The sequence below is a fragment of the Saccoglossus kowalevskii genome, chromosome 21 (assembly GCF_978046115.1).
Source record: "Saccoglossus kowalevskii chromosome 21, keSacKowa6.1, whole genome shotgun sequence".
Classification (NCBI taxonomy): Eukaryota; Metazoa; Hemichordata; class Enteropneusta; family Harrimaniidae; genus Saccoglossus; species Saccoglossus kowalevskii.
Window position 1 is genome coordinate 10,640,392 of NC_140661.1, and position 144,179 is coordinate 10,784,570.

Sequence of the window (144,179 nt, forward strand, 5' to 3'; positions counted from 1 at the left end):
CCAAATATACTAAGTGCATATCCGACACCACTACGCTACGCTACGCTACACTACACTACACTACACTACACTACACTACACTACACTACACTACACTACACTACACTACACTACACTACACTACACTACACTACACTACACTACACTACACTACACTACACTACACTACACTACACTACACTACACTACACTACACTACACTACACTACAGCACCGCACCACACCGCACCGCACCTCATATCACGCCACACTATTTTGTACGTGGACTGGTATGTTCAGGTAATCAAATGGAAATAGATTTTCCGGACGCAAATATTGAAGATGTTGCGTTCCTGGCTAAAATGCGTGGGTGTAAAATGGATCTGAGATAAGAAATATAACCTTTTAGTATGAACTATCAATTAAAGTATGTTCCAATTATATAACGTCAGATGAATGTATTATGCAAATGTACCAGAGATTCAACATTAGATGTTACAAGGAAATCACATGTATAAAATTATACAAGAATGGTATTTGTAGAAAATGTAACAAGAACGCTACATGTATAGAATGTCACACGTATGGCGCACTATTAAATCGAAGATCGAACAAACTGTCAAGACTGAAAATAGTATAATAAGGTAGATATAAAGATAGAAACAGATTAGTTTTTGATTTTATCGGACGCCACATGCATAGGTTGTTTATATGTGTATGATAATGTTGGAATATACATTGTTTTCACCAGTAGGATAAATCCAAAGCAGTGCGTCAGCCCCAAAGTGACTTGGCGGTATCTATCTAAAAGAAATCTACATCATGGTTTCATGGGTTGACATACATGCACTAATTATATTACTGCAAATTAGCTCTGAGTTGTGTTTCATTAAGAGTTGAGATCACGCTGATTGAGGAGGCTTTTAGTTCTAGTTTATAAATAAATCTGTTACGGTAGAACATAAATTGTCACTTTATGTCGATGATGATAAATAATATATTAATTATGCGACTTTGTTTAGGGCATGTTTCACTACCGGGTTATAATCATTATACCACTGTTTATCTTGTCACGTGTTTCTTTTCTCTGTTCGATTGTTTTTTTGCCTATCAGTAATACCCATACCTGGTTATTGTATATTTTGAAAAATAAAAAATACTGACATATGCAGTTCATTGAATGGTCGAGAAAAAAAGTTACACCAAAAATCCTAAATTTCAATTGAAGGTTAAAATGGTTGTATTCTTCCATTTGTTATGTTTATAACATGTATGTAGAGTTAACTTAACTATTTGGTGGCTAAGTTATAATAGTTGACACTATATCAAACATGTTCATTTCGCTTGGGTGAGTTTTAGTACCAAATGTTTAGAAAACAAAAGCAAGATTAATGCGTTTACGTGTAATTATCCTCAATGCCTGGATCACGTAAACACACAAATAAGCGCCAGGTAGGCACGAATTATTGTTACAACGCAGAGAAATATGTACTTGAATTTCCAAAACTTGTCATTCAGTATTCAGAAAATGTGATAATGTGGCCTTTTCAACTTCTGTGACATTATTAAATGTGCCCCAAGTTGCAATTCCTTATGCGAGAATATGTATGATTTCCCCATCAAGATTACATAGAGTAATGCATGTTTGTAGACTAACTGATCTTCGTGAGGCTTGCTGCAAACAGGCACAACATTTTAAGGTCTCATGCCACTAATTTAAATGTCTTGCAAGAACCAATGATTTTTTTTAAATATTTTTTTTCTCAGATGCTCCCTGTTTGAAGACGTAATCACCTGGGTCAAAGGTGAGACCAACATGTGGTCTTTTGTTTACTACTTAGCGGCTGTGTATCTGTGGGTTTATTTTGTGTGTATTTGGATGTTCTAATCTTGGTGTTTTTCCAGTGATTTCTCTTTGTGCAATCCAAATACAGTACGCGTGTCTTGTTTACCTGAGATTTACAAGAGTTTGAGCTGGCCAACATGTTAGTTTTGTTTCATATGGTTGATAACTGGCATGTTGATTTCCCATTTTTGAGCCATATTTTAAACTTTCTTCATCATTTTTATATAACAATCTCGTCATATGTTAACATTGTCGTCTATGGAAATTCAATTAGTGGTATGAGCTCTATAGCTTTTGTGCCTGTCTCGCGCCTTATTGGTGTATTGGATGCCACTAACAAAAGCTAGGAACATCAACCCTTCATATTTCGATTCAATTTCTATTTGTTTATCTTGTCGAAATTTTTTTTTTTTAATTTTGTCAGATACCGCATTTTACGGAACATTATAATCTTCAATGTGGCTTAATTATCTCTCAATTTCAATGTTTGTATGTATTTGGCAGAATTTGATGATCAGTTGGTGAGTGATTGACAAGGTCATCATCACACAATAGATTAAGCAATTTCAAGGCACCGAAGTGAACTGTCAATTCCCCAATACTACTTTACTACTACGAAGTCCACTTATGTAACAATGGCGAGAAACCTTTACCTTGTTGAAAGCCAACATTAATGCCATACAACTCCCCCTGGGTTGTTTTTATCACTGTTTTCACTTAGATATACATTAAATAAAACGATTGTAAAAGTTTGTCCTTGATTCCTACTTTAGATAATTTATAAATAAATAAAAAAAAGCGAGACGTAGTCGATATTATCGAAAGCCTTTTCATAATATATGAAGGCGCACTAGAAACGACTATTTTGTTGCTTTTCTTCTAAAATATTAATAAAATATTAACATATTTATAAAATATTACAAAGAGTTTTGTTGACAACGTCTAGGCTAAACATTGAAAGGGCGTTTAGCAGACACAAGTAGCTTGTGGTTAAATACAATAACACTGCTACGCCGATGACAACAATGCCACATGTCACTTGATGTAGTTTGCAATTTCAAACAGGGAAAAAAAGGTTTATGTGTTGTAAGGTGGGTGCCACATGAAATGGAGCAGGATGTCCTTTCAATAAAATTGGCATCATCCCATGTATACCATAAGTACAATGTATCGTTTTCTTATTGATGTGTTTATGTTGTACTCTTCTTCCTTCAAGTCCATTGTTTTGCTTCTGTTGTTTGGTTATATATTTATGAAAACTTTCGTTAAGTTTGTTTTGTAATTTATTTGTATATATGCTACTAATGGCAATAAGTGACCAGTCATGTGAAACATTACCATGACAGCATATCTTCATCGTATACAGTATTAAATCGTAGAGTCTCTTTAATTGTCATCCGATGTAAGGTTAAGGTAAAACAGATCATGAAAATATGTAACACTATTCATTATCAATTAAATTAGTTCAATTCAGTAAACTGACAAAATGTCGAAAAATTTTCCTTCTTTCTGTTGTTCAAATTGTAAGATTCATTAAACGTATTATTTGTTACTGTATTAATGTCGTGTTTTCTGTGTTTCGTCATGTTTTTGTTTTGTTTTGTTTTATTTTTTTTTCGCAAGTGCAAACTTGTTGACGACACTTGACCGTCACGTTATTGAAAACAAATATAGCGTTGTAATTACACCGTAAAACAACTTGTGGTTTAGGGTTAGGGTTATCTGTATACTCGGTTTATGGAGTGTTGCCATCCCAGATTAAACGTGCAAACAAAAATGACTGCATTTTACATTTCACATTTTAAGTGGAGGTTATATCTATGATGTATTTCTTTTGACACTTTGCATTTGGGAGGTGTTTTCATCACGGCTATCACGATATAAAATTAAGGAGTAGCGATTGTCGCTGAAATTCTTTTACAAAATGCCCCTATAACAATGTAATGTTACAGTACTTATAACATCCTGGGGCTTCTCTTATAGCTGAGCTCTGGGTTAATTTGTTTAAAGTTAAATGTAATTTACTATGACGCACTTCCGGAAAAATAACTATTTTAATCTGATCAATTTATAATGTAGAAATATGGTTCAGGCTTATTTATACTGATCCACGAATATATAACCATAAATGTAATACCGACGTTTTCTCTAGATGATTTGCCTCACCGACGTTTACTTGTGATGTGACAGTTAAGGTGATCTTTTGTGACGAGGTTTTATCATTATAAATATATCCAATTTGGGTATCGACCAAAAGAAGTATCAATGGTTGACATTTTAATTTGATGACGGGAGTTAGTGTTCATAACCTTTTTGTCCTTTGTTTGCTTTGTGCGGATTTGGAAGATTGGTTCAGAAAAAAAAATCGTAAATGACACGTATTGATTTCTCTTGACAAATCAATGAATATAAAGTATTATATATGTTTCGCCAATTGATATTTTTCGATTAGATATTTTTTTAATATCACGTTGTTTTCGTTGTGTTACGTTAATTGAATTCGTGTCCATGGCAGCAACCCAAAATCAATACAATGGTCTTAGCATTAAGTCCTAATGGATATTATGAGAAATTACGGGATCATGCAAAAAAAACAACATATCTGTCATTTATCGATTTGTTCAATGTTTGGCCATTGACGTCAATACGTGAATTAAGTTGATACGATGTAACCAGCCACAATTTCATTTATGCACATATACGTAACTAGTAATATGACAGCTCGTTACGTCCACACGGAACACATTGACGTACTTATGCGTCTAACTCGTATATAATATTTTATCATAGGTCACGTGGCTGTGTTGCCGAAACCTAACGCAATACACGCAGTGGTGATGACAGGTCTCACTTACCGTGTACAAAACGATGAGATCCGGAAATAATAAAAAAATACATAAATAATTTAGGTGACGATTCCTGATTCATAAAAGGTCGAGAGTCGAATAGCGTGTTATTGAATCAATTCTTGTTCCAGTGTAATATTTTGATTTGCTGCCTTCCCGAAATGACATTGACATCGGTATTATAACAACCTCCCGGCAGTTCCTAATGTTATTCGGCGTCTTTTCGGTTTTAACCGATCTAAACCAATTAAACGGAGAGAAAGTGTTACGACGACCGAATTGTAAAAATGTATAAACTGATTAGTGTATTGTCCTTGGCACATATTGTAAAACGCTAACACCGTATGGGACTTTAACATTTAACGTCCATTTGTAAAAACTGTATTATTTTCAACGTGGTTATATACGTTAAGTTATTATTCATTGTGGCCACTATGAGAAACAATCCGATAACCCACCCCCCTATGTACTTACTGAATGTCGTATTTGCCTTCTATGCTGACCAAATTCAACTGGGCGGTGTATGATATAAACAACTCAACGTTATAAGATTAATGTTTGTACTATTGCATCTACTTACGTTAGGGTGATGATATAAATACACCCTTATTTATATTCTGTTATTGATTCTGAGTCACGATTTGTTTAGATTAATTGATTAATTTATTAACAATTTAAATTGATTTGTGATGTTTATTTTAAATTCATGTTGTGTGTATTTCAGTTTGCAGATCTGTCGAACACGTAATTGCGCATGTCTTTGGATACCGTTGACTCTCCGTTGCATAGTCACAAATAGGACAAAACGCATTAAACTAATCCACGGAAGAAATTGTCCTAAGGAAATCTTGTTTCCTAGATGTCTTCATTTACCTCGTTGCAGTAAAGTACGTTTATTCTCTATATTTTGGTATTCTGCATGCTTTCCTTTGAATTGCGATGGGATACAGTTCACTATGCCTACAGACTAACATAAACCACCCAGTGCTCATAATAGGCAACTAGATATAATCGAAAGTCATACATTATAACTAACATCATTCTGTGTAGTGATTGGACACTACGCAGTCACGTGAGAATAAACTTCTTTGACACTGCGAACTATTTCCATAAGGAGACAGCACATTCGAATTATCGGCTGGCGTTGACGTGTTGAGCATGCGCTGTGGAGACAAACTGCGGCTGTTTGCGAAGTTTTTTTTTGCGATGTTATACAAAAGCAAATGAAGATGTCCAATACAAAAAACAAGCAACAACAACAACACATCACTAAGCAGAACATTGGACAACATTACTGCTTCGTCTGCGTTATACCTTTATCTGCAAAACGTTTCCGCCAATATTATGAAATATTTTTGGCTTTATATATTAATTAATTCAATAACATACCGGAAACAATAAACATAATTATCATCACGATTAAGTGACTACATTTTTAATTAAGTAACTTTCCTGTTATGTTATTGAAATATTATTTGAAAATTTATCCGAAATTTCTGAAATGTACACGAATAGTAAATATTGCACGTATCGGAAACGTGCGAGAGCGTTAAATGAAATGTTTAATTTGAAATACCCGATGGTATATATTACTAGAACGTATCATTGTTCGTGTACACTGGTAAACATCAATGTGGTATAAAAACGCGAATTGTTTAGTCTTATTATGTATATTTCCCTAAAGTGATTTTGAGCCACTCGAAACACAGCATATTTAGGTGCTCCATGTCACCCGAGGAAATTGACGTAGGCCTTCGTCCTCACGACCAGGCGATATATGTTAATTATCGAAAACAACAGTCACCGCTTAATGATGCAATATGGGCGAGAAAACTTGTTGATTATTATTATTTTGTTAATATTCCATATTTATAAATGCATTTATTTTGGTTTATCGTTTGAGGATACAATAGCAATTACCGTACGTGATGTGTACTAGTGATGTTTTTTTGTTTTTTTTCATCGGATGCCTTTTTGTTTGTTATAATGCAACATATGTGGTTTAAGAAATAATACAAATTAATAAAATTATAATAAAAAATAAAAAAAATGTCTTTGTGACATCATTTACTAGCTATATGCTTTAACATGGCAGACATATTGCTCACAGAAACACATGAGTAGATGAGTAGTCGTATTGTTGAAGTGTTATAGCTAAAGAGGGTTAGCTTTATTGATTCAACATTTCCCATAATTCATCGGGACCAGGCGTTCATATGGCTACCAAGTGGCTACCAAGAGACAAAAATGCAGAGTTGAAAAAACAACATAATCAATGAGGAATATGAAATGTACAAGCGACGTGGATGTGCAAGTGAAAAAAACATTAATCTACAATGAACGTGAAAGGTACAAGTGACCTAATTGTGCTAGTGAAAATAAACCTTATAGTACAAGCAACAAGTGTACATGAATCGAAACAATTGCGTTTAAGCGACATGAATGTACAACCGGATAGTAACATTTGAATTGACGTTCATTAAAGCTTTCAATATTAACCAATATTATGTCTATTTTTTTTCCAAAATAACCAGAAGTCGGAAAATTTTAGATATGCGAAAGTAACGTCAAACGTTATGTACTAGTGACACACAATGAAAAGGCATGAGAATGAAATGTACATGAAGATAGTCACAAACGATGAACATACATTTCACTATCACGTATGCTAGGGGGCGAAATATAGATGTGTTTCTCAGAATGCGAATCATACGGTTGGCCGTGAAATTTAGATTTACTTTGCTAACAGAAAAACACATTCAAAGCCTGAAACCTCTAAAGGATTTCCGTCCTTTGAGTCTCCGGCTGTTATTGTGCAGTTAACAAGTAACTGCTAATTTCGAAAAATATGGCATACGAAATATTAATAGTTTTAATAACTTTCCGATGTCATTAACTTTCCCTATTAAACATGTAGGAATAATCTAGTCGCTTATCCCTGAAGGTCTGCGGCGATCAGCATACGCTAACTGATTGATTAATTCCCAATCACTCAACTACAATCGTCGTTTATTATTCGCTATGAGTTAATACTCCAACGAGACCTACCTATGAGCAAACTAGCGTACAGAGTAAATTAGAATTGCTTGCCGAGGGCTATCAAAACATATATCATCTGGTAATCACACTATTGTGGGTAAACATATTACGAGAGCCAAACTTCACATACAGTCACTGTGTAATACCCTGTAAAAAAGGATACCAGGATAGGCACGCTGGTTGTGGAAATATCTAAGCTAGAACGGTGATGCTTTAAAAATAACATTATATTGTTAAAGGGCGGCAGTCGTCGTGCCGCTTCCTGTTCAATATGGGACTCATAGCGATGTACACAACGCGTGTAAAATACATTGTTTATTTCTTTGAAATTCGAACACGCGCTGCGCGACGACTACCGCGCTTTAAACTTCGGATTTTTTTACGCGATGTAACTACTGTTATTTACATCACGTTGTTCCTTTCCGGGTAAAATGAAATTTACTTCACGTGATAATATTCCAACTGTATTAGGTTCATTTCATCGAACAGCGGGGAATACAAGATGGCACAATTCGATTACATTTCAGTTCGCAATACTACTGATAAAGAGATTACTAATTCTCGTGACAACAATACGAATTATCCTATCACGCCGTGGCATACGTAGCGTATATCCACAGGGAGCTACCATAAATCGTGTTACCTGTCAACGTTGATGACACAAATTTTATTCAATTGATTATTTTTTTTTCTATTGATACTGCAGTGTGTTGAATGCTATTCGGAACATCGGGACTTCTATAAACAAGTCAGGAGCTATACAGCACATCCTTATTGATATGGTGAAATAGACGACCAATCTCATGCGAGATACGTATTTTGAGGGATACCCTATTAAATGTTAATATATACGTGACACGACTTACGCTAGGGAAAATGGTTCGACTGGGAAACAATCTAGCACATTTCACACTGGGGAAACAAAAACTCTTATGAAAATAAATTACACGTCACGTAATTCACTATATCACTCACCCGAATTTTGTGTGGAACTGTGAATAATATGACGATGATATTATTACTTAGAGTAACCGGTTTTTGACTTCAAATTCAACAAAACAATTAACGAGTTTGCGTGTATAAGGGTCACGTTTACTGGGTATCGGGCGTTTAGACTCGATACGTAAGTAATTTACATTCAATTTGAAAGAGATTTTCATCAAGTGGGTAACATGTTCACATTCAAGTACAAGGTTTACACTCAGTGTGTATTCACGCGCGGATTCGCACCTGGCCCGCTTCCCCCTTCAGTCCGCAAAAAAAATTCAAAACCCAGCCCACCGGTGGTCTACTTCGGCCACGTCAATAGGAGCGCGCCCCCTTACTAAATTTCTGAATCCGCCAGAGGTATTAGTTCAACCTCAGTAAGTAACGGATTCACATTCAGTTGACAAGAGGTTTTCACACTGTAAACTTGAATAACACGTAAGTTGTTTACATTCAGTAGACATCACGTTCACACAAAAACAGTAACGAGCTCTCACTCAAACAATAACAGATTCTGCGCAGTAAGTATTCGGATTACACGACGTAAGTAGTGGGTCTACATTCAGTAAGTATCGGGCTTATATCAGTCAGCAAGCAACGGGTTTACATTCCGATAGTAACCGATTTATACCCAGGAGGTAACATATTTACGTTTAGTGAGTAGCTGGTTATAACTTAACTATATCTACACTGAGTAAGCAAGCAACGGGCTAACACCCGGTCGGTTGCGGGTTTTTACCCAGTTATGGTTTATCGCATGACGTCAGTTTGCACTGGAATTCTCCAAATCTGACAGAGCTAAACATACTCCAAAATAATCCTAGTATTCAGTGTATTTTGTGATTAATCGTGGATATTGTTTGTTCGGTATTTAATTTGATTTAATTTTAACCTTTGATTACTACAAAAAATTGTACAAAAATGGTAAATTATCAGTAATGAGTAAAATTGGCAATAGTATATATATATTTCGATTTAAATCGCGTAGCAGGTTGATTACTGTGAATCGCACTGCACACAGACACGCGCCATTGAATTAGTTTTGATTTTGGTTCACGACACTTAGCCGAAAACCTTATCGTCGAAAAAGGTAATTTAAAAGTTGCGCATTTCACACATCTGTAGGCGCATTCATTTAACATAGACGCTGCATTTGAACATTACAATTCAACTTGACATGCGAAATACGTTTATTTATTTCATCTGTTTACTTAATTTTACCTAATAAACACATATACAGTGTTGTTAATTCCCACTACTTTACAGAAAAAGAGAACGACGCTTAAGAACAACAAACACGTTTTCGATGTAATGAGTAAAGCATCAGGTTTGGTCAACGACCTGATTTTCTGACTTTCTAGATCTCCTAAAATAGTATTTTTATGAAACAATTGCATGCAACGATTTCGTTAATTTATACAACATTAGTTAAAAACATAATAAACGATAACTCTGACTTTCGACGGAATGATTTTTCTACAAAATGTCATGGAACCTCATTTTTTCAAGGGAGTGGTCGCAACTCCGCGTGCAGTTAGATAATCATCCCATGCGGTATATACAACAGTCGTATAACGCACATTGTTTTTACAAAAATCCAAACACGCGATGAACACCGCCTACTGAAAATAGCCAATCAAATTTCTAGTAGCCGTGTCAGCGACTTTCCATAATTATTCGAGTAGATAACTCCCGAAAACTACAAGACACTAAAAGTAGCCAGCAATCTTGTATCGGTGGTTTACAGACACGGTCACGTACTCGCATGTTCCGTGTTCCGTAGTTCTCAAGTACATGCGGATCTCTTGTATACCTAATCAATATAACAATTAACGCTATAAGTACGGAAACGTGTACAGACGTGCCAACACGCACAGCTACTTTCGTCCACAAAGTATCGATATATGCGTCTATTGTCTTCCTAGCTTTGTTATTGTAATTACGGTACGCTTCGCTCTAGTCCTTGGTTGTGTCTTTTTGAGACAGACGTGAATCCTTCAATACAAAATAGCCGGCTAATCTTCCGATGTCGGCTCGGTAAAACGCGAGCACCTGAACCAAGATTTCACGAGGTTTCATCCGCAGGTTAATGAGAGTATTATGTACATTTACACATGGTGTTTGATAGTGGTGACCGATGTGACCGATATCTCCCGAGACTATTGTCCCACGTAAAGGACTCCAACTCTGCCGTTGACACACGCTACAATTTGTAAATTCACTATTCATTGAAGTTGTTAACACAAGGTTAATGACACATGTTCATCAAGTGAGACAAATACGAAACAAACAAGAGCAATACTATCCAGTTTACTCATACGCTGGCTTGTTTTGTCAACCAGAATATACAATAGTGGAGATGTACGAAAGAAGTTGGTGATTTCGATGTAGTCAAACAAACAGGTATTATTCTATCTCAATTACTAATACATAACAACTCAATCATTTTTCAGCTTACACACGATTACAACTCAATAAATACTAGTAGTCGACCTGGTGTCCACACCCGTCCATATTTACGGCGTTACATTGGGTCACAGTATATTTGGTAAATTGGGGACGGTTTTTGCTGTACTTTTCACACTGATTAAAATATTCTTAATGAATTTAACTCGTGCAGACAGAAGGCACTAAGAAAATAACTCATAGATCGGAATAACATATACGTAAAACACCCCCATATGAGTAAATTATGGTATAGGTTCAGACCCCCGTTGTCTTTAATAACACGTCACTAATATGCATAAACACCCAACGAGGCAATATACATGACACATACATTACAAGCCCTCATAGCCACGATTTTCATCAAAATTATAACTCAGATTGAAGCCACCTCAATTGACATGCTATTCTTTTTAGAAATTACGTTAATTAAAATCTATATATAAATTATAGACATACTGTGCCTGCTTGTTAAAACGCAGGTTACTATGGTTACATGTTACAGTGGCTTCTACCATTGAGGTGCTTCTACCATGTTCATTTTGTATGTTCATACACTTTTCAGATTATTGTTTAGTGTTGGTTCTTACCTTATATATATATACTAGTATACTATTATATGTACGCTTTGCGGAGTTTTTAGCCTCACCCAAAATAATCCTGTTATATAGCTTGGGAGTGTAAAGTATTAGTATTTTCTGGCTTATAATGTTGAACCTATCATTAGTATGGTGAGTTATTGACATTGACGTTTCATGGTCATCGCGGGAGTGGTGTTCCATACGGGTCTCTCATGTCATTCATACAACGAGTGCAAATTACAGTGACTTTTATTTAAAAAAAATAAGTCGTGTTGCATTCTAGGTTTAAAATCTCTTACATCATCAATGAACGAGATTGTTATCTAGATAACTGTTCTTAATATCGTATATATACGTAATGAAATACCGCAACAAGTGCACGATGGCGGAATCTGCTTCAAGACGTTCGGTTCTCCGCAACGTGTAATCATTGCGTGACCTCTCAGATAACCCGTTAACAAATTGGTGTAAAAAGTAATAACAAACGTCATTATTTAATCAAATATCCTGCGAATGCGTCAACACACCTTTCATCAAGTTGTTAAAAATAACTGACTTGAAATTAATACATTTAATATCAGCGATGATCTTTTTCATAAATTCTGCTCACGTAACTACATTGTGGCTTTACGAGCATTGAAAGGAACAACAATGACAACTCGTGCATTTAAACATTTCTGTGATGTTTAAAATATTTTCGAAACCGGAAACAGAAATTTAGCACCCACTATTAAACGACAGCTAAAAGGAGCAGAACTGATAGTTATAATATTTAAATCTGATTGTTATGTCGAAAAGAGGGATGGGCGCCATGAGTAACCGTTGATAGGTGAGTTGATTGAATGGCGTCATCAGCACCAATCGCTATCTGATAAGCGAACAGGTGACGATGGCAGGCAACGATGTTATTGTGTCTATCAGCGCACTGCACGCCTCGATGACTCCCGTTTTTCACAATACCAGCGCGTTGAACAGTTGCATTTCAACAGTATCGTTATATATATATACACTTTCGGCCGAGGTCGCCGTCAGTAATTAGCAGGTTGACGTTATCTTCACAGCTCGTTACGTTGTCAAGTCTAAAGTTCGCAGTTTGTACCAAATACGGGTATTTCTCATCGACCCAGCCAGAGTGAGGAGCTTATTGATAACATTGCTGCCTTGAATACGCATCAACCCGAGTCACGATGCGTGAGCTTTTAGGGGTTTCCATATTGGTTTTACAACTGATGTGGTGTTATGGCGAGGATTTCACTTTGCTCCTTCTTCTAGAGGATTCCGCGGAACCATCCGAAGGTGCTTACAATTCTCAGAAAATCAGACCGGGTATAGACATCGCTGTCGAGAAAGTCAACATTGACACGAGGCTATTGCCGGGGGATAGTATTGAAGTCACATGGGCTGACTCAGCGTGCAATCGCATAGACTCCGTCATCGCCGTCATGGAAGAATACGGAAACGTGGACATTCATGGGTTCCTAGGCCCTGCTTGCTGGAACCCGATGGAAATCATCGGCGTCATGGCAGCCCAGTGGAACCTACCAGTTATTTCGGGGGCAAGTGAGGACCCGGACCTCAGCAACAAAGACATGTTCAAAACACTCACGCGGACGTACGCACCACTCGATAAACTTGCGATCGGGTTTTCGGCAATGATCGAAGACTTTGACATACAGCTGTTTGGATTGATCTACGATGACGTAACGCCAGACCCATTTATACTGGCATTTGCCGTGTATTACGCTATAGAGTATGACACTAACGGTACGTTCTCAAGTGATCCCAGAGGAATACAGGGATACAATCCAGGCAAACTTGAAGACGACACACTATTGAACATTGTAAGCGAGGTGTCCCTAGTGTCCCGCAGTAAGTATTACAGGTTTTCAACTATTTTCACTTTGATCGCGGCACAACTGCAATGGAAGGTACCACTCGCCTGTCACCGCGGCGTGTAAATAAAGACACAGTTTACACAAGCGTTGACGTATTTAACCCTCGGAGCCCCTACCGAATACGGTGCTGGGCGTGTAACTCAACAACCGCCCTGCAACCCAAGCACGAGTGTATAATGGTCGTATAACATTTATTTTAGTCTCATTTGCGGTTTTTTTTGCTATATTATATGGGAATATTCGAAACTTTGTGAACATTCGTTCGTGTCGCTCGAATCCGAGCCCCTATCGGACACTGTGCAGGGTGCAGATCGACAACAACCGCCCTGCAATCCAAGCACTAGTTTATAATGGTCGTATAACATTTATTTTAGTCTCATTTGCGTTTTTTTTTTGCAATATATAGAAATATTTTTCGAAACTTCGTGAACATTCGTTCGTTTCGCTCGAATTAAGGCCTAATAACATACACGTAACCATGCCGGATATTTACCGTCTGTTACAGTATTAGGTGCAATCGTTTGTAATTCGTAAACACGAAAGCTGAATTGAAAATGAGAACGAATGCATTTACTAGTATTTGAATGGACTCGAATTCTGACATTAACTTTAGATTGTCCAGCCAAATTGATCATGACTTCAATTTACGACAATTTCAAATCTCATTGTAGTTTATTTTTGTCCTTTATTACTATTTATATTTGCACAGAGTAACCAATATATTGGTCTGTCGTGAAGTTTCAATTATACTAGGCTTTCGCTATTTTACGTATATTAGTAATACCGATTCGCGAATTGAAATCCTACCCGGGATAAACCCCAAAATGAGTGACCATAGCTCTGAAAGAAATAACCATACTAACAAAAAATATACGAGCTGTAAAAAGTGGGGGCCAACAGCCAAGAATCGACTCTTTCCTGTGTTAATTAAACACATTGGCCTTGATTTTTTTGACTAATGGTTGCGACTTTAGGGAACCGCAGTCAACGTCTTCAGATGTTTGTCAACCGGTCCTTGTTGATGTCGGGAGAGCGCAGTAACTAGCTATGATGTCATTATGGGAATAAGAACGTGCTCTTAACAGTACCGTCAACTAAAACACAGAACAAGATTTAGTGACCAACTGCACTTACTACACCAACCTTCAACCCTTGCCATTTGAACACAAACAGGGGAAACTGAGGTGGCAAATCATGTCGGAAACTGTCACCTCGCATAAACATGGCCATACATAATGTGTATATAATAGCAATACAGTCTATGCAAATACGCACATAACAGAGTTACCCACAAGGCTAATTTATTACAGGGACGTTTACTAAAATAATTATTTTATCTTTTACTATCAGTCTCTTATTTATAGTTTTATCCTTTTTTATATAAAATATATATACATTGCTAAATCACATTACCGTAACAAAGACGTAGTATATGATCACATACTACTAAGAATCGTTCTGCAAGCATCGATGTAGTTTATAATGTGTGATTTTCAATAGCGAGATGTCCATTAGAACGCCGCGGGGTAATTATGTCAGCGCCCCTGATTCTTATTAATGGAAATTAATGGACTTCTGTATTTCCCATAATGTCCTTGGAGGCGACTCTCCAAATGAACCTCACTGCATATTCCCGATTCTGATTTATTCAATGTTAAGTCGGCGTCGGGACTGTGCTCGTTATAGTTTGTAGTCTGAGAACGCATTGCACTCTTATGTTCAGTGTTCTTGCGCATCGAGCATGATAAGCCAGGGGTGATGGACAGACTACGGATACATAACGGTGTTAGTGAAGAAACGTTGATCATAGCGCGAAGAACGTGTTGACACGTATCTGTACTAATCAACTGCGGTGGGAGGGGAGGGGAGGAGAGGGGAGGGGACTTACAAAAAGAGGAGAAAATATAAGCGATTTTCAATACTGTCGAAACCTATCAGGCTTGTTATCAACATGCATTTTTGCAACTTCTTGTGGGTGGCTGAGCGACCTGAAAGATTGATTTAGAATATACACACCCGAGAGAAGATTAATGAAATGGCGATACAATCTTAGAGCAATACTAACTTTATACTGCGCCTTGATTTGTATCTATTCGTAGGGCGGTGGGATTAAATGTCTTTCGGTCGCGTATTTGTAAATTACTTCCTCAGCTATTTTACCAATATTTTATTACTCGTATGGTTATGTTTATTAACCTCATTCTAACTCCCATAAACCATATTTACCGCGCACAGTCCAGTCAGCCTAAATGCCGTGTATTCCAGTTGAGTATTATTCTGATATTAATGCTTCATTTTGAAACAACGGAGGGCAAAATAGTATACGCATCTCCAGACGCTCAACGTATAATATAAAACGGACACACTATTCTCTCCACAGTTGTACCATGTTTCATACTGAATTAGATGTTATCACTTTGACGTAGTATTTTTTCGTTACGTGATTGAGCCAGTAAGAAAGAAAAGACCATTCCAAGTGTATGTATCTTTATCTGTTTTCGGATTAGGGAAATCGGCACTGTACAGTACATGATCCTCTCCGGTGATAATGCATATTATGTGAAAGCATTTACGTGCAGAGAAATAACAACCCAGGCATGGTGTGACCCAAATCTGCGTATCAATCAGCCTATCACATCCGTGGTAAGCAATGTAATTCAGCGTGTTTCCATTAAATGTAAACTGAAAATATGACTAGATGATTACCCAGGAGACATCATTATGGCTGAATGAGAAATTTAACCTTAACATAGTAGACGACCACGCCAACCTCGGAATTGCATAGCGCTTATGCAGTAATCCACGCACACACTTTGCAGTGAGTGTATGCAGGTATATGCTGTCCATGTACATTTGCTAATTTAAATATTTAATAACAATAATATTATCTTGATTGCAGTAATTAACTGTTTAAAGTATGTTACCAATATAGCTGTGTATCGCAAGGCACGACAAATCGCAATTATCATATGCGCAAATACGATTTGTTATTGTGCTTCCATTGTTTTTCGCAGCGGTAATAATCTGTGATCATCATCATCGTGACGCAAAACGATTTTAACCATGATGTTATTTTGTGATCCGCTTTTATAAACAATACCAACGGCACACTGAGTGGAAATTTTGTAAAGAAACCGTGACTCACGATCATTATTACTCTAAACTAACGAAATCATTTTAGAATTCATTTTTGTTTTCCCTAATTTGAAATAAACAAAAAAAAGTTACTTATACCTACCTTTACTTTGAAACGTGTTACGGATTGTTTTCGGTCGATTTCATTTTTTATTGTGTATATTTAAAAAATGTGTATTTTCAAAATTAATCGCAAATTACCACACATATTCAAATTTACATACTAAATGGCAGAAAAAATTAACATTGGCGTAAAGTTACCCAAACTTCGAGGTCAAATTTCTCGGCAATAACAAAAAAAGAAACAGAAAAACCAAATAGTAACTTTTGGCCCACACTCAAGGTGAGTAGAATGAAATATGTTGTTACTCCAAGATTTGTAGGAGGAGATACATACGTTTTTTTGCTGGTGCCGTGACAATGGTAGGTCAGGAAGTTTGTCGGATTTTATAACCTAACTATGATGACCAGCCTGCCAAGTTTGAACGAAATCGGTCCAGCCAAAACACATCACAGAAGAGTTAATCACGAAGACGATACACGCGGACAGACGCACACACACAGTCATAACGGAGCGTTTCGCTAATAAATTTCTCGCGCTTTGCCATGCACTGGAAAATCGTACCCTTTTTCTCACTAGTACCACACAGCATCTCTAGTACTATCCGCGATTTAGTCCTCATAGTGGAATTCAATACGACTACGGTTTCATGGCATTTACGATAATTTGAAAACAATATTAGCACCGTTTTTCGCAATTACCAAAAACAACACCTCTGGTACTATCCGCAAATTAGCGAATTCATCATAATGGGTGGCCCGAAGAAATATAAGTCTAAATAAATTCAATTTGCAGTATGTTTTCCCTTCACAGAAATATGTTAATGGATTAGACGCATTAAGGAGATGTCATAGTCACGGGTTGGCGAAACTAATAAAAAAAAAAAAAACAAGCAATTAAAAAATACTTAATTGAATAATTTGGTTATATCACGTTTGAAATAAAAATACATTTATACTGATTCTATTGCTGAATTCATTACGATGACCGACCGACGATTCGCCGTAAGTGCGTAATGTTAAAAAAATGGATAATCCTAACGATCGAATCGTAATTTTCTTGCGCCCATACGGTATAGTGTATAATGACGGGTAGGGCATTTAGTATTGTTGACGCGGCATGCAATATATAATCAACCATATGTCTCGTACAATTTCCGCTCTTGGTCAACAATACTGCATATTTAAATAATTATCAGTTGGTATACCCGTGCCTTGCATTATCCAGACTCGACACGGTATAAAAACCCCGGTAAGCTAGCCAATCACTCACTGTGCTTACCTCTTCCGGCCCTGCGTGTCTATATTTGGACAACCGTATTACATAGTTGTATCAAAGCGCGCACTTCCGTGCAGGTTTTTGCTGGTTACCGGTACCTGGCGTTGTTACAGTAGAGATTTGTGTATAGTGTTGGCAGTGAAAAATATAGGTCCACATATTTTTCAATTTGCTGTCTGTTCACAGAAATACGTTTATGCGCTAGACGCATTAATAAGGTGATTGCAGGGTCACAGGTTAGCGAAATTAATTAACAAAACACTCGAGCGACATAAATAACATATTTAATTGATATTTAAAACGAACCCAAATGCGGCCTTAATTTAAAGTTGTGTATATTCTAAACTGTATTCGAAATAATATTGCAGTGGTTAATTTTTTTTAATTATAACTGTAGCTTGGATAGGCATTTGAAGTGCTTGCAATTAAACACCATGGAGGCCATTCATTAAGGGGAATAAATAACGAACGAAAAACCTGGTTATTGGGCATGGCCTAACATGAAAGGCCTAGGGTTTGAACGATGAGACATGTTGGCGACCGACAAAGGTGTTTAAATTCTTCCTCCACACTCAGTTTACTCAGGGTTACCATTAACCGTCGTTTATATTTTGGAAATTGCGAATCGCCAGTTTTTAGGGAAAAAAATCGTCGTTTTTTCGTTGCAACTAGTGCTACAGATCGCATTAACATTGCGATAATTCACTTCCGCATTGCGTTAAAAATCATCGTCAATAATCGGAACATTTCATCATTACGACGCATCATTTTGATTGGTTAATGAAAGACATGACCTGTTATGTCAAAGGAAGTTGTTCCAGGTCAAATCGTGCTGAAAAACCTCTTGGTGGAAAATTGCTTTGCGTTGAGAGTTTGCGTACGATCGAAAACATACCAAAACGAAGATAATGATAAATGCCTTCGTCCACTGTTTCCTCACAGACCCTACCCATTATTACACCGTAAATTCAGACGGTATGTAAATCGTATTGTAATAAAATGTGTGTGTTTTATGAACATGTTTGTTTCTTCATTGTAAGTGTCGCATTTTTTTTTCAAAAATAAGTATTATTTTCCCGAGCCCGGCGTGGTAAACGAATAATTGTTTGGATAATTTTTCGTTGTTTGCAAGATGGTTACAGTGTTTAACCCCAAAACAAAATCATTTTTTCTGAGTTGGTCCTCGAGTACAAGTTCATCCCTTACTTTTCCCTTACGTGTTCATGCCTCCGGGCTTATGATCAGGGAAGTACGGTATACTGTGAAGATTCAGATCAATCTAGTGTGAGTGATGAGAGTATATCATCGACGATGCCCCTTGTTCGGATGATAGTTTTATTTCAAATTACACGGAAGCCTGTGAACAATCTGCTTGGTGTTCCTGTGACACTTGTCCCATGATTTGCCAGTGCAGCCCCGTGAATCCATGGACGAAAATGTTTCTACCACCACCCTACGAACTCAAGATTGCATACTCCAGCATCCATACTTTGAATAATGTGCACGCCGCACAGTGCAGTACTGGAAACAGCATTTATTAGACAGTTAGACAAAAAAAAATGCCTGTCTCGATCAATCGCACATTCATAATGTTTGTATGTTGATACGCTTGTGAATAACATTAACGTAAAAGTCAAAGCAACCTAGACTAGAAGTCAATTCACCAGTCCAGCCAGCTATGGCTGCCTAAGTTGCTTATATTTAATCAGATACTATTTCGTCATCATGCTTTGTTAGCTTACCTGTTTATACCTCATGAGGGCGTTTTTTTATGGCAAGATGGCGCAAGCGGAAGTCCTTCGCAGGTTTATGGTTTTTCATATTTAAATCATCATAACTCTGAAGATAATCATTTTTTTTATTTATTTTTTTTCAAATTTATAATCAATATACATAACTTGATAAATACAAACACCAAAATAGGCTCTATTTAGTTCCCCTTTAATGTGACGTATATTTGCCAGATAGTTCATCAACTAAGAAAAACACGACACAATATGGTGGGTGCTGTCGATGTATGTGTCATTTAAAGCGCTTTTCGATTGGCGCATCTAAATACCAAACAGTGCTATTTTTATTCAAAAAATATGTCATACATGTTTGATGATATTGTATGATAAAATTTTGAAATGTTCTCAAAAAGGTCATTTTTATCGTCAACCGGCACTGTGTGACCGTGTCAGTAATAAATATGACCATCAAAAGAAATGTACGTGTTTATTGACATCGAGCTTTTGTACCCTTTCCAGTAATAATCCTGTGCGGAACACCGGATCATGTGCGAGAAATGATGTTGCACGCATACGATCTTGGCCTCATCAACGGGGAGTACCTATTCTTCGACATGCAGCCGAACCAGGACGAAAATGTTGAAAATTTTCCATGGAAACGAAACGATGACCGAGATGACGATGCTCGCGTGGCATATCAGGCCCTGATGACCGTGACTATTAAAAGGCCGACGAGCGAGCAATTTGTCCAATTTTCGGAAGAGGTACGACTGCGGGCTCTGAGAGACTACAACTACAACTACACCGATGAAACCGTAAGTATAAATCGACGGTGACAGTCGTCGGCGATAGTATGCGTGTCACATACTTGCGCTGGACACGGGTGTGCTTCATGTATATTTCATATAGATATATTGGAGCAAGGCTGTAAATGGTATTGTTACTGTTAGATCAAATCACTGCGTGTTATTACATAACGTTAAAATGTGACGGCTAGAGTTGTTGCATTTATCTTGTAGGTATTTGATTCGTATACTTACGACACAATATCCGGTCGGCAAGAGAAAGTGGTTGTCTTTGAGAAATATGTTATGAGAATAGGTAATGAAACACCTAGCCTGGAATACAACATAAATAAATAATTGCCCAAAATAAGAAAAAAAAAATCGTCCAAGTATGAAAACACTGAACGCCGGAGATTGTCGTCGTTGTGATGATACGTATACGCGCACGGGATACAAGGAGTGAAGTGATCAAAACTGAGTAGTTATCTGAATTCACGTTTTTTTGTGTTATTGACAATAATAGTACTATAACGTTCATATGATCAAACACCGTAATGGAGCGCAGGTGATAATAATTTATAACAACTCCTTGATGCAGATTTCGAAACTCTGATTGTCGTTGAACGTTTCGCACATCATCACATTATACGTGAAGTGCACTTTCCCTTACCCAATCCCATCAGTAGAACATTCACAAGAACAAGGAAATCGATTCAGCCAATAAAGAAAGAACGAGTGTTCCGTTTCCTTGATCAATAATATGCATTAAAGCTCTCATCCAGCAGGGTACGACTGAGACACATGTACTGTATTGTTCAACAGCAATTTATTAGGTGTTCGCATAACAAATGTAACCAGCAATGCCGAGTTCGAATATGCAGAGTAATTTAATTAGGTAAAAGGAGATTGTTCACCATCCCCTTCCTCACCACGAAGTCGGGAATATTGATCGTGGTAGATCAGTGAAATGATTTAATTGAACATCGTTCCTCGCACGTAAACATAGTAAAAATACCATTTATTTCCAGCAGACGTCACAATGCACACATGTTTTACATTAAATGGTAATATCAATATAATGCATTGTGGAATTAGAGTTACTTTAGTAAAACACTTGGACGTGGCATCTTGGCTTGACCAAGATTTCGGGGGTATCACTTTCGCCAAGCAAATATTCATAAACTTGTCCTTGTACGTTCCTATCGCGAAGGTAATTGTCGATCTGTTTTTTTATACGTATGGTATTAATATACCAATTTGCCACAAGAATACACAAAATTCCTAATGTAGATTTATTAGTTGTACAAATACCACAGGGAACCATACTCAATCTAAGTCTGATTACACTGTGCAATATAATGGTAGTTTGCAAAATACACATATAAATTGAATACATAACTTGAATATCGAGTTGCAGGCACGTCAAGTTCTTCGTAATTGAAATAATCTGTAATATTATATTGCCTTTACATTGACACCCATGGCTTGGCAATAATACACTCACACGAGTAATGTAGATTGACTATTGGAAAATATCGCAAAAAAATATATATTACTGAACACAGTAATTGCTACCGATTATATTATAGGGCGGAATGTATAGGAAGGTGGCCAGCAGTGCGCAATTTGAAACACGACGCCAATTTTAATATCGCAATTAATAAATAGCGAAAGAAATTATTCAAAACCTGCCTCGACATTAACCCTACTTTCTAACCAATGGTGTCTGAGATTCCTAGTTGAAATTTGCCAGTAGCAGAATCATAAAATTATTTAATAAATAACTACTACACTTTCCGTGTTAGCCAAATGCAATAAGTAATTGCTAAAAGATGAAAACAACGTTTCAAATTACAATTACGATTTGGGCGTAATCGCTAATAATTATAGCTATTTTAGTGACTTATATTTCATTATTTCCACTTTTGAATCTCTTTCCGAACCATTATGTAAATGTGCTACAAACTCCCTTTATCTTAATATCTATAATATGATTCGACGTAAATTATAGCTCTGACGGATGCAATATTGGTGAATAAATCAGTATTTTTTTATCAAGTCTTTGTGATTCCCCTGTGTAACGCTGATACACCTATGGGTTCGTACAATATGGCATTAGTGTGGCTTACTGAAAAGTGCCTTAAGGTAACTGCTCAGATTATTTGTTAGTTCATAGCCTGTGACGAATAATAACAATATTATCAACCATATGTCTTTTGTGCTCTGTGCCTATTGTGATGTGTAAACAATCAAGGAATATTAATATTTATTATAATACTCATTTTGAAGTTTTTAATCTAAAGTCTGCAAACAGACCGGCTAATACTTGTTTCGCATTTTAAAATGCTCGTGGATCATTAAAATTAAACATAATACTACTTGTTCGAGAAAAGCTTAAAAGTATATTGTATGCGATTGTAATACTAAAAAACAGAGTTAATTTTTGGGGCTAATCGCTAACTTGTGTTAATGCACGCATTGTTGTCACACAGCTTTCACGCTACAATCGATTATAAGCCTTGAAAGACTTGGCAACGTTTACGTTTTTTTGTTTCTGTTGAGATGCACTATATCTATCTGTGGTAGGGTGACCCTGTCTGACTTGAACTTACATGACTGTTATGTTCGCACTACCGGGCTGTTTTTTTTTTGTTTTTTTTTTCGCGCGTTGAGGGGTATTTGCCATCCTGGCTGAATTAGCTAATGGGATATGTTAAAAATACGTTCAGTTTGATCGAAATATTATGGGCATGAATCGATTTTTATCGTGTACAGTGCCCGCTTTCCTTTCTAAGTTGTTAAAGTATGGCGATGAAACGACTCGTTTGTCAATCTAATTGAGTGACGTTATGTTATTTTGATTTTGTATCACGTACTAAATTAAATCACGAAACACCATCAGTTGTAATCAGTCTGTTGTATCGGAAATTCTTGAATCAATGTTTGTTTGCTCACTCGTTATGGATTCTGATTGTGTTTAAGACAATTTATAGTAGGTAACAATTCCAGCCTTGGTTGGATTAGCAATTAGATTATCAACTACATTACTGTAGCGATGTATCCGAAATAGTATGTCATCCCCTTCTGGGTGTGGAATAGTCCAGATGACACTAGTAATGCGAGAGTAAACCAGGGCAGCATGTCTAATACATCGCACGTAACTACCCCTAGTTGCGTGATGATTGGCCCACTGTGCTCACAGGTGTTCTAGAAGGTAATTTGTACTCGTCTGTACCTTGTTATGCAAATAGTATTGCTCAACAATGTGCTCAGTTCAGAGTGATTCCTGACCATCTCCAGTGCACTGCAGTGCGATTTACGGCAGCATTTTTTCCATTTCCGGAATAGAAAGTGTCACTATCTTAGAACCATACTTTTACCTTTGTCAAGCTTCCTGTGTGATAGTTCATGTGATATCTACACAAACCTACGCCTAGCAATGTTCTTATTTTGTCAGCTAATCTCTCTCTCTCTCTCTCTCTCTCTCTCTCTCTCTACTAACAATGTTTCAGCAATGAATTTGAATGAAATAAAATCTAAACACAACCACATAAAGGATCCTCCTACATTTTCGCAAACGCTAAGTGTATCACGTCTCTAAATTTACACAGACGCAAAATGCACGTGGTTGACAAATCCAATTCACACTTCACGCTTGAATTGTTCTTACGTATTCTATTGTGCAACCACGCACGTTGCTTTTACGCACATTAGTCAACACAAGTCACCACATCAACTGATCACTCAGTTATCCTAAATTGATGTGCTACTAGTATTACAAATACACACACCACATTGTATATTGAGTTTCACAGGTAGGTGAACAACTCCTTCCTTGTTCCACTGCTATATCAAACAGCCTCTAATAACCATGCTCGAAGCAAGTGACAGTGTTATATGTGTTATATATTTACTAGCTATATTAAGGAATTTATAACATATGTTTTACCACATGGATTCATTCTAAAACGTTTTACTGTAGTATGGCTAGTTGATTTTCAATTAATTTTAATAATGGTTGGCAAATGAACAGTACATGAATCGGTGATCCTGTGTATTGTGTTTCCTTCCGCACACCATTCGAACATGTTTTCTCAACTTTTACTGGTGTTTACAGTAGCATTATTAATTCGAAATTAAAGGGCGGTAGTCGTCGCGCTACGCATGTGCGACACTTGTGTTGATTAACATTGATTTTCCCACAATCCAATGCGCGCTTCAATTGCAATCTCAAGTATGAGGTTTGACCTGGGCGCGACTTGTGCTAATTACCGCCGGTGACTCCTATGATATCTTCCAATCACCTGAAAATCCTAGTTTGTACTCGTTGATCCGCGCAACAGTCAAAGTCGCCATCTTTGTTTATATGAGACCCATATATTACGCGCATGCGTGGCGCGACGACTACCGTTCTTTAATTACAAAACTAGAACGGCAGAGCATATTAAAACCAGTTTGCATATAAAAAATGGCAATCATGAATTCTCTATTTTCTGAATGTGTTTAATCTCATTTCCAATTTCACTACTTATATTAAACTAAAAACTGTATAATTGTGACTGCATGTTATGTGTACATCGGATAACCTCGCAATTATTCTGGCTGATACTGCTTCTGGTTAAGATTAATTGTTTCATAAACCAAATAACATTTGTTTTCACTGATCTATATGATAGGTCAATAATTTTGTTGGAGCCTTTCACGATGCAGTGCTTCTTTATGCTATTGCGTTGAACGAGACGCTTAACGAGGGCAGTGATCCTAAAGATGGCTACAACATCACTAGGAAGATGTGGAATAGGACATTTGAAGGTAAAAATAAAATTCCCTGTGCAGCTTTATTCGAGAATAAACGTGATTTCATGTGATTAAACGTGATTATTTATGTAGCTCAAGAATTGAGAATATATGTAGGTGCTAGGTACTACAATTAATTTGATGCAAAATGTATTGACAATGTTAATTGTTATCAAGCAAACCTGGTTGGTTTACAGAATTCCCATTTTATCAGTTATCCGGTCGCTTTTACCCTGATCTGAGTGTTGTACCTATTAAAATTCGAAAATTTACTTTTGCCACGAAGCATCGAAATGATCTGAACCATAATATTGTACTTACTATTGTTGTTGTTCAGGGCTTGATTAATTGCTTCTTGGTTGTTTGGTACATATTTGTCACTAATAAATGACAAAGATTTTCTAATGCCAGAAAATGGTTTCTCTGATTTGTGATATTTAAAGCCCTATCTGTTTCCGTTTTGACCCACTGTCTTCAAGACAAATAGTAAAACATTACATTCGCCAGTATATTCGCTTGTATATTCTGAGTGACATAAGTAGTAGAATTTATGTATGATTGGTAAATGCGTGATAATGAAGTAATTAAATAAATGATGTATAACATAATATGATGAAAGATGTAAGGCAAATTAAACACGTTGGAAAGGGTGAACACATTTTCCCAATCTTACTACGTCACCATATTCATCTAGTTCGTAATTCAACTGACACTTTATTTTTTATGGATATGAACCTTTAATTACGAAAAAAGGACAGAATATATGATTGGGGTAAATGTTACGGATGTTTGTCATTTACAAGTTAACAAGAATTACTGGCACTAATGGAGAAAACACTTGATTTATCTTGTTTCGATTTGCTGTCACTTTTAATGTTGAGTGAATATACATCAAGTGATAGTTAGCATATTGGCATCGACTCTATATACGTAGTGTAACCAGTATAGGGAAAGCAGTGCATGTCATTGAAGAAATCGCAACTCTGGAATTTCGAGGAAACAAAAATGGTAATTTCACACTCAGTTTCCAATAGTAGTTAATATCATTGTCGCAGATGCAGCACACCATAAGCATATACATATCACGTAATGGCAGAACCCAAGTGCATTTTATTCAATAGAGAATTTTAACAATATAGCCTTTTAACATAATCCATAATACTAGTAAATGTCATACACATAATGTATATAACCTGCAAAATTAACCTTATCTCCGTGGTTATAACTTGTATTCATTACTTTCTGAGAACACTTTTTGACAGTTACGTGTTTTGCGAAACGTGTTACTTATACATGCACTTTTTTTCAAAAGCAAACGATTGTGTCTTATCTTGTGCATCATCCCAGCTGCCCATTTATATTCAGAATAGTTGATTTCACGTCATCAAACGACAATCCCCATTTATTTCCTTTACATTTATGTTGAATAATAACTAAGGCTATCTCTTGGGTTTCGCATGATTACGTGTTTGCGTATGCTTTGCGTTTTTGTTTCTCACTAAACCATGTATGTGGTACTTCGATTTTGCAATCAGACTCTTGCTGTTTCTTGAAATCTTCCTAGCCAGACGGCGACGGATAACGATTAGGTAAAGAATGTATATGTTGTTGAATTAATGCTATCATAATCAATATAAATCACGGGTCACGACACGTCGGGTGTGTTAGCTATATACCCGGAAACAAATTGGAAAGCTTATTATAGACTGTAAAAGAAATCATTCATATACAAGATACTTCTAAAAAATAATGCTACTACAGTCATGTACTCGCTGTCTAATTTGGGCAATGGCCGAGATGTTCGTCTGTGCTCGCATTTGATTGAGAGACACGCCCTTTTTCCAGCAGTGTTGGAAAAATACGTTAATTGTACAATATGTTTGCTAGCACGGCAGATGACAAATGGAAATTTCACTACCCTTAGCTGTTAATAAGCAATGAAAAAAACATTTTTTTCAAGCAATTCATGCAATGAATCATGTTGCGACGACATGAAACGGTGTATCAATTTTCCACATGAGGGAACATAACGGAGTAAAATAATGAAACATGGATAAAATGATACACAATCATATGATATTTCTTGCCAGACATGATATTTATTGAAATACGCTGAGAGGGAAATTACGTGAACATACTCAAATTGATTTTATTTTGTGATAGAAAGACTGTGAGTATGAACTTTAACCAATATGTGCAACTCTGAGAAAGCAGTTGACGGGAATTTTGAATACACATTTTCGCTAAATTTGTAAAGTTTTCATAAATAAAATGATTGATGACAATTTTCAGCCGAATTGAAACACGGACTGATATAAGGCGGACACATACGGTAATTCAATTGCATAGAAATCGACATGAAATTGTCCTAAATGTCTGTGTCAATATCATGTAATAAGCTCTACCTTAGCTAATCATATAGTAATTTAAAGTAATTCAAATCTGTGTATACCTTGTGAATGTTTTAATTTAAGCAGATAATTGCATAATTTGGTCATTTTAGTTGCGCTACGCAAACACAACGATGCATGCAAAATAAAAACGCATTCACGTCACTACTTCAGCACCGATATATGCGAAGATTGAAACACCGAATATAAAAAAAAGTTAGGTTTGAATTTTTTCAATATTTATCATTTTATTGCTCTTCTGATTACAGGAATCACTGGCAACGTTTCAATCGATGCAAACGGAGACATAAATGCAGACTACTCAATACTTGACATGACAGATCCGGAAACTGGGAAATTTGAGGTAATATATTACATATTATTTACGTGGGCCGATTTTTTGTTTTATTAAAAAAGAGAATGTCTCGGGTTACTGGATGATGATTTGACTCTTGTCTGGTAAAGTCAATTTAAAAGAATAAGGATATTCGTTAAGGGAGTGCATACTAGGTATAGTAAATTAATGCAAGTCTGAATTCGAAACACGTATTTTTTAAGCGTGAATATGCAATACAAACATCGCGTAATTCCCATGATGATATATCGAAGCAGTGTGAATGAGACGAAAGTGTATACGTAAATTACATATAAATATACGGAATGTTATAGGTCAACGTGCACAATATGTGAAATGATTTGCATATAACTGATTTACAATGCTACTGTAGTAACGTACACACTGTATGTAATTTTTGCGAGGAATAATATGTCGTCTATGTTTGCTTTTGATGAAAGGACACGCTCGTTATCCACCAGAGTAGCGAGCGTACATGAAATATACATTAGGTGTGCTAACATTGCGGATGGAAAATACACAGCCCTAAGCTGTTAGTAAACATCAGAAGATTATTTATTGTATCATCTTTTTGCACTTAAAATAGTTTGGGCACTTTCCACCAGGGAAGTAATTTCGAAAGACATGAAAAAGACGAGAAATTAACGTTTAATGATTTGACAAACATGTTGGCATTCGGGTGATGGGGAAAACCCTTAATATCCGTTGCCGTGGCGAATGAGCTAAAAGTGGTAAATTATATAATGTAATGCTGCCGGAATAAAATAATTATATCAAAGATGCAATGTGCACGAAAATAAGTATTTGTTGATACTGTATGTTGTTTGAAACTGTACATTGATGGATACATTTGACGGTGATATTTCGATTAAAAATTATCATTCTCTAATACGCATGCGCATTGGTTCTTTCCATCCAACAAATACTGTCGCGTGTCTTTCGAACGCAACATGTTTAGTTTATGGGTAAATCATAATCCGATTTAGTCTACAGTATGGAGATTATAATATAAATTTACTTCCATATTGCATTTTAGGGCCATGCAATCATATTCCAGTGAGTTACTACTAGTAATTAAAAACTACATGAATGTAATGCAAGGATGCTGCTTACGTGACCTCAAATATTTACGCAAGATTGTACTTGCACTTTCTGAAAAAACGTATCCCACGTACGAATGCAACTCGCAGAAAAAAATACGCCCATTCCATAGCCCAAACCAAACATAGATTAAAATGTCGTCCTGGCATAAGCGACCATGAAAACGCATAATAAAAACGCAATGGCTCATGGGTAGACGTTTGTTTGTAAACAACGACACATGCGCAGTTGACGACTCGCCCGCTTTAAACAAGAGACATAAAACACACAACATGCTTAATTAAGATGTTTTATGGCACGTTCATTTGTGGATGAATAAATGATTATTTTAAGATATTCTGCTCTAGATGCCATGTGATATGTTAACGCGCGAGTTTGACCTGAGAGTCACGGGGTAACTCACGTGTTATCCCTGCTGATTTGTGCACCATATAAATCGTAACAACACATCCTTATCGGAATAAAATCGAATGAAATTTGAAACATTGTTAAAGAAAACGGTTTTTACAAATTTACGTGATAATTTTGTTTCGTTTTTATTCGCTACAGCCTGTCATCAATATAGAATACACTGGTGCTGTTGGCGTAGTCGAGAAGGTTGGAATAATTCACTGGCCTGGGGGAGCCTCTGGTCCACCAGATGATGTTCCAGCTTGCGGGTTTTTCAATGAGTACTGCCCTGTCGCAGGTATGGCGCGCTTCATGTCTGGAGGCAGATTTTGATTTATATACTCGTTTTTATTAAGGATAATGCATTTTATTGCTGGAAATAAAACATGGATGAATAACTTAATACGTAAATGAGCTTAAACGTGTCGGATAATTTATGTGTAAGGCAATGTGATTAAAATAATTGGCTAGTTGATTTTTATATTCTTTCTTATATTAATTTAAATTAATATTTTTTTAGACGGTAATGGCGATAGTTGATAATACTAATAAGAAGTACATGAAAAATAAAAATAAATTACAGTAAAATGTAAATAAAAAAATATGTCATTTTGTGTAGAAATGAAAATACAAAAACTGCCATGTAATTGATTTTTTTTTTTAGTTTTCATGCGGTATATTATTTAAATAATTCTTTTTTTTCTTTCAGATACCTTTCCAGTCGCCGGCATTGTTGGAATCGTCATTGCCTGTCTTCTTATCCTTGCTCTTATTGTGGTAGTTTTCCTGTACAGGTAAATGACAATTTGCTAATAACTCCAACATTTACTTTATTTTTGATTGGAATGATTTTTCGCTATTTTTGCAAAGGGAATGATTCAATGAAAATAAATTGTATACAAAACACCAAAAAAGGCTTTTCAGTGTGAAATTATTCCAGCTAAAAGAGTATTTTACAGTAGTTGTTCTTGTGTCATGCAATTCATTTAAACTGCATTACTATCACATATTGAGTTATGCTTTGTTGTAATTAAATTTAACGACAGATATGACATTTTACATTTGAGATTCTTGGTGAATAACACATCTCCGGCCCAAATTATATATAATTTATCTGACAATGTATGAAAGTTTTATTATATTTGATAACTTGACAGTAATATTACAACTAAGTATGTACACAGGCAGTAAAGTGATCTTATCGACCGACGCGTTACAGTACTACCTGGGTGCATACCTTGCAGTATTCTCGTGATAACATTATTATTATATACATTTTCTTGCTCGTAGTAGTCATATCATATCTGATACTATCCCAAAATTACAACGAAGACATTTTGCGTTCAGTGACGGGGATTTTATTCTCATCACGCGCTGATGGTGCTTTCAAACAAAAGAAACTGTTCGAATGTAACAGAAAAGCGATGAACAAATACCAAATAAGTCATTCAAACGCGTACTTAACACTGTTGATTATGTTCGAACGGCATTTCACGAACGGGTAAATTCTATTGTGCTCGGTGTCAAATGTATGATACATAGTTGTATCCACCTTATGCTCGAAATTGACTTGCATGTGACCCGGATCAATTCCATAAAATAAACATTCGTTTTATTGCTATATGATTTGACAGAGTTCTCCTCGCCAGATTAAAATACCTTATACTGAGGTATATTCCCTATTTAAAATATACATGATTCTTATTACTATAATTCATCATCGTGCCCAATCCGCGTGCGAAGACGGGGTATGTTGTTTTCAATAGTTTCAATTGTAACCTTGTTTTAAAAGATGTATCAATATATTACCAACCCTTTTGTGGGAAACGTTAATAAAATAAAGCAATAAATCATCACAAGCGTACAATATGTCCGCAATATTCATTTATATATCGAACGATGTTGTCTGATATATGTGATTAGATCTAATATCTAAATATAATGATTGTGGAGAAAGGTTTTTTGAGAATAACAGCTGGAATTACGATCAATAAATAGAGAATGATTGCCATGTGTTTGTGACAGAGAATGTTCTCACAAATCTTCATATATTATTGTTGCAGGAACCTCGTTAATACTGATGGTTTTTTATTGAATATCAAAATGGGTTTAATGAATCAATTGATGTTCTTTCAGGAAATATAAATTGGAAAGTGAGATAGCAAATATGACGTGGAAGATTAAGTATGAAGATATAACATTTAGTCATGTCAACAAAAGCCGTTTTCTCTCGCTGAACGTCATGAATAAATCAATGCTTCTCGATGTAAGTCAATTATGTGCGATTTTTACAATGTCTATCCGATTAATCAGACGACGAGAAATTGTTATAAATTGTTGTTATTGGTGAACACGTGAAGCTGGTTGTTCGGAGCGAACTCATGTGTGGTCCATGGTATTGCAGGTAATTCATGTGTTCCCCGCAGTTATTCCTAATGTACTGAGGTTCCAATATGGTGCCTCTACGAATGGAAAGGTAAAAGTGTGGATACCCTATATGTTTGAAGAACCGCAGTCCAATGAGCAAATGAGATAGAGCGTTCGGATGTTTTTTCACGCGATAATCTGTTATTAATTTAATGCTGGGAAATCGGCCTAATCAATTTTACAATGGGTGAGCTTATGTGGATACGCATGTAATATTGAATTACTATTTTCAGAATGAAGACGACATGGCAGAACAGCAGATCTTCGCCAATGTCGGACATTACAAGGTATATAACGTTTCGTACATCTTTGTGAGTCAATAATATTGTTCGTGTGTAACGCTCCAATTGTTAATTACATTATGTATATCATTTATGGAGGTAACATGGGGAGGGGTCAAACACATGTTAATGGTGCCAACGGCGTACTGTTTACGTTCCCACAAACTATTGATTGAAAATGATCGGTCTCAATATGACGAATACGTTCATAGCATAGCGACTGATATTACCTGCTGTCGTTATTGTTGTTGGGATTTCTTTTGTGTATATGCAATTCATAGAACCACCTAAATCGTCGGCAATTTTCTAGGATTTTTTTTTATGTTCATGATAAAACTTTATTTTTTATATAGACGATTGACAATTGTAACTACAATATGTGCTCCATTTGTTCCAGGGTAGTTTTGTTGCGGTAAAGAAAATTCACAAAGAGAGAATAGACCTGAACAGAGATATACTTATTGAGTTGAAAAACGTAAGGATATGCGTAATTCTTCCTTTCGTGTTTCTTTGTTTAAAACATGTAATACCAAACCTCATCAAAAGCCGCTAGTTTAATTACACATTCACAACGCACCACTAACTGAGTACATGTCACCTGTGCGCACGTGCTTGCTTTTACTATTCTACTGTTTACCTTCTTTTTTTTTCTTTTACTGAGTAATTTTGGAGTTACTGTATTAATCAGCAAGAACAAAGAAAGTGATGTATTACAGTCGAATATAGATAAAGCTCACTGATAGTCTGGAGTCAACTATTATTTATAGACATATAGAATAAATAGATTATACTGTTTTTATTATCCACCAATTAGATGAGAGAGGTTGAACACGGACATATCGTTCGTTTCATTGGAGCATGCGTAGATTCTCCCTGTATTGCCATAGTGACGGAGTATTGCCCAAAAGGCAGTTTACAGGTCAGTACAATTGCGAGTTAAAGCAATACATGATTGGTCAGTTAATGCTGAATAATGCAAAATAAATTCAAAAGTAAATATGTTATTTTTTGTATCATATATTTGTTTTGTGATTATATGTACCTGACGGTATACACGTTTTTCACCATATCAGGACATACTACAGAACGATTCGTTGCAACTGGATTGGATGTTCCGATATTCATTAATTAACGATATTGTTAAGGTAAAAACAACGGTATATTTTCATGTGATATGCAACTGTGATTTGATTATCAAATATCACGAATCAAAAGTTACTTACAATCGAGACAACATCGTTATTATATTACACCCATTAGCAGATCGGGTGGTTTGGTATTCGCGTTGTGTTAGATAGCCCATCATCAAAAAAATTAACATTAACATTAAAGCATCGCATGAATTGTCGTGTTGTTTACATGATAAACACAATATCTTTATACCGCGATTGGTGAACTGCTTTTGTCCACAATGTCTGGTTATTCAAATCGTTTTCCAAAGACGAACATTAAGAAAAGCTACTTGCTCGTGTGCGCTGTAATTATATGGTGGGAAATTTACTACATTGGTCCCCCAGGAAAATAGAAAACGAATCAATGTATATCACAGAACGTAAGTGGTAATCTGACAATCCCTATTTGTCCCTACAGGGTCTTCACTTCCTGCATCATAGCGTCATGAAACGCCATGGCAACCTGTCTTCTTCGAACTGTGTTGTTGACAGTCGGTTCGTATTGAAGTTGGCCGATTTTGGCCTCGAGAAATTTAAAGCAAATAGCTCATCAAGTGACAATGCATTCGGGGAATTGACAAGTGAGTGTGTTATATACTCTCATTTTAGGTAATGATGTTCAATCGCCGTTAACGTATACGTTTTATAGCTCATGACAATTACAATTATGAAACTGACAAGCTTCGCGATCACCAACCTGTTCCACTTTTTTAAATTAGTTAATGAGATAATGACATTTAATTGATTTCACCAAACTCCCGAGTCACTGTTATACGTGCGTTATTGGTTCATACAGCGGTTATATGCTCCCTGTGTACAGTTATTATATATATCAAGGGAAAACTCGTCGTCGAGTAAGTGGTTTTACCGTGTACGACACATTCACAAGTCCTATCCAATGACCCCGTTGTAATTTCCAATTATAATTATTAAAATTAGAAAAACTATGGGTAGCTCCAGAGGTGCTTCGGGATCCTGCTTCGACCAAAACACAAGAAGGAGACATCTTCAGCTTAGCTATTATTCTACATGAAATTGGATCACGCAATGCTCCATATGACGCCGAAACTGGGGATATGAGCGTCAAAGGTAGGCTGATATTACAATTATCCCATACTGACTGTGAATTGCATATATAACGGTGATGATCGTCGTACGGGCAGCGCGTTAGTATTTCGTGCAGTCAACCAAAACGTATACGTCGCATGGCACAACGATATTAGCCCTTTAAAGCACACCTCATCGTATACCTGTACGACTTACGCAAAATATATAATTTGCATTGATTTTGTAGATGAAATTTGAGCACGCGGTAAAATGTAACGACGGTGACGTTTGTGCATGATATCCGTTATATAGGAATAAAATCAACTTTACGTTTTCAACTCTCTCTCTCATAATCATAAAGTATTGTATTGCAAGCCTCAGTGGGCACAGTTTGGTAGGTTGGTGAGTGGATTTGAATAGTAAATTTTTAATCAAACTTGGTATGAACATTTCACTCGGTGAGTTCATGTGGCATGTGGTTAACTTTCGCGATTACATTTAATATTCTATTTGTCTTTTTTCTTCTTCATGATTTGTGCTCAATATACCCAGTTAAATTTGTGCATAGATACAGTCATGGTTTTATAATGAAAGTTTCTATACTATAATATGCAAATACCTGGTAGTAGTATCACACTTGGTTGGTTAATGTGTAACGTTTGTCCGTTTCACAAATTAATTAAATTTGCTAGATTGTTTGATTACTTGTTTGATTTTTCGGCACATCACAAGAAAGGGGGAGATCCCTGTTTATACCGCGTATTGAATTGGCAATATAATTCTAATTATTTAACTTATCCTAAACAAGTAATTAATTATACTTTAATTTAAGCAATTAACCATAGATATAGTATTATACCACAAAATAATGAAGACTGACATTTATTTTAGTTCACAGCAATATACAACAGCATTTAGCAAGGCTGGAAGAAAGGTACCATGTGGCGTAATGTATGTACATACATCCAGTTGTACGTAAACTATCATAAATGCAGTTATATTACCAAACTGATTTTGACAGCATTGATGAAGGGTGTTGGATGAATGGGGCCCTAGCAAAAATGACCATCCCCATAGCAACCGGTTAAATAGAAATAACGTCATTTCAGATGACAGAGTAGGACTGTTTATACGTGTGACTGTTCGTCATTCTCCTGACTGAACTGAAAAAAAAAACGGTAGTCTGATTTCCCTAACGGCTGATATGTGGGATTCTTGCCAAGAGCTCCATCGAAGTTGTTTATTTTATGTTAATATATTCAATTCTCTGTTTAATAAGTAAATATTCCCTTTTAATAACAGTATTACACAGGACATGTTTTATATGTCTATGACTCTATTTAGGAAAAGATATAAAAATGCTGAATATCTTTATTTTTGTCATCTATAGTTGTTGACGATCGTCCTAATCAAGAGACAGGCCTTTAGTAATTCTGATCATTGTATTCTGTCAACATTGTTTCAGTTGCAGTAGAAATTATCCAAGCATTTTTGTTGCCATTCTTGAATAATTATTATTTGAGTCATTTTTAGTGAACTATGTCTTGGGTGATACGCGATTACACGATTAAAGCTTCATGTCTGAACACCTAAGGCTGTGTAATAAAAGATTGTTAATTACAAAATATTACACGTCAAACCCCTTGGTATCGTTTCACGAGCAAATTTGATATTTTCAATTACTACGAATGAAACGGCGTAATATCACGGAATTGTTGTTTAATATCCTCGTTGCCATACTTGGTCTTACCAATGAATATTATCTGTAGGGCAAATAAAGATGATTACGTCGCTTTTTTGTACTAGATGCGGCACTGAAGGCGTTCTGTTAATGTGACATCGACACATACACATATTTTTTTTTTGGTGGAACATGGACAGCAATGTTGTTGATTTCAATTGATATTATTTTCCGCACGTTGACTGTGGAGAAAACAAGACCAATGGACTATTTCATTGAATATGGATGGCAAATTGTGATGTGAAAGTTTCTCCTTTTTAGTTATTAACTTTCGCAAACTGACGCAAAGCTCGTTCTCAATCGACTGTTGAACGCTAAGATAGAAAATGAAGTATACAAAGAAGTCGCTCAGTTGCCATAAACATTTGTGTGAACGTAAATAATTCGGGACATACAGTAACTATATTTTCAGTATATGGTGACTCGACGGATGCTGAATTATATATTTATCATAGAACAATCAGAAAGTGCCAATAAGAACATTCTATGTACGGTAAATTGATACTCTTACAGGAAATCACTCCCATAATTGTACAATTTATAAAATATCCGGTCTAAGAAATATTACACGTGGTAACAAATACTCCATTTTATTCTATATGTCCAGAGATAATTGAAAGAATAAAGAAAGGGGAGTCGCCGCCCTTCCGTCCCCAAATAGATCGAAATTTGTATCCGAATGAGGTTAGAAACCTAATGGAGTCTTGTTGGGAGGAAAACCCGAGCCTAAGACCAAATATCAACGCGATCTCAGCGACAATAAAAAAACTTAATAGGTGAGTATAGATGGCATTGCCGACTTTTTTGCACGTCTATGTTATGCACATGAAATCATGTACCAACCGTTACATATCTGATATGATATGAAGATATATTAGTATTATGGTCATAACATATCTACAGCTGGGCACTTGCGGAACTGCTCAAATGTTATCTTTTTAAACTTACCGAACAGCGCCATCATGTGTAAAAAAAAATATTCGGTACGAAAAGCTATTGTGAAATATTGAACAAATGTTAATTTGTAAAGTTAATTTCATTTTCCGTGTTTCAATGTTTATTATATTTGTTTATTTATTTATTTAGAAGCGAATCTCATTCCGATAATATCATGGATAACTTGCTACAAAGAATGGAGCAGTATGCAAATAATTTAGAAAGTCTCGTGGAACAGCGAACCGAGGCATTTCTAGAAGAGAAGAAGAAATCGGAGCAACTATTATACAGCATACTGCCAAAGTATGTAATTACAAAACATATTAAATATAACTACAATCAAACTACAATTTGTACATCTATTTCTCACTGTAATTACAAAACATATTAAATATAACTACAATCAAACTACAATTTGTACATCTATTTCTCACTGTAATTACAAAACATATTAAATATAACTACAATCAAACTACAATTTGTACATCTATTTCTCACTGTAATTACAAAACATATTAAATATAACTACAATCAAACTACAATTTGTACATCTATTTCTCACTGTAATTACAAAACATATTAAATATAACTACAATCAAACTACAATTTGTACATCTATTTCTCACTGTAATTACAAAACATATTAAATATAACTACAATCAAACTACAATTTGTACATCTATTTCTCACTGTAATTACAAAACATATTAAATATAACTACAATCAAACTACAATTTGTACATCTATTTCTCACTGTAATTACAAAACATATTAAATATAACTACAATCAAACTACAATTTGTATATCTATTTCTCACTGTAATTACAAAACATATTAAATATAACTACAATCAAACTACAATTTGTACATCTATTTCTCACTGTAATTACAAAACATATTAAATATAACTACAATCAAACTACAATTTGTACATCTATTTCTCACTGTAATTACAAAACATATTAAATATAACTACAATCAAACTACAATTTGTACATCTATTTCTCACTGTAATTACAAAACATATTAAATATAACTACAATCAAACTACAATTTGTACATCTATTTCTCACTGTAATTACAAAACATATTAAATATAACTACAATCAAACTACAATTTGTACATCTATTTCTCACTGTAATTACAAAACATATTAAATATAACTACAATCAAACTACAATTTGTACATCTATTTCTCACTGTAATTACAAAACATATTAAATATAACTACAATCAAACTACAATTTGTACATCTATTTCTCACTGTAATTACAAAACATATTAAATATAACTACAATCAAACTACAATTTGTACATCTATTTCTCACTGTAATTACAAAACATATTAAATATAACTACAATCAAACTACAATTTGTACATCTATTTCTCACTGTAATTACAAAACATATTAAATATAACTACAATCAAACTACAATTTGTACATCTATTTCTCACTGTAATTACAAAACATATTAAATATAACTACAATCAAACTACAATTTGTACATCTATTTCTCACTGTAATTACAAAACATATTAAATATAACTACAATCAAACTACAATTTGTACATCTATTTCTCACTGTAATTACAAAACATATTAAATATAACTACAATCAAACTACAATTTGTACATCTATTTCTCACTGTAATTACAAAACATATTAAATATAACTACAATCAAACTACAATTTGTACATCTATTTCTCACTGTAATTACAAAACATATTAAATATAACTACAATCAAACTACAATTTGTACATCTATTTCTCACTGTAATTACAAAACATATTAAATATAACTACAATCAAACTACAATTTGTACATCTATTTCTCACTGTAATTACAAAACATATTAAATATAACTACAATCAAACTACAATTTGTACATCTATTTCTCACTGTAATTACAAAACATATTAAATATAACTACAATCAAACTACAATTTGTACATCTATTTCTCACTGTAATTACAAAACATATTAAATATAACTACAATCAAACTACAATTTGTACATCTATTTCTCACTGTAATTACAAAACATATTAAATATAACTACAATCAAACTACAATTTGTACATCTATTTCTCACTGTAATTACAAAACATATTAAATATAACTACAATCAAACTACAATTTGTACATCTATTTCTCACTGTAATTACAAAACATATTAAATATAACTACAATCAAACTACAATTTGTACATCTATTTCTCACTGTAATTACAAAACATATTAAATATAACTACAATCAAACTACAATTTGTACATCTATTTCTCACTGTAATTACAAAACATATTAAATATAACTACAATCAAACTACAATTTGTACATCTATTTCTCACTGTAATTACAAAACATATTAAATATAACTACAATCAAACTACAATTTGTACATCTATTTCTCACTGTAATTACAAAACATATTAAATATAACTACAATCAAACTACAATTTGTACATCTATTTCTCACTGTAATTACAAAACATATTAAATATAACTACAATCAAACTACAATTTGTACATCTATTTCTCACTGTAATTACAAAACATATTAAATATAACTACAATCAAACTACAATTTGTACATCTATTTCTCACTGTAATTACAAAACATATTAAATATAACTACAATCAAACTACAATTTGTACATCTATTTCTCACTGTAATTACAAAACATATTAAATATAACTACAATCAAACTACAATTTGTACATCTATTTCTCACTGTAATTACAAAACATATTAAATATAACTACAATCAAACTACAATTTGTACATCTATTTCTCACTGTAATTACAAAACATATTAAATATAACTACAATCAAACTACAATTTGTACATCTATTTCTCACTGTAATTACAAAACATATTAAATATAACTACAATCAAACTACAATTTGTACATCTATTTCTCACTGTAATTACAAAACATATTAAATATAACTACAATCAAACTACAATTTGTACATCTATTTCTCACTGTAATTACAAAACATATTAAATATAACTACAATCAAACTACAATTTGTACATCTATTTCTCACTGTAATTACAAAACATATTAAATATAACTACAATCAAACTACAATTTGTACATCTATTTCTCACTGTAATTACAAAACATATTAAATATAACTACAATCAAACTACAATGTGTACATCTATTTCTCACTGTAATTACAAAACATATTAAATATAACTACAATCAAACTACAATTTGTACATCTATTTCTCACTGTAATTACAAAACATATTAAATATAACTACAATCAAACTACAATTTGTACATCTATTTCTCACTGTAATTACAAAACATATTAAATATAACTACAATCAAACTACAATTTGTACATCTATTTCCCACTGTAATTACAAAACATATTAAATATAACTACAATCAAACTACAATTTGTACATCTATTTCTCACTGTAATTACAAAACATATTAAATATAACTACAATCTGTAAATTTGTACATATATTTCCCACTGTTACGAAAAATAAATGATCTGTGTATTGATCCAAGGTGTTCGGGGTTAACTATATTATTATATGTATTTAGGCGACACACATGATGACATTATGAACGTTATATATCATTGTTCCGTATATCCTTCTTTTTATATTGTTTTTATTTTTTTCGGGAACAGAGCAAATAAATAAATTATTTAAAACTTGTCCCTGCCAGTTTAAAAAAAATGCAATTCCTCGCATATTTATACGTATGGGTTTTCAAAAGCGGAGATTGAAAAAGGCCCCGACTCTGAAATTTGTAAGCCTGTTTGTATATGAAACTCAAGCTATTTATTCAATATCTTACATTTTTCTGATTGTTTGACTTGTTTACTCAAGGGATGTTTATCTGCCGAAAATACCGACAGAAATGCACTTCGAGGTGAATAATACCCAATAAGCATTAAATTCCCTCACTGTATTTTGTGCATAAAGGTCAATCTAAATGTTGTTTGGTTATTTTGAACATTAAATTGGAAGAAGCTACGATTAATAACTACACTTTATATTCTGTTTGTCATATTTGCCGTTTATGACACTTATTTTATTATTGTCAATAAAACTAATAATGTGTTTCCCTTCATGTTTACAATCTAGTTCTGTTGCTAAGCAACTTATTAGAGGAGAACGCGTGGAGCCTGAAAGCTTTGACTGTGTGACTGTGTATTTCAGTGACATTGTTGGTTTCACAGCATTGTCGGCCGGTAGTACGCCACTCCAGGTAACTCATTAGCATTTTTTTTCTCGCTCGAATTTTTTTTATATTTTACATACAGATTTATTATTCATAACTAAAAGCATGTTTGTATAGCTTTACATACGTACACGATCCTATTTGTTTGTTTTAAGCGACGTTACCTGACTGATATTTTCCACAAATCGCGCCCTCTAGCGGCAATGATAATGTGACGGTAATGGGTGTATCACACCGTTTGCAGCGGTGGTATTGTTTTAAGTCACAGTCACTCATAGGCAATAAGAAATAAGTTATTTTTTTAAAGTGTTGTAATTTTTTAACTTATAAACGCCTACATAACAAAACACTAATGTGGATTTGAACGTAATTGCATTCACCATGGAGGTAAAAAGAGATTACCTCCATGCATTCACTCACATACTAAGTACGTCTTGATAACGTCCAGCATCATCTCGTCAATTGAGGGCGCATTTTATAGGCAAAGGTGGATTGCGCCATATTCGCTACATGAAAGGTGTGTTTGATTTCCTGTTTGTTGAGTAGCGCCATCAACGTCGAACAAGTCGGAGCCGCAAATCCCGTATCCCGCTAGTACTTGGGTTCTGCAGACCGGTATATTTCAGTGTAATTATGAGTCGATTTTTACAATTGTTAGAATAAAGTGAAAAATTCCGAGTCAGTGTAAAAACTTACTGAATTACTTGATAATAGTCAACAGAATGATTACCGACAATGAATGTTGACTGAAGTAAACCGTTTTGCGCTACCTTCGTTGATTTACGGTATTGTGGTACACATGTTATGAACTTCACATGTTATGAACTTCCGTTGTTTGCAAACAAGCGTCTACCCATGAGCCTATGCGTTTTTAGCGTGCGTTGTTATCGTCGCTTAGGACTCAATTTCCGCGCGTGCGCAGGTGAATATAGAAGAATAAATAATTGTATTAATATGGTCCCTTAACTCATTCTAATTAGTTCAATGGTTTCATTTGTATTGCAGGTCGTAGATATGCTTAACGATTTATACATCTGCTTCGATGCACTTATAAGTAATTTTGACGTTTACAAGGTAAGGTTTGATCGTTCCCAAAAAATCCGTAGTAGCGTAGTAGCAGAAAATTCTGAATCACGTATTAGCGCCCTCTGTAGATGGTCGAACATAAAAAATGTTATGTGCCTTGTCTGTCTAATTTATATATTCCAAATAAGCTCACTGCCAAAAGTCAGAATTAAATTTTGTTTTCGTTGTGTGTATATAGGTCGAAACCATTGGTGATGCGTACATGGTTGCTTCCGGTCTGCCAATCAGAAATGGGAACCGCCATGCCCGGGAAGTTGCTAGAATGTCTCTAGCTTTGTTAAAAGCTGTACTCAGTTTTAAAATAAAACACCAACCGAACCATCAGATGCGTTTACGTATTGGAATTCATTCAGGTATTCGTAACTCTTTCTCATTAACTGACTTGATTTAATAATATTTGGACGACACACGTGATATACTTAAATGCCCTACAGTTTTCTAATGGTTGGACGTATTTCACTACTATAACAGGTCCTTGTGTAGCGGGTGTTGTTGGTCTTAAGATGCCTCGATACTGTCTGTTTGGTGACACGGTAAACACAGCATCAAGAATGGAGTCTAACGGGGAACGTAAGTGTGTTTACAACTGAACGGAAATATATAACGGTGTATTAAAAGTGTTGAAAATGTTGGCAAAACTTAGTTGAAAGCCTTTGATCGCAATGTACGCAATTATCAAAGTTTAAAATAGCTCGGACGCCGAGATAACATGTGACAAATACTTCACCTATAAATTCAAGAGGGAGAGGCATATACAGAAAACAATTGAAGGAGATGGTGTGCATTTCAAGCTAGTATTAATGTAAATGCTTCATATCGGCCGGAATACAGAATGTGTAATGTATCTCGATTGTCGAGACCCCGTTGTTTAGTAACCCTAAATTAGCCATATATTGAGCCAATCTGTGAAAAATTTTAAAAGAAGCTAATTTCAATTGTTTTTGGTAGGTATGGGTATGGACAACTACCAAAACAAAGAAGGGGAGATAGGGGCTGGGCGGGGAAACTTTTTTATCGGAGGTCAAAGGTCATTGACTTTTGCCAAAATAGCTATGATTTTTGTATGAATCATATTTCATCACCTGAATATGGTATATAGGTAAAATTGTCGTCAAAATGCGCAGAATTAAAAAAGGAAGAAGACTTAAATTAAAAGTTAACTCTTTGCATCAAATCTTGACCTCCAATAATGAGGTAAAATGTCAAAAATTGTCATTCTATCACATAAAATGAAATATGAATAGTATTTCAATATGGTATAGAGATGATATTGGTGTCAAAATGTGCAGAATTAAAAAAGGAATAAGACTTATAATAAAAACCAACTCGTTGGATGGTGGAAGATAGGGAGAGGGAAAGGGTCTAATGGGTTCAAAGGCCAATAACCATGGACTTAAACGCGTTTTTTGAATATAACACCATATTTTTGTTTATTATTTCTATTTTGTGCTCGTTACAGCTCTTAAGATTCATCTTAGCTCATCAACGCACGCCATACTAGACACATTCTATACGTTCAAAATGGAACTAAGAGGAGAGATTGAGATGAAGGTGAGTTGTCAAACAAATCTAAGTCGATATTTGTTATGTCTCTACGATTTACGCTACAATTGTAATGTTTATCTAGGCGCGCGGCCACAAAGTTGATTAATAGTTACACTCCTCTGTTATGAACTACAATATGCACTGAACGATGAGGAATAAGTGCGCGTGCTTAAGGAGTAAATTAATTGCTTTTTATTTAGAAACAGGTTCACTCCAACGTGTTGTTTTTATCATTTCTTGTTTCGTTATTAGGGTAAAGGAATGCAAACCACACATTGGCTGCTAGGAGAAAGCCTCGACGTCAAAGATTCAAATTCTTAGCAATAATCTTCCGTTTTACTGTCTTTTAATATATATTTATAACGTGACTTTATCTATTCTTTCATTTATTAACTATTCCTCTGATATTACGTGCAGTTTTGACACTTTTTAAATGTATATATCTTGTATTCATGAGTTACCACGTGGTACCGAATCAAGCAAGCTCTATTTTACTATTGACAATCATGGTATATTTTAGCTGACTGTTTTTTTTAATATGAAGCGGTAGGTTGAAAACAAAACAAATATAGTTTATATATTCTATACTGCAGATTTGTTCGAGTGCAATTGTATTTCTTAGTGGCTGATACCAAAACAAAAAATCTTTTTAAGTCGACTTTAAAACACATTCAATAATGTATGTGTTCTTTTATATAGATGTTTTCATATGTATTATGGCGTCTTTTTAGATTTATATCATTGCTTCCTGTACATTAGTCTTATTTATTTCCAGAACGTGTTTCTTTCTTTAGTTTTTACGTGATTCACTGTGTAACTAAGAACCTTTATATATTGCTTGTTTTGTTTTTCGAAAATTTGTTATTTATATATAATACTCGTACTTTTACGGCGTTGGTGTTTAATTATCACATTCAAAGTTAAATTTAGTGAACTACTGTTTAAGCTCAAATCCCTGGTATGGTAATCGATGGTAGTCACCAATTTATAAGTACGTCTAACGAGAATTATTGGGCGCCATTTGTAAATATACCCGATATGTAAATATTAAAATTATTTCATAAATTTATTTAAATAAAATTATTTATAAATATTCTGATTGTAGTTGTTTTTAGATATGTGTGTATACGTTTCATATTTTGCAGAAAAATGACACAATGACCTATAATATGTTATTTGAGCGATTGTCACGTGTTTGCGCCGAAGAAAACTTTAATATCTGCAAATCAACATGTATAGAAAATCCACGCATTTAATACCATTACAGATTGTGAACTAAAACGACATATCAGATAATACTTTAGCCAGCATTACTCTAATATAAAAAAATCAACACACAAGTAGTTATTTGCGAAGGCGGCATTATTTTCTAATGTAATTCAGCTGGTTGGTTGGTGATGGTGGTCAAGTTTGTCATTTGACATTAAATGTAACGGTAACACACACCAATGATAACTTAAGTTCAGTACCAAAAAAACAAAAACAAAACATCATATTGTATGCCTTTAATTCCATGCTACAAATGAAACGTTGGATCATATGTCAATCACAATTGGCACGAATTTCATGTGATACAATGTATTACTAGCAAAAACAAAACAAACATCGAACATGTATCATAGCAATCAAAACAATTAAGACCTTCCGTTTTATTGTTATCCTGCATATCAAAATTCGAATAAGGCAATCTCCCAGATATTTCAAGGGCAGTAAGAACCCGGGACTCGTTGAAAAAAATCTTATGAAAACGACATATCTACTACCAATACCCCCAAACAAAAAAATAGTGTAGTTTATTTTGGACGCTGTAATTATCTAAGATCGATATCGATATCGATCAAAATTCGATAATGTCATCCGATCACCGTATTCATGTGGGTACAGAATTGAAAGCCAGGGCGTTCTAAGTTTCACAAAACCAGCATATATTGGGACCTTCTTTGTATAAAATTGACCCATTTTACTGTGATAAATTACTTGAAACTGGTACATCTTAGATTCACGTGTATTTTTGCAAGTTGTTTAAAATATTTAGGAGTTAAGGTGGCAGGGGAAGCGACAAATCATTCGCCAATGCATTGTGTTAACGCCTTGACTGAATCTCTTTATTCGCAAATACGCAAATAATAATAAATCATTACATTTCTGTCATAGGTTTGAAAATAAAGTATAAAAGACTTGAATTACATTTTCTCTTTAATTTTAAATACATGAAAACAAAATAAAGCAACACTTTCAATATCAGTCGTGTTGTCTGATGCCATTATCTTGTGAAAATCCTGCAAGGTGTTTGCTGCATGGTCCTGGAGACACGTGATAGTAATATACGCAAATCAAGACCCGAAGTGCACAGTTAACTAACACGTTTGTTAACGTTGTGAAAACTGAATAGAAAAATAAGTGTTGCGTTTTAAAAGCCAGAATGTTAAACTGGTAAATTGGTGCGTATCGTCGTGAGCACCAGAACACTCAAAGTGGTAAAGTCTGTGTTATGCAATATGTAATATCAGAGGTACATTACTTGAGGTTCTCAACTACGGTGACATGGTACCAAGATCCCGTTTCAATCTCGCTCTCGCATAAGCGTTCCAACTCAGAAAAATGTGAATGCGCATGCCCGAGGTAACTAAGATACTGGGATGTCCAGGTGGATCAAAATAGCTACTCACGATATGACGGATTACGATAAATATATGTTCTGTACATTTTCGATGTATTACATTTGTTTTCACTATGAATGTGGTAATACATGTTTTACTGTTTTATCACAAACCGCCTATGTCATTTCAGAAGGTCGCAGCATCAGTCTCGCTATCTACGAGATGAGACTTGAATGAGATCTTGGCAAGATGTCACCATATAGTACTATGCGCGTTGCAACACCCAAGTTATGTACCTCTGGTAATATCGATTATTCTCGATCATTATACGGTGGCCGCGATTGGTCACGGATTGTGAACTAGGAATAATTTTGCGATTATATCACCATATCGCATTGACCACACGGATAACAAAAATATGAAAAGACAATGTGAAAAATTACATTGTAGTTTATTAATCTTTTATTTGTTTTATATCGGAATAAACGTCACATCACACGATACACTTCCTAGCATCACGGTGATTCATTGGCGCTCAAAATAGGATTCGGCAGGCATTTAATGTGATTGCACCTTCAGCTAGCTGTCAATTTTTTCACATCAGGCGTTTGACATTAAATGTGAACTAAACAGAAACTGTAATAAATACTGAGAGCTAGAAAAAAAATAGTTCCGTATTATAAACGCATACATTCCAATATATGCCCCTCATTTTATGTACACGCGTGTAGATATGGGTGTTTATTACATAATACATGCCCGAACAAAGCGATGCGATATTTTATTTGAACAAATAAGAATACATAACTTAAAATGAATGATTGTCTGTTAAAGGCAACGCCTTCCCACGATCGCAATACTGTAATCTAGGCCGACAATGTGTGGGGTAACTATGTTACTATCTATGACGACACGTTGTCCGATTTGTAGCGATCACAAGTGAAAATGTTCAAATTTTATATGTACATATATATGGTTAAATTTACAGATAACACGTTTTACATTGTATTTTGTCTACACAAATCTTACTCGCTCTGCTTTGTTCAAACGCAACCGCATGACACACGTGCGTGAGTGCAGTACTGTGAAATAAGTATACCATAATATATTGTGTTGCCTAACTTATAAACACACACTTTTTACATAAATAAATAATTGTGATGTTCCGCACTGTAAATTTATCTCAGGGTCCTCACATAGAACATTCGATACATTTATTTACCGATTCTTGTAGCATGTGGTATATAAATGCGCAACAGTCTCAATAACCCACTTAGTACTCCCGGCTTTGAGAACAGCGTAGTTTGACAATATACAGTCATCGTATTGTCCGCAGCGGAACAATAAGACATTGCAGTTAAATGTATCTTTGTTTTGTAAATACAACTCTTTACCCATATCCCAGATCTTTTCATTACATCGGCTAAACAGACATACCGTCTTATCGCGACAATATAATTAAGCATATACAATGTTTCTGTTATTCTTGGTAGAAATTGGCGATAAAGGCCCATTAGCCTTTGATATATATTTCTGCTTTGGAGGATCTTCACCAACTAACCAGTATGTCAACTGTTTACCTTTGCCCTGAATTAAAACATACAACGCAGTTATTATCCAATCTAAGTATATATGTATACTCCACGGCAATCCGAAAAGGGTCATTACCTATGTAATGTCGTTCTTAGGCTACCGTTTTCAAACGAAAAATGTTGATTGCAAAGGTGTGTTGCAATGACCATTCTGGTATCAATAGACACCGCCCTTTAGGGTAAATTATGCGATTCAAAGATGACATTTAAGTTACATTTTAAAAACGTAAATGTCACCTTCACGATCTTTTCTTGGAATAGTTATATAGTCCCGAGTGAATAAAACAGCGAGACATTTCTGTAGACCGGTTCATATGTAAATGTGTCAGTGCCGCCTAACATAAAGATAGAGGCACGATATCAGCATAACTCACTCACTTTCATCTCGACTTCACCCCTGCATTCAAGGTGGAATGTTCCAAAAGACTCAAGTATCTTGTTGGTTTCTTTGCTGAGATGGATTTTCCGAGCTAGAAAGATTTTGTAAAAATGAATATGATGCTGGATTAAACCCGAGGTTTATATACATGTAGAATGAATGGATATACAGCTAGCCACTATTAAAAGTATGAAAATCTGTGTCGGGGATTCCTATTTTGTAGTCCGGGTCGCGCCTCGTTGTACGTTCGGCAACTATTATTCATATACTGCCATCAACGGTGTTTGTTGGAAATATTATGTGAGTGATTCAACAATATATAGATTGATGGCGCCTTTCAGGAGCTCACCACGATGCACGAGTGTTGTAGTGATTATCTAGAAAGTACCCTTATTTTATATGGCAATAAATACGACTTACGTAATCCATTGGACTCCATTCTTGAAGCTGTATTCACCGTGTCACCAAAAAGACAGTATCGGGGCATCTTAAGACCTACAACACCAGCGCATACCATACCTGTAAATACAGGTAGAGATGTTGATTCAATTTCTTATCAAATTTCTAAATTACATCATATAAAGAAAATAAATCTTTGACCAGTTTAATTACTTACCTGAGTGTATTCCGATCCGCAGTTTTAATTGCTCGCCTGGTTTGTGTCTTATTTTGAAAGTATCAACAGCATCGAGTAAAGCTAGCGCCATTCTACCGATCTCTCTGGCGTGATAGTCGCCGTTACGAATGGGTAGACCCGACACCACCATGTACGCATCGCCGATGGTTTCCACCTGTAACGAGAGCGAATCGTGGTGTTAACCAAGACATGACGTCATTTGAGTTTATTAGGCTAAATCGCAAGTACATTACGGCGTGCTGGGTTAAAGCGCGGCAGTCATCGCGCTGCGCATGTGCGACATTTGTGTTGATAAACATTGATTTCCCCACAATCCAAATGCGCTCTTTTAATGGAAATCACAAGTATGAGATTTTACCTGGGTGCGACTTGCATGACTTACCACCGGTCACTTCTTCCATGTTTTCCAACCACCTAAAAATTCTTAATTAAAGTTTCGTAACGTCTCAGTTTGTACTCGTTGATCTGCGCAACAGTCCAAGTCGCCATCTTTGTTTATATGAGACCCATATATCTCGCGCATGCGTGGCGCGACGACTACCGTCATTTAAGGTGTTAGAATGTTCTTCAGTGCATGAATCAATTGTGGTTACTAATACTAGCAGTAATAGTGCGAGTATCCACCTACGTGGAGAAGATGGTGTTGAATATGATTTTTCTAAAACAGTACGTAAACACATCATACCTTGTAAACGTGGAAATTATCAATAATTGCATCAAAACACGTGTAAAGGTCATTTAGTAAAGCGATGACCTGGAATGAAACAACCAAGATAACATTTGCATATGAACAGCATTCCTGGCAGTGTCCGGTTTCATTTAATACGGAATGTACGCTTCAATATCACCTATGTCTAAAATATGTTCAGTGATAATCACAGCGCTCACCATTATTGAATACTCCAGAAAAATATACTTATTTCAATTGCTAGATTTACAATTGCGTTCATTTTTTCCCAACCGCGTTGTCGATTCTCGATTTATTTCGTCAAAAGAAAATATTGCAATACACGGTCAATAACTCGATTCGCACAAATGGAACAGAAGATGTTAACGTATATTTAGACAGTTTGATGACTAACATAGTAGCGTAAGGCAGCACACCGTATTTTTCACGGAGAAGATAGAAAAACAGATTACAGTGCCAAAACATCTATATGTTAAACTATTTTTATTTGGGTAGTATTCTGAAATTGAAATTATCGAATCCTAAGTCACCTGGATGTTGAGAAGGCTAATTTGGGGGGAAAATCGAATAAGCTTTGTTAGAATACTCTGCGAGTCGTGGAGATAACCCCTACGGCTTACGACACAGTACAAATCGATCGGTTGAAGTCTATACTGTAATTGTATGTATGTCATTTAATTTTGTTTCCCTTTCATTTTTAATTATGATCATGGTTATGCCGGAGATGTAACTTATTCCAAGGGGAAACGGTTACTACATTACGACGATTTTTAAATACGTAAGGTTAAATTGTAAAATACATTATTAATAAGGTGTCATAGCGTAATATAATTAACTACACTGTGTTGATTTCACACCTTGGGTTGCCAACCTATATGTTACTCCCGAGCGTCCCCAGCTTACAGCGCTTGGATAACTACTACCGACCCCGATTTCTTTTATGACTACAAATAAATAACGCTAATTGTTCCTGTGAGTATATCATGAACACTGAAAGAACACAAACACGATCACCACGTATACTACAGATAATAATTTTGCATATCAATTTATGTTGATAGTAGAACATGTTTTTGAAAATTAAAGGATAACTATATGAGTAATGCGCCTGCATGACACGAACAAATTTTGCTAATAATTGTGTGGTCTATTGAAAAATCTACATCTACACAGACATACCTCCATAGGAGTGCTTGACGCAGAAAGAGCGGTGAAGCCAACAATATCACTGAAGAATATAGTTACACTGTCGAAGGATTCAGCCTGTACTGCTTCTCCTCGCTTCAATTTCTCTGCAACAGGTCTGGAAAAGATTTAGTTAAATGCCAGTGTCACTTCATTTCTTTATTAAGTGATTTAAACGCCTGTTCCGGTATTATTTGATTGCATTGTTATTCGAATAAACCTACTTTGGCAAGACTTGATACAATAACTCTTCCGCTCTTCTTTTCTCTTCGTAGAAGGCTTCGGTTCTCTCCTCCACTAAGCTTTCCAGATTATTTGCATATTGTTCCATGCGTTGTAGTAAATTGTCCAGAATATTACCAGTGGCACTTCGACTGTAAAACAACAGCATGTAGTAATATCATCACAAAGGTGAGGTTACTATGTCAATAGTAATACCCTTCTAACTGACAATTTCAATAAATAACGGGACATCCAAACTCAAAACTCTAATATTAACCAAGCTGAATAAAGTACAGTTTGAGTGAAATGCATTTATTGAGGAGAAATTCCTACAATTATTCAATCTCAATCGCAATACACCTAACATAAGCATGTGAATCGGGGTGGCGATCATTTTGTTCCAAAGAGCCAACACTAAAAAACAAAGATAATTTTTTCTAACTAACGACTCGTAACTGGAAACGGAGAATAGGAAGTTATTTGTAAGGGAAGATTAGGATAATTTATTCAATTAGACTACTGTATATTATTGTCTACATATACTTAACATATTGTAAAACATGTTGAAAAAGCGACATGCAATTTTCGCGAATTGTGGAAAAATGACGTAATAGCGAAATGTTAATTTAGCGAAACTCTTTTGCCATTGTTGATTTCCTGTTTTCACAATATTGTCTGTCGCGTGCCAAAACAAATGCACAGTTATCACCTCCATAAAAACAAAGAAAAACTGCCAAGTGTAATTAGGAAGCGCCCATAGTTTTATATTCCGGACTACTCTATACAAATCCCTGAGCCTTTGCCATTTTGGATTTATAATAAAGTCATTAGACACAGCCAGTTCTCTCGCCAAATTCGCTAAAAAGACATGCTCGCGAACAGGACATGTTTTACAGTATATACTAGTAAAATTCATGAACGCGCCATCGTCCGCCTGCACGGTGTTGTTCCGTTCGGACATTCCTCCATCCACAACACCGTGCGGTAATTCTATGCATAACTGCCGATATATGTTGCAATGTATATTCATATCGCGTATTCAACGTGCCAATCGCAGAAGTAACAATCTACTTAAAAAGACGTACTTGTTTAGTTTCCTCATCGTTGTTCTGAGTGAACTGAAGTCTGGTCTCTCAGCCGGGTCCTGTGCCCAGCATTTCTCCATCACTGGATAAAGTTCTTCCGGACACGTGGATTTATCTACACTTGGTCTGAAATACGGTCTATTTCCAGATTTTACTTTCTGTACAATTTCTGAAAAATTGAAGACAATAATGAAATGTCATAGAATATGAATAAATATTATAATATCTCATATTTTCATTTTTAATGTTAAATCATTAACAAACCGGTCAGTATAGTCGGAACTCCCATTCTAATTCCGTCGATCGCCAGGCAACCTTAAGTATTACCGTATTGAAAAAAAAAGTTCTTTATTGCGCCCTCTAGCGACTTAATAATAATGTGACGTATAACAGGCGTAGATAAGTGTACGACAATCATGCAGTCGGTAGAATTACGTTAAACTAAGCACACATAAAATGGTATATCTCCTTAAAACAATAAGTAACTAATATTTCCTTAAAACAATATGTATTGCCCTGATACAAAGAACAATTATAATGGCTATTTTAATTGTCAGTCAACACTTGGATTACCACCGTTGTCGACACATGTAAATTTCATTACTTAAACACTGACTGTACACAGAGTTGTATTACTCTGGGTGAAATAGAACACGTAGAGTGCAGTGAGTTCAAGCAGTCTCTTGCTTTACCCTTACAACGCCGCGGTTCAAGGGCGATAGATAGACGATAATCTTGACTATGATTGATTAAACCCCGAATAGCCATGGTAATTCGGTGTACATTTGTATAATTCTAGAAGAGCTTGATTTCAAAAGCAGACATCAAATGATGTATGGCAATGGACCAAATGTTAAGAGCTATAGACGTTATATACCGTCACATATATGACTAAAAGCTTGGTGTTTTGGTTGTTATGTGCTAGCAAATGGTATACATATTACACCAAATTACTTTGATTTCTTTTTGTGCATAGTCAGTTTATATAAAAACATAATTGTCTTTTAACTTTTTACCATATGTGGTATACTGCTCCAACTGTGGCAGTGATATAATAACTATTAAACCATCGTACTGTTATTCACTTCTAATCGATGTACACAGCATGCACAATTCATATAAACTTACCTTTCGGTGATAGATCCATGTGAGATACGTAGAATGGACCGCATCGATGAACCACTTCTTGTAATATAATTCCAAAACTATAAACATCTCCTTTCTGCGTTCCACCAAGTGGTGCCTCTGTCATTCGGAGTAACTCCGGTGCCGTCCATAATAACCCTATTGACATGAATGGTAAACAACTATCTTGTTATTGGTCCAAATATACGGCTTTTTGTGTTTTCCAGCAAACCACAGAAATGACGCATCGTGTTGCGTAGAGTGTACAAGTGTTTTCAATTATTATAAAACCAGCTCGCCCAGATCGAATGTCGAATGTACTTGCCGCAACAACACGGTAGAACGCGGTCGGTGGGTTGTACAAATACCAAGTTGTTTATCATGGCAAATCTTCCATATGCGTGGGGTGACGGTCGCCGCCTTTCAATATACTGTATCGTTCTTGTAAATAAGTTGCGCCCGCTAGCGACAAAACGATTCAGTGACGTTAAATGACGCAGATATCTGTTTGCAATATCGTGTGCCATCGTGCGTCATTTAAAATACAGTAAGCTACTAACAAAATGGCATGTTAATTGAAAAATGCACAGAGACGAATTGAACGGGTTCTTAGCAACTATTTACGCCATAGAAGTCTTTTGTCGCTAGAGGGCGCGACTTACATTATGTGCTCAGTATTGCCACGTTTAATAGGAATGAGTTTGATTAAATGATTGAACCTACGCTGAAAGTACTGATGAGATTCAAACTCGAGATCCGTGTCTTCATCGCCCTTTTTAAATTGATTTAATCCAAAGTCCGTAACCTTCAACACAAACCTACTGTCAACAACACAGTTGGTTGATTTCAGGTTGCCATGGGAATTGATGACACTACTGTGTATGTAATGCATGCCTTTAACAATATCGTAGGCAAGTGAGTATCGGAACATCCAGTCCAGCTTGATGGAGTCATTTTCCAGAATGTCCTTCATAGATGAAAAAAAAAACATTGATAAAAATGACTATCGAGATGTCGGTGAAAATGAGATAGCCACAAGACTTTATACATCTCCAATAGTGTTCACTTCTCTTCCGTCATCACGTTTTCATAGTTACATAGCTCAAGAGAGCAGTGAACGTGAGAGGGGGGTGAATTGAGCACCATTTGAAGGGTCAAACAACTTTCATGGCTTTCGCGTTCTTAGAACGATGTCTTGGTTGACAACCGCTTGGTATTACGAGAGTATAGAACAAGTAGGTGATATTCCCAAGATGGTGGGTGGACATGAAAAAAGTTCATAACGACAACGTTCCTCTAATTTTCAGCTAATAGTTTAATTGCAGGATTAGTACAAGATGAAAAACAATTAGACACAGCTACTTTACGGTATCTTTCTTATTTATTCTTCTTTCGTTTAAGTTGATTAAGGTAATTTGCTATGACATGATTATTTTAATCTGCGGCAAAACATCGCTTCGTTGCATATTTCTCAACCAACTGCCTAGAACACTGTCAATTTAAAAAAAACGCCGGCGTAAAGTGTTAGAGTGGTTTACGATCACGATGTTTAACAATCTAATTTACTTAGAAATTACTGTGTTTTTTTTAGAGCAACACCGCGACGCTTAACTGGGCCGATTCTCATTTGCGATGATATATTTTACAATTAATTAGTTTTTAGTGCGTTTTTGAAAACAAATCATTACTCAACTTTGACAAAGGTTGATGAGCCATTAAATCCTATTTATTTTTTCTATTATGCACTATTAAAACACCGTACGCTGGCCGTTATAGGAAGGCTGCATTCTCATTGGTTGATCGGTACCACGTGCTGTCATAGTAACTTAGGATAATTAGGTAATACTCGTGTCAAAGCTCACACATGTGCGTGACTCATCAGTATTCAATGCTTCCCTACATTTGTATGATTTATTTAAACCACAAACCCCTTGTTTGCTAACCATTGAGATTAGAAATTCTGGCCATTTTCATCTGGAAATGTATCTACTTGCGTGATATTCCTGTACACCCTATGCGTAACTAAAACGCAAGCGTGTACAACGAGCCAACCACATCGTCTATTTGATTCTTTAAAGTTCAACTTTCAAGTTAAACTGAATGTGTATTAAATTTTTCGACAGTCCAAATTTAAAAAAAAAATGGGCAGACGTGTTCGCTTAAATAGATTTTGCACATTCCCACTTTTCGCAGGTGTCATGCAATAATGGATAATCTCTCTAACAATCCATGTAATACAATACTGACGTTGAAACTGAAGCATATATGCCCTTAGTCGTCTTAATGTCTAACGTTTCCTTGTATGCTATGACTGGTGACGGTTTACTCTTGGGTGACTGGCAGAAGATATGCTAATTTATTATTCAATGTGGATGAATGTGCATGTCGTTTTGATATGCTTTATAGAAAAGACATATGCGCAATGAAGTGAATCATATTGTAACAATCCCTAACTGTAGTAGCAAGTGCTTTAGCAAGTTTCTCCGATATACAGCGTAAATCAGTGCAGTTCGACACTCAGGTAGAGACACTTTTAGTATTTGTAATTAAATGAGCCCCCCCCCCCCAAAAAAAAGTGTCTAGACACACACATCATATCAAATGTAACCGTTATTGTTACCAATAACACTGTATACGTTATTACTCTGAATGTGAGATAACAGCGCGCCATTAGTTCTACGACACATCCTTTTTGATACAATTTTACTGGCCGTGAATTTAAAAAGTTTTCACTTATTTTTGTCAGTGAATTTACAAAACAGTACCAGGGAATTTGTGAGCTGCTTATATTGGAATGTCTGGAAAAATTGATTTACACTGTATGTCACAAAGATGTTATTACGTTGCGTCCATACTGATGTGGTATGTCTATACGGCAAAACCAATACATGTCACTAATCAAGAGTGAATGCACAATAGTACGTCGAAGTTGCGTACATTAAAATGCCGATTCTCAACGAAAATGACATACAGTTCTTCAGACTAATTGAATCCCACCTGAAAAGGGTAGATCGACCTATAAATCGAGCACTTCACAACGCAGACATATCAAAACTTCTATATAAGCACTGCTTTTTACATCGATGTTATTCTATTAGCTTACTTGCAGGCTGCCTTTAGGGCAATATTCGGTCATAACGCAGATATTCGGCGGGTCAATGCAAGCACCAATGAACCGTGTCACATGGTCGTGTTGCAGATCCCTCATCTGAAGGAACAGAAAAAAACAATTAATTAATTTCAATTAATATGTTAATATAATTGCAACAATGCAATCGTTATTATTGAGAGCGTATACCAACACCACAATTTACAGCATTTATACATGAAACAAGGTAAAAATGAGTCTGATAAGATATTCCACGTAGCTTGTCTAGTATGCTTGTCTAGAGACGTTTAGTAAATAATAAGCATATTACTTAATGTTTCAACTGAGCCTTGCGTTCTCACATATTCCGAAGTAGCCGCTAAGAATCGGCGCACTAGACTCACTAACAGTGTATGCCATGTTCGGTAACATTTATTCATTTTCATTTCAGCAATTAAACGGGACAAATGAAATGTACACAACTTTAATATCGAGGTATGCTTTGTTTTGTTTTTTTTGTTTGTTTTTGTAGAATATATTACGAGGATACCTATGCAAGAAGACAGTACAGCGGGAGTATCGACATACAGTACGCCGACGCATCGACCTACGCTGCGCGTGCGTCGATACTGCCGCTGTATTTACTGTCTTCGTGCATACTTTGAGATATCTTCGTGGTAACCTCATAGTATTAGGTCATTGCGTGGATAACGCAGAGTAATAAGCGTATTATTGTTTTTGTCCCAACATAACCTGTGTGTAGCCCCGAGATGAGTAAGAATTCGCAAATTAGTGAAACGCTTTCTTTGCCAACTTGGAATTATAGCTTAATGGCTTAATGTTTGGAGTTCGCATGTCCTAATAAGATAGATTGTAGATATCTTGTGCAAAACTACCGTAATATTTATACAGCGACGATGATAGACAACAGTACGCATTACATATGCCGTTCCCTGTGATGGAAAACTGCGGAACTGGGCCGGGACATATAGCTTTGTTCTTGTTCGTCAGTCAGTCAAATTGGGGTTCAGAGCGGAATATACTCTTTCCAAAAACCACTTCATATTTGCCACGAGTTCTCATAATATTTTAATTTTGCACTTCTGTGTACTTGTTTTTATCTGAATAGTTGTTTGATCAATTGATTGTTATGTAATTGTCATTTATTCGTTTGTATGTATGTAACTATAGATATGGCAGCGGTTTACGTGGATCATTTTTTCTTCTTTTCCCTATATGACTGTAAAATTCGAACTCTGTATATTGAATATGTTATAGTAAAGTTGGCCGGTAATTTGCTGTGTTTTCCTCCCATTTATCTGTGATGCATGCTTTTTTTTTATAAACGACATGATAACGCATGTAGGTTAATGTCCCTTCGGAAGCCACACTGCCATGCAACCAACGGTAAATTTTTTTCACAAATTGGAATAAGCTGTTTTTAGACAAACAAGCCAGTATTTTTTGAAGCCTGCATGTAATTACACGCTTTATTATAATCTTTTTTTATTCTGCGTTCGTCGACGGTTGAAACAAGTTTGTACTTCTGCGTTTTTGGCACATCACGTGACCCATAACTTATATGCAACGGAATGATATTTTTGATAAATTATACAGTAAGTTTTAAGTACATTGACTAACGGAGTGATGTTTTAATGTATCGAGCACGAGTGGCTCTGTCTACTTTTCTGCGGCTGCGAGAAAATAATAAAACGCAGGCATTGATTGATGTGGGTATACCTACTTGATAAGTATCAATGAGATGCACTGCAACAATGGGATCGATAGCTCCGAGAATCTTCTCCTAATTAGACACACACTGGGAAGAATACATCGTGACCGGGTCTCGTTTAGAAGAGTATATCGAAGTTGTTAAAATGCATCTGGCGGGATATATACTGTGGGCAATGTGAACTTTAGCACTCCCTGAAGTCATGGTGCACAGAAGTATACACCATCAGTCATCGGGAATCTTTTATTTTCACTATATCCATTTTATCGTTTGCCTTATAAAATTGCCATATGGGAGAACATGATGCACTTTTTTAATGAACCAAGGCGCGTGTTAAGGAGGTTGTCTCTCCAGTGGTATATTGCGAGCTGGGAACATCTACCTGCGTAATAATTCTAATATTGGCCTGCTCTTGTCAATATACAATCACTTGCCCATGATTGTTTCAAAAATGTTAGCTAATATTCCGTGACGGGTATGATGATTTAGTGCTTGCTAATATGAGACATGTTTTAAACGACGAAGTATGTTTTTATATACGTGGCATCACGTTCAGTGAACCAAATATAATTCCAACATCACACATTTACCTTGAAATATCAAAATAAAACACGTACCCGTATATATAGAAGTGTAGATCTGACACATATTTATGGTAATTGTAACGTTAACAGATAAAACGATAACATCTCACTGTACTTATAACAAATGGTTGAATAATCTGGTGTTCCAATCTCACCAGAACTTTCATTTTACGATCAATCCTTGTTCAACGTACGAATATGTTTCACACATAATCACGTTCACAGAGATGATGGCTTTATCTTACAGTCGGCGTGAATATATTTATATTTGTTTAAATACGTTGCACGTTTTCTACAGAAGTAAATATCATTCATCGATTCCCGCATGCACTCAATCGTAAAAAGTACTGAAGTTAAAAACAAATATGATACTCGTTCGTTCATATGGCTGTCGTCGTATTTTAAATACCGAAAAAGCGCTAATACTCATTATAAATGCACCACACAAAGTAAACCACGTACAAACAATAATTTGACATATTATGTTACGTCATCGGATCTACGGAATGTGTAATGTTGAAAACATTAAACAGCTTAATACTCACGTGTTTAAACTCCAGTAATATTTGTCTGTTGACTTCTACTCTTCTTTTATCGATTCGCTTTATAGCAACAATATTGTTCTGAACATTGCATACAAAAAAAAAACGAAACGTGAAATAATTATGTTTTATACATTTTAATTATGCTTGTATTAATGGTGTTCATATACGTTTATTGATATACTGATAACGAGCAAGGTATACAACTATAAAATGCCGTTAACTGTTAAAGGTAACTCGTACAGGGAAATCAAGTTTTGTTTAAAATGCAATATGGACGAGAACATAATTTTTTTTAAGTATTTTTCTTTGATATCGCAAGTTGATAGATACATTGGATTTATCATGAACTGCAAACATTGTTCTTGTAACGCACATTTGAGTATTTGTTGGATGAAACATTGAAATTCTCTTATGCGCATGTGCGCTGGTTGTTCTGGTACGTATATAAAAATCACTGCACATGCGTGTTAGTAGTTCGGATTTTTCATCTAACGAGATGACATGAGCTCTGTGAAAGCTACAGCTTCATTGTATAATTATCCGACATGGTCTACAGTATCAATGTAGAAAATTACATGTTTTCGTTCATATTGCATATTGTAACTACATTTGATTAGTGAGTATAAACCAACTTTTGGAGACTTTTCTACAAGCCCGTGTTAATTTCACGACAAACGGTTTGTGTGAGAACTCTAGAATGTTGCTTCAATTTTTGTAATTTCAATTTAATGATTTGTCTTTGCTAAATGCATTCAAAGTCTACTATTCAGATGGTAAAGTCAATGGCATCACAATAAATAAATATGAAAGTTTCAAAAGTTTCTATATTATATTATATTTAAATTACCTTGTACATTCCTGTGATTGTGAAAACTTGTTGGTTTGTTTCCCACACGGACTGTTGCGAATGAGCACTAGATCTCTGCAAAAATACACAAAGCAAACGTATTCATTTTAATTTAAAGAGTATAAAGACAGACGTAGTATAATAGATCTCATCATTGTGTGGTACTCGTTATTACATCATCAACAAATAAACAACAATATCGAATGTAATAATTTTGTACCGACTATAGGGTATTTCGAAGAATACTATAAGGTTATTACGAGGATACCGAAGAGTATGCACGAAGACAGTACAACGTATCGACCGACGTACTGTTTGGGTGCATACTTTGCGGTATCCTCGTAATAACGTCATTGTCATACATCTTATCTCTCCCAAGGATACATCATGGGAATGGCGAAATTCAAAGAGTTTAGAAAAGATTTAGCGATTTGTTCAGTGTGGAGTCCGGTCAAACCCCGGGGCTGCATGGTTTGGTTTTATTATTAGAAGACGTTCACGCGCATAATCGCTCCACATTTGGAATTCGCATTTTCTAATATGGTATGATAAAAATACCCAGTGCAATACCACAAAATTACGGCACGCTGTAACTTATGGCGTTACGGTGACAGATGTATAATAATTGTCAATATGTCCAAAGATTTATAATATTTGATGATTGCCGTTCTCAATATTTATTAATTTTTTGTATGTAAATCTTTTCTCCGTACACTGTTCTAAGTACATATTTACATAACACGTAAATTGGTCAATGAACTGAACATTTGAGAAAAACGCAATATATATTTCGCAACATTTATTCTGATGTCTTAGTATTGAGCATATGATGAAGAAAACACAAAACTAGTAGTCACGTAAAATTATGTAATATTATCCCAATTAATTCTATAAAAAAAAATCAATACACAATTATGCGATTAATGGTTGAATGACAACGATTACGCTAACTCACGGAGACAAATAACAAGAATAACGGTAACGTATCCCTGGAAACGGAAAAAAAATTACGCCAAGTTTCGTAGCATTTCACATATCCGTGTTTAAATACATTGTCTGGAGTCGCAACTGCATTCATCAATTCAATCACGAATTAGGAAAAAAATCTTGAAAACATGCAGCTTGTACAATTATTGCCGGCTTTATATTCTGATAGATTGTGTTACATTGTTGAAATCCAATCTGCCGAGATAAATCGACTGATAATCAAATTATTCATAACCACAAGGCAAATGCCTATTCGAATGTGAAGCGTGGGCGCTGTAAATGATGTAATGTTAATAGTTCTCAGTACGGGAATACCTTATGAATACTCCGAACAGTTCGCTATATTTTTCTTTCACGCGGTATTGCATGTACGCCGTTCATTGTATCCGGTGTCATGGCATTCACTATTTTATTCATATGGTCGCGCAACGTGTCCTTGAAACAATGTGCCACACATTTCTCTTTCTGTGAAAAAACGCTGTATTCACGCCACAAAAAAGAAAAAAAAAACTACCTGCACGCGAGAAATAAACAGCTGCACTTCTATGAATCGGAATGTCTTCATTCCGAAGCGAATAAGATAATGATCTTACTTTGGATGTGAGACTTGTATAACTTCCCCCGAGCCCCTTTTTCCGCCCATTCATGCTGAAAGTAATTTCATCCCATCTGATCTTCCAAGCCATATCAGCTAATGCTGCTTCTAGTTTGTACTTTCTACATAAGAAATACAAATGTGACATGAATATATCCCCTTACTAATACATGTGAAACGTGTATACAGCACGTTATACTGATGCGATTTAAAGTGGAACATTGGGCAAAAGATTTGAGCAAGTGAGGCACATCTTTGAATGCAGCTGTTAAGATTCTTAAACAGTCAAAATTAACATAACGTGTTGCCGAACAGTAAAGTGATATTAATTATGCAAATATATCTTTGTCTTATTTTGCGTTTATCATATCGTATATTCTGGTTGTCCAAAGTTCACCGACATGTACCACAGTGACAGCCCTTTGATATGCAAATTAACATGGTGCATTGCCATTATTGGCATAATTGGTTCACCAAAGTTCGATTAAATTCTTAGATTTATTTTTGCAATCATTCTGGTTGTTATTCAATGTTTTTAAAAATGAAAATTGAAAAACAAAGTTGAACTAGTGCTGGAATTCGATTATTAAATGAGTTTGTCTGAATTGACGCCTACAGTCAATAATGTATTTAGGTTAATCGGAAGATTGATTGATATTTTTCACGTAAATGCACGTGTTACAACGTACTCGTATACACTGTGCTTTAAAAGTTCCTCACCTGTACAGCAAAAAGGCAAATACTGCTAGCAAAGCTATAAGACTGCCAAACACGATGGATATGATTGCCGCTAATGATAATGGCTCTGAAATAAACAAATGTTGACCTTGAACATAAGTACTGAGTAAACGAGAACATTTAAGTATTTGGCACGCAAAGTAAATTCAGCACCAGCAAACCTGCTGTAAAATCGGCGGCCACGTGGTTATTGTCATATTGGTGTTTGTTCCCCTCGAAAAAAAGATTTCCGTAAGAACTAACAAATGATACTTGCATATTTGATATATAAATTAAGTAACATTGCAATAGCCAGTTAAAGTGATTCTTAGTTTTATGAAATCAATCTATCAATTGTACGTAAATGGCTATCAAGCTGAAGAAAGAAAACACCCACACATTTCTCACGCGCGAACGACTTATACATCTGTATTCTGTGTTTTATCACCTACACACAATATACAATCAACTCCGTTCCCTGTTAAAATTCCTTGGGGCTAACATCAGTTCCACATTAAATGTCCCCCAAAAGCTCAACTATACAAACAACCATGGAAAGTCTGAGATTTGAATCGGCTGTACATATTGATGCACATAGTGAAAAAGATCGATTCTGTCATCCATTCGAGTCAAGTCACATCGAAAAAAAAGTGTTATTGAATAAAAAATTCTATGTACGTAGTATGCAAGTAATATTCATGGGTAATGATAAGAAAAGTAGTATAAAAGCGTGAAATATGAATACGACATTAAAATGCTTGGCGTTAAATCTCGACAACATATCGTAAACGAACACTATATTACAGAAAGCATAATACGATTAATTGGTATTGCTTGCTTTGCAAATGTCAACAGTTTGTTGTATATTGCGGCAATACAAATGACATGTATAAACGCATACGTATTTTCCTTATTAACCGAGCTGTGTACGAACAGATATTATCATTCACTGTTCATGAGTTACGGCAACTTAAAGCCAAGACGCCATTTTAGTAATTATGCTCATGTCTCTTTCAGTCACTGGTAGACTTGTATGATGTAAGGATTTCTAAATACTATAGCACACATTCGATGGTTTATTTTTACGTGAATATATAAATGTCAACTGTTTTCAAATTATTACACCAGCACGGAGATTAAACACAGTTACTATAATATTGTAGCTACAAACAGCATATAACATATGTACCTTTTTCACCGCATAGCTCCCCTTCAAACCCGCACTCCGGTACATCGTCTGGAGGTGTATCTCCTGGCCAGTCTATATCAACTCCATCGACAGGTTCATATTTTTTTCGAGTACCGTAATAGTTTGCAATAACCTACAGAATGACGATACACAGTTGCTAGCTAAGTGTGGTTAGTTACACATAAGGCCATCACATTTTATGTTTATCGAAGATTTTACTTAAAAACATTTAAAACACCATCGCATGTGAATCGTTGTTATATTGCTCCAATCTGACAGTTGCTAGAGGATTGTTACGTTAAGGTGCTGAATTATTCTTGTTGTACTAAAAGCGTACTTCCTTCTGACCTAGTTTTAAGTGTACATTCATCATAATTTTTCTTACTTTGGTAAATATCCTGTTTTTGTACACTCATAAACGGAACGCCTACAACTGTGTATACCCTGGAAATTACATTTCTAATCAACTTCATAATAATTATTAGAATCAAGATGTACCGCATTTCCTCTCTTTGCCGAGGCGGTTTCTGGATCAAAGGCATTTACGAACATATTACGATTACAGTAATATCGACTTGTGCCAATTGATTAAAATATAAATTGAAGTTAATGCAATTACATGACAAAATCTGAGAAGAATATTGGAGGATTGCTTAAGGCTTAGATTGTCGTCAAGTCGTCCATTTGAAAAAAATTAGAAAAATTGCATATTATTTTTAATCGTTTCTTTGTTTAACTTCTATATGGCGTTGTGAGGTACGTATAAAAACAATATTGAATTTGCGCATTAAACAATAAATATATATAGATAAAGATTCGCGAGTTGTGTTAGACATAAATTAAGTATCTGGGAATTCGGGATTGTGGTCCCCAAAACGTAAATACAATATACTCAATTTCTTGGCAAGACAGCTTCGAACAAAACAACAAACATGTCAGACGGTCTATCATTTTGTGGGAGCAAGTCGTTCACAACCGGTAATGCAAATCAAGGCGAATCGATTAAGATTAACAGGTCTCATTTATCGATTTGCGACTTCTTGGTAATTTTGAGAAAACAAATGTATTAATGTAATTCTGATTTGATATATATTCTCCCTGTTTGTCGCAACTGTGACATATTTTAAAACCTGCGAATAGCAATGAATTGCAAATAAACGATATGAATAACTAGGAAACAACAAAATGAAAACGAATATCAACAAACAACTCAATGTAACGTTGATGAAATGGGATTAGGTATATTTTAATCACGGACAATTACTGTTGCCACATCGGGTATCATAACAAATGACGTCAAACTATTCCAATAAAGTGACAGTTACATTATTGCCTTTCATATATATGGTAATAATAAGAGCGGCAACAGACTCTAATATTGTTTATTATATTGGATTCGCACTGCACAATGTATTGAAACTGTCTGCAATTTTAAATGTCAAGGGGATTTTTGCATTTGTAAGCTGTTTTTCATATTCGTTTTCAACTTATTTTGTGTCTCTTAGTTTAGATTCAATGTAATTTGAACGGTATCGTACATCTTTAATGATCGCGTTTCATTTCATGGGTACAATTAAAATAATATCATAAGAGTGAATCTGCTTGTGAATCTGCTAATATTGCGAATATCATTTTTTTATTCATGTTGACTGAATTATGACATACATATAGATCAGATTTGTCGTGAATAAATACAATTTGTGTTCAATGGAATGTTTCGAAATACAGAGAATGAAACAACTCATGATCGGTTCAGAGATGCGCTGTAAACTACTAATGGCTGTCCCCCCTGCATAACAAAGCTAATGTACTTTGTAACTATGTCATTTCTGTGAATAGCTCGTAAGCGCTTCCTGCTCGAAGGACGATCATAATTAAATCAGGGTATGCGAGGGAAGCTGGAATATATCATATACATATGCGTTTCCATGGAGATAAAATACATTCCCATCTGTTAGTGAAATATTTCTAGAGAGGGCATTTCATTTCGTATGCGAGATATGCTCTCCTGCGTAAGGTTTTCGACGCAAGAATAAATCGAGCGTATGTCGATGAATAATTTAAGAAAGGCATCACCTAATGATGAATATATCCGACGCGGAAGGAAACCGGAAGGACATTCCTAAATTTCCTCTGCAGCATACTGGTAGATTAAAACTGTTATTCAATTGATATACAAGAAATGAATCAAAATTATATTTAAAAATTCAATTTTATATTTAAATTTTACAGAGAATTATCCCTCGCGAATAATCATTTCAATAATTCGCATTGATCGACATGCATAATACCTGAATAGACAGAAACTGTACAGATCGAACTGTATGCGCACTGGTCGCCCATCAATGTACTATCCAGTCTTTGTGATAAAAACTGTTCTAATTAAGCATTGTGTGTCCATACATACGATATGTTTTTGTTCGCGAAACATTATATTAATAGTAGAGTTGCAGGAACAACTTTCGAACAGAATGTGGTTCAATTAGAGTGACAATTGTTTGCTTAAATATTAAAGTCATAGGTAGCCAAATTGAATGCTTAAATTTGTTAGTCTATTGTAATATATTTTCGCTCGGTCTATATAATTATTATTATAATTACAGTTGATGGTAGAAGTAATATACTTATTCTGATAATAGTATGGGTGAATAGTGAACAGTTGCTATTTTTAGATTTAGGTTTTTTGACGACGTCAAAGTCGACGTCGCATGTTAACAAAGTTTTAATGTTAACGAAAACAGTCATTACTAAATAACCATCAGTGCTTCTTCATCACGTCATATTTTACGCACCTAAAACGAGCTGAAATCATATAATATATTATAGGTATTATTGTTACTCACTGAGAATGTTCCATTTTCTATGTCTGTCATCTCCAATAAGGAGTAGTCTGCGTCCCTGTCCCCGTTTTCATCTATTCTCACGTCGCCACTGATACCTTCAATTTACACATTTATCAGAAATCAGCATTCAATCAATCAATCGATCAATCAATCTATTGTATGGGTATCAACATATTGCAGGTCACTCTAGAATGCATGGGTGCATATCTTAACATGGTTTAACTGCTCTACTGAGACGGAATTTACACTTAGATATATCATTGGTTATTCAATTTGGCTAATTTCACATACAATAACTAATACATCAAGGTCATTGTCCACTTAATTAACATAAAATGTTACACGCAAAGAAGAATTGAACACACACCAATATAAGAATTACAGAAAACCTGCTGATTATTAAATTATCACTAGATAAATTATAAACTAGATTATATCATATATTTTCGGTATTTATACTTGCCGTTCGCTGAAGAAAGGTTACTCTACTAACCTTCAAAAGTTCTACCCCACATTTTGTATGTGATTGTATGGCCATCACGTGGGGTGCCACCTTCTTCCAGGGTCTCATTGAGTGCCAAAGCATACAGTATAACAGCATCGTGAAAAGCACCAACAAAACTGTTCACCTACAATGTAAAACAATGTTAAAAATTACGTATTATTTCATACCTAATACGAATTGTCGACGGAAAAAAAACGGTTCGGTATGATGTAAAATGATAGACTAAACTTTAGGCTAGTTATTACAAATTCCATATTCGCATCACAATGTAGCTAGGTTACTTGCGAATATTACCAAGACGATTGTCACACGACTCTCCGTTTTTAATGAACGTTTAATAAAAGACTCATATTACAGTTATCGGAAAGGAAATACACAACGTCTATTCAAATCAAAGGTCGTTACAGACGTAATTCATCTGACTACGCAGTTTAATAAGTTTTATCCGAGATCGTTTCACTAAACATTTAATAAATTAGTATTTAATGCAACTATAATTGCCACATGTACATTTCCGAAATGAAACATTCTGGAGAAAAGATGCCAAAAAAAGATAAAGTAAGTTCTCGTGAAATATTTAAACCCAATTCAATGAGCATGCTGCGTCCTATCTGTTAGAGCTTAACACTCATTAAGAAACTCGTAAATATCAACTTCTCTTATTTGTCGCTATTGTCCAATGGCTATGTCCATTACAACTCGTGTTTCTGAAGGGAAGCTTTAATTACAAATACACAAAACCTACCCAGATGATAATGACGTGATGGTCAATTCAATGTTTCTTTCATTTATTTTACTCAGTTTCAATAACAAAATACTTAATAATCACGAATCTGATTACGAAGCGCCTCTATGGCGGAAATGATGTAAAGTACGTTAGTTTTATATAGATTTGTGTTTTTTCTTCATTATAAAAAAATACTTTTTTGAGATATTTGTTATAATTACACGTAACAGAAAAAAATCGACACTAGATGGAGCGACTTATTGAAATGTTGTTTTATGTTGCTCAAACCCCCAATTATGTGACGTGTCTGCATCTGTACAGCAATTAAAATTAACTCACATCTTCTCCTTCTTTATCGTAGTCAAATCCGTAATCCTGTAGTGCTCGCTGTTTCACATCTCTGGCGAAATCTTGATATTCTGTCGTATCGGGCTTTCTCAAAGTCAAAGTCATCAGGGAACGATAAGCTTCCTTCGCGTCCTCATCTCTTCCATCACCACCCTCTCCTCTCTTCCAACCAATATCTCCGAAGTAGGCACTGTCAAATAGTTGTATGTTAAAGAAGGCGTATTCAGCTCGACCAGTTTCTTTGTTTATCTTCGTCATCCCCAGGTCATGGGCGGCTAGCATGATTTTTCTGACAGCCTCTCCAGACGCACATATCACCACAACTGACAATACAAATATACATACTGTTATTCAGATGAATTAGATTGATGCAAGCATACATTGTAGAAGTTTTAACTTCGACATGTGATTTAATCCTGTATGGTATGAAAACATACTACATGTATTAACTAAACCGATCTATAATATACAAGCGTTCCAATTGTTTAAATGCGTCATTTTGATCGGTCGAAAGCGTATTTTCAATTATTCAAGCCGTAGTAAAATATAACCTAAACCACGATATATTTTGGAGTAAAAATAAAAAAAATGCATGAGAATTTTTTTTTTCAGATTTACGAAAACGACGCCAAAAGAAAATATTGTCCTCTGCTGTGGCTCACTCGTGGAATAGGACGTTCCGTCTACCCTGAAAGCGAAACCGGGCGTGCGACGGTAATTGGATTTAGTATTTTGTTTCTTTCAGCTGTGTCGCTAACAAGAAACTGCTCGAATAAACCTCGCAACGCAAAACTACCGATGTGAATTTGCTTCACATTTACATGTATTCATAATCGCTGCTTGCTCGTTTCATGACCATTTTTTATGTTACAGTACTAGCAAGTAAAACGTCTTGGAAGCTGTATAGCATTTGTACCTTGTCGTTAATCAGTTAAAAACTATTTACATGTATCAGGATTACTAATGATATCAAGTCTGCGCAATATAATGTCAATAAACCACAACGAACGTTGAGTTTATCATTCGATTTTACAGAAACCATTTCTAATACAGACTCGTGTGTATATATCGTGAATTATATACAAAATCTCGTGTTATTAACGGCTACCGTGGTGGTTTCTCTTTTCTTACATAATATGTTACGGCTATGTGTAACACTGTGTGAGCGACTCTGTGTAACACTGTGTCTAGAACCAAATACTTTTTTCATAACTTATTTATAAAAAAAATTGTCATAATCTGAATTAAATATAAAAGAAACACATTAACAATGTCGTATTGAAAGGCAAAGGCAAACAAGGCAGTGCGTGCTATGAAGTTGCGGCTGCAGTTCACCAACCATGTGATTATTGTTATACAAGTATGCTTGCTACATGGCGGCCTTTCGGCACATGTCACGCATCGCTAATCCACAAATTGCGGGGTTGTTGCGGCGGATTGCCAATATTAGAGGAGAAAACCACTTATGCATCATACATCAATCAATTCCCCGCTGAATAGGTTCACAGTCTACAGGTGTACAGGTGAAGCTTCAGTGATGGAATGATTGATGGACGTGTATTTTGAAGAATGCCTAGTTTTCTAAAGCTCAAATTGTTACGCATGGAAACATCGTGTAATTTATACGGAATTACACTATTTTCTAAGGTGATGACGGTAACCGAGACATGAACGCACTTAGTTGTGTAAATACAAACCGGTAAACCTGTCGGGGCTAGGTGTTAATAGCAATAGTTCATACATTAACAACTAGATTTATTGTGGATGTAAATTATGCAAACCAGCCAACGAAAAAGTGACCTCTACCAACAACGACTTTTTAATAGATTTTTTCAAGAAACTGTTAACGTTGTTTTTGTCTGTGGCATTCGAATAATTGGATTTCAATTCAATTTAATCCACGTTCTTACGAATACGCCGACAATTCCAATTTGTTTCCAGTCGGACGCCTCACTTGAATAGCTAGTGATCGTTTTCGATCGATATATTAGCTGTGTGAATTAAATGACGCCATTTTGTTTAGGCATGTCTTGTCATATATATACACGGTTAATACAGTGTGAACAAATGTATATGAACACTACGTCTTTGGCAAATATTCTGGAAATCAACATTAAACGGGAAGAGTGTCATGATTTGTAATGTTCAATTAAATCTATTTAATTTTATAGTGTGATATGAATCACTGCAATATGGTTGAAACATAAACATAAAAAAATAAATATTTTGTTTAATGACTAGAAATTTCAAACGCTGGTGGATATACACCAAATTACTAGGATTTGTATAACTTATAATAATAAATATAATAATAACAATATTTGTTCCGTGTTGTTACGTGATGCAGAATTTCAGTTTCAATATTCACGCACATATACGTGGCGGCCATGTTGCACAGTTAGCGACCCGCACATATTTATTCACATCTCGCTGTTTGAATTGTTGTTTGAAAGATGCAAAACTGGGGATATAAACGTTGTGACTTTGAACATATACCAGATTATTAAATCGGTAATAAATTAGAAATAACAACATACCCAATCAATTTCAATCGTGTTTATTCACTAATTTGTGTCGGTTTAAATTTTGTTCATATACGATTGGAAAATGAATCGACACAACAGTGAAACATGGGAAATGTGGGGTGCGAGATCTACAACACGGGTGTCTCTACATTCAAACTATTCAATGTTGGAAACCGCCCAACATAAATATACTAGTAATGGTTAATTACTTCCCCGCGTATGTGTTCCAGGCTGAAAGCGATAATACTTGTGTGTTTTTACAGTGTTTGCACTAGGATTTATTTTATACAAACAATACAGTAAGTGGAGTTCAACAACATTAACTGCAACCGATCAATCCCCAATCAATTGTGGTCAATGGCAACGGGAAAAGATACTGCATTTTTTTATTGGAAATTGAGGTTAGAACCTTGCCACAGTGTGATTGACAAATGAGCCTCAATTTGACATTATCATTTTCATCGCGGTGCTTATTTTTTGCTCCAGCCACACGTATATGATGTATCGACAGTGTCGTTAATGAAACAAAGGTCTGTGCGTTTATTGCCCTCAATTCATAACTAATTGTTATGGTATGTTATGGTGAAGGTGATACCGTTTGTGAATTTGCAGATAGGTTTACCATAAATCCGACATGCCATTAGCAGACTCAGGATTTATATGCATAATAGACGGAACTCCGAGAGCAAAAATCTCACTAATACTAAAATCACTAATATCAAGAGGGAAGACACAAATTGGGGGGATACAATGTGCTTGTGCGAGTCCACATCTCTAGAGGTGTTTCCATGGCAACCCTATCCGGATGTCTATCTCCTGATAATTTTATTGAAACTCGCCTATAAAATAAACAAACTTCATAGTTTTAAAGCGATAAAAACTGTAATCCAACGTGTAAAATGACTATAATATATTTAGTCATGTTAAATTCAACAATTCTCACTTTTTTAAGAGTGAAAAATATTTATAATATATCTTATTTAATAAATGTTACACATAAAGCTACTATGTTTATTTTGCCACAGAAACGTATAAATTGCTAGATATCACTATAGTGGAAACTAATATTACATTATTCTATAATATATCCCCCCCCACTCAGTTTGCATTATATTAATATAAGTCAAAGATAAGTTAGTCGGGATACATGTCAAACATCACCAACGTTTTTTTAGTGATAGGAAGATTTTGTATGTATTTGTTGTGGAAATAATTCAATCCCACATGACATGCAAGTTAACCGGCAAATGAGGTGTGGCTAGACCGGGAATACCAACACTGAGGTAAAACTATCCTCAGGGGCGAAGCTACGTCACGGACGTTCTACGTTACTACTGAGACGCGCACCACTGTACCACGTATTTCTATGGGCTCTGTGCGCGCTGCTGTGGAACGCCGGTAGAGCCGGTGACAACTCGAGAAAACAACACAAACTCAACTTTGAAGTAATCCTGAACAACCAAATTCATATATGTTACACACGTAGGGCTAATCTTGTTACACTGTTCAGGGGACTCTCAACAACCATCGCAAAGTACCAATTTATGCGAGTTTTTGGTCTTTGTTTTGACCGCGAGGGTTGCCAGGCGGTAGAAAATTCCCGGATGTCCGCCCCCGAGAATTATAATGCATTATTGAAATGTCATATTCACCATTAGCATCGCTAGGTTTGAGAAATCCTTTCTGGAAAACAGCAACTCTAAAACAAACAACAGTTTTATTCACGTAGTTGTGTTATGAATAACAATTTTCAGAGGCAAAGCCCCCGATTGTAAAATGTCAAATTGAATTGAGTAAATTAGAAATAGAATGTACTGCAGTAGAACTGTATGTAAGTCCAAGAACACAAAACAGTCGACTGACTTGTGTGACGAGTTGTTGCTTGCATATAACAGTATTTCCGAAATATCAAAATGAATGTATACAACTAATCAATCCCACAGTTGTAATTCACACCTGTGACAGCATAACATATCATAATCAGACTTTCTCCCACAGACTGCTTATTCTATTGGTACAAAGTAGTTGTGAGCAAAAACAGTGCTGTAGCTATGTTAGAACCAATATAAGATACTGTCACACTGTAAATGGGTTTCAACTGTCCAGGATGGTATGTTTGTGTGTAAACTCATTGTACCATCATTCGTGGGATGTGATCACTGGTTGAGATGTGCACAATGTATCACATGACAGCGACTGGTAGTAAGTGGAAGAAAGTTAACCAAGAAAATCATTTATAGGGATATGTGACTACATTGAAGAAAGTGATAGGAAACAACTGACAGATTATCAACTTTGTTAGTGAGATGAAGGAATACGTGCTGGATACTAATTCCGCTCCAGACGGCAATCAATATCTAAAGTCCTAACTAGGTCGACACTACGGGTATTCTTTATTTATGGCTCAGAGCGAAGGACTTCATGATATTGTGAATTGTTGAAAGAAGACTACCATAATTCGACGTGATTACTCAAAGCAACATGTCAACTAAGGATGATGAGGAAACTATAGAGGACAAGAGAACAATAATAGAAACTGTCGGCAAAATCCATCAAAAGCGATATAAAAACTGCCATCACACTTTTAAAGCATGCGTATTCGATTATCTTCCTGTCGGAAAGGATACCTATCAGAAAAGAAAAGCATTTGACAAACAATTGTCCAAACATTGCGTCCATGGACTGTGATAATGTCATTGCAGGTCGGGCTAGCTACCCAAATGCACTATAACTTCAGATCAAGGTTTTTGTTAGACAGCCCCTCTTCGATGAGTTTTTACTTCTTCTACTCAGAAGTCCAAATGTCTGAAGCAAAGACGGCTTCTGCGGTTGCTCCAGATGTTTTAGGTACTTTTTACATATCTGATAATATTTTGGTGTTTATGTCGACCACAAAATTGTATACTTAGATGGAAAGAATACATTCGATAGCTTGATTCTCAGACGAAAAAAATACTTTAATTAAATATCATTGACCAAACAAAATTGGCCATAGTGGAGTACATGAGCGATGTTGTATAGTATTTCGACCACTACCAGTTCTAAATGTAGTAGGCACAAGATTGCTTATTGTGGGAAATATCATTTCCCTTCAGTCAAGCAACAGTAAAGAGCCAAGGAATGATGTATGTTCTACACAAAAAACTTGATCATCCAGGACAGTCATCCATAGTCTTTCTTCCAATGATTCACCCTGTGACGAGACGTGTAAATTCTTTACTGTAGATTATATTTGCAAGCTTGCATCTAAGAAGCCATAGTGCACTTTTCTTGAAAGCATCAAAAATCCTACATGAGGTCCAGACCTCAGTCAAATACGAGACACTGTACTATTATGAGAATGCTTCCACACATTTCTGAATTTGCTGCACGATGTAGGAACATTAATAGATGGAAGTGGCCTCAAAGGCATATTAGAGATTATATTGTGAACAGGTGGACCGGAAATGTCATTGAAGGTGGATCAGGCTTTAATATCTTTCTGCAAAAAAATGAAAGACTGTATACCCTAATGGAGGCCGGATTAATTGACTTGGACACATTATAGAAATGAGACAGTATTGAAGAAAATGTTAAAGCACAGACTAAAACAGTGTGACTTATCCAAAAACAAATTAGTTCAAACACATGCAAACTGTAGTTGAACTATCCATATATGCGAGGCACTGTTCATGAACTAATCAAATCCGAATGCACCCATATTTGCTGCTGCTGGACATGCCAATCATCTAATTTGTATGGCCTTGAAAACAGAGCATACAATGTATTTGAAATGTGTGAATGAATGTCATGCCGCTCAGCGTGTCAAGCAGTACTGGACCTGGTTCTGACTTGGACATTGGGCAAACGTTAATGTAGTTAAGGTGACTTGACTAGAGGAAGTGGCATGCCTTATCACTAAAGAACTGTTTGGACAGTTTCTGTGCCCATATTCTCGAACTAAACTTTGCCATGCAGGCTTTCAATAATACAGTATACACAGCAAGTGTACAACACACGGAGGCAACTGATTCAAGAATAGAAAGGGACAGGAAAAACTTGAACAAACTTGCCTGAAGTGAATTCTACATTCTCTGGAGAGACATAGTTGGATAAACTTATTATATTTGTAGAAGAGTAAATCCAAAGTCAAGATGTTAGCATCAGCTTTTTTGAAGCTAAAACCAAAGCTCTGTTTCAGAGGTTCTTTGTGACATCACTGATTGATCTATGCCTAAAAAAGGTACTGAAGTTTCACCATAGCCGCCATCTAATATATATTGCAATGCCATGTCATTGTCATTGTCATTGATGGATGCAATGGAAGACGAAATAAAAAGAATACTACAAGGCAAATACAACCAAAATTGTTTCATTGGAAAATAGAGTGATCAAATGAAATGAAAAAACATCAACCAGATTACAGACCGCTTATTTCAAAAGGTGCCAGTGCCATCCATGATAAAAAAAAGTTGTAGATATAGTGACAGCAACTATTACAATATCATTCAGCAGTACAATAACCTTTATCAGAAAAGTCTGTCACATAGGTACTTGGTGATGTCTGTTCAAACCTGTTGTTGTTCAATGTATTTTATGGTTGACACTACTTCAAAAAAATGGCAAGAAGTCTGTCTCCCAAAAAGTGCAGACAAGGAATTCCGTCTTTTCTGCTTGTTCAAAGTTATTTTGTACAACATTGACAGATCAAGGTACTATTGAACCCACTTGCCTCAATGCAATGCTCTCTTTGTTTAATGGAACCCAATCTGAGTATGTAGTGCCATTATGCTACAAATATCTTCGCTTGAAAGTGGGCCCAGCAAAGGCTATCGACAACAAAGGACCTACTGGATGGGGCTAGCACATACATGGCGACATACTTGTTCCACTAATGATGGACACTAGGTCTGCATCAGAGACACTGTTTAAAATGATTTTATGAAACTGTTAAACAGAATGCATCACATGCACAGTGAGATAAAGCTGCGATCCGCTGTGACAACATAAGCCACGTAGTATATTATCAGGGGGAAATCTTTCTACTCTCGGGTTCTCCACACTGTCAGGGGGGAATCTCGTCTCGTCTCTATATCTCGTCCCCTTGAGGTACGGGATCGGGAAAGTCACTTTAACTTTACAGTCAAATAAGGCACACACAACGAAATACGTTTCAACTCTCGTCTTAGTCGATCTTTTGGAGCACTCTATAAGACACAGCGCCCTGGGGAAAAGTCCCCAAGACTCTCACAAGGCTGAACCAAGACTCGCCCAAGACTGGACTGCCTCAAGGCTCGCCCCTGGACTGGACTCTCGACTGCGTCTGTCGTGGAGTATTCGCCAAGACCAACTCAAACACTCTTTATTCATTTTCAAAACTCTAACCAATTACAAAACAGTAAAAGACTCTAGGGCGTAACCTTCAATCATAAAGCCAATCACACTAAGTACAGAATACGTCACATCTTTTGATTAATCGTTCACTACATTAATAACTATGGATACCAACTGTCAGAATCGCGACGGTTATCTGGTAATTAGTTCCAAATCACTGAGCCAAGTTCCGTCCAAAACTTCAAATAGGCCTAAACGATGACAGACATAACACAGCAATTCAGCTAATAATCAACTAATTAAGTCGGTTAACAGATACGCGAAAACAAATTCATGACAATATACCGAGTAGTGACGAGACACTGACGGAATTAAAACGAATTCACATAATGAATATATTTTGCCGGGATTAAAACATGTTATTAACATCATTAATGTCTCTTTCACATCAATACACACTATATATTATAAAAGAGATTGAATGTGTCAATTTCAATAATTAAACGTATGTGTAGTATTACATGTATAGTATAACTATAATGAATGATTGTGTAAAAATGGTAACGAATATTTAGTCAATCAATTATGTGTATTAATTTCCAGACAAAACTATAACAAGAGCAAACAAAAAATGGAACAGCTAGATAAACCTTTCGAACAATGTGTCTTGACATTCCTAGTTGCAGAGAACAGCCTATGGTGTGTTCACGGCTAAATTGCATAATTTGCGGTGAAAACAATTTTTTGTGCGTGGTCACGTGACAGGATGTAATTATTACATTAATTATGAATGTGTTTGAACTGAAATATGATTGTGGAGTTTGTGTTAATAGTTAGTTATGCATTGGTCGCAACATCGACAACGTAAAAGAAGTGTAACATGTAATGTAATACCAGTGTTTTGTTTTTATAAATCCACATACAACAATAGGTAAATGTACAGAAGTTCTCCTCATGAACACATGTTATGCTGCAAATTGTAAAATGAATAGCATGCTCAGTTATTAGTCTATATGGAACATGATACACGAATGTAATATTAAATGATCGACCTATTTATCGTACTTAATAGGGGTAGTTTATTTCCACAGATTCACAACGATTGATTGTCGCGTGAACTTAATTTTAAATGATTATGGAAATATTCTGGAAAGATGTTATAATAATCGTTATTGTACAACAGGGATGTCGTACAGTATGTATTCTGCAATTGTTATTGACTTGACAAGACGAAAAATCAGTCGAATATAAATGTAATCATTACATCATATCCAATATACACGAATGCGTAGCCATGCGTCACAAAAGATGTGTAAGGCGATCCCCTCTGACAAATATATTTACTGTCATAATTCAATCATACAATCACTGAAAATCATACAATTGAGCAGCCTTGGCCGTTCAGTGTGACTAGAATCTCCAGAGCCACATTGTTTATTCCCACAAGGCTAATTATCCTTTTTTATTTCAGAAATGGGAAACATATTTCAGTTGGAATAATTTATATTTTTTTGCGAAAGTGTATAAACAAAATTAAACCTAGCGGCATATTTTATGACACAAACTGTATTCAATGTATTTTGTCAGATAAAGATATATACCACCTCGATCTGGCAAATTCACGTCGTCTGCTAATGTTTAACACTGTGTCACAACATGTACCCAACGACTACAGCCAATCGCAAACAAATGTTTTAAACAATTGTGAATTTGTCGCAAACACTGAGAAACTGTGTCAGGTAAAGAAATTTAAATCGACTGCAAATAAATGATTAAAACGGGCATAATCCCGTGAATTAGTTTCTACAAGACATCAATAAAATTGACTTGCTTCAATGTTTAGGCGTCCTGATACAGTTCACGCTCCAGTGACACTCAATTGAGTGAACATATAGGTAACAACTTTAGACTTTTAAAAATTGCAAATAAACAGAGCAATTTAATTTTGCCAAGAATCTAATTACATAGTTTTGAATCACCTTGTAACTTCATTTGTAACTGAGCCGCCGGTGATGGTCTGAAACGTCTGTATTCTTCCGAGAGCATATAATAAAAGTTGTAAACGTGTTGTTCTGTCAATCTAAATGCAGCCGTTATATTGTTGAGAATCGTGGAAAGATTTTTCTCTGGTTTTCTGATTAAACGTATTATTTCAAAAATCCGTTAGATGGAATGATGATATATTTTGCCCATATATCATGGAGTCCGTGTAATAGATCAGTGTAACAATGTTTATATGTCCATGAAATAAAAATACCGGCAATCGGATTGGACCATGCAAGCAGATTGAACTTTGACATCATCGCTGATTATCAAAAAATATGTGTGAAGACGTTGATGGTTTTACACAGTATTTCGTGGAATTTTGTCAAAAAATATATTAATTCTAATAATTGTGGTAGTGTCAGATATTAGGCCAAATATATTTACGATGTCATTTCAAATTCAACTTCTAGTGGTAATTTGTTTTCGCGGCCAGGGTTTGAAATACAAATATATAAAACGTAAATATATATGACGGCTACAAAATAGCCATATTTCTCAATCACAATAGGGTAAACTAGCAGTGATAGGTGTACATGGATGTCGCTCGCGTATGCGAATGAAGTTTCAACAATGTCGTGATTACGCGCTCACAAATTGGAATGTATTCAAAATATAACACCATGCGCATGCGTATAGTTTGTCATAGTTTCCCACTTAACTGGAATGTTTTACGTTCGATAAGAGTCGTGATGATTCTCCCTCATTTTCAATCATTACAAAACTAAGTATACCTTTATAATCGATAAGATATCGAAACTTTGCATTGATTGATTAGTTGACTGTGATTGCTTGGTTAGGCCCATTGATGCCTTTATTATTGCATTCTGGGAAACAACTTTATAATGCGTTCCCCCGAATCTAAAGCAGTTATTATTGGCGTTTTCCATTGAATTTATGTAAAATATTGAACATATTTTGACGGATAATTTTGTCTACGTGAACTATGAGGTCTTCTTTCCTCCAATCCAACCATTTTTTTTAACTGTGTAATACACACGTCACCATGGCAACCTAATTACCGATCTAAACTTAACAAAAGCTGCATTCTGTAAATGCGAATACAATGCAAGAGCCGTATCTCATTTACTAAAGAGCAACGCATTATGGGAATTAATCTCAATGATGGAATGGATAGGAGATGGTCACGTGATGGAGATAAAGACACCGAGAATACGTAGTACAGAAGAAAAATGTGACTCATCATATTCAGCCTCGAAATAGCATGATATAAAGTCGCGCACTCGTTGTCATGACAATATTTTGTTTTGGGGGTCAGTAGTTTAAGGTTCGTCTTTCAAGACTTTCTGGCGTGGATGTCCATGTCACAAGACTTCTAATAATAGTCTAAAGGCGCAAGAAAAGATTGATTGATGGGTCGCAAATACAATAAACCGAGATTTTGTGTATTGTTCTGTTAAACCAAGTAATCACCGTGAGTTCAGTTAGGTATCCATTTGTAAATTTGAATGCAGGTAAACATCATCGATATCAGCACATGTAAATATAATCTTTCTGTATGTATCCCACATTTTGTTTGTGTACAATATAAAAAACAGTTGCCGGTCTATAATACCATGCGATGTACCACGTGAAGCTCAGTTACTGGACAATAGCTGGGAGACAGTGACAAACTCGTTGTGTTTAAATCAACAATTTACATTGTTTACCTACGTTTGCATGGTTTGTTTATTCATCAAACCCAGCATGATTTTTTTTTCACGTTCTGAAATCCAAGCCAGTTTCAATCCGGTCAATTACATCCGAGCTCCGCGTGGCATGTAGTTTTCTCATTAACATTCACAATATAAGTAAGTGACGCCTCCGTGATTGTGCAATTTGACCAAACTAGAGTTTTGTATATGTGTTGCGATGCAACCATTGTCAGCTGAGGAAATTGTATCCATGGGTAATAAGTCTGCCTACAGGTATGCAATTGATAGCGAAGATGTAGCCTAGCAACTGAATCGAAACAATGGAATTCTCACTGAATGATAGACGTATTAGTTGTTGTCCTTTTGAATGGCCTCAAACTACAAACTCAACATCGTGTTTTAAACTGTGATATAATAATTTAGGATACGTGTTGTATTCAAATATACGTGGATAATATACTCTGACCGCGTTGTATGCCAGAATCAGTATTATCGTGGAATTGGGAGTATTAAGTTAAAGTCATAATGTATGCGACTGCGAATAATAAACATTAATTCAACATCAATATTTGTTTTTTTAGTTAATCTGTAATAGATTGCATAAATCTTGTGATTATGATCCCCACTTCATTTTTCTACTAGTAATCATTTATTTGTTTTCATAATTGAGAAACGACCGTCACAATCTTCGTTAGAGTATATTTTTTTTTGATCCTGGTTAAAATATTCAATTCAGCCTGCTTACTTCCAGTATCATGCTAATCTGGATGTACGAGTGAGGTGATTAACTAAGCTGCATGAATGGTCATAAAAGTCGAATTGTAACTAGGGTTAAAACTCTATCGTGGAATTGACCGAGTGAAATGGAACGGTATTGCGTTTACAGTGATATACGCCATTACATAAATAGTATACTTCATAAACACGGAAATACAGAAAATAAAATACGATAAATGTACCATCCAAAATGTTTCCTGTAGGATGTAATTATACAAAGTATATACTAAGGTTCATATCACAACAATCAATAATTATTGATATTTCCAATTCCGTTTATGAGTCTCCATTGTCCCATTATCTATCCTTCCATTTAATTCATATTTTAGAAATTTGCAGGCTGTCGTTTGTTTGCTCAGGTGCAGTGATAAAAAACTTCATACGACTGAGTCACTAAAATGCGTATACCGCCATTACTTTGACCTGAAGCTGATATCACTCACGACCATATAATTCATATAGAATCAGCCACAAGTTTCAAATATCAAATATGGCTGCAAAGCAGCAATTACAGCTTTCAGGCTAAAACGGAAAGTCTCTGAATAAATTTACAAACCTGATTAAATTGGTTGATTGAATTTGCGATCATGGTGAGTAATGGACCATGAATGGTTTGGCTAGTTCATGAACAACGAGCTATCATACCAAATATCCCCTGAACCATATTAAACAGTTATGCATAATAATGAGGTGAAATGAGTAGATATGGTAATCTCGTATATTCGTCATATCTCGTGTTCAATGCCTTCCTTATAACATTTGTTGCATGTTCCTATTGTTTACAATGCTCGGAATAGTATATTTATAAAAGAGATCACATGACCATATGTATCAGTCTAGTACATTAACAAATAATTGCATAATTTGCAATACTGCTTGAGACATTACATGTATGCATATTAATGAGGTTGCATGACCTATTTGGTCGTGTAATATATCTGTGAGATTCCTTGTCGGATACAATCATTGTAGCACAGGTTGCATGTATTTTGTCCGAGAATATACATATCACGAATAATTGGTCAATATCTGTTAATTACAAAATTTAAGATGGCCACCGAACCATGCAAATAATAAAAACACTATTTTCTTAAATTAACAACTGTTTTTTTCACGCTTTCCAACAATATAGCGTTGCTCAGCCACGCTACAACATTTTACTTTAAAGTATAATAACAATTTACATGTGTTATATTATTCTTCAAAACTATATATTCTGTCCGGGTTTGAAGTGATAATTCCATCTCCGACACAATTTGATATCTGCAATTATTACCGTTTTGGGTTGCTATGGTTTCTTAATTATGAATTGCCCTACCATATTACAGACACTGTTTATACATTGAATGATCGAATACAATATTTGGTTCTTTGTAATGAGGATTTGTGAAATGTCAGAATATTGAAAATTTTAAGTGAAATTATTTTATAACAAATCATTGTATCATGCCAAAATTTGGTGTGATTTACTTATTTGTTTTTTTACAAACACATTTTTAGATTAAAATGTGATAATTCATGACTTAAATACTAATTGTCCAATTGTTTACTAGCGTTGATCAATCACACGTGCGACTACCGCGAACAACTAGATACACACATTTATTAAAAGTAGTTTTTAGAGCTTTATATTTATATTTACAATATATCCTTAATTGAATTTAATTGTGTAGTATGTCAATCATCCAGTATGATATACGTAGCTTCATTGACAGCTATCCACATTTTTTGTTTCAGTTTAGGACGTAGAGGATGTATATAGAACGCAGTACACTTGTTTAATATACGATTTAGGGAAGTGTGCATAATGTGTATGCAGTGCGTGTTCTTCTTACTCATTAACTTCATTATTGAATTAGAATTCATAGACATGGTCATTTATTCAATCGTTTATCAATGCCCGTGCAATTAGAGTATTGAGTCCTTTGAAACACTAGCTGACCCTAGGTTCAGCCACGCGGGTTTTATTCGCTAATGTTTGCGTGATACGATTGCCCAAATCGAATTCAATGAACACGATGAAACGCCGATGTGTTTGTGTTATAAGAACTGGATGACGACATCATGGATTATCCTAACAACTAGACAGCTGCCACATTATAGTTGCATTCAAACTAAAACGCATGTATAGCTTCGTGAATGCATGATATACAATTTTATAATATTTGTCATGTGATCGAATGATCCAACATATTAACCCCTTGACCTTCCATATAAGCTATGATATCTTACATATTAACCATGCATTTCGACATATCATCTATGATACATTCCACATTAACCATGTAATCTGGCATTAAATCTATATTGTTTAAAATATTAACATAAAATCTCGCATACTAGGTGTGTCACTTGACGTATTCGATCGTATTATTTATACGTGACTCAACATATAAGCCATGTCATGTGGTGCACAAGTGGTCGCTCTGTCATAGCGTAGAACAATAATTGAAGTCAATGACCTTAGAATTGGTGACATTTATTTTAGAATGTATAAATTGATATGCTTTTTATGTGCGTTTAATTTAATGAGGATTCACTCATGATTTAATGTAAATTTCGTCTTGATTTTAATAGCTATGTATCTTCTAGCATAATGGTGAATACAATGTATAAACTAGTGCGAACAAACAATAAAATCAAGCAAAGCAAAAATAGTTGATATGAAACAAATGTAAAATCTTTTGTATTGTATAATCTATGTCATTTTATATATGTCATGTTTTTATTTATTTTTTTATCAAAAGTCGTTTGATTGAAGTAAAGTTCATTCAATGATTGTAATATGTAACGATGTTAATTTTTATCTTACTTTAAGTGAATAATTTATGTCGCCCTTACTAAAACTGTATTTCCTGACTAATACGATTTCCATGTGTATTACTTTGCTCGGTTTGTCTCACTGCTTATACCTATGTAACATACAACTCTTCATACGATTAATGTAAATGTTAATGATTTACAGAAAGTCAACAGCCAATTTCAAATATCAAATAAAACCAATGACTGGTTAGTTTATTGTGAGTTGGTTCATTTTTGATGGATGCAGTACAGAATTTATTTTAGCACATGTTAATCAAAATATACTTTTTATATTTATAGAATCTGCAGTTAAATGTGATTAATTTAATAAAATATTCCCATTATAAATAGGACATACTTAAAACAGTGGTCAAAATTAACAACCTGTATTGCTTTGATGACTAAATGCATGTATGTATATTAAAAAATCAATAAATCACATAGAATTAAATAGTTTTAGAACAATTTTAAAATGTTAGTCACTTAAGATGTCATGATTATTGAAAAAAGTAACTTCATCTATTAATATACAAATTATCGTATATGTTTTTTTTTTTATTTTGACACCAGAATGATCAATACAATGAGTATTACTCAGCAGGTTCTCTCGTTTTTGTACATTGTAATTTGTAATGCATCCTATAGATTTCATTATTTGATTGTAACAAAATTTGTTGGTGAAAATGTACAAATATAAATTTAAAAGTAAAAAATGTTATCCAATATTGATATGAATGTTATATTTCTCATGTTTTACATTTTTTTGAAAGAAAAACTATGGGATCGCTCCCAATTTCTCCACAGTATTCACAGTAGGATTTATTTACTTAGCAGTCATATGTCCGCATGAAGGTTGTATATAACAAAACACATATAGTGTATGAGTTTTCATGAAACACTTATTTTTATCCGTTTTGAAACAATTCTTCTACGAAAATAGTATTTTTTTCGAGCAAACCTCTACTACAATCTAAATTGCATTTTATTTATTATATAGAAAAGTTCGTCGATATGTCATTATAGATCATACAGATTAAGTTTAACCTGCATGGGAGGCTTAATGAGGTTAATATCATTGGATTAACATACTACTCCAGAACTGAAAATAGAATCAGCATGTCCTCAAGGCGGGGATAAGCGTTAAATAATACAGTGTTATTTTTTATCTCACTGGCAGTTGCCACTGCCAATAACAGATTTTTAAAGTTTGGATTCAGGTTCATTTTTGTTTAACTCATTTTAACTGAAATTAACAACATGCAAGCAGATTTGAAATCAAATACGCAATGGTTAATGCTAACATTTGATATGAAATAAACATCTAAGATCTCTACGTTACCCCTTGAAGCGTCAACGGCTATGAATTATTGAAGTAGCGTTGCTCTTTTGCGTTATTGTACTCTCAGACTGCTACTCGGGTAATTTTATCTTCAAACATTTGTGCTCCCTTGATCAGTCTAATAGAACTGTCAATGAATGTGGCATTTTCTTTTGAGAAAGCACTCATTTTGCAAAGCTTTAATCAAGCAAGTATGTATTCACATATATAATGCGTTTTTTATAGACACGCCGATTTTGTACATAAAAATAACGTTCATATATTTTCTGAAATCAGTATAATTTTAGAATAATATCTGTTCTTCAGTTAGTGAAACAACTTTTTTATCCATAAACACTTGAGTATATACTTAACTGCATGACAACAAAAAAAAACGTTTTTTTGGTACAGATCAACACATGCTATCTTAGAGAGCAGACGGCTTTTGACATATTGTGCACGTTTCACGGGAAACAGAACGAAACTATGAAAACTATAGCCGACTGATTACTGTTTTGTAAATGTTATTGAATTCTAAATTATATCGGGATTCCGGTACCGGTAATAAATACAATTTATTAAATTGTTAATTTATCGATTTGCAAATTATCCTGATTTTACGCAAGCAGTGCATTCATTTGACTCTTTTCCAATAATATGGGTGGTATATATTAGTATGTTCCTCTTGAGGAAGAGATTCGATGTTAACATTTTGTAGACAAAACTGAAGAATACGCAATCGCACATATTTTATGTCCATGAGTTCCTACATATATACCATAAGAAACGCTCTGTGTCTTGAATCGTGCGTGATAATATAGTTGTTTCCGTTGCGGCGACCAGATATAAATATAGTCACGGTCACGTTTGATTATTTAGTAATTCTGAATTCTGTGGTTTGTCTGCCCCTGGGGCAATTGAGTGCAGTTGAACATTGGCAATGCAGAAACCATGAACTAGAAAAAGCATTCAATATCTAGAGGTCAGTCGAATTATTAAACGTATCGTAAAATACAGTTTTTTAATATATACTTTAATTACACTGGCTTTAACATTGTTAATGCAAATCACGCCATGTCCTTGCTGCTCTGACAATACATTGTAATTGTTTCTATGTCGACGAAGACGTATTCCCTCGGCCCACGCGTATTTATAAATACGCCCACTACAGTTTGCCGTCATGTTATTATACACATCTTATTTTTTAAACTTAAATTCTATGTTTGCGGAATTAACTGTGAACTCCGTGAGCTGCATTGTAATCGAATACAATCCGGCGTGATAATCTAAAGTTATGGGCACCTAATCTGAAAACAATCGCACGTGAATGATTTTGTTATATATCGCAGACGTAATGATATTCGTGATGAATTTTTGAAAACATTTTAAATATTAAATTAAAGATAAAATGCGAATGTTTAATGGTGAATTCGTCCGTGAATGATGTATAATTCGAATAACAACTGCGATATATAGTGAACTACAATGGTAGAGAAATGGTTGTCATTTTATTCCTATTGCGTACAACTGCGATGCACTGTGCCGTAATCTGAGCACGAATCACACGAGATACGACTCGTTATGTTCTCCTGTGCTTAAAGTATGCAAGATTCGCTTATTGAGGTCTACCACACCTCTTATCAAAATATTTGCGACGCAGAAAAAATCGTTGTTGTATCATAACTTATAAATATATCAAATTGGAAATGAACAGTACCAACAGCGGAAAGTGCATTTGACGTTTCTTTCTGAAATGGAATTTGTACATTAATGCATTTGTTTACTACACGCAACATATTCCATTGTCCATTTCTTGAAACAAGCACGCCATATACATAACCTGTCTCAAATATTATTATTTTTTGTTGTGTTAACTTTGTCGTTCTACAAATAGTGTGGAATCATAATACAGCAATTATGTTGCACTGTGTGAGGTACATACCGATTTGAACTCCAAAATAAAGACAGCACGTGAGCAACAATGACAAACAAAACACAGCTGAACTTCAGGGACAGAGTTTAATTTCCATTTTGTCTACTGTATACCAGATAACAGTTCAATAAACCGATTTGTTTTAATACACTGCGCTTTATCAGGTCAAGTTTCGATATATTAAACGAATATTGATTGTCGGATTGGCAATTTATAAGTAATTCGATCAATACTAGTTAAAAACCGCCGGTAACACCCGAGTCTATTGTTGATGTACCTTGTTGCAGCTGTGTCATATTGAAATATGAAAACACTAAACGAGTGGCATATCGGAGGAAACTTTAGGAGAATATTGTAATATGTGATCGGGGTTTCATTGTCATCGCGCAGCAGGCGTTAATTTTTTGGGGGAAATAATGTATAGAACACGTGCTATGGGACTTATATTGACTACTACTTCGTGGACAGATGACTATGGCTATGCTGTTTTATAGTAATTATTACAGCGTACGTAAACACCAAGTAATACACTAGTACTGGGTATGGAGCTCATATATAATGATGGTAATTGGCTGTGTTGGTAATGGATATTATCTCACTAAACGCGAATAATAGAAATCGCTTTATAAGATTAAGGCGTCATTAATTGCTACACGTCTGGGGTGAACTTGACCTCATCTAATCTAGAAATTGATAAATGGTAATCATACGAAGACGCTATGAGGAAATACTATGGGTTCAATTCTAATCCTGTGTGGGCAGCGTGGTGAACACGAATATCATCAACGCAACGATTCCTTGCATAGAAATGTACTCATTTGCATATTGTTTTAATCATACATTATTCTGATTAGCGAAACAGTGTAGTAAAATGGAGACTAGTTTGATCGTCATTAGAAATGACGAAATTAATTTTCTTAAATAATGATCGAGTTTAATAATATGCGGTTGGTTGAAATAAATTGTATTTTTCAATCAAAATTTGGGTGATTTAGTATACAATTAACTGTAGTTCAATGATGTTTCAAATTAAAGTCTAGTGTATGACTTCGGCAGCTTGAGCGGTGTATTTTATATAAGAACGTTGTACGTTTTTTCGTAGTATCAATCAACTCTGAAAGCCAGTTAATTACGTCATTCGAACTATAGCTATATAACAATGCATGAAACAGGAAATTGTCAGTTTGAAAATAAGATTTATCATTGCTAACCGTGCAGTGGTTTGTTGCCATGGTGCGTTTCGTGTTCAATAAAAAGCTCGCGGAAAATCTAGGTCAATTATACGAGATTGTTGCGCACACATTTTGTTTTCTTTAACTCGACGTCTCAAAGTATTTAGGGAAAGGTACCGACTCTTTGCAGTCACTAAAACGTCTTATTTGGTTATGATATATTGAATAAGTTGCAAGTGGCAATTATCATTGTCGTATTCATGATACGACATTAAACCTTTTACAGGGACTTCGAGTTTCCTGGTCTCTCATTAGTTTGCCTACTAAGCGTCTAGATGTACTCAATGCCGTGGCCTACTTGAACAGATCGCCAGTGAAGTACTTAGTAGCTATCATGATGTCACCGGGGAGGTATAAGGACACTTACAATTTTGCGATGAATCTACGCTACATATGGGGACATTCCGCGTGCCTGTTACTGCATGGAGCAAAGTGTCAAACACGAAGAATTGACTGAATTCACAGACTTCGCAGGGGGAAAGTAAGTTTACAAAGTACGTGATGTATGTATACAACGCATTGTTTGGACGGTTTAGATACGTCGTCCGTAATATTCTGATGTTACTTACTTCTCCCGTTTGGTATTACGACGTCTTGGAGGATTTCTTTGTAATCGGTGTCGTCTTCTTCTTCGAATTTCTGGTACCCAGCGAACGTCTTTCCATCGTACCATCCAGCTCGTTGAAATAAATGAAAAAGAGCACCACCGAACAGCCAACAGTCTCTGTATAGAGAAACGTCTTTGTCATTGTGAATAATTGCGGTTGTATTCCATTGAAAAGTTCTTAAGATTTCCATCATGAATTCGGCCATTTTTAAAAACGGTCCGTGTGCTCTAGTCAATGTGCGAAAATCGTCTAAGTTTTTCATGCCCAATTCTTTTGCTTTAGCGCCAGTCGTCAGGAAAGGTATGGCCCAGTGCGCGGCGAATCTGGCGACGGCTGCAGCGGCATAGTCACACGCTGGTCCGAGAAATACGTCCACCTGTCGCTCTGTGATAAATTCGACGGCACGGATGGGGGCTACGGCATTGGAACATCCTGAATCGACCTTTCGGATAGTGATGTTAACATTTCGTTCTCCGAAAAATGTACTCTGCAGCAGAATGCTTTCAACGGCGATGTCGATCGCGGGACACACCATTTCAAACCTGTACGGATAGTGTCGAATTTCCGGCGGTGTGTCAGTGTCTTTTGGAAGAATGACGGCCATTTGAACTTCAATTACTTCACTTTCGGTGCTTTCCAGTACTCCACTGAAAGCGTAGTCCGTTTCGAACATCGCAATCACAGAGAAGAACATCCAGAATGATAATTGGTGGCCCATTTTGGTGAAAATAACGTGAAATAGTCATACAACGCGAAGATAATACTCTTCAGAAGAAACGTTCGCACAGTTATGTTCCCCACTTTCGTTGCAAAGTCAGTGCTGCAACGGGCGAAGCCGCAGTACATGTCATTTTACCCCGATGTATACAACATGTAATGCATACTGCGAACGACATTCTAATTGGAGTGCACCAAACACCGTTTTGTCATATAATCAGATATGACCGACTCAAAGAAATGATTAAGTACACACGCCTCCTTTTATGTGACAATTCTACGTCGGTACACGGAAGACGGCAATTATCGTTCGATCATACTGGATCATTAGGTATACCAAAACATTACTCAGCGGATGACATCTCCTCGTTACCACAGTACTGAATAATATTTGTTTTCACATACATGCAGCTGTTAACTCACCTTACGGTACACCTAAGCGAATACACCATTTGCAATGGCTCGGTCTTGTTTTCCCCAAAGGAGTGAATCAATGAGCCACAAAGGCACTTGTGCACATGCGCAGTACAGATTACCCCGCAGTATTCTCCTCGTTTATTTATTTATTCATTTATTTGTTGTTTTTTTCACTCACATGAAACGCAATTAGTACTACAATTCAACTGTGCGATAATCTAGTTTACCATAGCCTGTTTATTTATGTTTTGGTGAGCGGTGACGATTTGTTTGTTTGTCGTCTCAGCGAATCTTTCTGTTAAATTAAAAGTCATTTTATATTTCCACCCACACCGATTTATAGGCTATGCTAATCGTAACCGCGGGCAGTATTGACGAGGTCTTTGAAACGAAGAATTAAATACTTTCACAATTCGCTCGTTTAGACGCCCTGCCTGGCTATAGATTGTGTGCTATATAATGTGTTCACTATAACCTCTGACCTCAGAGCGAAATGAACATTTCCACGTGCATTATGATGGCGATGTCAAGTCAACATTTCGACGCAGAAGTCAAATAGGGCAAGCTATGTAAACACATGTGCAGTAGTGCTTTGAGGAGAATGACACTATTACTGCTTCAACGTACCCGTCAGCACGACTCCCCAATGCTGTCACGACGTCTGAATGATATCATTAACGATCAAGTGGGGGTGATTTTTCAAGCACTTTCTATAAATAAATTTATAATTCAGATGTCAATGGTGAGATAATTTAGATCTGGTTTGATATTACCAATTATCCGATGATATAAAATAGAGTTCATTTAACTAACGCTATTACGATACGTATATGCAGGCATTCGTGTGGTTTGTGTACTTAGTTATTAATCGATAGTTTTGCTATCGGTATTACTAATTCTGCATAATAACACAGCGCCCTCACAGCTTAGATCTATAGAGACAACATCTCCGACACTTCAGTTTATATCTTCAATTTTGATGCAGGACTAAAGTCGTGATTATATTGTTGCTAGTTGTCGCTAAAAATTGATATTTATTATGAAAACTGGTTTTATTTACTTTATCTGAAATTATGACAACAACCCAAAAATGTTTCGAGGTGCAAGATCTGACGTACAATCTCCTAGCAACTGTTCACTTCATCTGTTAGTATGGAAAGTATTCGTTCATATCAATGAAATACTAGTACTGTGCCAACATCACTCTGTAAAAGCAGGTTTACACTTATAAAGGATACGCCGACAGAGGCCATGTAAGCTACACGTTTGGATTACTTCGCTACACATATTACAACAAGTTAGCATTCGTTTGCTTAAGAGTAGTCTTTTCATTTACATTTTATTAAAGATTGTACATCTACACTTAGAGGCAACAGTGCGCTGATTACTTGATCAATGTTGAATTACTGTTCGTTGTTCATCAGGGGGTGACGGCAGGACATGTAAATAAGATAAGTGTCATTCAACGTTTTAATAACATGATGCACTCTGGCTCGCTTTTTTGTAATGGTATTATTTGTGACGATGTATTAGTACTATCATGATTTATATTTCAGTCAGTTTGACAGTGGTTGTCATGACATATACTGATAAAGGTTAATGACAAGACCAGATGGCGAGCTGGTCGAAATCAACCAAAAACATCTTATGACTCTGCAGTTTTTAAGATACAAGACAGTAGCTGTAATTCTAAACCAATGTTGTTTGCGAGTTTAAAAAAGGTAGTATCTTGGTGGAATGTTAGTGCGAGATTATTACCCCATCAATATTAGTTAGTGTTGACAATGTATAGAAATGTTTTCTCTAGACAGCTTGACGAGTAATTAATTGATTATGATGTGTAAAACTTTCATGTGATTGGTTGTTTGTTGGAAGGCAAGGCCTTGGAGTCTCTTATACTGATTGTAATTGGTTAAGGGGTGACAAGAAATAAAGATGGATTTAATGCTGTCTCGGGTGAAAACCAGGGACTTGGCAGAGAATCGTTTTGGGAACATGAAAGAAGCTTGTGTGTGTCTTTTGTCAGCCTAGCGTGGAAACGACCGAATCCCGGTTACCTAAGTGAAAGGTTTTTAACCATCAAAAATACCTATCACACGTGGTGGATAACCCTTGGGCATTGTGTTCAACACAAAAATCATCCTGTGAAGAAAAGTGAAATGACGAAGAGGTGTCTTTCTTGTGAACCGAACTAACAGCTCCGTGGCAGAGACGACTCAGAAACCGCGCTCGACGACTAACACCGTTACCAGTATGGCACCGATGTACAACGCTGAAGAGATGAAGATTTCAGAACCCCTTCGGAAGGACCAGTACCGGATAGGACTGTATAATTAAGAATTGAGCGACATTAAAGACAAGAAGATGACAAAGAACGACCCCGGACTAACGCGACGAAAGAAGAAGACGCTATATAGACTTTGAATTAGAACTTTAGCTATCTGTGTATTGCTTAGAGAACTGCTCGCTGGACACTGTAACTGACACTGTGTAACTCATGAGGACGTTGAACTCTTTTCCAGAACCCTAACCCTATTGCTCAGTAATGTAATGTATTGCTTGCTTTTCTATCTTTTTTTTACCGTTTTTTTTGTGGTATTGAATTGTATGTATGCCCATGAGACTGCTTTAAAATGCATTGAGGCTAATCAAGAAAAAATGAAATATTATTTTGACAGGAGAGCGAAAGAAAGTACGTTCCAAGTTGGGGATATTGTTTATTTGTACACGCCTAAAGCAACATCGGGATTGAGTAAAAAACTAGAACATCGGTGGCACGGCCCATATCGCACGTTCGAAAAAGTATCTCCCGTGAACTTTCGATTGCAACGCGTATGCGATGGGAAAATATTTAAAAATATAGTTCATGTAAACAGACTGAAACGCGGAGCTTTACGCGAAGAACAAAATGAAGGAGATATATTTGAGGAAGCCCCTGAGTTTGAAATCGTGAATGCTGATGAGAGGGGTACGGAAATGCAAAGTGAACCCCCGTCCACTCAAACGGAAATTCCTGGAGAAAATGTTCCTAGTTTAGATGATATACCCGAAGGAGAAAATGATTCGGTAGGGCCCAGAGACACAGAGATGAATAGTAAGAATAGCGGATATTTTGGTATCGAAAAGATTATTAAGGGTAGGCTAAGGAACGGTAGAAAAGAGTATCTTATTAAATGGGTGGGGTACCCAAAAGATCAAAATTCTTGGGAATGTTATGAGAATTTAAACGAACAGGCGAGATTATTTTTAGAAGACCATCCGATACCCCTTATGGGATCGACAAGAGCGAATAAAAGAAGGCGGGAAAAGTTGATTAATGGTTTAGAAGTATATTAAAAAGAGATTAGTGTGTGACAAGACGAGTGTTATTTAGACCCTGGGATGCACATCATCCATTACTAACGATAATACTTAACGAATTCATTCATACGAGATCATTTCTCAAGGAGCGTGGAAAGAATCCATGATAAAGCCTAAGTTTAAATTACATGGAAGTGTTATGTCCGCACTATAGCTACGTACGGGTTTGGTGTTGGGGGTCACACTTTCATGAAGACGCCGGGCGGTGACGCCATGGACAATTTGATGAGAACATAGGAAACGCTTTAGGTGGGTACTTAATTCTACCATTCGACCACGCAAATTGAGAATTGGCCACGAATTTTTCATTTATCATGTGTCATACCCCTTTCTTTTCATTTCATTACTAATTTATAGTGCGTCTCCCGAGAAATTGATGTCAAGATGAGAATAGCGTTGATATTTATTAGTGTATTACTGGTCGTACGATGGAAACCGTCTGTGCAGATGAGAGATTATGTTCTGCGCCCCAATTATGGAGTATTGTTTGAACGGGTAGCAAACATCGATAACAGCCTAACGTACTGGCATCATACGTTCGCAATACCTTATTTAGATATTCCTATGATGAGTGTGAATGAGTCATTATGTTCGAACGAAACAGTTCACCTCATTCCGAAGTTTTGTGAGGAATACGGGGAAACTTTGAAGTTAGTCGAACAACAGAATAAGTTCTATATGTATCATATTTCGAGAGATGAACGAGCGATTCGTGTGTTATTTCCAAAGATAGAGAAAAAGAATTTGGGAAATGAACGGCAGAAAAGGGGATTATTAGACTTTGTAGGGAAGGTATCGAAATCTTTATTCGGAACGGCCACGTCGAACGACGTAAATATTTTGAGACGGCATGTAGCGGCATTGGAAAGTTCCACCGAGGTTATGACAGATCAAATTGTTGCGTACGAAGATGATTTAAACTCATATGTTTTCACAACGAATAAAAGAATAGGGAATGCTCTGAATGGGATTAAGGAAAATCATGAGGCCATTTATTCGATCGTATCTGATTTATCGCAATGGAGAAAGCGCTTGAACAGAATGGAACTAAATCAAGAGGCGTTAGAAAAAGAATTAAATTATGAACGGCGATCCACACATTTAATGTTTCGATATGATATTCAACGCCTACAAGCGTTACAGTTACTTGAAAGGGAGACACAACGTAGGGTGAGTTCGATTGACGTGTTATTACAAGAAAGGTTACCTTTGCAGTTGGTAGGACCGAGAGTGTTAGGGGATGCTTTAAGGGCAGTGCGAAAGAAGCTACGAAAGAAATATCCTAATTTTGATATAGCATACACGAATTTGAATTATTATTACCATAATGCGAGAGTGACATTTCGGCGTACAGACAATAATGTGTACATAAAGGTTGGAATCCCCATTACTATAAAAAACGACATATTCGAAGTGTATAAAGTGATAGTCATGCCTATGCCCCTCCCTTATGATTTAGGTGATAAACCTCAGCATTTCGACAATAATACAGCAAAGAACGGGCGCACGAAGGTAACGTCAGTTGCAGAGTATTTTGGGGTTAATGAAGATGAAACTTACTACATTGAAATGAGTGCAGACCAAATTTCGTCTTGTACTGGTCTGACAGTAAAAGATTGTCCCTCTGTGATTACCATGATAAATATGCGTAAGTCGTCGTGTACGAAGGCCTTGTTCTATGATAATAAAGAGGAAATTCATAACACATGTAAAATAGATTTAATACTCAACCCAGTATACGACCCTAAGATTCTCGAAATCGGACAGGGGAATATTTTGGTAAATAGCAATGATACTAAATGGTTAATAGCATGCGGGGATAAAAGCCCTGAGCCTATTGAAGGTTGTACAATGTGTATAATTAAATTGCCCTGTGGATGCGCTATAAATTCCGACAATCTCTATATATCGCCATTGTTAACCAGTTGCACAGAAGACGAGGCCCCCACGTTTCTGCATCCGGTAAATTTGCCATTTTTAATACCCTTTTATGACCCAGATGATTTGACAGAAATTACGGGGGAATCGATGTATGAAAACCCGTGGCGAGTACAACTCCCTAACATCACCATTAACAGAGGGAATTTCGAGGAAATTGTACGTTCTGATGCACGTTTGGTGGTAGATTTAAACAGAACGGCAGATTTATTAAGGAAAAATAAACCATATTATTATTCTAAAGTAGACAAATTATTTAGCGACATTACGGATGAAACCCCTGCCTTACCGTTTTTGGAAGTCAAAACTATTACTATAATTGAAACCATTCTGGCTATTATAAGCACAGGGTCACTGATTTTGTCAGTATATACAGTTTGTAAGGTGAGAACTTTGAGCATATTGATTGCATCCCTTCCCAGGGTCCGGGCTAAAACATTATATTTGCCAGTAGACGAGTTAATTACGGATCATCCCTTGCGAGATTTGAAGAGTTCCATGATCCAACTTCGAAATGAAACGTTAATTCTGATTTTAATGTGTTCAGGATTCTTATTAATATTGGCGGTTATTCGATTGTGCAAGTGTTATCGTAATCGCTCTATAATTTATCGTGCACCTAAATTGCCCCGTACTAAGTTAATTTTAGAGATATCCAATGACAAGCTGTATGTCTTGGTAAATGTTATGACCCTGTACGTGTCTCCGAGCCATTTGGCCTTTGCAAAGCGACCCGTGATCGAGAATTTAACAGTTGAACGTGGTATAATTTCGTCCGGGTTGAATATCGAATGGGGTGATTTAAAATACAAATTTTATGGTGTAGAACGTGTAATTCCTTTGCCCAAAGCCGTTAAGATACCAAAGTGGAAAGATAGTAAGTGCATGGCTGTGGAAGGGGTAGGGAATCATTATAGATTATTGGTAGGTCTATCTGAAGTATATACCGAGATTCCCAGGGATATTACTAGTATGCAGTAGATAGGGAACCCAATACTGAATAATTGGGATAGCAAGTGAAGTGCTGGCACCTCTCCTTGATAGAGTAGGATATTCGAAAATATAACCAATGTATTTAACCTCATAATCTTTTTATTTAAATATATATAACTATTGTATTTTAGAATCATAACAGTATAGTGTTTAAATTTATAGCTTTTTATTTGAAATTATAATTACCATACGTAATCATTGTATTTACTCATTTGAAACTATGTATTTTGTTATATTAGAGTGTATTTTATTTGCTTAACAATTGTTGATGTATTTGACGTGTGAAATATAAAGGTGATGACATCCTTGGTATTGGAACGGTATGTTCGGAGAACATGCAGAATGTAAAACAGGGGGTTGTGTCATGATTTATATTTCAGTCAGTTTGACAGTGGTTGTCATGACATATACTGATAAAGGTTAATGACAAGACCAGATGGCGAGCTGGTCGAAATCAACCAAAAACGTCTTATGACTCTGCAGTTTTTAAGATACAAGACAGTAGCTGTAATTCTAAACCAATGTTGTTTGCGAGTTTAAAAAAGGTAGTATCTTGGTGGAATGTTAGTGCGAGATTATTACCCCATCAATATTAGTTAGTGTTGACAATGTATAGAAATGTTTTCTCTAGACAGCTTGACGAGTAATTAATTGATTATGATGTGTAAAACTTTCATGTGATTGGTTGTTTGTTGGAAGGCAAGGCCTTGGAGTCTCTTATACTGATTGTAATTGGTTAAGGGGTGACAAGAAATAAAGATGGATTTAATGCTGTCTCGGGTGAAAACCAGGGACTTGGCAGAGAATCGTTTTGGGAACATGAAAGAAGCTTGTGTGTGTCTTTTGTCAGCCTAGCGTGGAAACGACCGAATCCCGGTTACCTAAGTGAAAGGTTTTTAACCATCAAAAATACCTATCACAGTACCTGGGCAAATTTAGATTCATTAATCGGTAGTTTCTTTGTGAGTTTGTGGCCATGTAACCGCTATATATGTCAGGTTCTGGTGCCGATAAGTGTGTTTCGCCGGTTGGAAGGTTCATGGGTGCAGTAACTTTTGAAAGCAAACATATGCTTATTTCTACATGTTTTGAGCGTCATTGATAATGGATACGCGTTATATATTTATCATCTAACGCTAACAGCAAATCAGCAAGTATGAATTATAGTCGCGAGGAGGGCTTATAGTCTTGAGAAGTACAATCTGCTTAGCGATGGTTTTAATAGGAAAGTTCCACCCACCCCACCCCTCCCACACACATATTGTTAACCCATTTAATAGCGTTATGTTATCGAGATGTTAAAAAAATACTGATACTGCACTAGAAGTTAATCAATTTGCATTTGTTTAAACTATAAAGTTAGTTTAGGATTTTTTTTTTATTTGCCAGGTGGTTATGAGTCTATATGGGTCAATTATTCCCATTTAATTTGAAGTATTCGTACCATCTATTGAGATTTTTCAAGATAATCATCGTTTATAATATTTTCTCGGATATTTTGGGAAGGAGCAAATAGTGTGTCCTCTGTGCTTGCCTTAGAATGCATATGCCAGCGTACATACTAGTATTCGCTTCTTCATTAAAATTGATAGGGTTATTGTCATGTGGTGGCGCTCTCGGACATCAAGAATGTCATGTGCCTGGCAATGGTGGCGCCCTAGGCCTCGTGAAAGTCGGTACTTGAGTTTTCAGGCGCACACGAATTGACTTATTGTTAGCAACAGACCAACTAACAGGGTTGCGAGGCTAAAATGTGTATAGCTTGAGCATACTGATATATTTTTAGTATGAGAAAAACGAGCCTGAGTGCACCAACAACTTTTATTGGTCAGACTGTCTCTATGCATGGCAGTATAGGCTTCGCAGTGCGAGCTCGCGCACGATTTGTTTATGAACGTTTAAAAAAACGACCTAGCTTGAATTCTGTAATTGAAATGAATAATTTCGCATTAGACGAATTGCGGTTCTGGTTTAAAACTGTTGATAGTATGTTGCTAGACTAAGTTGACATCAGACAATGTTCTAGTTTTGTGTAAACTGATTGTGTAGCCCGTGACAAGTACGTGATTTGTAGCAGAAATATGCACTGATCAAATATTGGGCTAATCTGCACTGGCTCGGAAGGTTGTAAATGATTAGCTAGTTTGAATTTGCATAACAATACTGACAATGAACGTGCATTCAACGCCACAAGTTTTTTTTGTTTTTTTAGCCAATCAGAATTCATCTTCCGAGCCAGTGCAGATCAGCCGCAAATATTCTATGGTTGACTAGTGGTCTTTTTGTCTAGTAGAAACTGCAGACATCCACCCTCTGGCGCACATAACAAGGCGGCGAGTACTGGTTCCTATCTGTATTATTCAGGTTTTGTTATCTCTGATTTTCTAGACGGTCTGTGAAAATATTTGTTCTGTTATTTGGTTTACCGTTATTACTTTAGTTGTGGCGGTTTTCACTTCGTCCGGTTGTTTTTGATTGGCGTTTGTCCCATTGAATAAAAAGCAAATGACACGGTCTATCCCATTTGCTACATTCTGAAACCTTAGCATATAAGTATTGTGCATTGTGTTTTATTGAGTAGGTGTGTAGTCTGATGAAGACATGACACGAATTGTTGGTTGTGATATTAATAGTGCGCCGCCCTCTACAGGCAGAACGATCCTTGATTTTGTTGGCGAAATACATTATATACCAATCGCCACCAACGGTCACGTATACACGAAGAGAGATTGTAAGCTGTGGGTATATAGCTCTTCTTGTAACGGTCTTTTGTAATGATATTTTAGTCATTTGATGTCCTTATTTATTATTTAGTTATTATTTTTGAAATTGTATCGGCACAGGAGAGCTATGGTTCTTTTCATATGCTTGCGTGACACAAACGTGAGACGCCAAATGGCATCGCAAATAGAAGTCAATAAAAGTAAGTACACTATTTTATCATATCACACAATCGAAACTGTAGATAGTATGTTCATTAAACACTCACCAGCCTGTAAACAGTGACAGATATGATGTGTTAGAAGTGATTTAATTCGCTAAACCGTACGTAACTCAAGTGACATCCATTTTCATGAGGTCAAACGAGGACAAAATTACTTGGCTAAATTACGTCCCTGTAGCAAAACTCTACTCCAGACAGTGGAACAGCAAGAATGCAGAAATGGTCGTCTGCTACTATTAGTATTTTGCATGGAATTCTTCATAGTTAGTGTTGTTGTCTAATTTCACTGCATACTACATGCATGGAAAGACATGCATTTGACCATTTCTGTCAAGAAATGTGAACAGTATACACACGCATACGAAGCAGTTAATGCATCTAACAAGTCCACCAGAAATACCTACTCCAGTGACGTAATATTGTCTTCCTTCGACCTGAAGAAAATGGCTGCCATTGGAGCTACGTGTTGTACGGTGAACTGAATCCTGGATAAAAAAAAACTTCAAGCTGATGTCATTTTGTCATGGTTTTGACATTGGCGAGAATTTAATAAACATATTATCGAGTGGCAATATATTTGATGTTCTGATGCGCGAAAACATTCTGTTTTTGTCGACTTTTATTTGCGAGATAGTTTTGAGTCGCACGTTTGCGTTACGCATGTTTATGGGAAGAACCATAACTCCTCGATAAAATCCTAATATCTAAAAACAACAAATTCAAGGACACCAAGTGTATCAGAAATTACTGCAATACCATCACAACAACTATCCGACCGAGATTACAAATCGTAAGGTGGTATAGGTTGTCTCTACCACATACGTGCTGTTTTGCACAGATTAGTAAAATGCTTGAGGTCACGGCGTGGTAAAATTGTAATTACAACTATAAGGTATATGATAAAACCTTTATGGATTGGATATGGCTTTTGCTGCCCTCGGCCGTACGGCTGACCCCTGCCGCAAAAGCTGTATCTAGTTCATAAAGATTAATGTTTGTTTAAACGAAATGTTAACATTAAAAGTTATTGCTCCAGATGCATATCGGCCATGATCGAAAGACGAATAAAATTATAAGTGTACTCAATAGACGACAATATTATATAATTGCAGATTGCTACATAAAAATGCTAAAGAAAGTCGTCCATTTTGCTCTAAAATGGGAAATCAACATGCCAGATATCCATCCATGTGGGCCAGGCTCAAACTCTGGCAAAACTTTGGTAAACAAGACACATTTACTTCAGTGTGACTGCACCTAGAAGAATCCCTGGCACAACACCAAGATTAGAATATACAAACAGAATAAATCCACAGACAAACAGCCGCTAGGAAGTAAACGAAAAGACAACATGTTAGTCTCATTTTCGACCCAGGTGATGCGCGCTCTAAAAAGACGCTTAAAAGAAAATCGAAATATTCCATTGGTTCTTGGAAAGCATTTAAATTGAACGGTGCTACGAACGATGATTGATTGATTTGTGGCATGTGACCAAAACCCAGCTTTTGCGCATAGGCAGTGGGCTCGTTCCCATGATTATTCCTGCCACGCCACGTGAACATGGCCATTATTTCTCACTCATTTTACTGAGTTTCCCTTTTCTGCTTATACGATAATAAGTAGCATATTAAATTAATCCCGAGTAATGATTTAGTGTTTTTTTTCATGAACATTGAAAAGTGTTAATGCCATGTTTCCTTCGCAGTGTTTCAACCCACACATGAATTATTGGAGGCAGATTAATTCTCGGTACCGATTGTGCTCTGTGTACATTTAAATGCTTTATTATTTAGAGTGGGTATGTGTATATTATACTTGTGCATTGTGTTTCTTTGTTGCCGCAGTCTAGACATACAATCTTACATTGTCTTGAGCTTTTTTTATTAGTCTTCTGCAAACTTTTGATATATGTGGAAAAGTTTGATGGAAAGCAAATTGTTTTGTTTTGTTTTTTTGAAAAGGAATAAACAAAAGTTCAAACGTATATATTTACAAACAATTTTAAGCAGAAGTATACTCTTTATTGACAAATAATTAAATCGTCTACAATTATCAAATAAATACAAGAATCTGCTTTTCAAAGATCATTTAATAATTAACCAATACTTCATATAATTTGTTTTTAATTTCGAAATATTGTTACAGATATATATTTCCTTACTAGATAAATGAGAAGCAAAACTCCTGCCAATGGTGCTATGAAAATCTACCATATACAATCTGAAATCTATCTACTGTTTTTTGGATTAATTACAAAGGACAGTTTTCAGTGTGTACGAGATATTTAGCAAACCACTACAGATAGCAACCATTTAAAAGCAAATTCATGAATTTCTTTTCAAATTTTCTATGTTTCAAAATCAGATGTCAATTTGTTTTTCGCTACCCTCCGTTTCTTTCATAATATATGGAGTGGTAATACGTGTTTGCAGGTTCCCTGTAGTTATTAATTTAGATCAGACACAACTGTATCGTACGCAAACTGTATTACCGTGCCTCATCCTTCCGGCAAGGAAATTTTCCCAAGTGGCCTATGCAGGAACTTATAGTACCTGGCAATACGAACTTTCCTGGATTTCATATCTTTTTTCCTGTTTATCTGAATTTGCTGTCGTCATCAATATTTTCCCGATAGTTTTTAAATTAGCATATGTATACGAAAAACGATGTGAAATGAGACGAAATATAAGACTACAACGTACTACTGACATTTTCATAAACAAAGATATAATATCAATATATCCATACAGAACCCTGTTTTGAAGTTCGTTAGCTTTTGATATATTGAGTGTGGGACGATGACATAATCTATCTATATTGTCTTTCTTGGTTAAAAATATAATTAGTTTATGAATAAATAACTTACTGGATTATGATAATTATTTTCTTGATGAAATGGATATATAATATACAATTGTAGTACAAAGTTTTTAAAGTTTTTCAGATTATTATGAATCATTAAAGTACAGTATTGGTATATGATCAACGCCGAACTAGGCTTTTGTCAAATATTCAGTCAACAGCGAGAAATAAAGGCAATACAAATAGTCAAGCACACATAATAATCGTTCCCATAGTATTCAATACGTTACTTACATTATTGCTTCACCCTATTACGTAACTGCAATCAAAGCGATGTCAAAGTGACCCCGGTGGTAATGAAAACAGAAGCTTCATTTACAAATTAAACTAGAAGAGTTTAATTCATTTAAGTCCAATCACATCTAAACAATCAGTCAAATTAATGTACAAATACGTTTTCCCTCAATTTTCTATAACGATCTTCCACGATAACCTCTGACAACATTTGAGTTAACGACATGCCATTCTCTGGAAACCCCCGCAAGCTGTGTAAATGAGTGTTATTATTCATCGCATTAATACATGCTATATGTTGTTGAGTCTTATGCAGCAACAAGACGATGCCTAGTCCACCGAAAGACATTTTACAATAAATGAGCCCCTGTCTCAGCCAATCGAACAATCCAGCGAGACGATTCACCAACAAGTCACGCACTCGAAACATATGTGATGATACGTATAGGTATTATCTAAGGCATTTTTAAAGAACACGATGTAAACTAAGAAGTAAGGCAATATTTATGAAATGGCTAATTGAATGACTGATTATATATCTGCGAGGCATGTTTTGTTTTCGTGTGCATAAATTTTACGTTTTGGATATTGGTAAACGAGGTCAGATCTACAGAATCATACACGTTACTGACATAGTTTTAATGGAACACGTATTGACAGTGTAGTATATTTCCTTACTTTACGGGCCATGCGGGAATTATACAAAAGACGCATGTGTTTTGTATGATTTATTTATGTATCGTAAAACACAGTGTTTTTTTTCTTCCATTCATTGATTTTTTTTTATTTTCTATCTTTCTGATTTATCATCTCGTCCAATCATTGATGTAATTTACCCGAAATATGTTATACGACACAGTGGGTGTACCTCGAACTCATTTCCTGCTCCAATTACTTCTTATTATAATATCACATGCAACGTCAGTTCATCTTACAAAAAAGACAACCCTATAAAACACACAATTAAATCTTTTTTTGAAAAATAATCTACTAACTGTCTTCGAGCATCGTTGTTTTATTGCTGTATATCGAAGCGGGTCATCATACACTAATTAAAGGTCAATGTTAACGAAAATAGCTAAACACATGTCTTGATTTAATAATAATAAAAATAATGTAGTTGAAATGAGGTTTTTGGAAATGTGAACGTGAAGAAGGTTAGAGTGACTCGAAATGTAATTTAATATCTGATAATAAACACACATATTGGCAATAACTGCCCGGTGTATTTGTCAGGAAAAAAACAAATTGATTGGACGCTCGCGCCTCATGTGGCATGATTTCTTTTTTTTTTAGATAAACCAATAACGAACTCAGTCCGGAAAACTGATTTACTAATAACATCTTTGAACAATTTGTCGCAGAAGTAATTAGGTGTAGATATTACGATTCATATTAGACTCGTTTTGGTGATATCGTATCGTTGACGACGATTTTTTTTTTGTCAAGGTAGTCAATATCGTTGCTTCGAGGAAGAGGTTGCATCTGCTGAAATGCGAGCAATATATAAAACATTATTTTTACATTTGTTTAAATCAAGGGTTTCGTATTTTCAAAAAAACTTTTCATGATGTTGTCCTGAGAGTATATTTGTAATGGTTGCCAAAATACAGTATAGTGAATAAAAGTTTTCCTGTTAAAATACGTCAAAATTCTTTGATAAAATATATTCACAACTTGTGTCAACTTTATTTATTTATTTATTTATTTATTTATTTATTTATTTATTTATTTATTTATTTATTTATTTATTTATTTATTTATTTATTTATTTATTTATTTATTTATTTATTTATTTATTTATTTATTTATTTATATATTACAATGAAAAAATATTATACCAGCTAGACAAGTGAAGGTGATCATAATCAGTAGAAAGCAATATATACACAAAATAATTTCTGAACAAGTTTTTTTTAGTGAAGTGTATGCTGTTTGTTTACTTTACCGCGACATACATACGTTGATGGAAACTTCCATCATTTGCATGTGTAATTATAATAAGGTACTCAGTGGTAAAAATAACCTACATTTTATCTGATACCAAAAGTGAACTCGTCACTACACGGCTATATTACGTAAATACAAAATAAATCTCTTCCTACATTAAGTTTTAAAACACAAAACCTTGACCGATTTCCATTTGTGTATTTGTAAGTCTTCTTTTTCTTTTGTAAAAGCATATCCTAAAAACATTTCCGGCGTTTTTCTCTGAACCGTGATGTAAAAGCATGCAGTCACGGAATAGAACAAATTGAATGCAAAAAGTACTCACTTGTTTCCAAGACAACATATCCTTACGCTGATTTACGCTCCTATTGCTAATGTTTATGAGCAAATCATTTGTGCACGCTGAACCCAATTACGTGAGTGGTGTGTTACAACATGACCTCCACAGATTGGTTCAGTTTGCAGCGCATTATTCGCCGAGTAGTATCTGTTCCCCGCCATCAAACAACAATGAGCGTTTAGAAGACTGCGTTAATCACAGCATTCTAATACATAAACGACGGAATTAATTATTACAAAGCATTCGCGCAGTGGGTGGAACACTCATATCTGTTTAAGCACGCTACTCATTTTGACTCTTGTGTGAGAGCATCTACGAATTTAAATTGATTAAGTTCGTATAATTCCTTAAAATAAAAAAATAAATATTTAAAATGAAATAATTGAATTAATATTAATAATTTAATGTGTACTTGTGTTATGTTTTATCGATTATAAGATTTGTTATATTACAAAGCATTCGAGCAGTGGGTGGAACACTCATATCTGTTTAAGCACGCTACTCATTTTGACTCTTGTGTGACAGCATCCACGAATTTAAATTGATTAAGTTCGTATAATTCCTTAAAATAAAAAAATAAATATTTAAAATGAAATAATTGAATTAATATTAATAATTTAATGTGTACTTGTGTTATGTTTTATCGATTATAAGATTTTTTATATTACAAAGCATTCGAGCAGTGGGTGGAAAACTCATATCTGTTTAAGCACGCTACTCATTTTGACTCTTGTGTGAGAGCATCTACGAATTTAAATTGATTAAGTTCGTATAATTCCTTAAAATAAAAAAATAAATATTTAAAATGAAATAATTGAATTAATATTAATAATTTAATGTGTACTTGTGTTATGTTTTATCGATTATAAGATTTGTTATATTACAAAGCATTCGAGCAGTGGGTGGAACACTCATATCTGTTTAAGCACGCTACTCATTTTGACTCTTGTGTGACAGCATCCACGAATTTAAATTGATTAAGTTCGTATAATTCCTTAAAATAAAAAAATAAATATTTAAAATGAAATAATTGAATTAATATTAATAATTTAATGTGTACTTGTGTTATGTTCTATCGATTATAAGATTTTTTATATTACAAAGCATTCGAGCAGTGGGTGGAAAACTCATATCTGTTTAAGCATGCTACTCATTTTGACTCTTGTGTGAGAGCATCTACGAATTTAAATTGATTAAGTTCGTATAATTCCTTAAAATAAAAAAATAAATATTTAAAATGAAATAATTGAATTAATATTAATAATTTAATGTGTACTTGTGTTATGTTTTATCGATTATAAGATTTGTTATATTACAAAGCATTCGAGCAGTGGGTGGAACACTCATATCTGTTTAAGCACGCTACTCATTTTGACTCTTGTGTGACAGCATCCACGAATTTAAATTGATTAAGTTCGTATAATTCCTTAAAATAAAAAAATAAATATTTAAAATGAAATAATTGAATTAATATTAATAATTTAATGTGTACTTGTGTTATGTTTTATCGATTATAAGATTTGCCAGTGATCTAAGAGATCAATCAGTTGTCAAATATATTAGTGAGGGGTGTCGGTGAGTCTAGTATCGTCTGCTAGAGAAACAAATGAACGGACTGAGTCCTTACGACGTATTACGCATGCGCTATGTTCCAATATATTTACAATATCGTAAATACATGTTTTTCAGCCTCAAAAAATAGTTTATTTGTTGTATTCGTAAAATGGAAAACACATTTTGTCAACATGTTTCAGTTCTGTCTGTTTAAATAATGGTTTATTGTGTGCAGTGTGCCAAGAAATAAGCATTGGCTTATTTGCACAATCATCATCTTTGTGCTATCTTCACATATATTACGAAAACAATTTATAGTAATCAGTTCTTAATTATCACGAAATCTCGATACACAAACTGTTTGATTTATTGCCACATTTGTTTTCAAATAGATTGTAAGTCCGTATACGAACAATGGGATGTCTGATTGTTTTTACTAAAACTAAACACTTTTTATTCTCCATGTTAATTGTTCGTTTTTTTAGAACGTGCCCTTAATTGGTCATAATTAGTGCATAATATAATATAATTATTCACGGCATTCAATGATGACATATCTAACCAATGGAAAAAATTGAGTTTTAACCTCACTAGTCATGTTTACTTGCATTGTCGTATTCTCTATCCTGGCTTATGCTTCTTCAATCTAATTTTCGCAACCCAATACCGGCCCCTGGGACGTATTGGCTTTCTGGTCGGTACGCAGGGCGATGTAACATTGCCTGATGAATTGAATTAGCCCTAGTCTTTTCGTATGTACGTTCGGATTTCCATCAAAAAGCGTATTAGAACAATCCGATATACACAGAAACCAATTGGGTTGTCAATGTCTCAGAGTAAATTCGTATTACATTACATGGGCGTATCATTCCGCTTTGCAATATTCTCCGCCAGCTATAATCTTGTTTGCATTTCGCAATTAAAGTATATGGTATATGCGTGGTTGTTATATCATCTTTTCACTAGAATAATAAACCTGTTTGGCTCGGGCTTATATGCTTATAGAGTAATACGACCAATTATAATAGAAAACATGTTTTTCGTTTCGTTCAAATTACTTGTGATGGTAGTATTAGCCTCACTAGCGACACGTATATCTGACGTTATAAATACAATCAAGTGCTTATAGTTGTGTAATGGTTCGTGTTCCGACTCGGCGATCCAACTTCTCAAAGTAAAACCACCACGTGTTATTTATGAACAGACTTAATACATATAACACTGATGGAAGTTGACTTGATCTCAGTCATGGCCATACTAAGGAAATTAGACATGACAATTATTCAGTACTGTTAAGCCATACAATGAAGCAGTATGGGTGATCAAGACACTCGTACACACCGCTCCCCGAAGTTCTTTAAAATACAGATGCGCGTGTTGGTTATATAAATAGTCGAGTTTGCGTGCACGATTCATGCTACAAACTTGACATCTTGTGATGAATCGGTGAATAATCAAAATGTTTTCAGTAAAATTATATTTCATTGGATCCGAGTTGTTAGTTAATATTTTAATTCAATAACCCTCTGGCGATTCTGAAAAATTAAACATACAGTGAAGAGATATTCTGTGATCCGAGTTCCGAAAATAAAGCGTACTAGTGGGAATGACATATTGTGCAAAATAAATCCGCGACAATAATTCCAAAAAAGGGAAACATGTATCTCGTTAAGAAACGCATTGTGTAATACGTGAAAACTGTTAATTGCTAAATTATGCGTACTGTATTGAGAGAATGGGAGCTCACAAGACAATGTCAATAAATACCAACCATTAGATAACGCCGTGTAGAAGAGCTGTGGTTATCAAATCTTTCAAATCAATTTATCAAATCAATTGAGCCGCAGACATTGAGAGATGGTGTACGTGTATTTTTCGGTCATTACTACTGTCTGCTTCGATGATATATGCCATCTAATGCATTGAATAGTCAGCTTATGTTGCATGTCTGTGTCGATGCACATGCGATAAGCAATATTATTGCTGTTTTCATTCATGTGGCGTAGTACAGATCGTGACTGCCACTGGAGTGCACTAAACATATGACTCTGTCCCTATAACCATCATGACATTGTATACACATCCCTGTACACACATAATATTCTGTTATTACCTGCCTAGCCGATTGTGGTGTGACGTTCATCACTAACGAGTGCCACATGGACCTTAGAAACCATTGCGAGTTGGTTGCAGAGAGTCGTGGGCAATCGGAATCATTTGTAAAATGAAAGGTTTATATTGACAGAGATGTTCTCGTCGGGTAGTGATGATAAGCTATGAACAAATATTGAGCCTCCCCTAAACGTCGCACAGTTATGAATAATGTCATGTACCAACTTATAATTTAAGATAGTGCTTCGTCCGGATGACGTCACTGGCTTCTAGGCCATTCAATGTACAGTGTGTATTCATCGTTAACACACTATACCTTTCTGCTTTGCCAGATGATCACTGCTGATTAAACCTTTCGCGAAATTAAGGGGGTCACAATCATTGAGCTTTTGCGAATCGTTGAAATTAAACCTGCAATACAAGTTACATTAATTCCTTCAAAGTATATAATCATAGAAATTGAATCTTTTTTATTTACACGTATGCTTGATATTCATATTTCAAAGTGCCGTTTAAAAAAAAGTTACAATACACACTATAATATAAGTCATTTTACCATCGCATTTATCTTCTATAATATCGTGAACTGTTGTTTTTTTCATTGATTAATGAATGCTTGAAGCAACCGTGACGGTAGATGGATGATTGTAATATACAACACATGTAATATTAGCTAGGACACGGTAAACGCATTGCGTTTCAGTGACTACATGCTACTTCATCCGATGCATTCTTTTTGTATCAACAGTTCACTCTGTCTCACTGTTATAGTCAGTGTTGCATCTGTGCTGCATATCGTACCATCATCTTCTGACGGTTTTGCATGGCATAGCAACCAGGGGACTATATGCAATGTACATAGGCAATTCATAGGAGATAATAAACTCGAAATTCTCAATACACACAAAATCTATATTGTTAACTTTAATTGTTTTGAAGTTATATCCTATCAGCGAAAATAAATTGGACTTACTTCTAGCCTGCGGTATAACCATCGTCTTCAGAAGCTCAGAGTAATCATGGTCCGTTTCTCTGGGGGAATATTCACTGAACGTCTCGTAACGTTTTTCGTCTGGGTACTCGATTCCAGCGGCTGTCATGGCTGCAAGGAGCGCGGCGTTAAAAAACCAACAATCCCGGAAAGGACGGGTACCGTCGTCTTGGTGTAGTACTGCTATTCGCTTCCAATTAAAATATTGTAACACCTCCACAAACGCCTCCGCCATTTTTATGTGAGGAGGGTGAGCCCTCGTGATCATTTCGTATTCCTCTTCTGTCTTGTGTCCGAATGTCTGGGCTTTCGCTCCCGTTGTTAATACGGGGATTTGCCAATGTGAGGCGAATCTTGCAACAGGAGCAGCGGCGTATTCACAAGCGGGTCCAAAGAATGCTTCCACACCGAGACCCTTAATATTTCCCATGAGTTCCACAGCTCGTATCATCGAGGCATGGTTTGAACACTCGGAATCGACGTAGGCAACGGATATATTGGCACCCGTCAGTAGATTACGATCATTTCGCACTTTTTCTACAGCAATATCAATACCCGGTGCAATCATAGGTTTTACGTACGGGTACATGAGATTGATGTTCAAATCATCCGAAACGTGAAAATGACCCGGCTCTGTAACCATAACGCCGATTCGTATTTCAAGTAATACTTCGCCGCTTTGTGCACCGTGATACATAATAAAAAATCGTGACAAAACACTCACCAACAAAAGCATACGGTATACCACAAATTCCATTGTAATGACGCTCCCAAGACGTATAAATCCCTGTTAATGCGCTGTATAACTCCCTGCTCACTGTAATCGAACGTCTGTGCCAATATCTATATAACACGGTCAGGCTATGATTTACGTAGACATTAGACACGGAATCAACCTCGAGCGAAATGCACTATCAAGACAATGAAGGAGTAACGTGGCTCGATATTAAGCTTATACATATTAGCCAGTACCTATGTAACCACTCGAGAACGCCACACGGACCAATGAACAAGACGAGATGTGCAGACTTATAGCGTAGTACCGCGCATGTGCACTGATAAATATGCTTCCTGATATGCTACGTACATTTTTATTTCACAGTAAACAAGAACGCAGTACTGTGGTACAATTAATCATCACACCCGATGATAATTAAAATTCATATACCACGTTGGGTAATTAATAAAACTAAAACTGCCATGTGACGTGATTCACATAGATAAATCACTGCACAATTGCGATGCTATGAAGGACGGTTGAAAAATATGTCTCATACACTCATTGTTGATTACGACAAATCCAATTTCACCAAGTATTGGACTACTCATATTCACATGCAGATTCGTGCGTGTAACGAGTTTAACGATTACAATCATATACAAGTAATTTGTAATCAGGACAACTGGATACAGGATGAGTTTATTACGTGCGTCACAGGCACCTTGAAGGAATACCATATATAGATAATATAAGAACAGTATTCATCCATTCTCCGAGCACTTGGCAGTATAGCATATGGAACAGTATATATGGTACAGTATATAAAGGACGCACGAAACACCCATTTACATTGATAAACATTTCGCGGTATACAATGCCTAATTTCACGATACAAGTAGACATTATTGTAAAAACCGAATACGGCAAAGCCATAACAAGATCGCCTTTGACAAATACCAGCTTTTTAGAAAGAATCTTGAATCCCTTTGCTCTGAATGAATACTTGAATTAATTAAAAGTTTGGGGATTAGCGCCGCCTTACCCTGTATGAAATGAAGCTAAACTGCCCTTGACAGTAATTACATATGCATTTTGCTTAGTTTCAATATAAATAATTAAGTACTTCTGTAAGTGCATAAATACACTTTGTAAGCAGCTGATATTATTTCTTTATGTAAAAAAGAATAACATAAATTGATCAAAAATGTGGCTTAAATCACACTTCTTTTCTAAGACAACTCATATGTTTGACATTAGCATAGGCAAATATAGGTAATCTAGCGAGCAACTGAAATGTACCAGTACATTTTTAAATTAACATACTGCAACAATCCAGATTTAATCGTCAGCTTCGTCATATCTAAGAATGAGTAAAATAAATATAAATATGAAATAAAATTGTTGAGATAAATTAAGTTACGTGATTTGTTTTTGTTTATGAGCAAATAAAAGCACAATAACAAGGCGTACTTAAGAGTTAGCTATTTAGCATGGGGATGTGCACAACTAGCTATACTTAAATGAACGACTGCGTTGAGAACTACACGGGTGACGCTCATCTATTTTATCGAAGTCAGACAGTACATGCGCCGACTTTATTACATTGTGAATTATATTGCCAATGTCAGGGAAACAAATCACCTCGCATTGGCCATGATTTATTCGTGTTTCGGTCTACTCTTGACTCTTTTATTAAATCAGTGGATATGAATTATTAGAAATTATTGTCAGTATTGTCAGTATTAATAGTATATGGTTTCATCAAAAAGATACCCGGGCCGTCGCATTAGTACAAAGAGGCGTATATTTCGAATTAACTTCGCTGCTGGGGAATTATATTTTAGCTTGGAGGTTTTGTGGATATTCATTCGAAAGTAATTTGTCTTAAGCTTCATCCAGTATATCACATCACGAGATGTATAAAACGACGCGAGATTTGAATCACTAAAAAACAAAATGTCGGAGAAATCAACTTCCTTCGGTATTAATGAACATAATATGCTAATTAATATTTGAATAAATATAATATGACATCGAATGCGTCTATAGCATTGAATTGAATGTATTTTTTTGTGCTGAACCTATAATCAAATATTTCAGATCGTATTCCTGTTTCTGTCACCTCTTTACTCGTTACCGTGAAACTGATCAATCTGACTGTTTACAATCTGCGTTAGGCTGTAGATATAGTTTTCTGTGCACAATATGTAATATTTGAAATGAATACAGCGTGTGATTTGCAAGCAATATAAATGTGGCGGTTTAAATGTGTAACCTGTATACAAACAAACGGATAAACTTTCATATAAACGAATAAACAATTGATCCAAACGTAACGAAAATGGAAAAGGGGAATTAGAAATTCCAAAATGTCTGAGTTGAGAGTTGTTTTTACTCTACATTATCAAACACAGTTTGAGGCGTTCTTTTTATTAGAAAAATTGGCATGAACATATTATCTGTATATAAAATCCAAATATCAATTTATGGCCTTAAAACTTTAATGGCGATGATATAGCGACATATTGTAAGGCTCTCACGTTAAAAAAATGAGATTAACAGGAGTGTAACACATCCAGGTGAGTTAGTTTTTTTTAGTTAATGGAACAGTACGGTGTATCGTGTCGCATGTCTCGTGGGCTGTAAAACACACGATCAAATCAGTATGTGCGACGCAGTTCAAAACACGTCAACAACAAACACCATGTGCACATTGATAATCTGAATTATCTATTTAACTGATGGTGATAATCAGGTCGGGACTTCAAATATAACTGTCATATTCGTGACACGGATCACTGTTACGTATATGCAGCGACTTGTTTAGAAAGTGTAATAATACACGGCGAATGAATGTTGAAACACAACACGGAAACACAACACACTGTAAGTTTTTATTTCTCGAATTATGTAGTATATAGCCGCCTATTCAGGTAATTTTCTGCACATTTGCTGTCACTATTGTTCTTCTTGACCTTTGTCAAAGTACCTCAAAAGGGAATAGTACATTACACTTTGCACCAGGCTTTTCTATGAACTAAGATGACCCCTGTCAAACGTATTTAAGAGAATTGATTGGCCCTGACATGCACCCTGAAATATTGCGACCTATATGAGACAATTTAAACGTTGTGTGTAATATAAATATATGTCCTGGGTCTTACGAGTCATGCGACAAAGTTCTGTCAGATTTGATTGTGCTAGTACATAATTCATTATAAGTTTTGTGAACTGGTGTCAAAATAATGTGTCTAAAATAATGCCTATTGCGACTGTAACTATTCTGTAGTCTCTCGTAACAACCAGGGCCTGAAGCTCCAGACGTTTCACCGATTGATTTTATCTTAAACTGTATCGACTGAGAAAACGTACTCCGAAGGCATCCCTCAGTAATACGGCGTTAATGTTGTACTAATTTGACTGAATGCACGATAATACTGGAAACAATTATTCACTGAATATCGAACAGTAAAACTATGACTCACGACGATGACGTGAACGATGAGTTAAAATTTATAAAATTGTAGTTGATGCCAGAAAGAAAATCAATCATCCATCTCGTATGTCCTATTAATTTACTTTAGCTTTTCAGTAGTCAAGGCTTCTATTTATCACTAACAGTGTGTGTGTATGTGTTATATAATCATGTTTCATTTAATCGTTTGATTTGTTTTGAATTACGCAATCATATGGATAATATTATGTGAAATAAAAATGCCACTAGCGTTAGTAATGTATGCAAAATTAGACATAAATAACATCATCATATATATTATTTTATATATAAATTAACAAAATATACTAATTAGCCAATCTGTTCTACCCACGTAAGTGACTACTGTGTGTGTTTATAAAATATGGCTTTAAAATGTGGACGTGGAGCGCGATCAATAATAATATACTGAATAAACAGACTTCGTAATACGTACCGTCATTATTATTGTGTTGTCTGGCGTTAATCGTGATTGATTTCACTAGCTTCGCATCGGCGGCTTATTCATAGGACACATGAGGCGTGTTCCCCTCGGGGGTCGTATACCTGCATTACAAGATCTGTTCACACGTCGAGCCGAGTGCGTTGTCTTAACAGTTGTATTTCATTATCGTTAAGACTCCCAATAGGCGATACTTTTAAATTACAATGATGATTTGGGCGATAGTTAGAACCCAGAAATAAACATGTACATCAACCACATTTTCTTTTTTTTAAAATTAAAATACATATTAAGTTTATCATCTTTTTTTTCAATAACCAATCACTTGTGGATTAAGACACCGAATAGTGACATTATTATCGCATATAGTCGCTTGCATGAATGCGGGTTTATTTAGAGCGTATTTGTACCAATAACTGGTTGTCTTGGACTAGTAATACAGCTGATTACCTTAAACTCGATTTGACGTTAACTAATACAGGCAATGTAACCTTCTACGAGTTAGCTCTTTTTGTCGATTATCACTCAATCGTTTGACATATCCAGAATTACAAAATATACATTTTATTTTATAAAAATCTTAACTAGATAGATTTAATTTAAAAAAACAAACGAATAAAACACTGATCGACGTAAACATTTAAATCTACGATTTTTCGACAAAACGTGAGGGCAGGTGCTTGTACTAATCTCATGTTACAAAAGCCAATAAAATTGCAACACGACACTGTAATGTTATTGGAAGTAATAAAAAACACTAGCATCGTAAATTGTAACGATGGGAGCGCAGTCACATGCAAGGTATCAGAGGTTACCGATATGGTCGGTGCAGTTAACTGTAATGTCGACACAAATACAATAGAATTGCTTGCTTACACGTCCAGTGTTGAAAAAAACACACGATGATACTGTTTTGTATTCGCCATCTTTTATCGTACCTTTTCGTTTCCCCCGCAGTAAAGATGTTGTAAACATCGCCAATTTCTTTTATTGAATAGGAGATTGATTGGTGTAACTATGGGCAAATTTAACAACATAAAATAAAATAAAGCATACGATAATAGAAAAATGTTGGCTCAGTAAAACTGAACAGAACTGGGGTCATTACAGCAACAACCGCTGTAATATACAACTGATGTGCTTTTGCAATTCACATTAGTGGTCAATTTCGATGCATGACACCAGACAGAAACGAACATACATTTAACGTGACATAACACAGCCATTTTTTTTTGCGAAATATTACAACAAAACATTCTTTATCGTCCTTGCGAAAAGTCAAGCATTTTTTGCATTCGTATGCTTTTAAAATATTGTATTCATTTTTCATGTCGGTTCAATCATCATAACCGATTAACATAATTCGAATATCCCGAGTAGACCACACAATATATGAAATAGTACATCACCAACGTGGCATGTTTCATTGAACAGTAGATTGTGTTATTGCATAATTTTATTGATAATAAAATGATTCGCTCGGGGATTTCAGTTATAGCGAATGCATTGATAAGCAAACTATTTTTATCTGCAATGGACCCGTAATAAATGAAACATGACATGCTCAATTTTGCATAACATACTGAACAGATTGTCAATTTCGATGAATGAAGTACTCAAATTGAGGAATCTATGGAGGAGAGACATCGCTACAAAAGGTATTTCGAGCATCGTCTCTTGTGATTCGAATTGGATTGACCCTTTTAAATATCTACCTTTACAACTATCTGAATTTAATAACTATTCTCGCGATTTATTAAAGCCTAAGAACAAAATAAAAAGATAGCACACGAAGCGATTTGTATTTCCATTCGCTATATTATGTACAGTATTGCAATATACCCATCCAAATCCGCGAAACAGCAATCACACTCTAATACATCTTCTGGGCGCTCGATTTAGCAAAATGAAATCGAGGCCAACGAATCAAAACAGTACCAGTCCCGTGGGAATATGCAACGTCTTGAGATATTGACGACTAGCATCGGGGGATTGGTAACCCATTATTTGATTGCTGTTTATAGCTGTCAGACATAGCGTCAGTCTTCACAGAAAAACGAATTTCTTAGTTTTTTTGTGTTATTAATAATGCATAGAATGAATCGCGTATCGTTTAGTTTATTGCCATACATCCATTGCACCTTCCTTAGTATAAATCGATTTAGCACATAGCTAGCTACTAACAGCGGGGATGAATAAATATCGTACGGAAAATTCAATAGTTATTGAGGATAAATATATATATAACTGACAAATCTCACGCGAAGTAGACTTAAAGTGTGGAGCTGGAAAGCAAATTTTTATACTTCCTTCCGTTAAATAAGTCGGAATGAATACTATGATTACAGCCGCTATTACGCTTAAAGGGCGACATAATAAATACAAAATTGGCCAGTATATAACAGCGGGAAATGTATCTGAAATCAATCGTTTTCAATAAAATTTCTAGTGTGTCTGAAAGTGGTAGTTATATCGAATAAACTGAGCCAAATTGCGGCGCATCGTGTAGTTACGCGTAGCATGATACAAACACTGGGACGTATAAAACATACAAATCCGTCTTAACCATAAAATTTATTATGTGTGAATTCAAACGCTGGAATATAAAACACCATGTCTCAAACAAACGGCCTACAACCATAATCCAATGCGACAGACTAATGCCTATCAAGGGGACAGGTTTACTTAGTGGGTTTGGATGTGCGTTGAATTGCCTTAACAAATTCTCGTGGACGTCATATCCGACACTAATACTAACTCCCTCAAAACATTAAAAGTCATTTTTTTATATTATTCGACCATACAACTGTTTTCAATATATGTATCAAAGTTTAAATCTGTCTAATAAAGACTGAACATAACAGAAATGACAGACAACGAATGTAGTACAGGTATCGCCTATACACGGCGTATTAGCATAATCGCGCAGGACGCACATATACACAGCAATGTGTGCGGTATGTGTACCATCAACCAGAAAACACGCAGATACATACGAACATGCCATATAAACTGTTTTAGCTGTTGTCGCCGCAGAAATGTGGATACATTTACAAAAAAATTAATAGCGGTTTTGTGTTTTTTTGTGTATAACATTGTCTTTATGTTATTGAGATGTCCAATCGTTTATGTATATGTAAAAACCACTACAGGGTATTCCAGGTTTTAGTCGGTATTTGTTAAAACCTCTTCATATATCTATAAACCAATTGCCTAAAAAACATATACAATTCGACTGATATAGTTTTACCAGTGACGCGTAACTAACGAAAACATATCGTTGTGTCCGGGTATATCATTTTTTCTTCCCCTCTGCATTGAATTTTATTCGTGTCTCAATAGATACAAATCAGAGTTGCCCAAAACACAATTCGGTCAATTACGCAACCAGAGCAATATCGCATCAAAGGTGTTCCCTCAAGCAAAAAAAAGCGGAATACTTTTTTGAGACGTGTTATATTTTTTATTGAATTCGTTTTTCGGTTTTCGGCGAAATTGAAAATCACACCTATGGATGTTTGCTCGACTAATAAATACAGAGTCTTGGCTACTTGGCATCCTACCGAGATTTTTTTCATTTAATGGAATACTAAAAATTGAGAAATTGCGGCATTCTAATTTGTTTCATACTTTCCCTCGAGACATCATTTTTCTTTATGACAAGAATGAAGCGTGCGTCATTGTTGATATGGGTAACTACATGTTTATCGAGTTGTAAATCCCGTGCGTAATATTGTGACTTTATTTTCACGCAATCAACCAATTTTATTATAGTATCGTCTACAAATTGTTATTATGAAGACATATGGACAATGAATGAACTCATACACTCGATTTGGCACGGGTGTTTCACTAATTAATGCTATGAGGCTGCTGACACATGATTTTAGCGTTTTCAGCACACAATATTTTATACAAATACGCTGGCATTGACAGAGTCACATTGAAACAACTTGTGATATGACATTTACAATACATTGTGATAGATTTCAGTTGAGACCAGTTGCACAAACCTTTGCGGAATTATCTTCCCTATTATTTCTTGAAGGTTACTTTTATAGTTATATTTTTTACATATTCACCGATGAACTATTTGTATTATAAAAAAAAACGTCTGCAAGTCTGTGGTATTGATGGTAATCGACATAGTGATACAAAGTGACAATGTGAACATATACATTTAGTATATTTTCAATGACAGCAACTATTATTTATTAGATTTTAATTTCACACAGTACACTTAAACTCAGTTCACGTTACCTAAAACAAATTATGTTTCAAGTCTGAATATTAATTCATATCATATTATTATGACAATATATTTGTCTATGCTTAGTTAAATTGAATAGACTAAACCCCGTTTCGACGACGGGAAACTAAATGAAACATCGCTAATTGTCACATGGTCGTGTGTGTTTCAGAGGCCTTTATATAATCTACGACATATGAGTTGCGCTAGACACTTTGCTCGTTAGTGATCCGGTCCACACAAGTGTAAATTGAAACTAATCTGCATCGAGGGAAATAACGAAATGTAAATAAATATACATCATTTGCAACAGATTTACATCAGTGAGTAAGCCCACCAGGCATATTCGCTACATATGATAGTATAAAAAGAACCTGACGAAATAGACACTGAACATACAGCGGGTTTCCAATGTGTGATTTCTTGTCATCACTGATCACCCGAGTCGCGTATGTTGTAAATTACAAGGATGCAAAAGATTGACTTTCCTTTCCAGTGACATTTACTTATGGCCGCGCAGTATATTATTTGTTCTTGGGTCATAGAGTATCGTCATGAATGTTCATATACTGCTTTATCTTGATTGATGATTTGCTGGGAATTACTAGTGGCACGTTACAGTGTTTGTATAACAAGTAAATTGCCTCATCTCTTTCATTAACAATCTTATTCAGCTACTCACGGTGAATCTATAAGTCAGTATGATACTGTTTTAATGAAATAACCGCTAGGTTTCGCTCCCGAGTAATCAGCACGCGCAATAATTCAGTGTGCTTACGAAGAATCTTTAACTACATATCTAGTACATGAACCAGGTCCGATTTGTTGCCGAAGTGGTACCAAATGTAGAGTCTAACGATATGTGTTTATCATTAGACCAGTTTTTTGCGTATATGCCTTAGAAAACGTGATGGCCTGGTCCGACCGGTAGTACTAATTTAAAGCTTCGTATTCCAATCACAAACTGAAACAGTTTACTTTTAATCCCTCTGAATTTAATAGATGAATGCAATTGTTGTCTCATTGCATAAGTGTTCGTCTAGATGTAGCTTGATGCTTATATGAGCACAGATTAAGATGTATCAGTTCCAAATTCAAATTGACGAAAAATCATGGACGTTACAAACTGGTCAGCGCACACAGACATACATAATATATGACTGTGTACGAAGGTGCGATTTCATAGCGCATTGCGAACAGTCATGGTGTGATTAACTGTTGCGGTTAATAACATAAGTCGTCAATAAATGAGAAAATTCATCTCAAATGTTGACAAGTCAACTTTTCCCAGAATGATTCACCACAATTTGAATACGACAGTACAGAATCAAACTCACTCAAAATGCCCCCCTATTACTGTAAAACTGGATGGCTGAATTTTGTGATATTGTTACGACGGACAGACAGTCAGACGGCTTGGCACTGATAACATTATACTAAATGCGAGTCGTGATTGTCAAGTAAATGTCAAACACCGACCGTAGTACCGCGTGTTATGGTTTTAACGGATGCACGTGTTCAAGATTGTTATCACGTGGCGGAACCTTACTAAATATAAAAAGATTTGGTCTCTAAATGCATTAGATTATACTGTATTGAAATATTCGATCGTACACGATTTAAAGATAGGAATGGACTACCTGATATAGAAATATATAACGATGACAAGCGCACGGGCAAAAATATGTCACTCGCAATTTAAATCATTCCATGGACGCATATGTTCGGTATAGGTTATACGAGAAGCGATCAGGTTTGTAATATTAACACTTGTCACTTTCACTGTTACGCCAGCTGTGATTGGTTGAGATTCGCGCGACATTATAAACATATGAATATTACATGGTATATTGCTCGCCAAGTGGTTATCACATGGTATATCACATGGAGGACGTCACTGAAACTACTGTGCAACGATACTGCGCAATACAAATTTTCGTTTGCTACGCTGCTGCTGTCCCGGTCACTGTTTTAGAAGGAACTTTAGCCATTCGAAAGAGTTGGGCAATTGATCATGACCATAATATTTACGATACCCTCGCCTCGATTCTGGCATCATCAATATTACGGTAATGACCACCATCACTTGGGCAGGCAACAAATCGTGATATTGCCCGCACATACAAGTGTTATTTATTTTATCACATCGAACAGACATTCTCCATGCACAACTGCACCTAACATACATCTCTCACACCGGCATCACACAAAATAGCACCACTTACATTTGAAGTATACAATATTGTATTTTTTGTATTGTAACAAGTGACATATTACTTAATAATAAGATAAATACATTGTACAAACATTGAAACATAAATCTCCGAAATACACAGTAAATGTTAGTTTCACTAGTGTGAATAAATCAATTCATCGAGTATAATATTATTTGAATGAATTGAGAACTTCTCATACGCAAGTTATTTCACCACTCGCCAGATAAAAATGTCAGAATGCCGTGGAAGTGACTACAACATACCATACCTTCTATGTGCATTCACAAGTCACTCAGCTTGGAGGTTTTTCCATGAGCATCGACAATCTGCCATGCCAGTATCGTTGCGCAGTAGTTTCAATAACGTCATCCATCTGATATTTGAATAATTATACATGTTTACTGGGGCGATATCACTATTTGTTGGTTGATTTCGGCTTGGCATCATCTATACTACGGTCATGACCACCATACATTGGGCAGGCTACAAATCGTGATACTGCCCTCACAAATGTGTTATTGTTTAAACGGACCATGCACTCATGTCGTGCATTCGTACACATATTTGACCGACATTGTCAAGTTTCAAAAACCTACCATTTCCTTGTTGCGTGACAGAACCCTAGCATGGGCGTTGCAGCTAGCTGCATAATGACAAAGTCATGGTCTCTAAATTTGACACGTGTGTTAACTTTGTATATCGATGGCGGGCGGCTATTATAAGTATAGATTTCTGAACTAAGACAAACGATCTTAAAGTGTCCCACATAAACAAAAATCACATGCAGTTTTGTAAAACAAATCAAGAACCTCGACGACTATGATATAGAAATAAACACGGGTACAAAATATACATATTTGTTGGAAATATACATTATTTATTTACATCTCCAATTACCAATATTTATTTTACGATTCATTAATTAAAACATAAACAATTAACAAATATTCGAAAAAAACAAGGCAGTATGATGTCAATGTGTATGCACTGTAGATCGATGTACATACTGGCACAAATTATGATATCTAAAACTTGCATCAACCTGTTTTAGATCTGTTTCTAACAGAAGCAAATATATTTCCGCCACATCCCATTTTATTATTTTTTTGAGATAAGATAAGTGTTGTCCTTTTACTACCCAGACCTCTGACAGGAAATTAATTTTCCATTACCATTAACTCTCCAGAAAAGGTATGGATAAAAGAGTAGATTGCGTCATTCCCGACGTTATAGTGTCGGTACAGTACTGATCTACAAATTACTAAATAATTGGTTCTGCTTTCAAAATATCACGTCGTGACATTTCAGGAATAAACCACCGCCATCGTCACCACTTATATGCATGGGCCGCCTACGAGTACATATAAAAAGCGTTCTTTGAAATACCAAGTTGAATACCCGACTTCAATGGTGGTTTAGTACTATTTTATTATACCAATTTTAAAAGTTAAATTGAGACATGAATATTTCGTTTATGCACCAAAAAACGTGTACAATTGTGACACATCGTCATGCACTATTCAGTCGAGGTTGAATGAAATATGACTTTAATACATTGATATTAGGTACATCGAGTTGTGGCGCAAATTCATCACGTATTTCGACATTTAGGTTTATTTGAATTGTTTCTCATTAGCGTTAACGTTAATGAATTCAAAAATTATCTCAATCGACATAATTTCAAAATCAATCAGACGCCTAGTGACGTAAGGCTCATTACGTTTTACAAAACTTCCAGATTCACCAAACTTTTTTTTTATAAGACAGCAATAATTTCTGTGGCGGCGTTTTCGTAGTTTTTAAAAGTTGCATTTCATTTGAACCCAAAATACTCGAAGGGTGCAATGCTCTTCGTTACGCTCTATGTCAGTAGCGCAAGATAATATTTTGGCAAATTTTAGGTGACAGAAATATTTAGATATGTTGTGTTTTATTCGCGCTAAACACAAACAAAAAACATGATTTATCGTTTACTGCGTGTTAATTAAAAACGCTCCCAACTAACCATAAAAACGAAAGCGGGAAAGTAAAACACTGGCAGAATAGTTTACATTACTATAGGTTACCGATAGTTTATTGATACATTGTGAAATTAAACTTACAATATCCAATATTCCTTTTTTTTATATATTTACTATGTTTTAGATGAATATATGGAAGCTAGCAGGCGTCTATGATATAAAGTGCAGTCTTAACCTACACAATAAATAAAGCGACCTAACGTGACTTAAAGTGGGGTAGTCGTCACTTGCGCATGCGTCAGATGTTCATAGCGTGTAATTGTTTACAAGCAAGCGTCTACCCATGAGCCTTTGCGTTTTTAGCGTGTGTTGCTTTTGTCGTTTGGGACTCAATTCCCGCGCGTGCGCAGATGACGACCCTCCCGCTCTAAACATTAAGCATGAAGAGACGTTTATATATATACTCATTGATGCACTGTATGTAGTATCACACATTGCGAAGTTCGATATAGATGTAATGCGCATCGATCCCGAGCTCCACGTAAACATCAACTGAATAAAGTTAGCATCTTTGTCACCGTCCAGAAGACTGGAACAATGGCGCCATGTTTAGAGTAACGTTGCATGACCCGCGGATAGTGTTTTAAATTTCAGTGTCAAATTAAGTGTAATGACGTGAATATAAATAGAGAATCATTTTCCGCGCATAGAATTCAGCATGTGCTTCTTTTTTTAAATTTTCAATCACGTTGTGCAACGTAACGCATACAACAGGAAATACATTTAAAAAATGCGTCATATTGATTAGCCGACAAGTGTTTTGTGAGGTATCAATTCGGTCTTAATAGGTGTCGTATTTTTATATGGTTGGTTCTTGACAACAGATGCTACCTGACTTTCAAACAACGATGACGCCAACAAGCATCGTATATATTTACGTTCTTATTTTATGTTCTACTATTTTGTAGTAACGATTTTCAAAGTATCACGAGCTACATTTATTGCAGTGTATATCACTCAACTCTATCTGTGCAATGAATACACTCCGTTTTAATTATTCGAGTCATGGTTAAAAAGAACATAATGCATTGTTACGTAGATTTTTTTTTCTCTAATTTAGACCCCAAAATGCCATTATTATGCTTTTATTGTCTCCGCAAAAAAAATAACATTTTAAAAATTTAAAATTACGTTACAGTTTGATAAAATGATAGTTCCAAATTCATTACGTTTCACCAGAATGTTTTGTTGATGTCTTTGTTGGAAAAATTATATTTCATAAATATGGACATGATTTGGTTACTCGAGCTCGTATTCTGTGTAAAGATATATGTTCAATCTAGATCAAATGGAAAACAGCTCCTGATTTAGCCGAGTACATATACATGCATCAGAGTCACGATTATCAGCCGCTTTGATTGCGTATTGTTTGATAGTAATGTTTTTTTTAGAACTCACACAAAATGTGGATAATTAGGACAGGAGATCGTGTTTAACACGAACAATGTAATCGAAATTAATTTAATGGTGGAATGGTACCGTCGTTCTTCAGTTCCCTTTCTTCTTAAGTTCAGTACGAGTATCATGATGTCTCATTTGATTCGCTTATTATCGCATGTACTAAATTCACCCGTTGGGATTGTTTATAATATATTCAGTAAAATATAAGTGTCACCTCAGATTATGATTGTAATTTCACGTACAGTAAAATTAAATAGCATACATTTTACCCAAATCGTACGTATTTCTAATATTGCCTAGAGCAATGATGTGTGTATACATACTACACACTAATAGCTTGTATTTACAATTGATAACGCTCGGAATTACAGCGCTATGTCATTATCAACTTATTTTTTAATTTAATTTGTTTTATTTATTTGGGGGCGGGGGGGTAATTCATTTAATGAAGTAATAGAATCTTAAACACCAACAGATATATACATAGAATTCACAGACACCAAGTACATCATAATTTGGATGAATATTAATATAATAACGTAGTCCGGTGAAATAAAATGATATACGTATGTCAGAATTATTATCTGTCGACATTTTTTGACAAACGTGTAACCTCCCGCTTTAGTTGAGGTCAAGCGACACTAACGACTTCATTCACAATGGCGTCCTCGTCAAATGACTTGCTCGGGGAGGTGAAAACAGGCATGAAAACAGCGAATGGACCTTAACAGAATTATATTAACGTCCATAAAACTGCATCAGTAAGACATTTGCTCACATCGACAACGGTTATTAGAAGAACGGTTAGGAAACTCTATTGTTAGATATGGTAATTATCATTGACTTCCCTTTGATATGTGTCGAACCACTATGACATCATTGCTTATATTGCTATCGCCGTTCGTTTTCCATGTGTGTCCACTAAATTGAATAGATAGAGCTCATTAAGCCAGAAGATCAACGTAGAAGTGTCACCGACTTCCTTGCGAATGTTGTGTGATACTCAGGATTTCGTTGTTTTCGAAAAAAAAATTAAAATACCTATAGTTTGTTTTGTTGACAGTTTTGCCGCCTGTGAATCGAAATTTGTACCCTAACAACTCTGTCTATGAATGTTCTAAAATGTTAGTATTCGTTACAACGTTATTGTTTGGATATTTTAAAGTTGTGCTACGAATATCATAATTAGTTTCAATCATAACTTTAGATAATAACGCTTTTATTGTTGAGGTTAGCGACGTCAGCCACTGTGTCTGACTTTGTCGTAACAGTTCAGGAAAATTGTTGAAAAATCAGATTAAATTATCTTTTAGTATAACGCATTGTTAAATTCATATTGATAGTTTACATTGTTATCATTTCTGTGGGTTAAATACTAGGATGATCTGCGTCTACTGATGTCCAACATGGCGACGAAGATTTGTATCTCAAAAATGCATCTTTGAACGTTTCATAAGTTTATTTTGTACATTGAATTATAATCATCGAGTCACTATGATAGTTTAAACAATGTTAATTTCATTTTATCAAAGTTTGAAATCATTTTACTCCCAGATTGCAATGTCGGCCTCCTTTTATTCCTGACCGCAGCCAGTGGCAATGTACGTGACACAGGAAGTTGTTCCATAGTGCAGTTTTAATCTGAATATATATATTTTTTTATTTCAGTGTTCATATTCCTACTAAATCCTGACAATGCTGTATTAATTTGCTACGAATAACAAACATTACAGAAAACCCCAATTGATGGAATCGTCTTCGAACGAATATGTAATTTTATGCAAATTATGATCGCCGCAACGTCGGCAGTATGCCAATTCCCTTTGTTTTAAATGTTTACCGAGACACGCATCCTAACAAAAGAAGTGAAAGAGTTTCCTAACCGTTCTTCTAGTAACCGTGCATCGATGACAAATAAATGATACAGAGAAGTAAGTGGAGAATATTAGTTGAGTGATTCAGAGTCGGGCGTCAGGACCACATTATGTGAATATTTATTTTGCAAAATGAACTCGTCATTAATTATTTCCTGACATTTGATATGTCAGAGATACAATATATGTTGAATTTTGAAACAGCTAGGACACAGAAAATTGTTTAAATTATTTGGGAATGTTACGAACAGAAATGAACGTGATTTTGGCAAGAACATCAACACAAAGTATATTTTGTTTAGTTGTTCGTTACACGACACCCGGATTTTAGGCTATTGTGAATACGTTTTACAAAACTATTCATCAGCTACCTTGCTGATATTACGGACAAATACGTATTTATACTTAATGTTCGGAATGAGCACAAAATATATCATTAAATCCAAAAAATCAAACAAGATCAATGATGCATATTTGAGATGTTCAGCATAGAAAGCCGTCAAAGCGGCAATTAACGCTGCGTTACTATAAATTCTAGAATGTATTACGGCATATACTAGAGCATGTCTTTGATTATGCATATTTGCGTAACAAGGTATCGTGTTATATAGCCTGGATACGAACATGTTAAGAAACAATTCAAATTATATGCACAAATGTTACCGTTATTCCAGATATTGAAATATGCCACTTTTTTTTTTTAAACTGTTGGGAACCACGAAATATGTATCAATCGATGTATATTCAATGAAACAGCGCCCCGATATGCAATTGAAAATAAAAACAAAAGTGTATACTGTTTTCGTACATTGGTGACACTTTAATTAATCACATGTTTTCATTTAGTCCTTTAATTTTAAATCTTGATGTTTGAGTCATATTATCTCTGCATTAAATGTTTTTTTCTTATAAAAAAATACAAAGCAACATGTCGCGTTGCTTCTAATCACATTGGCTTCATCGATTTGAAACTGATTTTTGTTCACCATTCGAAGGTAATTCCGGCCATCTAATTAAGGTTCTGACGTCAAAGGTGTAGTAATATTAATTACAGGTACATTACTAACATGTGAATACGCAACAAGCGCGATTCGAACTCTCAACGCGGCAAATGCGCCCACCAGTCTAAGCAAACCCCACAATGAAAATATATTTACATATTCCCGAAAAATATTCTGTTTCTAAGATTGTTGCGTTATAGAAACTCCTGCAAGTAATAATCAATAGAAACATTGTTAGGAAACAACCTCTGTTCTTCAAAGCCTTATTAATCAAAAAGTAATACGGATCTTTTAAATGAGGTGATGTTGGGTGAGATGTGTTCACACATGTCGATCTCGTGATGCAGACCGGGGATAGTGTTCATTGTTACACATATTTAAATTCTAATATAGTTTTGGTGTACGTTCAGTGTTACTTGGTTTGTGACGGATCTGAAATCATCATCATAAACTGTAATAGTTCCGAAAATGTGCATATTGTATTGAAAAATTAACACTACGTTTATTCAAAGAATATTAAATTGATTCTGAATCGATTCATTCACACATGACATCGCCATTACTTCACCCCATCTCAGTGTCGAGGGCTTGTATTTTATATCAAAATCTTCCATGCTTGCGTACTGCTAGTCAAACCCCTATTTTGAACACAAACTTCTCGGGATATGTGTCGTATGAGATATTAACCAAAGATGTGGCTGTAGTTACGTGTTGTAAAGATACTGAAACAAGCACCAAAATACATCAAATGATGCGTTTCGCGATCAAACTATTTGCACTTTTGTACACTAGTCATAACGTACAATAAACAAATCAAAAATTCAAGTAGAACGTTTAAAAAAAATAACATACATATATAGTTATTGTGAAGAAGAATAACAATAGCATGTAGAAGTGCAAATTAAATCCTCGACTTATGTGTAGCTGAATAAGTATATTTACTGAAATTCAAACCTTTCGTGAAACAGCTGCAGATAATTGTAGACATGGTCACTTGAAACAAACTGATAAGTAATAAACTAAAACAAGCAATAGCATCTTTAAACTCCTTCCTCGTTGATATAAATTGACGAACCCAACGTCTTCTCATGTGGTCTTGTTGTCTCGGGTGCAGTCTCCTCGAGCAGATCAAACTCCTGGGAAAATAGAGAAACTAGAAATAAATTTATTCTATTCCAATCCCATCGTAGCCCAATCCACAATTATGCATGTATGCACTACATCCATTGTATTTAATTCGCCTTCTATCCGTCTAATTGTTCGACTGTGTTTTAAAACTTTTAAAATAACCGCTATCTTACCAGAGCTCTTCTGGCACAGGGGACGAAAACACTAAACCAACAATAATTCATATTGAAAAGACAAAATTAATTTCCAACATTAGCTCTTACAAACTTGTATTTTTTATCCTAAATCTGAAGAATATAATAATATCAAAATCCATTAAGTAATGTTCAATTAATTATAATTATTGTTCCTAGCAATGCGATATTTGAATCAGAGATATGTGATGTAAGATACTACTGTTGTTATAAAGTATGTGAAAACGAAAATATGACAACAAACCAGTAACCAGTTCTGCCTAACGGTTCCATATTTGTATTGGCATTTCAGGTCACGTCTACGAAGGATGTAGGCAAGGAATTTATGAAGAATGCAATTCTCTGGTCCTGTAAAAACATGAATTTGAGTTACATCATTTATCGTACCAGCCCGCCGCACATAATGCAAAAAATCGGGGCCTCTGCGAATGCAAGGCAGTACACAGCTGCCGACGTTGGCTCTATCAATTACAGTTTTCACTCGTTTGGTAAGGGAGTAGCAATACCATCGTAACTTAAAGTTTATTTAGGATAACGTCCGGTTCCCGTCTTTCCTTAGAAAATCTAAAGGGCATTCACTTCAGGTCGTTGTTGCTTCTTCAACGAACACGTCACATGTCCATACGCTTCCGATAGTAAAATGAAATCGTTGCATGAACGTGCGTAACGACCCAAGTTACAAGTTACTTGAACATGCAACATTAAATAGTCTTCATCGTGAACACCGTCGTCCAAGAAAGGTATCTCATAAACAAATCAACAACTTAAATTATTGTTCTGTATTTGTTTTCATATTGTATTTTATTCATGAAATTTCTCAATAATAGTGAAATATTTATGTACTATTATATACTTAGAGTGGTTCGTTGAAATTATACGCAAATTCGCACAGCAGGCATTCAACATTTAAGCTCTGCCAATCGAATAATAGCTATGAAGAAAACGAGTATGACTGACTATATTAATTAACGCCTGTCCAGCTTGGACAGTGATAACAACAGCGTGCATGCTGAATTTTATCCGTAACCGAACGTATGACGGTACACGGTAAGTACACGTGCAATATAAATGACTATATAAAGCTGTTAATGATTGAAATAACTAAAATCAATAATGTATCGCTATGTGCACAGTATGTCTGCACACATTGGTGACGTGTGTGAGCATATGTTGCATATGTTGCATGCAGTCGATAATAAGCACTGTGGCTATTATGGTTGTGCACTGTCGACTGCATACAAAACTGCCCTGTAAACACTTTATAGAAAATGTATAATCGGGTGTCTTACGTTTAAACATTGCATGTGCTTGTTTTCTGAAAACACAAAATAAAACTGTTTGGTAGAAAAGTGTTTAGTTTTATGAACACAAATTTGTCTTTCATATAAGGATATTGTGAAACGTATATTGTCTGTTTTTTGGGGGGGTTGAAACATCGTTGGTGATTTTGCTTCAAGTGCTTCAAATTGAACATTTGAAGGTGGGTTTAACTCACATGCGTAAATGTTTGGATGTGATTCGAACCACCCCGTCCATTCGCCAATTACATTAGGCAACGAATAACCTCGCCACTTGTCCTGATTCCCATTTGTACTTATAAGTCAGTAAAACCATATAACAATATATACAGCTGTTTTAATTCCACAATCTGGTGCCTCGAATGTTACTGACATGCTGCTAACTGATGAAGTATTAATAAAGATAATTATTTAATTAATCCACCGAACTGAAACAAATTCCCCTTCCCACCATCTCCCGGCAGCACAGTAAATTGTTTTTGGTCGTTCCCGGCGATCAATGATCTTTAGAAACCCGTTCATGGTAATCGACATATCCTAATCAGTTGTGGAGGTTTTTCAAGTAAATATCCCACAGTTCTTTGAACTCAAAACAGTCGACTGTTTTCGGCTTCCCAACTTTCGCCGAAGTGAAAGTACGCCACCAAATGTCACAATATGTGAATATTAGAGGAAGCAAAGAGGAAGCAATATTCTCGCGCCAAACCGACATACTGCGTCATTCAACGATATATGTTAATCAGTGGACGAATGCCATAGAATCAATGAAACGCTGGGATTGACCTCCTCGTCATACACAGATTCCGGACCAGCCTATGTTTACCGCAGTGGAATTCTGAAGGGAAGTATTTCAAATGGTTTCACTGTTGTGCTATCCTGACGAAGACAAATATCGCGTTGTTCGTGTTAATGAAAAAGGTAACAATAATTTCGCTAATGAAGGCGAAACTGAAGCGTCGAACAAACAGGAAATTTCGCAGCACTTAGACTCTTCTAATTGTTTGTAATATCGCTGTTTAAAAGTTTCTGAATGGTTTGGTGATTGGTGTTGCAAGACGACTTCACACTTCCTGGTCTTTTTATTTGATCTTCGAAATAAGTTTGAGAATACGAATCCGAGTTTGGCGTTGCCACCACCTATTTTTAAAGTGATGTCATAATTATGACGATCGACTTTTTTTTATTTTTCGCTCTCAGATATTTTTGTTACCCAATCAAACGCCGCCATTCCAGCACTTGTCCTCGTCGTTATCACATTTCAAGATGACATCGATTCATTCATGTTATTGATCGCCATAGTTCAAAGTTAAGAATTTTAAAGTTATTTTTTGACTTTATTTTAATTTTTTAGATGAATCGATTATATACTTCAGTGTAATATATGTCGGCATTTGAACCGACTTCATCGACCACCGTACAAGTGATTGTACAGTACGCCGTTGGTCACGAAGACATATACCATATACGATAAATTTGAAAACGTGTGTTCATTGTAGTCCACTCTTCTTCGACGAATAAGTAAATGAGGTTCAATTTAGTCAAAGACGAGAAAATTGAATAAGAATTGTGTCATATATACACGTGATATCGGCAATGCCCACTGACCAGCAAATACCTCTGTCTACGTCACCGAGAATATGTATGTATGCAAATAAAGAGCCTCGTTAAAAGAAATAAAATAATAAATAATGCATAAAAATGAGATCGGCGTAGACTGACTTTGAAACCATTTTTGTTCATTCAAAAAATTCAATTTAACATATAAAATAATAATAGTGTATAATAAATTATATTTATATATAACTTAATTATGATTGATTGAACATACGCGTATATCACTATGTGTATAGATTCTTTTGTTTGGAAGCTGAAGTGTTTACGTCACCAGGAAGCACTAAAATTGTAATATATGTAAATCTGTCTTTACTAAAAAATATTAATCATTATTATCGTCAAGTTTGAACCTTTTCACATTACCCATTCGTCTCTCAAGACTCGACAGCTAGCGAGCGTGTACACTTTTTTGCCGTGTAAGTTTAGTCGTTGGTAACACCATTATGTTTGCATAAAATGTCAAATAGAATATTGATTTGAACTTGCACAGCAGTACTGTTATGAAAATTGGTGATTAACGTCAATTCATTGTGTTTTGTTCTCTACTTTGCAGATCTGAATTATCATGTGGAATATTCTGCTCACCATGTGTGTCTCTCTAATTCCACTGTGTATGGAATCAGAGGTACGTAAATAACATTACGATCATTTCTATTATAAGTTATATTACCTAACATGTGGTCGAGGGTTTATCTTGATTGTCAGCCGTAAATGTGACATACATTTTATGTAACGAACACGATCTTAAAATTATCCAACACTACCGTACTGAATTTATGAATGACTATAATATATCATTTTTCGCTATCATTTGATAATATTAATAAATAATTGAATATTATACTGATTATCTTATTCCTAATAATTGATTCTTCTTGAATACAGAATAATGATTATTAATAAAATCAATGTGTAATGTTAATGGAACACTACATGTGTTTACCTTGGGAGGACATATATTAAAGCAAACACATAGCAATTCAAAATCCGTAAATCTATGGCAGTTGATGGGTATTAATATTGTTTACTTTGGAACGGGTGTTGCAACATTCACGGACGATTCCATTTCAGTTGTATATTAAAGGAATGAGCAGATTCTCAATTTTATGCGAATATATTAACATACGAAAGTAGCATTTTGCTATAAATATGAGTCTATTTAATATTCCATAACCTAAGTTTTATTTTGTAATTATAAATAAGCAAATCAAATCGCATGCTCGACAGCATATCCCACATCAACTATTATTATTTATTAAAACGTTGTGCCGGTCCTGAAGTACGCATAATGGAACCACTCAGTGTCGCTGTGAAATGACGTCGTTAATACGACCTTTTGTTCGTTTCATTGTGAACAGAACGCTTCGCATACATTTATTTCATCAGTTGAACAAAATACCAGTAACATTAATCATCAAATATAAACCTATTTGGCTTCAACGAATTCGAAAACGTATAAGGCATCTTTCTGGATTTAGCATATAATATTCATTCACGAGAAAACCTAACATTTTAATTAACAAATAGGCATAGATTTAGCAGTAGGAACCAGCATAGAAATATTTGTGAAATTAGCGTTTTCGTATTGTAAATACAGTGACAATATTCCATTGTTCAGTCCATGTCACCAAAGGTCAGGGATATCATGGTCTATTTAAAACACAAAATAGGAATGATTGACCATATTGCCACTAGCATCGACAGTCACATTCGAGAACGGAGTACATGTAAAAATGCAGATTTCGCTAAATAAAAATGGTCACGATCGTTAAATGTCAAACAATAATAATTACTATAGAATCCCCAATCAAAGTAAACATCAAAGTAGGTAAAATAATTTATTTAAATCACACTTTTGTAGACACAAAGCTGTTTCGTAAATATTACTACTAGATAACCAATGCTTAAAATGACTTGAAAAATTCAAGCGATATTGTATTGTAAAGCTAAAACATCTCTTGATGTCGTTTGCTTAGAATGTAAAATAATTCCCAACGAATGTTCTTGAACTTGCTCTAAATTGATAAACCATGGTTCCATGCAGGCACATCATATTTCAGTAAAGGGTTAATATAGAACAAATATAACGTAGCATATAAAGATATTGATTTGCTTTACTGATAATATTGATTATTTGATTGCATGATAACCAGTAGGCTTTTGACGGCAGTGACATATTCATTAACTAAAATATCGTTTGTGTGATCCAAGGAGACCTTCATGCATTTTTACTTTGCTCAAAGAGGGCGTTATCTTACTACACCACGCTTAGTATATGGCATGTTATTCTTATGTGCAGTAATTATAGTGATCCATAATAATACAATTTGAAGATTGTGGATTTTACGCAAAATAATCAAATAGACAGAAAAAATTAAGTCTATGTATATAATTAATATTATTTCACATGTCAATAACTTTTTTTCAAACACGATAAATCCAAATCAACTAAACTGGTTAATACAACGATTTCCAAGAAATATGTTCGACATTCAGTTAAGCCTCTCAAATAGACACATTACATATTTGATCGAAACCGAAAATTTTATAAAAAAAAAAAAAACTAGTATATTTTTTGAGACTGTGTAAAACTTGTATGTCATTATTATACTGTTCTTTTAATATTTCTGACTATAGGCGAAACCCATAGAAGATTACAATTGTAAGTATTTATACGTATTGTGTGTATGTTTTTCGCACAATTCATCCATACACTACATATAACACAACGTTTTTGCAAATCAAAAAGATATTCGCGTCAACAATGTTATTCAATTCAATTCAATTTCATTTCATTTACCAATATACAGCCAATGTTAAACTGTGTTTCTGCTAATTTGCAGGTGATGTAGCGGTAACGTATCGCCAATTGACAGTTATCTGCTATGAATTTGTATTAAGTAGAGTCGATCCCTCTTTTTCTCCACCGTTAATGGTCGACTATGAAATTTACAACGAAGATGGCATTGCAATAGATGGTGGTAGCGTTGTCATAGAACCAGCTTTTTCGAAAATAGCTTTTAAATGGAATGTTCCATTCGAGTCAATGCATCCAACTTTCATGACCGGAAGAACGGTAAGCCTTGGGCCAAAAGAAGCTAGTGGTTATGTACGATACGTCGAAATAAGCAATGCTTGATAATACCATCACATCGGACTGGGAATCAACAATTAATAATTATTACATGACGGGAAAGACGCAGATTGTCACTTCATGACGTAATATTTACCTTAGTTGAACTAAATGCACTATTATCGACTGTATGCAGCACAATTATTGGGAAAAGGCTCACACGTCACATTTCTCAGCAAGTTATACTGTGCATGTAGCGATAAATGTACAGGTCTTATCTCTATTGGCGGAGCCTCGGTGTTGAATTCCAATATCTGAGAGGGGTGATTACAACGCACCTGTGCGAATTTGCGGCAAACTTAAACGAGCTCATTTAAGCCTCTAATAATACATAACCACTTGATTGTTGTTTAGATATGTATTTAATACAATAAATACAATATAAGACAAATATTGAACAATTAATTAGTTTGCTACTTTTTTGCTATTTTGAGATACCTTTCGTAAACGACGGTTTCCACGACGATCACTATTATATGTTGCAAGTTCAAGTAACTGTTAACTTGTGTCATGCGCATGCTCATTCATCATACTATCGGGAGTAACAACTTGAACTGAATGATGTATTTTTTTTTAATTTTCCGAGGAAAGAAGGTAACCGGAAGTTATCCTAAACAAAACTGAAGGTATGGTGCTATTATTACTAGGTTTTGGCTCGTGTGGAAAGTGTAATTGATAGAGTCAGCGTTGGCATTCGTGTACTGCATTGGTATTTGCAGCGATCTCCATTTGTTTCTGTGCGGGATAACTGATTAAACTCAAGTTTATGCATTTACAGGACCAGATCATTCTGTAATGCATAACGACACAGCCCCCCCCCCCCCAGAGACAAGATATTAGTTACCAAATAAAATCATAGAAATATTGCAGAATTTAACAGGCGAAATGCAGTTCTCAATTCGTGTTAATGGTGTGTGGTCTTATTTTTGTTTTCACATTACTTGCCCTTAAGTTTATAACAACAATAATATCTTACATCCCATATTTCTGAATCAAATATCGCATTGCTTGAAACAATAGTTAATCAATGTTACTAACTGGAGCTTGATAATATTATATACAGAATTTAAGGGCAACGATCGGAGTGGAATAGATGACACTGCTAATATTCGGAATTACTTTTGTCCTATTAATATTCGTTATTGTTAGTCAGTGCACTCGTCTTCTATGCGAGAAGAACCCTGGTTAGACTTGCTTGCAGTCTGTTGCGATTCCGGTGAAAAATTCTTAAAAAATAAATATAGGGGTGACCGCGAAATCCAAACAAAGTTATGTAATACGAATCCGGGCTTGGGCTGTCAATGTCTTTTCTGCTTTTATTTTGAATCTTTTTCTATTAAACGATCGATGGTTTACATGGTGTATGAACATACGCAATATCCTGCCTTGTAACGAGAAGACTAGTCAGGCGTCAAACTCGATTTTGACAAACTTGGTAAACATCGACTTAGACATAGAGATCGTGGAGAGTTTCGTTTGCAATAGATGTCGCCCCATGCAGAATCTCGTGCCGCCGTCTTTGTTGTGCAGAACGCTGTTAATCACAAAGCCCAGCTGCTAACTCAACCCTATACGATAAAATTGGAAACTTGTGTTCATTGTAGAACGCTGAGCTATCACGGGGCGTGGCAACGAGGTGGGTAAGGTAAGCAAGTAAGGCATTCTTCCTCTCTCTTTATTCCTTTCCTCTTGCCGGCCTGGTGCCTGCAAGCGCTATTGGAGGTTGTTCGGTATGATCCTGTTGCTCTGGACTTGAGAACAGATGCGAACATAGAGGGCGCTGTAATTCTAATGATAATAACTATAAAACATGCACAGACACACCTAACACACTGGCCAAGAGTCCACAGAAGCCAGGACGCGTTGTTTATTTGTTATCTAACAATGTCAGTGATGAGCACATAGCAAATTACACGATGCAATAATTCCTGATAGCAGCTTATATGTCTCAAATATTTAACTCCGTTTCTATAGCAACAGTTACATTGAACAAGATAATGCATCCATTGAACAATGTTTGAATAAGTGGGTACATGGAATGAAATAGTTCAGGACTACTTCTGTTACTATCAATGCGTAATAACGTGGAAACTTTATAAAACTGACTTCACCTAAATTATTTTGTTGTTGACACTGACTAAATGATCTACCACATGAAAACACAGAACAATTATATTCATGTAAAATTGTATAAAAGCAAAATACTTAATAAGTCGGTGTAAAATATCTCACTGAAAGGATAATTTTTTTTTTTTTATTTCTTAGAGGATAACCACATAAATACACGACATTGTACAGAAAAAAAGTATACCCATGTACAGGCAATGGAAGAAAGAGTTCACAACTAGTAGTTGTTATATTTAAAAGTATTGTACAAACGCACCCCACTTCTCTGCAAGCTCAGATTGCTTTCCGTTCATACATGCACTTTGATTTTCAACAGTATACACAGATTTAATATAAAGCTTAAAACAATTCATGTTGATACTATTTCCCAATATTTTACAACGATAGATGTAGTATCGACCCATCAGGAGAAATGCATTAAATAATATATTGGCATGGTCTTCGACATCACCAAGAATACATTTCATTGCATTTAATGATATGTTGGAACGTGTTATAGTACGATACCTCTGTAGTGCGCATGACCAGAATTTTGAAATAAAAACGCAATCCCAGAAGAGATGAAAATAGTCCTCTATTACTTCCTTACAAAACGTACATACAGGATCATCAATCATATTCTATGAGTGAAGAAGCCGATTTGATGGCAAAAATTTCATAATAAGCTTGTATTGAAAATATCTTAATTTGGGATCCATTGTTATCCTGTAAGGAAGCAAAAACACTATTTTCCACGGAATGCTGCAGTCAAGAATGTCATGCCAATTATGTTTAATATGCAAAGAGATTTCATTTGAACTATACAAATTCAATAAATACGTGTAAATATCTCTGTTAATTTTATCACCTGCTAACCATGTTTTTTTGCGCATATTTGGCATACATACCCAAATCTTTTCATTATTCGGCTTTGTTTTTTCCAAGTAGATGGAATGGCTGATACCAACTGATTATACTCGTGATGTGTACATAACTTACCAAACTTTACAATAAATTCATCATATTTCATAAATGTACAAGTCTCACAAAATAAATCATTGATAAAGATAATACCAGCATCTATAAATTGTTTCCATACAATAGGGTTCCTGTTGATGCGCACATTGGAATTGTTCCAAATTATTTCATGCAAAATGTTATCTATTTCATCAGTTGGAGTATAGTTATATTGCAGCCATGGATAAATAATTTCTTTCAAAAAAGCGGAAGGTAATGGGTCGAGAGTACTATGGTCTTTTTTTTCTAAATTTGCGAAGAGTAAAATACCACCAAACTGACCTAGTATAGCTTTGTAATATACACTACAGAAAGATTTTGTATTACAATAAAGTCTCGGCATCCAAGCTGCTTTTAATGCAGCATTGAATTCTCTTAAATTGGTTAGGTTGAGGCCACCTTTATCATTTGGTTTGTAGACATCGTCTTTTTTAACCCAATTACGTTTACCTCCCCATAAAAACTGGAAAACTATATTATCATATTTTTTTTAAAAAGCCGCGTCCGGGGAGGGAAGAGACATAAACAAGTAAGTAAATTGCGAAATCGCCAAAGATTTTATAATCGTTATTTTACCATATACCGTCAGACCCATGCCCTTCCATGGCTGCAACAACTTTCCCACTTTTTCAATGCGATAATTAAAATTCAATGTAGTTATTTGTGAATAATCAACAGGATTCTGGAAGATGTATTCCAAGCATATCAACAGAACCGTCAGCCCAGGTTACAGGATGAGATGTTTCAATAGTAAAGTTTGTATTTTTTATAGACCCAACCCTCAAGACATTGCATTTATCATAATTTGGATTCAACCCAGAAATAATTTCAAAATTAGACAAAATACTTAGCAACGAGTTAAGTAATTCGCGGGAAGGATACGTCGGGGAATTCGTGTCATCCGCATATTGAGAGATCTTATTCTCTAAGGGACCTGTATATAAACCTTTAATTTTGTCACAGCGTCTCACTCTATTGGCCAAAAGCTCAACACAAATGATAAACAAGTAAGGTGACATGGGGCAACCCTGTCTAACACCACAGGAGATACCAAACTGCATTGAAATATTACCATTATTGATTATACGGCTACTAATATCCCGGTACATGAGTTTCACCCAGGTTACAAATGATTGACCAAAATTAAAATATTCTAAACTTTTTATAATTAAATCCCTTCTCAACTTATCAAATGCTTTTTCAAAATCAGCTATAAAGACCAGTCCCGGTTCATCATTTTTTTCATATGTATCAATAATTTCCAGCAACCTTCGAATATTGTCTGCAATAAAACGACCATGAATGAACCCAGTTTGGTCTTCATTAATTATATCTGAAATCACATGTTTCACACGAAGAGAAAGACATTTTGCAAGGATACGGACATCACAGCACAAAAGAGTTAGTGGTCTCCAATGTTTTAAAAACACTGGGTCTTTGTCTTTGCCCTGGGCATATCCTTCAAATCAGGTGCAGTATTGTGTTATGTCACAACTTGCATTTCTCCTTGCAATTGAAACATAGTATATGTGCTGGTTGTACTAGGATTGCTTCTAACAGAAAAATGATGTCTGACTCAGGGATTTAATTCGATGAGGAATGGTTTGCATGTTGTGTTAAGCGTGTAGTCATTCTGTATTGTTATTGGTTATGGTGGTCCCTAGGCACTCTCCTGGGTCTTTCTTGTGTATTTCGTGGCAAAGCATTACTGGCATTAACAAGTTTCTGTGTATGGTGCGCTTTTTGCCTCCATCCTCAGGTTTTTATGACATAAACAGTGATGGACCCCATGGTGCTCCCATTTGTCTGTCAAAATTGTCGGCTATATCATAGATGTCTTTCTAGCGTCAGGAAATCGTTACAAAGTAGTTCAAGAAGCGACATGGTGGTAACATCATGGGCGTGATTTCTCTTTTTTCGACTGTGATTTTGCGCCATGTGCATCTGTCACATTAGCAGACATGTCTTATCACATCGCGTGTCACCCCGGGCCAGGAGAACCGTCATCTCCCTAATTCCAGAAATATTTCCTGTCAAAGGTGGCTAACTTCCTCGTGGAATGCTTCCATAGCCACTCCATTGTATTCTGGCGTTAGATATAACTGGTAGATAGTCCTACCGTTTGAGTCAACCACTGTTACGAAAATGGTATTTCCTCTAATATTTCTTCTATAGCATGCAGCTGATACTTCTCTGCTTTGTGCAGTGGTATTGATCTTGTGGAATTTCACTTAGCACATATTGGTAGATAACTCCAATTGTCGTATCGGCTTGCTGCAACTGTTTCCATTTCCTACAGTTCATGTTGGGTAATGCTGTGTTGCTCTCCGGGAGTACAACAGCCACTGTTTGAGCATAAATCTGGTGAATGACTCCAGTTCCATCGGGCAAAGTCGACTATGTAAGACTGCTGTTACAACTTCTGTATCACGTACATCTAGTGTTATCCAGTTCATCTACTGTGGAATCGTTTGTTTGTGGTTGTGTAGCCTTTTCCCAGCCAGTGACTCAGAGCTTCAGCATCTGCGTTTAGTGCGTCAGTCCTATACCAAATTCAGAAATCAAGTAGAATATGTCTGCTGGGACCTACAAACTGTCACCTGGAACCAATCATTTTGATGGGATTCAACTGCGAGTAAATGTGGTTTCAGCACATTGATGCCCAATGTAACAGACACGTACAGTATACTCAATGTTCAGGATGACAATCGCATGTACATCAAGTTTCTGTTGCAGAACATAAACTGTTCTGGGTGGAACAGGTTCATCGCCGACTCCCTGTACTACCGGATCATCATCTAACTGTCTCCAACAGTATGTTTGAGAAGTTCTGGTCATAGAACCATTTAGTGCTTTTGGTGATTTTGGAGCCTGTGTCTATCAGGCACTATGATTCGTGTCCATCTACTGATATGCTTCTTCAAGCGCCTTCCCTACCGGTCCTCACAGTATTCTCATTTGTAGTTGTCTGGTAGTGGCTATGGGCATGTATTGAATTGGCAAGGGTTTTATCCATATACGTGATGAGACATCCTCTTACTTTGCGATCCGACAGGATTACGTTCAGGTCGGACACCACACAAAGCATTCGAGTTGGCTTAGCCATTGGCTGTGTGGCTCTGAGATTCGGTATGGTGCTGTAAGATTGAGGCATCTTGTTCAGTTTAGGCACCCCCTTGAATAATGGTCATTCATACGTCATTTGTGGCATTTAAAGATATGATTTTGTTCTTCTTGGAAGTCTCTGAAAAAATGCGTTGTGTCACCACAATCGTAACATCCTCTCTGCAGTCTATATACTTTCGGCACTGTAGGGGGCATGACAAGTATGGATGTACCTATATCATTGGGAAAGATAGCTGGCAGTTGTGTTGTTGTGTAAGGGGTGCCCGTGCTTCCAGGGGTTCCAACCGGGTCAGCAGCGTAGCAAACGTTGTGTCATTCTGCATTTTGAGAGCATGTGCAATCTGCAACGTCTCTTTTGTTGGTTCAGCCTTGACCACTTTGGAGCACTCTTCAACATCGTCTGACTATTGTGATGTGGTTCCCAATGTGGCTTGGTTCGAGGAATGTCGCTGGCACTTTCTCTCTCGAAGTTCCTCGTCTGCGGCATGAGCAACAATGACTAACTCATCATCATTAACTCATCATTTAAATGATACAAGGTCGAATAGCAGGATGAACGTTTCCAGACTCCAATCCCTTCCAGAAAGTACTCAGCAAAGGGTAGACTTTATCTCTATCGATACTACCCTGTTTATAGATAACATCTAAGTCCATTTCAAATGTGACTGCATACTGTGCAACAGACTCCTTCTCACCCTGTCCCCTATCTTTGTATAGTAAGTCTATGGCATTCTCCACTACTCTGAACCAGTCATCAAATTGGTCATCGTTTTAGCACTCCCATGTAATGAATCTTATGCATCTGTAACGAAGCCATGTCACGTTTGACTATAGAGGGCGCTGTAATCCTAATGACAATAATTATATGAGGTTATGACTAGGATACCTCAAAGTATGCACGAAGACAGTAGAGCGGGAGTATTGCCTGACGCGCAGTACTTTCTTATTATTATTATATTTGTTTGCCTTCAAAGAATACATCATAGAAATGCCGAAATCCAAAATATTCGGAACAGAATCAGCGAACTTCTTTCTGTGGAGTCCGGTCAAACCCTGGTAGAGGACGCATACGCGCGTACTTCCATATTAGGAATTCGCATTTCTTTATATGGTATGATGAAAATACCCCGTAAAATACCGCAAAATTACGGCACGCTGTAACTTATGGCGTTACGGTGACAGATGTATAAAAATATAGATATAACATGCACGGAAACATCAAATACATTGACCACAAGTCAGGACGTATATATTCGTTATTTAACACTGCCATCAATGAGCACATAGTAAATCACACGATGCAATAATAATTACTATGCAGATATTATGTCTCAGTTATTTAACTCTATCGTCTCTATAGCAACAGTCAAATTGACCAAGGGTACATGGAATATACTAGTACAAGGAAATATCCAATAGCATTTATGTAAAATTGTACACAAGCAAAATACTGAATATTATACTAAGTATACTAAATACTCCAATTATAACGGCGCAGGGAATTCAGAAATAGCCAAACAACTAAATTGTAATACAATTCACGACGCAACGTTATAAATTCACATTCACGCTAAACTCATCTAATGTAACACAGGGGGAAATCATATGATTCGATATTAATAACTCACACTATTCGATTGTTACTGTTATTGTTGGATTAAAACTACATGGCAACACATGGTTGTCGTTATTGTGATTTTATACAAACCTCCAACAAATCAGCTACGTTGGTCAGCGATGAGCCACAGTTTCAGTGATATATTTGTCATAATTTCTCCAAAACGCTGGTCCGGTGCTTTTGTAGCGGTAATATGATGGCTGGGCGACGATTCTCATGGAAGGCGGTAAAAAGTTCACCTTCGAGTGTACTTTAACTGTTCAACCCCGCTGTTCAATATGGTTATTTGCAGCCGCTCTAGATGCTTGGCGCCTCCTGCAATACCGTCTAGCACTAATTTATTAGTCATTTCAGGCAGAAATTGATATTTTTCTTCTTGAACGCCCGGGTAAGAAAGTTTCTACCAATGGCGGCTTTGTGGCTTCCAACTCCCGCGGTTCACAGCGATGACGCGTTGGGTACACATATGTGATTGTGGAATATGTAATCATCCAAACAATAAAAGTAATTCTCTTAATCTGTAAAATATTAGCTAATTAAATTGGGCGTGAAAATAAGGTGTGACAGGAAGCTGACGTGTTTCCCCACCAGTAGGAGGCACTAAAATTGTAACATATGTAAATCTGTACTAAAAACATTAAGGATTACTATCGTCAAGTTTGAACCGTTTTACCTTGCTCGCTCGGCTCTCAAGACTCAACAACTAGCGAACGTTTACACCCTTTTCCGTGTAAGTTCAGTCGTTATCGGAACAGTATCATCATTATGTTTGCATGAAATGTTAAATAAAGTGTTGACTTGAGATATAACGTAGAACACGCGTAGCAGTACTGTTATGAATAGCGGTGGTTAACGTCAACTCATTGTGTTTTGTTCTCTATTTTGCAGAATTATCATGTGGAATATTCTACTCACCATGTGTGTCTCTCTAATAATCCCACTGTGCATGGAATTGGAGGTACGTAAATAACTGTATGATCATTTCTGTTAAAGCGCGGTAGTCGTCGCGCAGCTCGTGTTGGAATTTCATGTAAATAAACAATGTATTTTACACGCGTCGTATACGTCGCTATGAGTCCCATATTGAACAGGACGCGGCAGGACGACTGCCGCCCTTTAAAGTTCTATCAACTAATACGTGGCCGAGGGTTTATGTTAATTTTCGTGCCGTAAATGTGAAATACATTTTCATGTAACGAACACTGCCTTAACATTATCCAACACGACAGTACTGAATTTACGAACAAATATAATATATAATTTTTCGCTGTTATTTGATAATATTGATAATAATAAATTATTAAATATTATACGTATCTTATTTATTACTAATTTGAATATGGGATTTCGTACCTATAATGTATATGGTGGTTGCGCACTATTTAAAAATATGTTCATGTTGACGATTCTATTTGATGATTCCATGTTAGTGGTAAGTTTTCAACTGTTGTTTCAAGGTTGAAACAAATGTATGCGAAGCACTCTGTTTACAATGAAACTACAACTGCAGAAGTTTAAAAGCAGGATATTTTAAAAAGCAGATCGTTTTATAGACCTATTTTCACAACGAAACAGCGCGGTTCTAGTGTGCGTACTTCGTGGCCGGCACAACGCGTTTCGCAACTTGTTTATTTAGTTTCATGGCGTATTCAAAATGGTGGCCCCAATCTAGTAAATGTCGCTTTTATTGTATCACTCGTGCACCAGCTGACTGTGTAGTGGGCATAGATTTGATGGTTCCGAGTTAGTGGTATTTTTTCAACTGTTGTTTACAGGTTGAAACAAATGTATGCGAAACACTCTGTTTACAATGAAACCACCACTGCAAGAGTTTAAAAGCAGGATATTTTAAAAAGCAGATCGTTTTAACGACCTAATTTCACAGCGACGTTGTACGGTTCCAATGTGCGTGCTTTTTAGGACCGACACAACATTGTTATGAAAACAGTAATAGTTGATGTTGGACATATTGTCGAGCATGCGATTTGATTACAAAATACTACTTAAGTTAAGAAATATTAAATAAATTCCGATTTATAGCAAAATACTACTTTTGTGTGTTAATAGATTTGTATAAAATTGAGAATTTGCTGATTCTTTTAATCTACCCATGATGAAATGGAAATGTCCGAGAATGTTGGAACACCTGTTCCAAAATAAATAATATTACAACTCATCACTGCACTTTAGATTTGCGGATTTTGAATTGCTATGTGCTTGCTGTAATATATGTCCACCAATAGTAAACAAGTAGTGTTCAATTACGATTACACATTGATTTTATTAATAATTGTCATTCCGTATTCAGGAAGTGGCCACTAGTTTGTCCAATGCAGGGGAATGACTTAGTATTTCTACTATTGGATACCTGGGGGTTATTCTGCAAATCAATATATTCATGACTGTTTATAACTGTATTAACTAATCATCACACTTTGTTTACTTGTTTGTTTTTTGTTCCAAGGCGGCATCCATAAAAGAGTATAATAGTAATTATGTATGCATATTGTTTGTAAAATTGTTGCACAATACGATCACACGGTATATGTGACAATCGTTCAGGCAAATTTAATAATAATTCTTTGATAGAAAA

General features: G+C 35.5%; 3 protein-coding genes across 3 annotated transcripts; 1 reads left to right on the forward strand and 2 right to left on the reverse strand.

Moving 5' to 3' along the window:
• The first annotated feature begins 12,910 nt into the window (after positions 1–12,910).
• LOC100372722 (atrial natriuretic peptide receptor 1-like) lies at positions 12,911–45,189 on the forward strand. The gene is made up of 21 exons (XM_085495014.1): positions 12,911–13,592; positions 20,342–20,637; positions 25,284–25,419; positions 28,064–28,158; positions 29,800–29,938; positions 30,350–30,434; positions 31,777–31,906; positions 32,301–32,354; positions 32,746–32,823; positions 33,163–33,267; positions 33,422–33,493; positions 33,939–34,101; positions 34,460–34,609; positions 36,916–37,084; positions 37,395–37,547; positions 41,369–41,492; positions 42,471–42,539; positions 42,730–42,904; positions 43,023–43,121; positions 44,011–44,102; positions 44,349–45,189. The coding sequence occupies exons 1-21, from the start codon at positions 12,911–12,913 to the stop codon at positions 44,415–44,417; spliced, it is 3,135 nt and encodes a 1,044-aa protein (XP_085351140.1). The 3' UTR covers positions 44,418–45,189.
• Positions 45,190–47,140: 1,951 nt separating this feature from the next.
• LOC100372572 (atrial natriuretic peptide receptor 2-like) lies at positions 47,141–63,943 on the reverse strand. Its single transcript, XM_078009253.2, has 16 exons — positions 63,894–63,943; positions 62,708–62,792; positions 61,986–62,109; positions 60,406–60,480; positions 59,559–59,636; positions 56,713–56,817; positions 54,333–54,576; positions 53,613–53,768; positions 52,485–52,653; positions 51,402–51,551; positions 51,172–51,295; positions 49,990–50,058; positions 49,284–49,458; positions 49,088–49,186; positions 48,667–48,758; positions 47,141–48,283 (listed from the first exon to the last, which is right to left on the reverse strand). Exons 3-16 carry the CDS (start codon positions 62,076–62,078, stop codon positions 48,155–48,157), a joined length of 1,758 nt encoding a protein of 585 aa, XP_077865379.2. The 5' UTR covers positions 62,079–62,109; positions 62,708–62,792; positions 63,894–63,943; the 3' UTR covers positions 47,141–48,154.
• LOC146729621 (atrial natriuretic peptide receptor 3-like) lies at positions 62,704–89,240 on the reverse strand. The gene is made up of 6 exons (XM_085495015.1): positions 88,484–89,240; positions 68,308–68,639; positions 67,230–67,365; positions 66,737–66,831; positions 63,894–64,026; positions 62,704–62,792 (listed from the first exon to the last, which is right to left on the reverse strand). Exons 1-6 carry the CDS (start codon positions 89,238–89,240, stop codon positions 62,704–62,706), a joined length of 1,542 nt encoding a protein of 513 aa, XP_085351141.1.
• Positions 89,241–144,179: the final 54,939 nt, after the last annotated feature.

Excerpts from the sequence above, each read along its gene's own strand:
- LOC100372722 (XM_085495014.1), top strand. The coding sequence starts at position 12,911 with ATGCGTGAGCTTTTAGGGGTTTCCATATTGGTTTTACAACTGATGTGG. Across the intron at positions 29,939-30,349 it reads TGAGTACTGCCCTGTCGCAG|ATACCTTTCCAGTCGCCGGC; the intron begins GTATGGCGCGCT and ends TTTTTCTTTCAG. Across the intron at positions 42,540-42,729 it reads GTAATTTTGACGTTTACAAG|GTCGAAACCATTGGTGATGC; the intron begins GTAAGGTTTGAT and ends GTGTGTATATAG.
- LOC100372572 (XM_078009253.2), bottom strand. The coding sequence starts at position 62,078 with ATGGCTTGGAAGATCAGATGGGATGAAATTACTTTCAGCATGAATGGG. Across the intron at positions 56,818-59,558 it reads TATTACTGGAGTTTAAACAC|ATGAGGGATCTGCAACACGA; the intron begins GTGAGTATTAAG and ends CTGTTCCTTCAG. Across the intron at positions 53,769-54,332 it reads ATCTCATCAGTACTTTCAGC|GGTTATTATGGACGGCACCG; the intron begins GTAGGTTCAATC and ends TCATGTCAATAG.
- LOC146729621 (XM_085495015.1), bottom strand. The coding sequence starts at position 89,240 with ATGGGCCACCAATTATCATTCTGGATGTTCTTCTCTGTGATTGCGATG. Across the intron at positions 67,366-68,307 it reads ACGATAAAGAAGGAGAAGAT|GTGAACAGTTTTGTTGGTGC; the intron begins GTGAGTTAATTT and ends TTTACATTGTAG. Across the intron at positions 66,832-67,229 it reads GTGGGGTAGAACTTTTGAAG|GTATCAGTGGCGACGTGAGA; the intron begins GTTAGTAGAGTA and ends TGTAAATTGAAG.